Source organism: Sapajus apella, unplaced genomic scaffold (genome assembly GCF_009761245.1).
Source record: "Sapajus apella isolate SASKATOON/1434 unplaced genomic scaffold, GSC_monkey_1.0 scaffold41, whole genome shotgun sequence".
Classification (NCBI taxonomy): domain Eukaryota; kingdom Metazoa; phylum Chordata; class Mammalia; order Primates; family Cebidae; genus Sapajus; species Sapajus apella.
The window spans coordinates 10,040,599-10,162,494 of record NW_022436981.1 but is presented as its reverse complement, the minus strand read 5'-3'; the positions used below and the strand labels follow the sequence as shown (position 1 = coordinate 10,162,494).

General features: G+C 39.7%; 2 protein-coding genes across 6 annotated transcripts in view; both read right to left on the bottom strand.

Annotated features, from left to right (window-relative positions):
* Positions 1-3,422: 3,422 nt before the first annotated feature.
* Positions 3,423-72,229, bottom strand: EFHC1 (EF-hand domain containing 1). Of its 2 annotated transcripts, XM_032299674.1 has the most exons (11): positions 71,960-72,229; positions 67,994-68,215; positions 62,855-63,142; positions 53,427-53,576; positions 51,983-52,175; positions 41,924-42,144; positions 31,368-31,508; positions 22,438-22,651; positions 21,901-22,048; positions 5,104-5,314; positions 3,423-3,664 (listed from the first exon to the last, which is right to left on the bottom strand). In XM_032299674.1, the coding sequence occupies exons 1-11, from the start codon at positions 72,020-72,022 to the stop codon at positions 3,593-3,595; spliced, it is 1,923 nt and encodes a 640-aa protein (XP_032155565.1). In that variant the 5' UTR covers positions 72,023-72,229; the 3' UTR covers positions 3,423-3,592. The 2 variants fall into 2 exon arrangements, with proteins under 2 accessions (XP_032155565.1, XP_032155566.1); XM_032299675.1 differs by lacking the exon at positions 31,368-31,508.
* Positions 72,230-90,945: 18,716 nt separating this feature from the next.
* The window catches only part of PAQR8 (progestin and adipoQ receptor family member 8), a 42,250-nt gene continuing 11,299 nt past the window's right edge, over positions 90,946-121,896 (bottom strand). Inside the window, exons 1-2 of one of the 4 annotated variants that reach the window (XM_032299676.1) lie at positions 115,261-115,313; positions 90,946-95,513 (exon numbers count right to left, since the gene is read on the bottom strand). In XM_032299676.1, the coding sequence (XP_032155567.1) occupies positions 94,397-95,461 (1,065 nt within the window). In that variant the 5' untranslated portion in view covers positions 95,462-95,513; positions 115,261-115,313 and the 3' untranslated portion in view covers positions 90,946-94,396. The other 3 variants (XM_032299679.1, XM_032299678.1, XR_004275602.1) reach the window with 3 other exon arrangements.

Genomic DNA, 121,896 nt, shown 5'->3' with positions numbered 1-121,896 from the left:
AGAACATACCATTAGAGCTGGGGTGGTCAGCTACAGACTAGGTGGCCTGCATGTGAGAGTGGTGCACTAGGCAGTTTCCAGTTGGAAAGAGTTCCAAGAACTCCCCAAAACAGGGTGCTCTGAGCAAAGGACATGGAATCAACCTATGTGCCCATCAATGGCGGATTAGATTTTGTAAATGTGGTATATATACACTATGGAATACTATGCAGCCATAAATAACAATGAAATCATGTATTTTGCAGCAACATGGATGCAGCTGGAGGCCATTATCCTAAGGTGGATTGATGCAGGAACAGAAAACCAAATATTGCATGTGCTTACTTATAAGTGGGAGCTAAACATTGAATCCACATAGATGTAACAATGGGAACAATAGACGCTGGGGACTACCAGAGTGTAACAATAGACGCTTCCAACTACCAGTTGGGAAGGAGGAGTAAGTGCGGAAAAACTACCTACTGGGCACTATGCTCACTACCTAGGTGCAATATACCCACATAACAAACCTACACATGTACCCCCAGAATTCAAAAAGAGAAAAAAGGTACTCTGGGAGAACGAGTCAGCCTTTGGGCACATGTCACTCAGAGATCTGGCCCCACATTGTGACATTGCTAGCCACAGAAATAAGACTCTGCCCTTTTTCTCTGGTTTCTATCCCTTAACCTTTCCCAGAGCCTGCAAGGGCTAAAAACAAAAGCATGGCTGAATAGGAACAAATGGAACAGAAGACAGAAAGAAGGGTGGAAGAAGAAACCCATATGCACACACACTCCTGTATACATATACTTCTAAGCCTGGGGAAGGACTGAGCTGGGGCAGGCAGGATAGAGCTCAGTGATTTTTAGACTAGAAAAACTTGTAAAATACAGATAGTCCCTAACTTTCAATGGGTCAACTTATTTTCCTCCTTACAACGGGCTTATCAGGGGTATTAAATGCGTTTTCAAGTTGTGATTTTTTTTTTTTACTTATGCGAGTTTATTGAGACATAACCCCACTGTGAGTAGAGAAGCATCTGTACTTGAAAGTGAGATACTGTTTTAAATAGTTATGAGTGCCTGAGGGTAAAACAAAACAAAGCACGGGTTATTCCCAAGATAATAACCTGGAACAGAAAAGGAGTCAACATAATACATTCACAGCCCTTTCAAGTAAGCTGGTTGCAAGTGGCTTAGCTCATTAGAGAAGGAAACACCAAGAGAAGTTCCCTAGAAGTTCTGAGAGGGCAAAGCATTCTGAATTCTATATAACTCCATCCTCATTCATACCACATTTTGGGTGGCTTGGGAAAATGTGAGATGGCATGTTTAAGGATGAACTTAGTGGCTGAGCAGCCCTGATTCTAAAAAGCCAGTCAGAGCTCACTAGAGAACAGTAACTGCTACTAGTCTTTCCCTCCTATCTCAAAGCCAGACTCTGAAAGCAGTATTTTTCTAATCTTTTTTTTTCTTTTTTTGGAGTCTCGCTCTGTCACTTAGGCTGGATGGAGTGCAGTGGTGTGATCTTGGCTAACTGCAACCTCTGCCTCTAGGTTCAAGTGATTCTCCCATCTCAGCCTCCTGAGTGGCTGGGATTACAGGCACATGCCACCATAACTGGCTAATTTTTGTGTTTTTAGTAGAGATGGGGTTTCACCATGTTGGCCAGGCTGGTCTCGACCTCCTGACCTTCAGTGATACACCCGGCTCTGCCTCCCAAAGTGCTGGGATTACAGGTGTGAGCAACTGTGCCTGATCAAATCTTTTTACTTTTTACTACAACCCACATCAAGAAATACATTTTACATCATGATCCAGTAAATACACTCTCATTTGAAACAGAAGTTTCATGAAAAAATAGGCCAGGCACGGTGGTTTACACCTGTAATCCCAGCACTTTGGCAGACTAAGATGGATGGATCACTTGAGATCAGGAGTTTGAGACAAGCCTGACCAACATGGTGAAACCCCGTCTCTACTAAAACTACAAAAAAATTAGCTGGGCATGGTGGCGTGTGCCTGTAGTCCCAGCTACTTGGGAGACTGAGGCAGGAGAATCACTTGAACCTGGGAGGCAGAGGTTTCAGTGAGCTGAGATCACACCATTGCATTCCAGCCTGGATGACAGAGCGAGACTCGGTCTCAAAAAGAAAAAAAGAAAAAATACATAACCTGCTAGGTAGACCAGATAATTTCTACTATATTCCATTTTTTTTAAAAAAATGCAAGTCTAATGGGCCTAGAACCACAGTTTGAAAACCAGGTGGTATATTTCCCTACAGTATCAGGGTGGGCAGATGAGTAGTGGTGGGGCCATTGACTAGCAGCAACAGTGATACTACACAGTGATTCCAACATCCCAGATGATGCTTCTAGAGATTCTAACATTCCTCCTGCTCTTGATCATTCTACATCTGAATTAGTCTGGGTTATCCAGAGAAACAGAACCAAAGGATGTATGTATACACATATATATGTGTACACACATATACACATATATATGTATATACATACTATGCACATACATATATACATACTATATATAAGCACACATATACATATAAATGTGCATGTGTGTGTGTATATATATAGAGAGACAGAGGGGGGTAGAGTTATTATAAGGACTTGTTCAAACAATTATGAAGGCTTACAAGTCCCACGATGTGCAGGGTAAATTGGCAAGCTGGAGACCCAGAAGAGCTGGAGGTGTAATTCTAGACTGAATCCAAAGACCTAAGACTTAGGAGACCTGATGGTTTAGGTCCGGTCTGAAGGCCAGGAGGCTCCAGACCAACAGCTGATGTTTCCATTTGTGTCTGAAGGCAGGAAAAGGCTGATGTCCCAATTTGAAGCCGGTCAGGCAAGAGGAATTCTCCTACCTGGGGGAAGGTCAGCCTTTTTATTCTTACTCATGTCTTCAAATGGAGGAGGCCTACCCATGTTAGGGAGGACAATCTGTTTTACTTAGTCTTCTGATTCAAATGTTTACCTCATCCAAAAATATCTTCATAGAAACCCTCAGAATAATGAAATATCTGAGGATGGGCACAGTGGCTCATGCTTATAATCCCAGCACTTTTTGAGGTTGAGGTGGGTGAATTCCTGAAACTCATGAGTTTGGGACTAGCTTAGGCAACATAGTCAGACCTTGTCCCTACAAAACAATTTTAAAAATCAGCTGTCCATGGTGGCTTGAGCCTGTTGTCCCAGCTACTGGGGAGGCTGAAGTGGGAGGATCACTTGAGCCCAGGAGTCTGAAGCTTCATAGAGTTAGGATAGTGATACCACATTCCAGCCTGGATGACAGAGTGAGATTCCATCTCTAAAAAAGATTAAAAATATTTTTTTAAAAAAGAAATATTTGGGCCTCCTGCGGCCAAGTCGACACACAAAATTAGGTATCACTATACCCTTATCACCCTAAATAAGGCATCAATCTTAGATCATATTAGATCCAATTTAATTTCGACTTCAGTAGTAGTGCAATAAGAACCAAACAAGAAATAAAATTTCAGGAACTCTGTAAATGCCTCTGTGAAGAGTATAAGGTGTATTTCAAAGCACAGTACCAACATCAAAAAATTGTCTTGCATTTTCTCATCAGCAGGTCAGTTTGAAAAAGCACGAACAAAGTTATAGTAGTTAATCTTGCCTTCTCCATGAGAGCATATCCTGATTAACTGCAGAGAGAGCAAAGAGAATAGGTGAGACTAATCTGCAGGGCTTCCGTCAGCTCAACTGCAGCGTGCACTTAAAAATAATGATCCCCAGCCTTTGTAAATTGGTTCAGAATGTTTATATCCACAGTTGATCCTGAAATGATCCTGTGAACCCGGCAGGTAGGACAGACATTATCTCCATCTTACACTTAATGAAACTGAGGCTGGATGAAGTAAATGACCTTCCCAAGATTTCAGGACTAACATTCCTATTTATAAAAGCACTTTTAGTTGTTTTTATATTCAAATAAAAGACTTCGTCTACTTAGCTCATGAGGAGTAAGACTTTTTAAATAGCAGGCTCTTGTTACCACAGCCTAATGAAAGAATCTGCCCAACCTGTGTCCCTTGAAACTCAACTGTGACTGGTAACAGACTGATTTTCTGTGGTTCTTTTTATAAGATGTGCAAATCTGTTTCACTCCCACTTCCCTGCTCCACTTGCCAATGACTGCCATCCCTCTCTCCCATGTCAGTTCCCACATCAGACAGTAGGAATAAATTGAAAATCAAAAGTTGGGCATGCTGTCAACCTAAAATTTGGGGAGCTAAATGTGTGTTTGGTCCACATGAACAAATACCGTTCTATCTGCCCTCCTCTACTCACTCCCTGCTCATGTTTCTGTCTATGAAAAATTCTCATCTCCAACCTAGTCACTAGCCCTAAATCAAACCCTTTCCTAAATGACTCTTAAATTCTGAACACCTCTTTGGCTAAAAGATCTTTAAAAAGGTCTGCAGAGTCTCAATATTCTTAGTAAGGATGTCTCAATGACGATAAGCCACAGTCCTTAGCATTTCTCAGGGAGACTTTGTTCTGAGCCAGAGAACCCTGGCTCTAGGGTTTACAATAAAGAAAAGGCATGAAAGCTCCCCTTCAACTCACTTATGAAAATTCAAGGAAGAAAACTTCCATGCCCCTTCTCCATCTGCTGCTAGCCATGCTACTACTACTGACAGATGCCACAGCCCTCCTGCAGTGGTCATGCCCTCTTCCACGCTAACCCTACTGATGGGCCAGTGTATCAGGTATTAGCTAGAAGAAGGGTATCAAAGGCTTCCAACAGTCTGCTCAGTCAACTTATCTTTGAGTCTTCCCTTGGAAGCTGACCCTCTTGGATCATCTCTGTTGCCCTCCTTCAGTCCTGACATGTTGGTCTTCTTAACCACTCTGTGTTGTCCAGCCCCAGGCCCACTTAAAGAGATACCCTAACAGCAAATAGAAAAGAACGCCAACGCTAGAATCAATGGGCAATGCCTAATCAGGACAGAATAGGGGATCTGATTTGAATATCCTATATCTGTCTCAGTTATAGTGAAATACACATACAATTGCCTTCAGGAAAGAATGATCAGTGCTTAGCCTCTGCAATCAACTCAGATGAGTAATTCATACTGACCTCCTTAACCAAGGAGTCATCTATTGGGACATTAAGTGATTCACAGATTTTAAAGAACATTTCTCTGTCCACATATCCTGAAGCTTCCTTGTCGTAAATTTGAAATGCCTCGCGAATGTTCTCTTTGCATGAATGATCTTTCAGTTGCTTCTGGATTGTGTCTATTAATGCTTCCAGTTCCTGCACGCCTGGATCCTTTTCAGTTTGCTTGCTGTAGAGAAAGGAAGGAAATGACTGCACATGGTATTTGTTCTTAACCAAGCTCATCTTAGTGACCAAAGTTATTCCTTAATGAAACCAGGGAAACTTCTAATCACAGCGTTGAGATTGAGCTGACCAATATCTGAACACTTGCCCATAGGCTGATAGCTGACCTCCACATCAGGAAGGCCTGACTGGGGGCAGGTTTTGAATTTCCTCCCTTCTTGCTCAGCCTCCTTTCCTGCCATCTGCTAATCACTGCACCACAAGGAGGCAAATCTAATACCAGCACCATGCCAAATTTGGTATCTGTGGGAATCACATTGTGTCTTACTGCTGTTGCAGATTAATGTTTCCTCATCTAAAACTAAATGCCTGAGTGATATGATAGATAGATACAGATATGTATCTGACGACAAGAATCGACTTTTTATACTTTTAATATTATTCCCTCTCCAATTCACACTGAATTCTGTAAAAGTTTATTTATGGGAGCTAAGAGATTGCTCTGTGAGGTAAAGTGAGAAGTTTGGGCTTAGCATTTACTGAAAATAAGAGAGATTAGTAACACAGAATATCGGGAAGACAGAGGTCTAAGCCTTTAAAACACAACCACAATAAGTAGAGGCTCAATTTTATTTCCTCTGAACATGAAGGTACAGTTATAAAATTAAAAATTTTAAGGCTGAAAGATTCCCTCAAGTTTCATCTTCATAAGTTCTTTTAGAACAAAATGGGCCAAATAAACTCAGTAAGCACTTTTCCCTCTTTCAGAGATGAGAAAACACAACTGAACACTCTAGCGACTGATCTGAAATTCCATGTCAGCGGCAAGACTGGTACTCACACCTCACTTCAATTCCAACATTCTCTCAATTATGCCCAGTCACTTCTTACTGAATTCCTCTCCTTCTATGACTTGAGAACTATCAATCTACCATTGCTTTTCTGCATTTATTTTTCTTGTGTATAATATTTTTTAAGTTCACTGTTGCAAATAGCCTCTTTTAAACTTATTTTCCCCTTTTACCTGCTGCCAAGTCTTGCTGGGGAAAGTATAAAGTAGAATAACCTTTCAGGAAAAATTTGGAAAGATGAAGCAGAAGTCCAGCAAATAATTTCAAATAATTTCTCCTAAGCAAATAATCATGGGTTGTATGCAAAGATACATCCAGAAGATTGTTTTGAGATAGCCTCAATGTCCAAAAATAGGGAATTTTCGTTAAATAATTTACACTACGATAAAGCAACAGAATAATAATGCAGCCACTGACAATGCTGTAGAAAGAGTATAAAGAGATTTTTAGTGAGAAAATCAAGACATAAAAGCAAGTATAGAGTGTTACCTTTTGTTGTAAAAGTTGTGGGGGAATACGAGTATATACTCAAAGTTGCTTATATTACTTAAAGAAACTCTGAAAAGATATTCAAAAAAATCAATGAAAGAGGTAGTCACCTATGGGGAGAGGAGGGTAAGAAGCAGGTAGATGAAAGATGGGGTAGGAGCAAAGCTTCTCCTTGGTCCCTTCATGTATGTGCCTTAAAATATTTCTTTTCACGGGGATTCATGATAGACTATCAAATGAAAAAAGCCAGCAAAATAGTATTACAGAATTTTCTACTTTATATTCATCTTTAAAAACAAAATATTAGAAGTAGTTATCTCTGAGTTACAAGATTTTCAAAAATTTTTGCTTATTTCCATTTGTATTACCTAGATTTGTATTCCCTAAAATTTCAAACTCCGGACATGTGCTATTTTTGTAGTAAGCCAAGAACAATAAAAGTTGCTGTACTAATCCCCAATATCTAAGTGCTCTCTGGCACTATTCATTATAGAAGCAGAATATGTTTATCTGATAAATGTAATTTGAATCATATATACTAAATTATGAATGACCACCAGGGTGCTATTTTAGTGGCAGGAAGCAGTCAAACCTCAATCTTCCATGTGTTTCTAAGAACTAGAGCATGGAGCATATAAAGTTAAAATTTGATCATCCAATCATCTGGGGAAAGAGACAATAACTCTCTTTTTCCCCAAGAAGGCAGATTCCCATTCCCCTTTATACAGCAGGAAAAATACCCATGGCATCTGCTGCCTTTGAGCAAGATGGAGTAAATTCACTGATAGAAGGCAACAGGTGGTACTGTTTAAGGCCAAGCTAGTTAAAGTTACAGCCCCTCCTTTATTGCCAGAGCCCAAGTCAGGGTACATTCTGTAAAAGAGCTGCAAGTCTCAGGGCAAGGTTTGCTCACATGGGTAAACAAGAAAACATGGGGGCCAGCTGGTTATGCTAAACAGGGACTGCCAACTGAGAGGTAGCTGGAGGTCTCAACATGCTGGGTGAAAACTCTGTGCCAAGCCCTCCAATGCCCTTCCTTAACTTTCCATAAAAGTGAATGTGTTTTATAGAGTGGCTCATCTTCCTTAGCTAAGTGGGATGTCATAGTTTTCTGTCTGCTCTTAGAATATTTTGCCATGAGAATCCTGGCACAGACTTCCACTTAGAAAATGAGACAGATTAGAAAAAAGAAGGAATAAGGAATAGCAGGTGTACTAGAAAGATGAAAATGACAATGGCTTCATTTTTAGTTGTACAAAGTGAGAGGTGCTGGTGGCTCAGATGGACAAAGACATGTTGAAAATGGGTTCAGCAGAATGGTGAGGAGAGCAACTCAGATAATGCAACGTCCAGAAAGTTTAGAGAAGGCAAGCAAGAGGACCAAAAATGGGACCTTGAGAAATGCTGACCTAGTAGACAGAAGTAGGAAAAAGACACACAGGATAGGCTTTCAGAGAGGTAGGACTACCAGAAACTTTGAGTTTCCAGAACTCAAGAGAGGGTTTCAAAAGAGGGGTGGTAAAGAGTAATCAATATTATATGTAGATTAGAAAAACTAAACACTAGACCGGGGGGTCAGCAAACTATGACACCCAGGCCAAAGCCAAACTGCTGCCTATCTACATATAATATTGATTACTCTTTTTTTTCAAGAGGGGTTTTTCTCTTGTTACCCAGGCTGGAGTGCAATGGCGCGATCTCGGCTCACCGCAACCTCCGCCTCCTGGGTTCAGGCAATTCTCCTGCCTCAGCCTCCTGAGTAGCTGGGATTACAGGCACGAGCCACCATGCCCAGCTAATTTTTTGTATTTTTAGTAGAGACGGGGTTTCACTATGTTGACCAGGATGGTCTCGATCTCTTGACCTCGATACGTAAAATTTTCTTGGAATTCAACCACTTCTATTCACTGATGTACTGCCACAGCTGCTTTCATGCTGTAAGGGTAGAGTTGAGTAGTTACCCCAAGGAAGATATGACCCACAAGGCCTAAACTATTTACTACCTGTCCCTTCACTTAAAAAAAAAATTGCCTAAGCATTAAATATAAGGTCTGGTATATGATATAAGCTCAAATATCTGTTGAATTAATGACTAAATGAGAAGAGTCCATTATACTTGGAAACAATCAATGACTTTCAAGAAAGCAATTTATGAAGCAGTCATTAAAAGTCATAAAGATTATGGAGCAGTCAGGAGGGAAGTGGTTACAGACACAAAATAGAAGAATTAGATTTGAAGAAATAGGAGGAGTTACTTATCTCTGACAAAAGAAAGAAGAGTGATAGTAGAGAAACATTCTAAGATGAAGGGTGAGAAGACTGATGAAGCCCACATTGGATCATTTGATCTCATATTTGAAACCAACGACTTCCATTTCCTTGAATAAAATGGAAAAAGGAAATGAGAATATTTGGAAAATTCTCACGGGAAAAGTGGCTGGAAGTGAAAAAGAAAAGGATTAAAAAGAACATTTAGTAAGAAAGTAGGGTCCTCTTGAAGCTGAAGTGCACAAATGGGCATGTTAATGGAACAAGAATAATACATATGAACAAGTGTGTATGTTATCTATGCTATCTATGCTATTCACACATGTGGATTTCCTGGGGAGGGTAGGTTTATAAGCGTGCGCATTTGCTGTCCTTAAGTTCAAAATACTGCAGTGAGGACCCCAAACCCAAAGAGAATTTAACAACTTGAAGATGAAGTCAATATTCAGTTACCTGTGCATTATTCTAATTTTCTGGCCCAGGGAAAGCAAATGGCTAACTCCAAATTTCATCATCTTGTAACTGACAATTGACATAAAAAGTAGGCCGGGTACAGTGGCTCATGCCTGTAATCCCAGCACTTCGGGAGGCCGAGGCGGGCGGATCATGAGGTCAAGAGATCAAAGCCATGGTGAAACCCCACCTCTATTAAAACATACAAAATTAGCTGGACGTGGTGGCGCGCACCTGTGGTCCCACCTACTCGGGAGGCTGAGGCAGGAGAATTGCTTGAACCCGGGAGATGGAGGTTGCAGTGAGCCGAGAGGTGCACTCCAGCCTGGCACCTGGCAACAGAGCAAGACTCTGTCTCAAAAAAAAAAATAAATAAAAAAAAATTAAAACTACTGGTCTGACAAGTACTCATGATCCCCTTTTATGACTCTTAGCAATGAGTGGCTAAATATATTTGTATCTGTATTTTGTTAGAGCAGGATTCTTTATCAGATGGGTGAGTTAGGAGCTAAGTGCAGAATGGCTAGGACACACAGAAGGTGTGACAGTGGATTTATATCATCTTCAAGCATTTTCCCTAACTCATCTCTCTGGCCCATCACAAGGGAAGAACAGGGGGGTGAGGATCAAAATGAGGATGGCAATGGATCTCTTAATCCATGTCGTAGTCCATTTGTATTGCTATGAAATAGGTGAGACTGGTAATTTATAAAGAAAAGAGGCTTACTTGGCTCAGAGCTCTGCAGACTGTATAAGGAACATGGTACCAACATTTGCTTCTGGTAAAGATGTCAGGATGCTCCCCTTCATGGTGGAAAGGGAAGGGGAACAGACGTGTGCAGAGATCACATGGTGAGAGAAGAGGCAAAAGAGAGAGAGAGTAGGTGGTGCCAGGCTCTTTTCAACAACAGTTCTCATGGGAACTACAAGTGAGAACTCATTCCTATGAGAATGGCACCAAACCATGTATAACGGATCTGCCTTCAGGATCCAGACACCTTCCACAAGGCCCATCTCCAACACTAGCGATCAGATTTCAACATGAGGCTTGGTGGGGCCAAACAAACCATATCCATATGGCAACCTAAAATTGGAATTTCTCCTTCCTTATTTTTATTGATATCTTATTCTAAGAGCCACAGTGGTATCTTTTCTTCATTACTAAATTTTAAAAAACTTAAATTACTAAATCTAAAAAAAAATGTTAAAGATGATTTAATTAGCGGTATGCTGAAGCAAGAAGCTTTCCAGTGTCTGCTGGTATGTGTATAAACAAGGGACAATCACAGAAAAAAACTTTTGGGAAGTACTTGAATTAAATATATGACTATGAATATGAAGTGGTCTTTTAATGCTGTCCAACCACCAAACTATGCTTCTCTAGTCCATTCAGCCTCCCAATTTCCTAGACAGCTATCATATTTCTTCAAGTCCTGAGACATTTTTTTTTTTTTTTGAGACAGAGTTTTGCTCTTATTACCCAGGCTGGAATGTAGTGGCACAGTCTTGGCTCATGTAACCTCTGCTTCCAGGGTTCAAGGGATTCTCCTGCCTCAGCCTCCCAAGTAGCTTGGATTACAGCCACCTGCCACCATACCCAGCTAATTTTTCTTTTCTTTGTATTTTTAGTAGAGATGGGGTTTTGTCATGTTGGACAGGCTAGTCTGGAACTCCTCAGGTGATCCACCCACCTCGGCCTCCCAAAGTGCTGGGATTACAGGTGTGAGCCACCATGCCTGGCCAACAGTTTAATTTTTTTAAATTAAATACATGTCCATGAAATGAGACAATTTTTCTTTTTTACATTTTAACATCTCTGGAATTAACATGTATTTTTCAATTAATGATGAATATGGATTATATTTGGCAATTTTTTCTTTCTTAGTAGTAGCTAAAATATGATGTTTTAAATTTTATTGTATATGCATTTTATTAATATGTATATAATTCAATAAAATAGGGCATTTCATAACTTTTCCTGAAAGCTTCAACATCTCCCTCTATCGTCATTCTTTCTACTGCACTGTTCTTATGAAACAATCACAAAGGCCTCCCAATATCTGCCCACTTACCAGCATCTGAACCCACATCTTCTGCCTTTTTGCCTGTTGCCCTAGATCAAGGATAAAGAGTAATCCCAGGACCTGTGGAGGTTCCCAAGGCCCTTTGGGGGTCTGTGAGGTCAAAACTATTCTTGTAATAATACTTAGTAATTATTTGTCTTTTTATTCCTTGTTTTCCCACAAGTACACAAGGGAGTTTTCCAAAGGTCACACAACACAGGCTGTCACAGCAGGCAGAACACAAAATCACATGAAAATCCAGTTGTCTTCTATTACTAAAATCAGACATTAAGAGGTTTGCAAAAAGGTAAAGCAATATCACTCTTCTCACTGAATATTTATTGTTTGTAAATGCAGTTTTTTTCCAGAAAATTACATTATTTGTGTTAACATGAAATTATTTTCAAATAATATTTGAAAATTTTTCAGATACAATTTATAATATACTAAATAGCAATAGATATCAACATATAAAAATCCTCTAGGGCCCTCAATAATTTTTAAGAATATAAAGGTGTCCTGAGATCCAAAAGTTTGAGAAATACTGCTCTAGGTGAATGGTTGATGCTTCCATCTAAAGCCAATTCCTCCACTTGTACTAAACTCCATCCTGTCACAAACTCCAGATATTCACCCCTCTCTCACACACACTTATCAATGTTTTCCTCTCTATGGAATCATTCCCATTAACATACAAACATGCTACTTCTTCTATGTTAAAATTAAAACAAAAATAAAATAAAACAAGCCCTTCTCCTGACTTCATTTTCTCTGCCAGCTGCTACCCCATTTCTCTGTTGTCCTTTGTACCAAACCTCCCCAAAAGAGTAGTCTCCACTCTGGTCCAGAATTTTTCTCTCCCATTCTCTCTTAAATGTACTGCCATCAGGTTTTCCCCCTCTTCTCATTCCATTGAAACTCCTAGCTAAGGTCTCCAAGGTTCCCAATTCCCTTAATATAGCTAAATCTGCATTTGACACAATAAATCATTCTGAGGTAGGAGGCTTGACTCCGGAGGCTCAGCTGGGACACAGGACCAAAAAGAGGACTAGCTAAAATAGCTCTGGGGCAGAAGCAGCTTTCCGTAAGACATGCCCACCGGTGTGTCATATCAGTTTACCAATGCCATGACAACATCCAGAAGTAACCACCCCTTTCCATAAGCAAAAACTCGAACACCTGGAAGTTACCACCCTTTTCCTAGAAATTTCTGCATAAACTGCACCTTAATTTGCATATAATAAAAAGTGGGTGTAGGTTGCAGATCCAAGATGGCCGAATAGGAACAGCTCCAGAGTGCAGTTCCCAGCAAGAACAGCACAGAGGGTGAGTGCTCACTGCATTTCCAAATAAGTTTTCACTGCCCACAGACCAGGAGATTCCTGGGCTGAAAAGCACCAAGAGTTTTCAGTGTGGCAGTTTCAGCCAGTGCCAGGTCAGTGCATAGGAACTAACACAAGTCTGGGCAGCCATTTTGACTGGTGCCTGGAACGACTTGGAGACAGAGCCACCCATTCAACTGAAAGGGATGGGGCTGAGACATGGAGCCAGGTGATCTGGCTTAGCGGGTACCACCCCCACAAAACAAGCAATCTGAAACACTCTGGATTAAGAGTTTTGCAGCAAGCGCAGCTGGACCCAGGACGGTCCAGCTCAGTGGGGGGAAGGGCGTCCCCCAATACAGAGGCAGTCCGCCACTACTGAGGCAGTTCACACAGCAGCTGGGCAGAGCCTGCGGCAGCCCAGCAACACCTCTGCTGGCAGACTGTGAAGGGCAGGGCATCCGTGAAAAAAGGCAGCAGCATGACAAGAACTTATAAATCAAGCCAACCTTCCTAGGTCAGAGCACCTGGGAAAAGAGGAGGTTATGAGTTCAGCTGCAGCAGACTTAAAGGTACCTGTCCAGCAGCTCTGCATGGAACAATGGAGATCCCAGTACAGCACTTGAGCTCCTATAAGGGCCAGACTGTCTCCTCAAGCAGCTCCCTGACCCCTGTCTACCCAAAGAGACACCTCATAAAGGAAAGCTCAGGACAACATCCTTCTGGGACGACAATAGCAGAGGAAGAAGCCAGCCACAACCCTTGCTGTTCTACAGTCCCTGCAGGTGATCCCCAGGTGAGCAGGCTCTGGAGTGGACCTCCAGCAGTCCTGCAGCAGAAGGACCTGAATGTTAGAAGGAAAACTAAGAAACATAGGAATAACTTCAACATCAACAAAAAGGATGCCTACTCAGAGACCCCATCCAAAAGTCACCAAAGACCACAGGTAGATAAAGCCACTAACATGGGAAGAAACCAGCGCAAAAAGGATGAAAACACCAAAAACCAAAACGTCTCTCCTGCTCCAAGGGATCACAACTCCTCACCAGCTAGGGATCAAAAATGGATGGAAAATGAATCTGATGAATTGACAGAAATAGGCCTCAGAAGGTGGGTAATAACAAACTTCTCAGAGCTAACGGAACATGTGCTAACCCAATGCAAAGAAACTAAGAATCTAGAAAAAGGTTAGATGAGATGCTAACTAGAATAACCAGCTTAGAGAAGAATATAAATGACTTGATGGAGCTGAAAAACACAGCACAAGAACTTTGCGAAGCGTACACAAGTTTCAATAGCCAAATCGACCAAGCAGAAGAAAGGATATCTGAGATTGAAGATCAACTCAATAAAATAAAATGAGAAGGCAAGAACAGAGAAAAAAGAGTGAAAAGAAATGAACAAACCCTCCAAGAAATATGGGATAATGTGAAAAGACCTAATCTACATTTGATAGGTGTACCTGAATATGACGGAGAGAATGAATCCAAGCTGGAAAACACTCTTCAGGATATTAACCAGGAGAACTTCCCCAACCTAGCAAGGCAGGCCAACATTCAAGTCCAGGAAATACATAGAACACCACAAAGATATTCCTCAAGAAGAGCAACCCCAAGGCACATAATTGTCAGATTCACCAGAGTTGAAATGAAGGAAAAAATGCTAAGTGCTGCCAGAGAGAAAGGTCGGGTTGCCCGCAAAGGGAAGCCCATCAGACTCACAGCAGATCTCTTGGCAGAAACCCTACAAGCCAGAAGAGAGTGGGGGCCAATATTCATCATCCTTAAAGAAAAGAACTTTCAACCTAGAATTTCATATCCAGCCAAACTAAGCTTCATAGAAGAAGGAGAAAGAAAATCCTTTATGGACAAGCAATTGCTGAGAGATTTTGTCACCACCAGGCCTGCCTTACAAGAGCTCCTGAAAGAAGCACTAAACAAGGAAAGGAACAACCAGTACCAGCCACTCCAAAAATGTACCAAATGGTAAAGAGCATCGACACAATGAAGAAAATGTGTCAACTAACAGGCCAAACATTTCAGCTAGCATCAAAATGGCAGGATCAAATTCACACATAACAATATTAACCTTAAATGTAAATGGACTAAATGCACCAATAAAAGACACAGACTGACAAATTGGATAACAGATCAAAACCCATCGGTGTGCTGTATTCTGGAAACCCATCTCATGTGCAAGGACACACACAAGCTCAAAATAAAGGGAGGGAGGAAGATTTACCAAGAAAATGGAGAGCAAAAAAAAAAAGCAGGAGTTGCAGTCCTAGTTTGATAAAATGGACTTTAAACCAACAAAGATCAAAAGAGACAAAGAAGGGCATTAAAAAGATCAATCCAGCAAGAAGAGCTAACTATCCTAAATATATACGCACCCAATACAGGAGCACCCAGGTACATAAAGCAAGTTCTTAAAGACCTACAAAGAGACTTAAGACTCCCACACAATAATAGTGGGAGACTTTAACACTCCACTGTCAATATGGCAGATCAATGAGACAGAAAATTCACAAGGACATCCAGGACTTGAACTCAGATCTGGACCAAGCGGGCCTAATAGACATCCATAGAAATCTCCACCCCAAATCCACAGAATATACATTCTTCTCAGCACCACATGGCACCTACTCTAAAACTGACCACATAATTGGAAGTAAATCACTCCTCAGCAAATGCAAAAGAAGGAAAATAATAACAGTCTCTCAGACCACAGTGTAATCAAATAAGAACTCAGAATTGAGAAACTAACTCAGAACTGCACAGCTTTATGGAAACTGAACAACTGGCTCCTGAACGTTGACTGGATAAACAATGAAATGACGGCAGAAATAAAGATGTTCTTTGAAACCAACGAGAATGAAGACACAATGTACCAGAATCTCTGGGACACATTTAAAGCAGTATCTAGAGGGAAATTTATAGCAATAAATACCTGCCAGAGAAGCAAGGAAAGATCTAAAATCAACATGCTATCATCAAAACTGAAAGAGTTAGAGGAGCAAGATCAAAAGAACTCAAAACCTAGCAGAAAACAAGAAATAACTAAGATCAGAGCAGTACTGAAGGAGATAGGCACACACAAAAAAATCCTTCAAAAACTCAATAAATCCAGGAGCTGGTTTTTTGAAAAGATCAACAAAATAGGCCACTAGCCAGATTAATAAAAAAGAAAAGGGAGAAGAATCAAATAGACACAATAAAAAATGATAAAGGGGATATCACCACTGACTCCACAGAAATACAAACTACAATCAGACATTACTAAAACCAACTCTATGCACATAAACCAGTAAACCTGGAAGAAATGGATACATTCTTAGACACTTTCACCCTTCCAAGTCTAAAGTAGGAAGAAGTTGAAACCTTGAACAGACCAACAACAAGAGCTGAAGTTGAGGCAGCAATTAATAGCCTACCAACCAAAATAAGTCCAGGTCCAGACAGGTTCACAGCTGAATTCTACAAGATGTACAAAGAGGAGCTGGTATCACTCCTTCTGAAACTACTCCAAACAATCTGAAAAGACGGACTCCTTCCCAAATCATTTTATGAGAGAAGAAAATACTTAGGAATACAACTAACAACGGATGTAAAGGACCTCTTTAAGGAGAACTACAAACTGCTCCTCAAGGAAATAAGAGAGGACACAAACAAATGGAGAAACATTCCATGCTCATGGTTAGGAAGAATCAGTATCATGAAAATGGCCACATTGCCCAAAGTAATTTATAGATTTAACACTATCCCCATCAAGCTACCAATGACCCTCACAGAACTGGAAAAAACCACCTTAAACTTCATATGGAACCAAAAGAGAGTCCGCATAGCCAAGACAATCCTAAGCAAAAAGAACAAAGCCAGAGGCATCACACTACCTGATTTCAAACTATACTACAAGGCTATAGTAATCAAAACAGCATGGTACTGGTACCAAAACAGAGATATAGATCAATGGAACAGAACAGAGGCCTCGGAGGCAATGCCACACATCTACAACCATCTGATCTTTGACAAACCTGACAATAACAGGCAATGGGGAAAGGATTCCTTGTTTAATAAATGGTGTTGGGAAAACTGGCTAGCCATGTGCAGAAAGCAGAAACTGGTCCCTTTCCTGACACCTTACACTAATATTAACTCCAGAAAAATTAAAGACTTAAACATAAAACCTAACACCATAAAAACCCTAGAAGAAAACCTAGGCAAAACCATTCAGGACATAGGCACAGGCCAGTACTTCATGACTAAAACACCAAAAGCATTGGCAACAAAAGCCAAAATAGACAAATGGAACCTAATTAAATTCCAGAGCTTCTGTACAGCAAAAGAAACAATCATTAGAGTGAGCCAGCAACCAACAGAATGGGAAAAAATTTTTGCAATCTACCCATCTGACAAAGGGCTAATATCCAGAATCTACAAAGAACTAAAACAGATATGCAAGGAAAAAAACCAAACAAACTCATCCAAAAGTGGGAGGATATGAATGAACACTTTTCGAAAGAAGACATATATGAGGCCAACAAACATATGAAAAAATGCTCATCATCACTGATTATTAGAGAAATGTAAATCAAAGCCACATTGAGATACCATTTCAAGCCAGTTAGAATGGCAATCGTTAAAAAACCTGGAGACAACAGATGCTGGAGAGGATGTGGAAAAATGGGAACACTTTTACACCATTTGTGGGAGTGTAAACTAGTCCAACCATTGTGGAAGACAGTGTGGTGCTTCCTCAAGGATCTAGAGATAGAAATTCCATTTGACCCAGCAATCCTATTACTGGGTATATACCCAAAGGATTATAAATCATTCTATTATAAAGACACATGCACACATATGTTCATAGCAGCACTATTTACAATAGCAAAAACCCGGAACCAACCCAAATGCCCACTGACGATAGAGTGGACAAGGAAAATGTGGCACATATACACCATGGAATACTATGCAGCCATAAAAAACGATGAGTTCGTGTCCTTTGTAGGGACATGGATGAATCTGGAAACCATCATTCTCAGCAAACTGACACAAGAACAGAAAATCAAACACCACATGTTTTCACTCATAGGTGGGTGTTGAACAGTGAGAACACATGGACACAGAGAAGGAAGCATCACACACTGGGGTCTGTTGGGGGGGCCAACGGAGGGACAGTGGGGGTGTGGGGAAGTGGGGGAGGGAAAACATGGGGAGAAATGCCAGATGTAGGTGACAGGGGGATGGAGGCAGCAAACCACATTGCCATGTGTGTACCTATGCAACAATCCCGCAGGATCTGCACATGTACCACAGAACCTAAAGTACAATAAATAAATGAATAAAATAAAAAGTGGTTATAAATATGAGTGCAGAACTACGTTTGAGCTACAACTCTGGGCACAATGCCTATGGGGTATCCATGCTCTGCAAAAAGCAGAACCTCAGCTGCTGCTGTACACTGTCGCTTAAAAAAAGTTGCTGTTTAACAGCACAAGCTCTCCCTGGATTTCTTTCTTGGGAAAAACCCATAACTCTCCTGGGGTAAGCCATAATTTTGAAGCTCACCTGTCCTCCATCAAGTCTGTCTTCCTTGATATGAGGGCAGTTCTCAGTGTGCACAGTTCCTGTGTATGAATTTCAATTACCACCATTTAATAAAATAATCAGGTCCCCAACAACATGGTTCAAATTTCAGTTAACACAGATATTAACTATGAGTAATTGCATGAAGTACAAACTTATCTGTCAGGACTTTTGTCCACTAATCACAACGTAATTAAACAGATGCATATCACAATCAGTGATAATTATATCACTTCTTTCAGAGTCTGTTGGTGATTGGTCACTGTATATTTGTTTTACAGTTCACACAGACAGTAAAGTGTGTAGCTGTGTTGCCTCCTTATCTCTCAGTGATACACAAACTGTATTTTACAAAAATGGATAATCAAAAGAGAGAATTGGCCAATAAGGATCAAAGTACACCAAAGATGCAAGAAGTGAATTCAAGTCAAATATAAATGGAGTTATAGAAGAGAAAGCTGACTCTAGATATGCAGCCAGTGGAAACTGGTGAAGGCTAACCTATCAGCATAAATGAGAAAAGTGGTTGTAATGAAAAGAATAAAGATATCCCAGATGCCTATAAAATGCTTCACATTAAAAGAACTCTCAGAGATATTTCACTCTCATTAAAGGAAATCTAAGAGATATTTTATAACATTGAAAGTAAAAATCATAAAATATTGGCAGTTGATCCAAACTTAAACAGGAATATGATAATTCACCAAGGCATAGAACAGATGTTCATTCTGTATAAGTTATACAATGAGAAGTATACAAGTGCTGCTCAAACTTTCAATAGAGTTTTTATAAATAAAACACTTTAGTTATTTGTTATCTATGTTTTAAATTATAGTGTGCTAAGTAAAAATTGGTTTGACTATTTTTCCATTTCCTTATACATTTATAACCATCAAAGTTTTTAATGTTTTGAGAAAAAAAAATTTTTTTTTGAGACTGAGTCTCACTCTGCTGCCTAGGCTGGAATGCAGTGGCACGATCTTGTTTCACTGCAACTCTCCCAGGTTCGAGTGATTTTTCCACCTCAGTTGCCTGAGTAGCTGGAAGTACAGGCATGTGCCACAACGTCCGGCTAATTTTTTTTTGTATTTTTAGTAGAGATGGGGTTTCACCATGTTGGTCAGGCTGGTCTTGAACTCCTGACCTTGTGATCCGCCTGCCTTGGCCTCCCAAAGTGCTGGGATTACAGGCATGAGCCACAGCGCCCAGCAGTGACAAAACATTTTTAAAGGGCACAGAACAATTGCACATTTTCCCTTTGATTATTAAAATTGTTTTGCACAGTTATTTTTTACAGTCCTACACTACCATGTAAACAAAGAATTACCTGTAACTTCTTCATTTGGCTTCCAGGACACCACATTCACTTAGTTTTCTTCCTGCATCATTGGTTTTCCTTTTCAATCCCCCTAAGTGTTGGAGGACCCCAGAGCTTAGTTCTTAGAGTCATTCTTTAATTTATCTACACTAATTCCTGAGAAATTTCATCCAGGCCAGGAGCAGTGTCTCACGCCTGTTATCCTAGCACTTTGGGAGGCCAAGGTGGGAGGACCACTTGGGCCCAGGAGTTCTTGGCAACAAACTCAGACCCCTGTCTCTACAAAAAATTTAAAAATTAGCTGGGCATGGTGGCGGGCACCTGTAGTCCCAGCTACTTGTGAAGCTGAAGTGGGAGAATCTCTTGAGCCCAGGAGTTTGAGGCTGCACTGAGCTATTATTCCACTATTGGCACTGCATGCCAGACTTGGTGACAGAGCGAGATCCTGTCGCAAGAGAGAGAGAGAGAGAAAGAGAGAGAAGGAGAGAGAGGTCATCCAGTCTCATAGCCTAAAATATCACTACATGCCAACAACGCCCACATTTACATCTCCAGCTCAGACTTCTCACTCAAACTCCAGATTTACATATCCAACAGATTGTATGCTCTCTACTTGGCTATCTACTTGGCTGTCTTAAACCTAATATATGATATATCCAGAACTGAAATCCCCACCTCAACCAATAAAAAAGGCAACTGTTCTACCCACAGCCCACACATTCCCCATCTCAGGTGATCACACTTTCTGCCTTTTAGTTGCTCAAGCCAAACATCTTGGAGTCATCCTTAATTATTCTTTTCCCCTCACATCCCCTAGAATATCTGTCTGAAGTCCTATTGGTGCTACCTTCAAAATACATCCAAATCAGACCGCTTGTCCCCACCTCCACTGACACCATCATCCTGTGCCGATACATCATCATCTCTTGCCTGGAGTACTGCAATAAATCTCTCTCCTAATCTGTTTTCAACACAACAGCCAGGATAGTTCTTTTAAAATATATGTCACTCCTCTACTCAGATGCCCCTGCCCCCAGTGGTTCCTTTCATTCAGAGAAAAAAGCCAGCAACTTTCCAAAGACCTAGTAAGTTCTACACAGTCTGGCCCATTGTTAATTTTCTAATTCCATCTCCTACTCTTCTTCCTCTCACTCACTTCATTGCAGACACTCTCAGCCTACTTCTTGCCAAGGTACTTGAGTACTTTAAGTAAGACATGCTAGCATTTCCTTGAGTATTTAAAGTAAGATATGCTAGCATTTAGGGCCTTTGCCCTTTAAGGAAGAAAAGCTTCCTGAAAAGCACTTCCTCCAGAAATCCACCCAGCTAACTCCCTTCAAGTCTTTGTTCAATGTCACCTCAAGGTACAATCACCTACCCTGACCTACCTTCACAACCTACTGCCACTCTCCAGAAACACTTATTACTCTTAATTGGGTCCATTTTTTACATCATTCATCAGCCAATATACTGTATAATTTATTTACTTGTGTTATTGTCTATCTCCTGCTGCTTTGAAGGTCAACTCAATGTGGGCAGCCATTTCTTTTCTATTTTGTTTACTGATAAAAATCCAAGGGCCTGGTGATAGTGTCTGGCACATAATAAGCATTTAATAATTACAGTTGATCCTTGAACAACAAGAATTTGCATTTCACAGGCCCACTGAAACCTGGATTTTCTTCTGCTTTGCCACCCTTGAGACAGCAAAATCAACCCACCCTCCTCAGCCTACTCAACAGGAAGATGAGGATGAAGACCTTTAGGATGATCCACTTCCATTTAATGAATAGTAAATAATTTTCTCTTTCTTATGATTTCCTTAACTTTATTTTCTCTAGCTTACTGTATTGTAAGAATACAGGATGTAATACACATGACATACAAAATATGTGTTAATTGTTTATGTTATCGGTAAGGCTTCCGGTCAACAGTAGGCTATTAGTAGTTAAGTTTTGGGGTCTCAAAAGTTACACATGGATTTTCAACTGTGCAGGAAGGTTGGTAACTGTAAGTCCCACATTGTTCAAGGGTCAACTGTATTTGCCAAGTAAATGAAGTTGAAAAAATTCTTAAGTTACTAGTTACTACATTGATCCAGGGAACCTTCTGTTTATGTCTAATAATTCCCACCTGGTGAGAGAAATCTGAAAATCTAGAATGTGATTACTCATTCGTTTTTTTCAAGAATTACTTTCTGAATATTTTGAGTATGCCAAACCCTAGCAGTCAAACACATACCTTTCCGATTCTGGAGCTGGTGCTTCTCGCTTTCGGACATGGTTCTGAATTGATGCAAGTGCTTCTGGTGAATACTGGGCAGCATTGCTCTCCATGTATTTCAAAACATACTCGTCTGTATCAAGGATGATGAACCGGTGACCAAACACTGGAGAGAAGGTAGCAACACACTTAGCTTGGTGATGTTCTCTCATGCGATCAGGAGTAAAACAGTATTAAACTTCCAATGATAAATTCATGGGTAAGCATTTATGACAGAAACTAATGAGCGTTCTTTAAATGACATATTAATATGCAGTCATTTGCTCAGTGTTTACAAAACTTATTGTTAACATCTGTAGCCAACAAATGCAATCAATTTAGAGTTTAATTTATTGGGAAGGGGATTAACACATTATACCATATATACAAGGATAGTAGCTTTATCTCAGTTGCAATACAATCTAATTTCCTCTTACGAGGGTTAAATGAATTAAATTCCAACTAAGAACTCATTCAGAGAGCCAGGAGGAAATTCTGGACTGTGTTTAGACCTACCCTCAATCACAGCACCAATGAAGAAGTCACCAGGGCCATAGTAGATGGGGTTGTCCACTGTAGAGTATGGTTTAACAACTTTAGTCCTGCCAAGGTACTTGCCCCCAATGATACCAGAGTTGCGAACAGGAGGCTCAAAGATACTGATCATGTCAGTAGCTAGAAAGTAAGAGAAGACAAATCTGCGGTCTTTGTCTTCTGGGATGGGAGATTCCTAGAAAGGTGAAGAAAAGAGGCTATTATGAAGGTTCATGGTCTATGCAGATGTGCAAACCTAAATGCCTACAGGGGCCAGGTATAGGATATAAATGAAGCAGTCTGGGTTCTTACAATATAAACAAACCATCTATGGGGAACCCTGGTGTCTCTAGGAAGAATATGCCTCATCTATGGGAGGCTTCCCAAGGAAGGCCACACCAACTCAACCCAATTGTTGCCTTGTGAGACTGTAGGCCCAATGTTGATAGATCTTTCAGTTTTTCTAAATATAAAAATGTGAATTACTATTTTAAACCTCTGATTTTTAAAGTACTGACTCCAACTCTTCTAAAGCACCACGAAGCCCAAACAAACAGTATACGAGAACATATAAGTGGGCTACATTCTGATCATAGGCTGCTAGTTCGAGACCTGTTGGCTGACATTATGTTCAACTTCATGAACACTAAGATGATTATATAAGGTTTCAGTTTTTAAGCAAATCAAGTTATTTACATATTGTAAAAAATAAAATTTAAAAAGATGAGAGAGAGTAATAAATCAAAGAATTGAAAGTGATTCTGAGAAACTACCATGTGGACAAGACTTTTTCTAAATCAAATTGCAGAGTGATCACACAACCCCTAAGGAAGAAACTCCAGCTCCAACAAACCTTAATACAGGTTTGCTTATTCCTGACTAAAATCCTTTCATATTGTAACTGTAGCACATGTTTTCGTTAAGACCATGGGATTGTTTGTGTAACAATTCCTCATCTATTAAAGAAGTCATTAGATTTTTCTCTTAGTAAAATAATTTTCTCATATCATTCGCTCATCTAATAGTCTCCAAATCTTTCAGATTGTATAACCATGTAATAAAAGTATAAATTTTAAATAAACAACCACAATATAGTTAATGAAAATCAAATCACATCACTCTTCTGCTCTCAAATCTTCAAAGAATTCCTATCACACTTAGAATAAAATACAAAGTTCTAAGCATGGGAATACCGGGGGGCAAGGGAAGATGATGGTAATGTTTTACCATGGCAGAAAGAGTACTATAAAACTTAAAAAAAATTATTCTTTATTGGGAATGAGGCTTACATTTATAGAAAAGCTACATAATTATTACAGAGAATTCTCACTCCTTTACCAAGGTTCTCCTAATGTTAATATCTTATATAGCCATTAGTACAATCATCAGAATCAGGAAAATAACAATAGTACAACATTAGTAAATAAATTATGGTCCTTATTCAAATTTCACCTATTTCTCACACATGACTTTTTATTTCAGGATCGCATCCACGATCCCACATTGCATTTAGTTATTACTTGTCTTTGGTCTCCTCCAATAGCTGATAAGTAATTCCTCAGTCTGCCCTTGTCTTTCATGACTTTGACACTTTTGCAGACTACTGATCGATTATTTTGTTGAATGTTCCTCATGCATTTCATTTTTGTATTTTTGGCAAAAGTATTCCAGAAAAGATATCATGTTTTTAGTGTATACCAAGGAGTTCATGATATCAATTTGCCTTATTACAGATGACATTGACATTGATCACTTGGTTAAGAAGGTTTCTGATGGATTTATTTCCTTAAAGTTACCACATTTTCCTTTGCAATTAATAAACATCTTGGGGGACATGTTTTGAGATTATGGAAATCCTGTTTCTCCTCAAAGGTTTTCCCACTAATTTTAGTAGCCACTGCTGGATCTTATTTACAACCATGATTACTAATGCCTAATGACCATTTTTCTACTTCCCACTTTTCTTCTACATGTATTTTAGCTGAAATTCTACTGTATGCAGGAGATGTCTCTTTGGGATTGAGTATCACTGATGTTGTTTAGAATTACAGGCACATAATAATAATAATAAACAGACAAACTTTTAGTTGGTTTTAAGTTCTCTGCAGCTTGTTATCTATACTTTCTTGTTTCCCGAACTGCTCCCATCAGCCCATTCCTCCTGCCTTGTTACACCACCGGTTACAGAGCCCTGGCTGGCTCCCGACCTCTCATTTCCACCCTTTTGCCCTCCATTCACTACACACAGTCTTGGTCTTACATGCAGCTCTCTCAGATATTCCCCTGGCTGGCTTCCTCAGCTATTCACTGGGTCTCTGCTCTGCTATGACCTCCTCAGAGAGGTTTTTCCCATTCTTCCACCAATAGGTCAGGGGAAATCATCTGAAAATCACCATGACCAGAATATCATTCTGATATAAATGAGCCCCTTTCCCATCATTCTCTGTCTCTTGTTTTATTTTTTACAGCACGTTACCACCTATCCTTATACAATATATTTATTTATAGAATGTTAACTAGAATGGAAGCTCCATGAGAGCAAATATTGTTCTCCACTATACCTCTGGTATCTATAATCATATCTAGCTCAGAGTAGTCCTTTAATATTTGTTGAATGATTTAATAATTAAACATATGTTCTATATAAATATAATTTGTGCACTAAAAGGCACATATAAAAATATCAGAGGCTATAAAATAAATGCACTCATAGTAAATAAAATAAACAGAGGCTGTAATATTTTCTTAACAAACACCACAGATGGTACTGTCTTGCATATCTCTTGGAAGACATTCAGCTGCTTTGAAGATCACAGTTCAAATCATCTTTCTTATGCTCTTCCAAAGCTTTGCCAAATTTCTCAGCCAGTACTCCATTCTCAGACCCAGAGAGTTTACCAGCATATTTTTACTTAGGCACCAATTGCCTACTAGGATTTAGTATACTTTATTTTCTCAGAACACATCCAGTGTCCTTGTCTGATCTCCATGGGACTTAATCACATTTGTCTCTGATCATTTCTCCAGCATACTCCCTTCTTTTTGAATTTCCATATATTTTCTTTTGAAGTCCCCACCTCACTCATAAACCTTTTCCTCTCATTGTCAAGCACCCTTTTTTCCTCAAGAACTTTTGTGATGAGTCTAATGAATACATTTTCTATTTCACCAAATAGGTCAGGGTAAAACATCTGAAAATTACCAGGACTAGAATATCATTTCTTTTTTCCTGCCCATATGAAGATATCCACTATTTTTTACTAACAGTTCTGTTGGCTTTCTTTTAAATCCTTTTACTGTGAGCAGTAATACAGAACGAAAACTGCAAAAACAAAACAACAATAAAAACACCAAAATGTACAGCCCAAATAATTTTAATAAAGTGAACACCCATATAATCACCATCCAGGTTGAGAAACAGAATGCTGACAGAACCTCCCAATCAATATTTTATCCTTCCATCAAACAGACCATTGCCTTGAATTGTAAGGTTTTCTTTAGTTTTGCTACAAAGCAGGCATCCATAAAGTTTTGTTTTGTCTGCTTTTTAATCTTCATATAAATGAAATTACATAATATGTATGCATTCTTTTGTGTCTGAATTGTTACATTCAAACTTAGGTTTATGTGATTTAGCCATGTTGTTCTTAGTAGCTGTCGTTCATTAATTTTCATTGAACAAAATTCAAATTATGACACAAATATGCCATAATTTATCCATTCTCCTGTAGGTAGATATTTAGGTCTGTTTTTGCTATTACAAATTATCCTATTATAAATAGTCTTACCTTTTGGTGCACATATATTGCACCCTTAGCACATCTAGTATACATGATTCTGCCAAACTGTTTTACAAAGTGGGTATACTCATTTAGTAAAGAGTATGAGAGTTCCTATGGTTCCACATTCTCACCAACATATTAATGATTCTGATGGATGGGTAGAGGCAACTCACTATGATTGTAATCTGCATTTCTTTCATTACTAACGAAGCTGAGCAACTTGTCATATGTACATATTTTTAAAGACAGAGTCTCTGTTGCCCAGGCTGGAGTGCAGTGGCAGGATCATAGTTCACTGTAGCTTCAAACTCCTGTGCTCGAGTGATCCTTCTGCCTTAGTCTCCCAAGCAGCTTGGATTATAGGCATGTGCCACCATGCCCAACTAATTTATTTATTTTTTATCTTTGTAACAATAGGGTCTCATTATTTTGCCCAGGCTGGTGTTGAATGCCTAGCTTCAAGCGATCTTCCTGCCTCAGCCTCCCAAAGTGCTGGGAAAACGTGTGAGTCACTGCACCTGGCCCTTCTTATATGTTTAGTTGCCTCTTGGATATCTCCTTTTTGTAAAATGCCTGTTCAAGTTTCTTTTTTTTTTATTTTTTTTATTTTTTTATTTATTTTTATTTTTTTTTCTGTTCAAGTTTCTTGCTAATTTTTCTTAACGTTTTCAGAGTGTTCTTTATATATTCTGAATATAAGATCTTGGTTGATTTCTGTATTAAACATCTGCTCCCACTCAAAGCTTGCCTTTTTTAATTCTCTTAATGGTGTTTTTTAGAAGAACAGAAATTCTTCATCTTAATGCAGTCAAATTTATCCATTTTTATTTATTTATTTATTTTGGAGACAAGAGCCTTGCTCTGTCACCCAGGCCGAAGTGAAGTGGTGTGATCTCGGCTCACTGCAACCTCTGCCTCCCAAGTAGCTGGGACTGCAGGCGTGAGCCACCATGCCCAGCTAATTTTTTTGTATTTTTAGTAGAGACAGGGTTTCACCATGTTGGTCATGCTGGTCTCAAACTCCTGAGCTCAGGTAATCCACCTGCTTTGGTCTCCCAAAGTGCTGGAATTACAGGCATGAGCCACTGCGCCTGGCCATTTATCCATTTTTAAAACATGACTGCTTTTTGAATCCCACTAAATAAATCTTTTCCTACAATAATGTTAAGATTATTTATTGCTAAGAAGTTCTATTGTTTTGCCTTTCACATTTAGATTTTCTATCTACCTAGACTCGATTTCCACTTTTGGTGTGAGATGGAGGTCATTTTCTTCTTTTTTGGTACATGAATATCTAATTGTTCTGATATATTTCTTAGAAAGACCTTCCTCTCCCAGGCCCTCTGCAGTGCTGTATTTGTCACATGTCTTTTTCTGGGTCATCTATTCTATTCCATTAGTTTGTCTATCCTTGTACCAATAATAACATGCTGTTTTAATTATTGTACTTTAAATACAGCGTAGTATTTTGGTGAGCAAATCCACTGATCTTGTTCTTCTCTAAGAGTATCTTGGCTATTCCTGGTGCTTTGCATCTCCACATAAATTATTGAATCAATTTGTCAAGCTCTGTAAAAATAAAAACATTTTGGGATTTTTGACTGTAATTACTTTTAAACCATAGATCGATTTTGGGGAAATATTTTTAGAACACCGAATTTTCTAACCAGTGAACATGGTATATTCCTTCATTTATTTAGGTCCTCTTAATTTTCTCTCAATAATATTTTAGGTGTTACAGATGTAGTACAGTTATGTAACACCTAAAATATTATTCAAAGGAATTTGAGTTATACCTAGGAATTTAATATTTTTGATGTTACAGTAAATAGTATTTTCTAACTTTATGTTTTATTCGTTGCCATTTGTATATTGACTTCCCTATTGTAGAAGGTGGACTATTTTCTATAAATACGATTCTTCATTTTAGATAATGACAATTTTATTTTTTCCTCTTCAATCCTTATACTTGTTTATTCCTTCCTGTTTTCCTGTTCTAGCTAGGACTTCCAGACAAGAAGGGGTGATAGCAGTCCTGTCTTGTTCCTAATCTCAGAAAGTACCCTTTCAACATTTCATCGCTAAGCAAGCTGTTTGCAGTAGACTTCTCATGTATACCCTTTATCAAATTAAGGAAACTCCCCTTTATTCTCTTTTTATTAAGAGGTTTTTTTTTACTTTTTCAAAACTTTAGGTTCAGAGGTATATGTGAGTTTTGTTTTAAAATCATATTAGATTGATTTTAGCAAATGCTTCTCAAAATCTAATTTTTCTCTTTTATTCTGTTAATGTGATGATTTTTGAAAACTGAAATAGACTGTTTTGCTTATTTCTCATTTTTTGCTGAAATTCTCAATCTTATTCTTTATCTCCTTAAACATGGTAAACAAAGGTTTTTTTTTAAGTTTCATGTTTTTTCAAATTTTAAATTTTATTTTATTTTTAGATGGAGTCTTGCTCTGTCACCCAGGCTGGAGTGCAGAGGCACAATCTTAGCTCACTGAAACCTATGCCTCCTGAGTTCAAGCGATTCTCATGTCTCAGCCTCCCGAGTACCTGGGATTGCAGGCGTGTACCACCATGCCTGGCTGATTTTTATATTTTTTTTAGTAGAGACGGGGTTTCAGCATGTCAGCCAGGCTGGTCTCAAACTCCTGACCTCAAGTGATCCACCTGCCTTGGCCTCCCAAAGTGCTGGGATTACAGGTGTGAGCTACCGCACCCAACTGAGGTTTACGTTTCATAATGCCAGTATCTGAAGTCCCTATAGGTATAGTCTATTGTCACTTATTTCTGGTCATTTTCTTCATGTTATCTTGTGTCTGAACATTGTATTATTAATATTGTTTTTGTGAGTGAGTGCCATACATTGTATTTTTTTAAACTGCAGAAATAAATTGAAGGCTAAAATGATGTCATCTGCAGGGAATTTGTTTGCTTCTGACAGTCACCTGGGGTTATTAGAATCCAGGTTAGAATCTAAGATCACCTTAATCTTATTTGTAAAACTGAGACAATGAGGGACTATGATAATTCAAAGCCAGACAATAGTCCCTTCAAAGATTAGCTACAGACAGAGGAAGGCACAGAGGGTTTACCAGGAGCTTCTGCCTTTGACAGACCCTAAATAGATTCCAATGTTTGTCCTCACAGGTGGATCTTCTGGAATCAGCAAATACGCCTAGTGGAAAAATGGCCCCAAATGTCAGGTTCACTTCTGTGGTTCTCATTGTTCCCCTGGTTCTTGCTCTGATTCTTTACATCTTACTAGTTGTTCAGCACCTTCAAGTGGTAACACACACACACACACACACACACACACACACACACACACACACACACGCATATACACCTTCAGCAAGAGGGCTGATCTAAACTATCTGGTCTATCATTGCTAGAAATAGAAGTCCTCTGTAAACACTTCGACTTTTTGTGATATATCATGTTTGACCAGGTTGTTTGTAAGTACAGAGGCTACAGTCAGTAGAAATTTATCATTTCTTCTCATTTAGCAATATCTATCATTATTCATAGCTATTTTTGTAATCAACTCTGTATTAATTTTTCCAGGTTTTTCAGGTATCAAAGGTAAGCTTACAATTTTTTAGTTTACAAACTCATATGAGTTCCTTTCCCTTTTCTTTTTTTTTTTTTTTTTTGAGACGGAGTTTCACTCTTGTTACCCAGGCGGGAGTGCAATGGCGCGATCTCGGCTCACTGTAACCTCCGCCTCCTGGGCTCAGGCAATTCTCCTGCCTCAACCTCCTGAGTAGCTGGGATTACAGGCACACGCCACCATGCCCAGCTAATGTTTTGTATTTTTAGTAGAGACGGGGTTTCACCATGTTGACCAGGATGGTCTCGATCTCTTGACCTCGTGATCCACCCGCCTCGGCCTCCCAAAGTGCTGGGATTACAGGCTTGAGCCACCGCACCCGGCTCCTTTCCCTTTTCTAATCCTAAGTATTAAACTGGTTCTTCATCAAAAGAATACTGGGTTGAAAGCCAGAAGGCTGAGTTCTAGTCCTACCCCTGTCTAAGTAGCACTGGGACCTGGGACAAGCCAATTAGCCTTTCTGTTTCTTAAGTTCTGAAACATAAAATGAGTAAAATATTGTATTGCCTTACTCATGGATAATGTGTGCAGAAACAAATTCTTTTGCCTATTGAACGAACAGTTACTGAGGCCTACAAAGTCTAGAGAGACGTGATTCCTGCCCTTCAGGAGTTATAGTTACCATATCATAATTCAACAAGCCACTTGAATTTTAACAGGAACTGAAAGAACCGAGTACTACAAATCTGTTATTGGTCAGAATTCTTATGGAGTGAGGGTTCTAGTTGGCCTATACTTTGCTAGAACTCCCTTTTTATTTAAGCTTTGTGGAATAGTTTTCTAAAATACATGATTCAGTTGTGTTTACCTTAGTTTTTATCTTTTCAAATACATGTATATAGTTTGAAAAGTCACCTGACACCCCCTACCCCTAGCTCCTTATTCCTATTCCCAGGAATAACTTATTTCAACTTCTGCTGTTTATGCCCATATTTCTAATATAATGGTTTTGTTCCTATATTACATTTTTTCCATTTTAAAGACATTATACTTTGAATTTCTATCAGTAATTTATCTCATACAATTCAGCTAATTAATGGGATATGCAGGATTTGAGTGTATGTATATTTCCAACTCCATGCTCTTAACCATTATTCATATAACCTCTCAAGAGATCAAGCAAGATATCACAGGTAAATGCTAAAATGTACTAAGACACGGTCCCTAACCTCAAGGAAATCACACTATACTGAAAAGGCACACAGATACACATATGGTGACAATATCAAGCAATTTCATAGTTATATAATAAAAGAGGCAAAAGGTCTATCAACATTTGAGATGTAGGAATGAGACATTAATGATCTAAGAAAGATTCTTGAGTTAGGTCTTGGTTTAGGGACACCATACTTAATACTATCCAACCTCTCTGGAGACTGGGTACTAGATACAATGATGGGTTGAGTAAACACATAATTCTGACAGCTGTTAATCTACAGCTTACAGACAAAATAAACAATTGTACACAGTACTGAGATAGAAGAGAATCTTTAGTATATAAAAATTAGCCTCACCAGTGCAGCCAAATAACGAAGCACCTTGTTATCATTCACCAGCATTTTAATAATATCTTTTTTTGGAGCTTTTGGAATGAGAGAAAAGCAATTCTGAGCAGAATCTTCCACTAGTCCATAACCATTATAAGGAGGTAACTCCTGGAGATATATAGGAAGCAAGAAGTAAGCCAGATGCTCCTTGTGGTAAAATTACATTAAAGATAACTGTAAGTTAAAAAAAAAACCAACTCTAGAAAACACTTACTCAAATACATTTTCTACATAAACAATATAGTTAGAAAAATAACATATCACGTATCCCCTTCCCTCTTTATGGAATTTGCATCATGTTCACTGATCACAGAAGTAACTGATGATACTCTAAAGTAACTCCCAGAGATACAGAGAAACTATTGCTGATGTCTACTGATCCCTTACTACCAAAGCAGGACCAAGTCCCACCCAAGTCCCAGTGCAGATGACCCCTGTAGTCATCCTAGCACGGGTCTGTCTATGACCTCTTTGCTCTTGGATGTAGACTCACCCTAGCAGACCTGGAAACCGTTTCCTCAGTTTACCCAAAGTAAGAGAGAGAGAGTGTGTGTATCTGTGTGTGTGTGTGTGTGTGTGTGTGTGTTTGTGTGCATGTGATGGAACTGGGGGAAAGACGGTAAGAACTTGATTCAAGCTACTCTTCTCCTACTTATCTCCATATTTCTAATATTTTTATTTCTTGATTTCTGCCTCACAGAACAGGATGACAGCTATGGTTTTTTTGAGAACTTAGGTCACTTGTCCACGCAGGACCCTCTTTCTTAGTGAAGAAGTTCAACTTCGGGAATCATTTTTCAAATACGAAGGTTATTTATGAGTTTGTGTGAAAATATAGGTTGAGCTTATACGTTTCATCCTGGCTTCGTGAAAAGCTTGAAGCATCACTGTAGGATGCTAAGATTTATTTCCCTAAAAACTTTGGGCCAAAGACTCAGTCTTTATCCTCCTCATCTAATGTTAGGCAAACATCAGCAGGGTTATTTTTTCCTGACTCCTCTTTGCTATGCTTTCTCAGGAAATTCAGCTTGTAGCACACATTTTCACTTGTATATACCGCCATAAAATCTTTTTCTATATTATATTCAGGCACTTTAAGTCCATATAGTCCCTAGTACCATCCATAACAGAGTACGTCTTCAACAACAAAGGACTATTAAATTTGTCCACAGCATACTACTTGAAACACTGACCTCAAAATCACTTGCTGGGATTGTAGTTAATGTGATCATCATGGCTAGAATATGACTAGTGGATTCAGCAGATAGAAAATGACCTAATTTGCTTCAACTGCAAAACCACTACTCAGTGAATTTACAGGTTACTATGGACAGAGCCTGAGCTGACAGCCAACATGCTAAGCGTTTGAGTTTTCTCTGGAGGCTAGGCAGAAACTGCAAAGTGGTGGTCTCTGAACTGGCTGTGCATTTGTACCAACAACACACAATGAGAGCATCCTGGTTGGGGGGACTAGTAGTGCGGGCACTGAGGGTTGAAGGATTTTACAAGAAGACAGCTATAAAGACTCTGGGCCTTCTTCTCAAATTCCTATTGTATTTTAACAGACTTTACCTGTTTTTCCTGAATCATACCTCACTTTCCCTGCCTGAAATAAAGATCTTTCCTAAATATCAATCTATATGCATGATATCCTGGCACCTTGCCTCTTATACTTCAAGCTACTGCCTGGGTGAGTCCTGTTCTAAAGTAGATGAACATGCATCTGACTATATGTATCATCACTCCTAGATACTCCTGCTCATATGATCCACTTACCAGAGTTTCTGCCTCCACATTTTCAACCAAGCTAGTAGTACACATGGAACCCCAGAGTACCATAACCTTCAGATACTGCTCAGGGGCAGTCTCCATAGCAGATTACCTCTCCTGCTTTTGGTTTCTTACTTTTCCCTACCAGCGTGCCTCCAGATGGAGCCAGCCTGAGAGAAAACACATCTGACTATTGGATTTATGTTTACTTATTCCTGGTCTAGCAGAGAAGCTTGACTTGCAAGTGCCGTGACTCTCGAATTGGATATATCCATTTCATATCTACTTCTATCCCTTCATTGGCTTGGCTCTGGCTTTATCCCTCTAGACTCTGCTACAAATTCCTATCCCTGGTTTCCATTTATGTTATTTACGGTTAAAATGACTGAGGTGTAATGACTAAAAAGTGTTTGCTGATTGGTAATTGGCATTCTATTCATCTCCAACAAATTTCATGGACAGGTGGAATTTGTTTATTATAGAGCTATTTATTGTAGAGAAAGTACTGAAAAGAAACTGACCAAACACTATAATTAATGTGCCATACGTATAAATGTTTTATTATGTAGAATTAGTTTTATTGTACAAAAGGGCTGGGATAGAACAAATAACCAACCAGTAGTTCTTCAGTTCCCTTTGCTCTTTATCCAGGCCTTCCCTCTCTTTTCTTTACTTCAAGGCAGGTTAGGTGAAAAAAAAAAGATGATAGTAATGAGGATGGGGAACAGAGGGTATTCTAAGATTCAAAAGCTTTCATTGGCTCAAAAGACAGATCAGACCGGTGCAGTGGCTCATGCCTGTAATTCCAGCACTTTGGGAGGCCAAGATGGGTAGATCACCTGAGGTAGGGGATTCGAGACTAGCCTGGCCAACATGGTGAAACCCCATCTCTACTAAGAATACAAAAATTAGCTGGGTGTGATAGCACAACCTGTAGTCCCAGCTACTGAGGAGGCTGAGGCACAAGAATTGCTTGAACCTGGGAAACGGAGGTTGCAGTGAGTTGAGTGTGCACCGCTGCATTCCAGCCTGAGACACAGAGAAAGATCCTGTCTTTAAAAAAAAAAAAAAAAAAAAGGCCAAAGTCCTTTCACTACTTTCACTAAGAAAAGGGAATCACTATGTTGCAATCTCTCCCTGTCCTACCTCCTGGTTTTATCTGTAAACTGAAGTGGGGAAACAGTTTCCTTGATCAAAATCTAAATGTGTTCTTACAGTACTTTTCCCTCTGTACTGCATCAAATGCTGCCAAAAAACTTAAGGGCAAAGGGTTTATAATAATTCTTTCCTTTTCTTTTCATAATCCATATATATCAGGAGAGGGTTTATCATTCTTAATCAATGAACACATCATTGATAAAGAAATCTATCAGAGAAAAAACTGACAGCAAGAGGTATTATCACTCACACTTCCTTCCAGAAATTGTACTTCCTCTCAGAATTCACAGCATACCAAAATACAAATTGTTTCTATAAAATACTGTTTCTAAAAGTCTTGCCTAAGACATCACTTCCTTTAACACCTTCATAGCCAATTTTCTTTAGTCCAGTTTAAGAAACATATCATAGACCTCGTATTTATTAGGCACTGTATTAAGTACTATGAGAAAAAGATGAATAGGACATAGTCCCTGGCCTCAGGGAAGTTACAATCTAGTACAAAAGATTCACAAGCGGATGATTTAATATAACAGAGAAGTGCTAGTGGAGGGAGGCAGAGAATACCCCAGGAATAGAGATGAGAGGCTTTTAGCCCTCCCTGAGCTTTAGAAAAGACTTCTTGGAGAAGAAGCCTACACTGGGTGTTAGAGGATAAAAAAGAGCTGCGTGTAAGAACATCAGAAAAGTGGTTCAAGGAGGAAGAGCACAAGCAAAAGTTCCTGAAGTACAACAAGGGGCTTTACTGGCAGAACCACAGGTAACTCAGTATGAATGGAGGCCAAGTGCAAGCAAGAGGAGCAGCCGCTGGAGAGGAAGGCAGAGGCCTGGCTGGAGGCACTCCATCATTCCATCATTTTATTCATGTTTTTCTTTTAAGGAGGAAGGGCCCAGTGACATTTTACACACATAGTAGTCTTTTAATTGTATGAATGGATGTATTTTTCATACATCCATTTCATGAATGGATGTAATTTATTTTGTCAATCTCCTCACACTTTTAAATAAATAATGCTATAATACACATTCTTCCACCTATGTTTTTAGAGTTCCCAAAGTATATTTTCTAGGTAAAAGATATGCCATATATATATATATATATATATATATCATAAATATACACACACACATATATATAGCATATATATATATTAAATATATCTATAAATATATATACAGATACAGAAATAGATTTTTTTTAAACAGACTCTGACTGACTCTGTTGCCCAGGCTGGAGTGCAATGGTACAATCTCAGCTCACTGCAACCTCCATCTCCCAGGTTCAAGCGATCTTCATGCCTCAGCCTCCCAGGTAGTTGGGATTACAGGTGCATGCCACCACATCTGGATTATTTTTGTAGTTTTAGCAGAGATGAGGTTTCATCCCATTGGCTAGGCTAGTCTCAAATTCCTGACTTCAAACGATCCACCTGCCCTGGCCTCCCAAAGTGCTGGGATTACAGATGTGAGTCGCTGCACCCAGCCAGAAAATATGCAATATTTTATTTTGAAAAAAATAAAAATGACAACAAACTGTCATTCAGAAAGTGTACTCTGATTGGCTTTCCTATAAACAGTATATAAAAAATCCCATTTCTGGAAACGTGCAGCCGGCTCAGAAGGTCAGGGGACTTAACTCCCTGGGTGCTCAGTTTTGAATCCTGTGCTTACCTCATCCCTCCTGCAACCCACGGTCCAAGAGAGCCCTACCAGATGGCGGGGCGCCATGGGTAGTCGATGTAAATCTTAGGAGCGGCTACCGCCTGGCATGGCAAGTAGCCGCAGGGATCTGGGTGGGAATTTGGACTAATGCCAGCAGGACGACCGTCCCACAGAGGGAGGCAGAGTTGAAAGCAGGGAAACAGACCATGACGCCTGGCAGCCCCCACCTTCACAGAATTCAAACTGAAGCCCTCCCTAGACAGCTTGGCAGCAAATACACCAGCCTGATCCCAACCAGGAAGATCGAGCTCTGGGAGAGATGCCATTGGGAAGGTGCACCCAATCCCACCTGCAAACAAACTTCAGGGAAGGACCACCCACCTAGCAACCTAACTGAACCCGAGAGAGCCCAGCAACGCCCTCTACAGGCCAAAAAAGATACAGCTCCAACCTCAATAGAAAAAAAGTCCACTCAGAGAGGACTCGTGAAATCACCAAAGATTGAAGGGATATAAATCCACAAAGATGGGGAAAAAACAGCGCAAAAAGGATGAAACCATCAAAGAACAGAACACCTCTTCTCCTCCCAGGGATCACAACTCCTCACCATCAAGGGAACAAAAAAAAAGACAGAGAATGAATCTGACGAATTGGCAGAAGCAGGCTTGAGAAGGTGGATAATATTCTGAGTTAAAACACCATGTTCTAACCCAATGCAAAGAAACTAAGAATCTTGAAAAAATGTTAGACAAAATGCTAACCAGAATATCCATCTTAGAGAAGAACATAAACGACTTGACGGAGCTGAAAAACACAGCACAAGAACTTCGCAAGGCATACACAAGTTTCAACAGCTGAATCGACCAAGCAGAAGACAGGGTATCAGAGAGAAGATCAAATCAATGAAATAAAATGAGAAGGCAAGAATAGAGAAACAAGAGTGAAAAGAAATGAACAAAGACTTCAAGAACTATGGGATTATGTGAAAAAACCTAATCTACGCTTGACTGGCGTTCCTGAATGTGACGGGGAGAATAAATCCAAGTTGGAAAACACTCTTCAAGATATTATCCAAGAGAACTTCCCCAACCTAACAAGGCAGGCCAACATTCAAATCCAGGAAATACAGAGAACACCACAAAGATATTCCTCAAGAAGAGCAACCCCAAGGCACATAGTTGTCAGATTCACCAGGGTTGAAATGAAAGAAAAAAAATGCTAAGGGCAGCCAGAGAGAAAGGCTGAATAACCCACAAAGGAAACACCATCAGGCTCACAGCGGATCTCTCGGCAGAAACCCCGCAAGCTAGAAGGGAATGGGGGCCAATATTCAACATCCTTAAAGAAAAGAACTTTCAACCCAGAATTTCACATCCAGCCAAACTAAGCTTCGTGAGTGAAGGAGAAATATAATCCTTTACAAGCAATGGCTGAGAGATTTTGTCACTACAAGACCTGCCTTACAGGAGCTACTGAAGGAAGTACTAAGCAGGGAAACGAATAACCAGTACCAGCCACTGCAAAAACATACCAAATGGTAAAGAATAATCACACAATGAAGGAGCCATGTCAATTAACGGGCAAAACAACCAGCCAGTAACAAAATGGCAGGATCAAATTCAAACATAACAATATTAACGTTGAGTGTAAATGGCCTAAATGCCCCAACCAAAAGACGCAGACTGGCAAATTGGATAAAACGTCAAAACCCATCAGTGTGCTGTATTCAGGAGACCCATCTCACATGCAAAGACTTACCCAGACTCAAAGGGATGGAAGAAGATTTACCAAGCAAATGGAAAGTAAAAAAAAAAGCAGGGATAGCAATCCTAGTCTCTGATAAAACATACTTTTAACCAACAAAGATCAAAAGAGGCAAAGAAGGGCATTATATGATGGTAAAAGGATCAATGCAACAATCAATATCCTAAATCTTTATGCATCCAATGCAGGAGCACCCAGATACATAAAGCAAGTTCTTAAAGATCTACAAAGAGGCTTAGACTCCCGCACAATAATAGCAGGAGACTTTAACACTCCACTGACAATATGTCGATCAACGAGACAGAAAGTCAACAAGGATATCCAGGACTTGAACACAGATTTGGACCAAGCGGACCTAATAGACATTTACAGGACATGCCACCCCAAATCCACAGAATACACATTCTTCTCAGCACCACATTACACTTACTCCAAAATTGACCATGTAATTGGAAGTAAATCACTCCTCAGCAAATGCAAAGGAATGGAAATCATAACAAACAGTCTCTCAGGCCACACTGCCATCAAATTAGAACTCAGGATTAAGAAAAGCACTCAAAACTGCACAATCACATGGAAACTGAACAACTTGCTCCTGGATGACAAATGGATAAACAATGAAATGAAGGCAGAAATAAAAATGTTCTTTGAAACCAACGAGAACAAAGACACAACATACTAGATCCTATGGGACACATTTAAAGCAGTGTCTAGAGGGAAATTTACAGCAATGAATGCCCACATGAGAAACAAGGAAAGATCTAAAATCGACACCCTATCATCAAAATTGAAAAAGCTAGAGGAGCAAGATCAAAAAACTCAAAAGCTAGTAGAAGACAATAAATAACTAAGATCAGAGCAGAACTGAAGGAGATATAGACACAAAAAACCCTTCAAAAAAAATCAATAAAGCCAGGAGCTGGTTTTTTTGAAAAGATCAACAAAATAGACAGACTGCTAGCTAGGCTAATAAAAAAGAAAAGAGAGAAGAATCAAATAGATGCAATAAAAAACAATAAAGGGGAGATCACCACCACTGATTCCTTGGAAATACAAACTACCATCAGAAATTACTACAAAAAACTCTATGCACATGAACCAGTAAATCTGGAAGAAATGGATAAATTCCTGGACACATGCAGGACTGCCAAGACTAAGCCAAGAAGAAGTTGAAACCCTAAATAGACCAATAACAAGGTCTGAAGTTGAGGCAGCTATTAATAGCCTACTGACCAAAAAAGGTCCAGGTCCAGATAGGTTCACAGATGAAATCTACCAGACATACAAAGAGCAGCTGGTACCAGTCCTGTTGAAACTATTCCAAACAATACAAAAAGAGGGAATCCTCCCTAACTCTTTCTATGAGACCAACATCATCCTGATACCAAAATCTGGCAGAGACATAACTAAAAAAGAATACTACAGGCCAAAATCCATGATGAACATTGATGCAAAAATCTTCAATAAAATACTGGCAAACCGAATCCAACAGCACATCAAAAAGCTTATCCACCACGATCAAGTAGGCTTCATACCAGGGATGCAAGGCTGGTTCAACATACACAAATCTATAAACGTAATTCACCACATAAACAGAACCAAAGACAAAAACGACATGATTATCTCAATAGATGCAGAGAAGGCCTTCGACAAAATTCAACAGCCCTTTCTGCTAAAAACTCTCAATAAACTAGGTATAGACAGAACATATCTCAAAACAATAAAAGCTACTTATGACAAACCCACAGCCAATATCATACTGAATTGGCAAAAATTAGAAGCATTCCCTTTAAAAAGTGGCACTAGACAAGGATGCCCCCTCTCACCACTCCTATTCAATATAGTATTGGAAGTTCTGGCCAGAGCAATTAGGCAAGAAAAAGAAATAAAGGGCATTCAATTAGGAAAAGAAGAAGTCAAATTGTCACTGTTTGCAGAAGACATGATCATATATTTAGAAGACCCCATCGTCTCAGTCCCAAACCTTCTTAAGCTGATAAGCAACTTCAACAAAGTCTCAGGATACAAAATCAATGTGCAGAAATCACAAGCATTCCTATACACTAATAACAGACAAACAGATCGCCAAATCATGAGCAAACTCCCATTTACAATTGCTACAGAGAATAAAATACCTAGGAATACAACTAACAAAGGAGGTAAAAGATCTCTTCAAGAAGAACTACAAACCACTGCTCAAGGAATTAAGAGAGAAAACAAACAGATGGAAAAACATTCCATGTTCATGGTTAGGAAGAATCAATATTGTGAAAATGGCCATACTGCCCAAAGTAATTTACAGATTCAGTGTTATCCCCATCAAGCTACCAATGACCTTCTTCACAGAACTGGAAAAAACCGCCTTAAACTTCATATGGAGCCAAAAGAGAGCCCACATAGCCAAGTCAATTCTAAGCAAAAAGAACAAAGCCAGAGGCATCACACTACCGGACTTCAAACTATACTACAAGGCTACAGTAATCAAAACAGCATGGTACTGATACCAAAACAGAGATACAGACCAATGGTACAGAACAGAGGCCTCAGAAGCAACACCACACATCTACAACCATCTGATCTTTGACAAACCTGACAAAAACAAGCAATGGGGAAAGGATTCCCTGTTTAATAAATGGTGTTGGGAAAACTGGCTAGCCGTATGCTGAAACTGGACCCCTTCCTTACACCTTATAAAAAAATTAACTCCAGATGGACTAATATTTAAACATAAGAATGAACACCATAAAAACCCTAGAAGAAAACCTAGGCAAAACCATTCAAGACATAGGCACAGGCCAGGACTTCATGACTAAAACACCAAAAGCGATGGCAACAAAACCAAAATAGACAAATGGGACCTAATTAAACATAAGCGCTTCTGCAAAGCAAAAGACACAATCATTAGAGTAAACTGGCAACCAACAGAATGGGAAAAAATTTTTGCAATCTATCCATCAGACAAAGGGCTAATATCCAGAATCTACAAAGCACTAAAGCAGATTTACAGGAAAAAAACAAACAAACCCATTCAAAAGTGGGTGAAGGATATGAACAGACACTTTTCAAAAGAAGACAAACATGCAGACAACAAACATAGGAAAAATGCTCATCATCACTGGTCATTAGAGAAACGCAAATCAAAACCATGTTGAGATACCATCTCACGCCAGTTAGAATGGCAATTGTTAAAAGATCTGGAGACAACAGATGCTGTAGAGGATGTGGAGAAAAGGAACACTTTTACACTGTTGGTGGGAGTGTAAATTAGTTTAACCATTGTGGAAGACAGTGTAGCGATTCCTCAAGGATCTAGAAATAGAAATTCCATTTGACCCAGCAATCCCATTACTGGGTATATACTCAAAGGATTATAAATCATTCTATCATAAATACACATGCACACATATGTTCACTGCGGCACTGTTTACAATAGCAAAGACCTGGAACCAACCCAAATGCCCATCGATGATAGACTTGACAAGGAAAATGTGGCACATATACACCATGGAATACTATACAGCCATAAAAAATTATGAGTTCGTGTCCTTTGTAGAGACATGGATGAACCTAGAAGCCATCATTCTCAGCAAACTGACACAAGAACAGAAAAGGAAACACCGCATGTTTTCACTCACAGGCGGTGATGAACAATGAGAACACTTGGGCACAGGGAAGGAAACAACACTTACAGGGCTAGGTCGGGGGGTGGGGAGGAGGGGGAGGGATAACACCGGGAGAAATACCTGATGTAGGCAACAGCGGGGGGGATGGAGACAGCAAACAACCATGGCATGTATGTACCTATGCAACAATCCTGCAGGATGCAGGATGGGCACATGTACCCCAGAGCCCAAATACAATTAAAAAAAGAAAAAAGAAAAAAGAAAAAAAATCCCATTTCTTCATATAGGGCAAACACTCGATATGATGAATACTTTAAAACTGAACATACCCAAAAATGTCATTATTTTCTATTTCTTTGATTATCAGTTAGATTGAGGGTCTTTTCATAATTTTTTGCCATTTGTGTTTCTTCTTTTGTGAACTACTGTATTACATATATACTTTGTCCATTTTTTATCAAGGATTCACATAGAAGTGTTTTTTGTTTTTCTTAAATTTCTACCTCAAAAAATTAGTTTTCTAGCTACACTAGCCCATCTGATTACCTGTTTTACCGGAGGTGGTTCCTGCTTGCTCACATCAATACGTGGTAAATCAGCGATTCCAAACTTCTCTTTGTAATACCGTCGAGTAAATGGATCACAATCATAAATGAAGAAAGTTCTCCCAAGGATAGTGAGTGACTTCCCAACAATGAAGTCTTTAGCAGTATACCATTCCAACACCTCTTGGTCAGAGATTTCCAGCACACACTGGGGGAAGTTCTCTAATACAAGATTGTGTTAGAGAGAAAAGAAGAAGAAATGAATGTGGGAGGAAAGACTTGACACACAACAGCCAGGCATTCTTAAGAACCCGAGGGAGTGCAGTCTTTTGCTCTGGTCAAGAGTCACGGTCTCTCCTACATTCCCACTAGAACACATGGCTGTGTATTTCCATCTGCTGATAGGACACATATATAGTTTTTGTAATGTCTCTCTCCCATATTCAGCTCAAACTATCACTACAAATTATTAATTTTAGCAAATTAATGCTTAGAAGAAATCACTGCAGGAGGAAAGAACAAATGTCCTTCTATAAGGATAGAGTCTTAGGTCTAGGAAAGATCCAAGTCATTTAGCTCAATTTCTCACCTGTTTATCCATTCATCCAACAAATTATTAGTAACCATCTATATCATGTACTAGGTGCACTGCTAAATACTTGGATTACAATAACCAACACTATAGATACAATTCCTGACTTCGTGGAGAAAATATCGTTTGGGGAGACAGATACTAAAAAATTATACAATAGTGGTTTCATTTCAGTTGTAATCACTGCTATTAGGACAGTGTAAGCTAGTCCTGGAGGCAGGGGGCAGGGACAGTCAATGAGATAATGACAGTAATCCATTCATGTGGGCATAAATAATTTCCTAATGTAGAATAACTCTTGCATTTGTGGAATAATTCCAGTCTTGTCTTACTGTTTCATGAGAACTAAGGATTCACTTGTTTAAGATTGATTACCTGCAGCCTGGCATCCAAGGAACTCTTAAGAGTCAATCAGTTCTAGTAGAGTGCCATATCTTATAGCTGTAACCACAAAGCTTTTGCACAGAACCCTGATCACAAGGGGGATGAAAAGTAGGCTGATGCTCTCCTAACTGGTAATTACTAAGATTGAAAAACAGGTATAAGGCTAAGTTTCTGCTATAATAGGCGTAAAAGTTTGAACTCCAGCCTTTGATCACGGCTTTGATTAATAAGATATGTTATTGGGGAAATAAGATGTTATCTCCCCAATAACATATCTTATTTAAAAAATCTCTACAGTCCAAGGGATCTTTCTCCCTATGCCTGTTCCCAACTCTACCATCTCCCTTTGATCTTCCCCAGGAAGTGATGGGCAATGGGGGATATAAATTGTGACTATGTAAACTTCTCTTGGTATACAACATTCTAGGAGATCTGGTATATTTGTGTGTGCTGTCCAGCCAACTGCCCTTGTTTGCTCAACATATTACTTTTTCATATAAGGCTGGATCTGGTTTACTCATATCTTGTTTAGGATTTTTGCATATATCTTCTTAAGTGAGAATGACTGTGGCTTTTCTTTCTCATGGTGACTGATTTCACTGCCCTTTTTAAATGAAAGAATTAAGAAGTTCTATTTTCCCCTCTAAAAGGGTTTGTGTTAAGCTTAGAATTATCTGTTCTATAAATGTCTGTCAAAAATCTTCTGTAAAATTATCTGGATCTGGTGGCTTTTTTGTGGGAAATGTTGAAACTAAATCTATTTCTTTAATGGTTGAAGATATTTTCTATTTCTTCATAAACAAGTTACACTTTTTTAAAACTTTGCTTATTTTACCTAAGTTTTTAAATTTATTGGCAGAAAGCTGTATAATTCTTTTATGTTTAATCACTATGGCATTTTAAAGAATGACTCTTTTCTTTTCCTTTTTGTTTTGACAGAGGGTCTCACTCTGTTGCCCAGCCTGGGGTTCAGTGGCACGATCTCAGGTTCTCTGCCTTCCAGGTTCAAGCAATTCTCCTGCCTCAGCCTCCCAAGTAGCTGGGACTACAACCGCGCACTACCACGCTGGGCCAATTTTTGCATTTTTAGTAGAAATGGAGTTTCACCATGTTAGCCAGGCTGGTCTCGAACTCCTAACCTCAAGTGATCCACCCACCTCGGCCTCCCAAAGTGCTGGGATTACAGGTTTGAGCCACTGTGCCTGGCCTCTTCATTTTTAATGCTGTGCATATGTGCTTTGTTTTGTTTATCCCTTCATAAATCTTGTCTATAGTTTGTCGTTTCATTAGTCCTTTCAAGGAAATGACTTTTGACAAATCTTCTCTGTTACCTTTGTTTTCAATTTCATTATTTTCAGGCTCTTACTTTATGATTTCTTTCCTTTTAATTTCTTAATATTTTAATTTTTAAATATTTAGATTTCTAACTTTTTAAGAAATATGCGTAACTTGTTGTCATCTTTCTTTTTTCTTAAGCATTTAAAGCTATATATTTTTCTCCAAGTACCTCTTTGATATAGCTAAAAGTTTTAAGAGTTTTTGCTGCCATTCAGTTCTATGTATTTTCTGACAATATATTTTTTTTACTCATAGGTGATTTGAAAATATGTTTTTCAATTTCCAAATATATGGGTTTTTTCAAATTATATTTCCAAAATTGACTTCTAACTTAATTTTGCTGAAATCAGAAAATATGGTATATGACATCTAGCCTTAAAATTTCTTAAGACTGATTTTTACAGATGTTCTATTTGTGTTTGAAAAGAATTATTATCTTCTAGGTGCTGGGTGAGTGTATATATATGTTTATCAAATGAATAATTATATTATTCAAGTCTTATACATGTTTATTGTTTTATCTTTTTGATCTAACAACTATTGAAAGAAATATTTTAATGATTCCCACTATTATGGTGTATTTTTCCAGTCTCTTTGTATAACAGTACTACAAATTTTTCCTATATTTTGAATCCGTTATTAAAAATTCATGTTATTCAAGTTTAGAATTATTATATTTTCCTAGTAAATACAATATTCTTGCAATAGGTAATGATCCTCTTCATCTCAATCAAAGCTTTTTGCCCAAATGTCTATTTGTATTATACCAATATAGCTTCATCAGTTGTTTTATACCTCATGAGTTTCTTTTGCTATTTATTTGTTGATCTTTTTATCCTTTCTATGTGCCTATATCTTAATTATGTTTTTAAATACATTGTTGGTGGGAGTGTAAATGAGTTCAACCACGATAGAAAGCAGTGTGGTGATTCCTCAAACACCTAAAAATAGAGTTACCTATTTGACCCAGCAGTTCCATTACTGGGTATATCTCCAAAGGAAAAAAAAATCATTCTATCATAAAGAAAAATGCAAGCATGCACTACTCACAATAGTGAAAATACAGAATCAACCTAAATGCCCATCAGTGACAGACTGGATAAAGAAAATGCTGTACATAGACACCATGGAATGCTATACAGCTATAAAAAAGAATGAGATCATGTCCTGTGTGGGAACATGGATGGAGCTGAAGGACATTATCCTTAGCAAACTAACCCAGGAACAGAAAATCAAGTACCACAGGTTCTCACTTATAAGTGGAAACTAAATGATGGCAGCACATGGACACATGAGAGGGAACAGTACACACTGGGGCCTACTGGAGGGTGAAAGGTGGGAGGAGGGAGAGGATCAGGAAAAATAACTGGTTGTTATTAGGCTTAATACTTGGGAGACAAAATAATCTGTACAACAAACTCCCATAACACAAGCTCACCTATATAACAAACCCGCACAGGTAACCCTGAACTTAAAATTAAAGTTAAAAAAAGAACATTTTTCAAAACTTATTATATATTTAATCCTATCAGCCTTTCCTATGCTATTATTGTAATACGTTTTGGTTCTACTTTGATATTTTTAGCTCTCACAAATTCAATATTGTTCTTTTAATTTGTATAGCTAATGATTATTTAGATTTATCCACACTTTGCTATTTTCTTTATTCATGACTTCTTGCATCTTAGACCTTATTTCTGGAATCATTTTCTTTCCACTTGAAGCATACTCTAGAATTTTCCCAGTAAGGGTCTGTTGTTAGTAAAATCTGTTTTGTTTGCCTGGAAATGTATTTCACCTTCCTGAAAGACAGTTTCTCTAGGCATTAAATTCTATTTTTTCTCAGCACTCTGAAGATATTATTTCACTGTCTTCTGGTAATCACTGTTGCTACAGAAGTCAGCTGTCATTTTAACTTGCCATCCTGTATGGGTTACCTTTTTCTTTTTATTATTATTATACTTTAAGTTCTGGGGTACATGTACAGAACATGCAGGCTTGTTACATAGGTATACACATGTCGTGGCTTGCTGCATCCATCACCCCGTCATCTATATTAGGTATTTCTCCTAATGCTATCCCTCCCCTACTCTGGAGCTGCTTTTATGATCTTTTTGAATCTAGTGTTCTTACATTTGACTATGACGTGTCTAGATATGGATTTATATTTTTACAACTTTACTGACGTATAATTGACTACAATAAGCTGCATATATTTGGAGTATACAATTTGATGTTGCTTGAATATGTATTTACCCATAAAACCATCATTAGAATCAAAATAATAAACACACCTATCACATCCAAAAGTCTCCTTATGCTCTTTTATAATCTAACTCTCCTTCTCACCATCTTCATGCAATCACTGATCTGTTTTGTTTATTTATATTGTATTTTCAATGATTTTACACCAATGGAAGTATATGACATGTATTCTTGTCGGAATTCTTTCTCTCAGCATAGTTACTTTGAGATTCATTCACGTTGTTTCTTACATCAATAGTTATTTTATTTTTAGTAGTATTCCAAAGTACTGATATACAATAATTGTTTATTCACTCACTGTTGATAGACATTTGCATTGTTTCCAACTTTTGGCTATTACAAAAAAAGCTGCCATAAACATTTACATAAGTTTCTATGTGAACATATGTTTTCCTTTCTCTTGGCAAATACCTAAGAAAAGAATGGCTGGATTGTATGGTAGATATATGTGCAGTTTTAAAAAACAAACTGTCAAGCTATTTTTCCAAGTGGTTATTTCAGTTTATCTTCCATTAGCGGTGTGTGACATTTTCAGCTGCCTCACATTCTTATCAATATTTGGTATGGTCAGTCTTTTTAATTCTGGACATTCTAGTGGGTATATAGTAGTATCTTATTTGGTTTTAATCTGCATTCCTTTAATGACTGACTATAGTAAACATCTTTTTGCGTGCTAATTTACCATCCATGTGTGTTTTTTGGTGAGGTATCTATTGTAATCCTTTACCTATTTTTTATTTGGGCTGTTTTACTAATTTTTAAGAGCCACTTTATATATCCTATGACAAGTGCCTTGTCAAATATGTTTTACAAATATTTTCCCCAATCTTTAGCTTCTCCTTTCACTTTCCTAACAGTGTCTTTTGAAACTTTTGTTATTTATTTATATATGAATTTTAGATTTGGGGGTAAGTGCAGGGGTACATGCACAGGTATATTGCATGATGCTAAAGTTTGAGCTTCTATTGATCCTGTCACCCAAATAGTGAACAGAGTACCTTAGGTAGTTCTCCAACCCTTGTCCCTCTCCCTTCCTCCCCCCCTTTTGGAGTCCCCAGTGTCTATTGTTCCTATCTTTGTGTCCATGTGTACCCAATATTCTGTTTCTGTGTTTATTCACTTAGTATAATGGATTCTATCTGCATCCACATTGCTGCAAAGAACATGATTTTATTTTTTATGGCCATATAGTATTCCATGATGTATATGTACTATTAATACACTTGCTTTATCCACCAGTGATGGGCACTGGGTTGATTCCATGTCTTTGCTATTGTGAATAGTGCTGCAAAAAACATTAGTGCAAGTGTACTTTGGATAGAACAACTTATTTTCTTTTGGGTATATACCCAATAATGGGATTGCTGTAGTTCTATTTTTAGTTTCTGGGGAAATCTCCAAATTGCTTTCCTCAGGGGCTGAACTAGTTTACATTCCCACCAACAGTGTATAAGCATTCCCTTTTCTCTGCAATCTTGCCAGCATCTATTATGTTTTGACTTATTAATAATAGCCATTCTAACTGGTATGAGATGGTGTCTTACTGTGGTTTGGATCGCATGTCCCTGATGATTAGCGGTGTTGGGCATTTTTTAAATGTTTGTTGTCCCTTTGTATATTTCCTTTTGAGAAATGCTGTTCATGTCCTTTGCCTACTTTTTGGCATTTTTTCTTGTTGATTTGTTTAAGTTCCTTATAGATTCTGAATATTAAGTCATTTGTCAAAGGCATTGTTTCAAATATTTTCTCCCTTTCTGCAGGCTGTTTCCTCTGTTGATAGTTTATTTTGCTATGCAGAAGCTCTTTAGTTTAATTAGGTCCCAATTGTCAACAACTTTTGTTTTTATTGCATTTGCTTCCCCACCACCCAACTCTGAGACAGGGTCTTACTCTGCCACCCAGGTGTATTATTCATTTGGGATTAACTTTTATGTATGGTGAGGTAAGAGTTGAAATTTATTTATTTATTTTTGCACATGGCTGTTGAATTGTTCCAGTACTTTTTGTTAAAAAGACAATAATTTATCCACCAAATCGCTTTTTCACCTTTGTCAAAAATCAAATGACCTCATATGTGTGGGTCTATTTCTGGACAATTTGGTTCTATTTCATTGATCTGTATGTTGATCTCATCAGATTGTAAAGTCTGAGATAACGGTCTTATAGTAGTTTCAGATTTCCATTGCTTAGTATGGTGTTTCCTTCATCTATATGAATGTTCAATTAATATTATTTGGCTGACTGAGTGAGCCAATAAAGATGCTCAGAGAGTGAGGAAAAGCATTCAACTTTCTGGAACACTAAAGGTCTAAGGGGTGTTTAAGATTCATCTAACAGGCAAGGGCAAGATCAAACTATGAAAGCCAATCTGAAGGATAACTAACATATCTAGACTTTCGGAACCTGGTTCCCTGGGTTCAAGAGCTGAGTAGAAGGCTTTTGGTAAGCCAAAAAATGTCCTTTTTTGACATTACTTGCCACCTACTGGTAATCTCCAATTGCCCTTGACAAAGAAATAACTTTCAGAATGTGATATTTTAACTCCATCCATTATAAATATGTAATTTTGATTCATCTTAGCTACTTAGAAGGGGGCCCTGGTTGAGAGGACTTTTGAAAGTTACTCCCTTATTCCCTATTACTGTCTAACACAAACTTTCTGCCTAGCTATCATCTCTTGGACACCCCAAATATGCCATACTTATTCCTAATTCCCAACTTTGCTCTTGTTCTTCTACTGTGCTCTTTGTTCTCTGCCATACTGAATCTGGGTCCAATCTCAACTCTTCACACAAAGACTTGTTTAGTTTTTCAGGCCCACACCTCTCTCCTTCTGACCTTTGTCTGCATGAGTTAACTAATTACATAACCAGATAATCTGGTGTATACTTGTATTATTACTTAACAGCTTTGTGTATTTTATATGACTTATCTTCTTAATAACACTAGAAATGCCTAAAGGATAGGATTCTAAGAATGGGAGTTATGGTTTCATTTTTTCCTCTATAGCATTTAGCATGTGAAATGGTTCCCACAGCAGATATGTACCTCTTATTTAACTGAATTAAATAAAAATCACCCATTGGATAAATGCCTTTGAGAGTCAATTAGATCCTATTATTTTAACACCACCATTCTAGTTCAAGGTAGCTGATGGGAACATAGCCTTTTCTGTACCTCATAACTGATACTTTTTTTTATTGAGACAGTCTTGCTCTGTTGCCCAGGCTGGAGTGAAGTAGTGCAATCTCTGCTCACTGCAGCCTCTACCTCCCGGGTTCAAGAGACTCTCCTGCTTCAGCCTCCCAAGTAGCTGGGACTATAGGCACCTGCCACCATGCCTGGCTAATTTTTGTATTTTTTGATAGTTTTCACCATGTTAACCAGACAGGTCTCGAGCTCCTGGCCTCAGGCGATCCTCCCGCTTTGGCCTCCCAAAGTGATGGGATTACAGGTCTGAGCCACAGCACCCACCCTTTTTAAAAAAAACCCTACATATGTCACCAGGCTGCCTCTCCATGCAAATTTTTAAATTTGGAAATTAGAAGAGGATAATTATATATTGAAAGTTTTAAATATAGGTCACATTGATAAGGCAGAGACAAACCGGAAACCTATCAGTTAAAGGGATTTAGTTTCAGTGAGACTGTTCATGCCACCCTAAATATATTCCTATTCATTTTCTTTATCCATTGTAAATCTAATGTTTGTTAGCTCCAGACTGCATGGGTTTCAGGCTTCTTTAAGCATTCTGAAAGGCCAAAATTAGTACATTAGTCCCATTGTCACTGACTTCTAAGACATTCTAGAGAGAACTAATTATAAGACTATGTACAGTAGGTAGTAGCCAAACTATGTTGAACTACAGCACAGAACCAGTTGTTTCTATTTGAGAATACAATCTGAATTGGCAGTTATTTTCATTTTTTAAAAAAATATGTAATAGAAACTTTCCTAATTCTAAAATGATGACAATTTTCACTTCCTTTTATCTTTTCCCCCCAATCTCATTCTCTTCTCCTCACATGCAATCATTCTAATGTAGCTATGTGATTGAATGTGTTCTATGTGTACTATGTTTTGCATGTGTTATTGCATTATATATTAATTTTATGTATTTTTTCCTACACAGCACTATGTTTTTAATATCCATCCACTTTCTTTCTGTATACATCTTGTTTACTGCTTCTAACTATTGCCTATTAATCAAAATACACCTTCACCACATTTTGCTTATCCATTCTCTTAATGATGGAAACCTCCAACTCCTTGTCCACAAATAATACTGCATTAAAAAAAAAAAAAAAAAAAAACACTGTGCAAGCCAGGCAATACATGTGGACAGGTTAAATTTAGCTTCAGACTATGCACTTATTTATAACCTCTAATCTAGACAAACTTCTTGTTCAATACCTGAAATTTTTTATCTCAAAAAAAATAGTAAAAAGAGAAAAAAAAAACAATGAACAAATTTACATAATTCTGTCAGCCACCTAAACATGAGAGATGTCAGTCATTACATGTAACTAAGATGACATCTTTCTAAGAGAAATGTATGTAACTACTAAGACAATAACTAAAGCAACCCTACTCAACCCAGGAAATAGTGAACAGCAGGTATCTGCTGCCATTTTGTTACACAGCCACTCACAAACATGGTAGGTAACTTTTTTCCTTTTGCTTGAGATAGGGTCTCACTCTGTTGCCCAGGCTGGAGTGCAGCAGCACAGTCACAGCTCACCACAGCCTTGACCTCCCAGGCTCAGATGATCCTACCTCAGCCTCCTGGGTAGCTAGGACTACAGGTGTGCACCACCAAATATGGCTAATTTTTTGTATTTTTTGTAGAGATGGAGTTTCATCACTTTGCCCAGGCTCGTCTCAAACTATTGGGCTCAAACAATCCTCAGTCTCCCAAAGTGCTGGGATTACGGGAGTGAGTCATCGCGTCCAGCCCATGCTAGGTAATTTTAAACCAGCAAAGAATGAGCTGGGTTTGACACAATGGACCTCACCTCTATGAGTCTTAGACACGCCTTTTCCAATCCCAAGTTAAACTACATAGACACTTCCCGTTTAGGAAGTAGTTGAAGTGAGAAGCAAAGTCAGGAAAGCATACAAAGAAAGGCTAAGCTTTCATGCATATCTTTGAATAAAAATAAGCCTGTTTGAGAAATGCATTAAAAATCTAATATTAAATTGTTTCAGTTCAGAAACATTGCACTACTACACTTTAAGTGAACCTCCCACTGCTGTTTTGGTTTTGTTTCCTTGAACTGGGTACCAGATTGTCTTGGAGGCATGCCTGGACCAAGGGGCAAGTAAAGGAGGAAAGCTGTGGGGAAGCCATTTTCTGAGCACCTAAGAAAAAAATAGCTAGAGTCTTCCAAGTGTAACGAGAATTTTGTATACTGATTAAGTAACTCCTTTAAGAACTTAAAAATATCCCAAGTAACAGAGAATAAACTGAATCAAACATACTTGCATTTTCCACCAAAACTTTGGGCATACTCTGACGGTTCATTAGGAGTGGGAAAGGATCTCTCCCATCGTTCCGTTCGTGGACCTCTCGAATTTCCACCGTATCATCCATAAGATAGTAATGAATGACGTAGGTCCGACATTCACCATACATGCTGTCTGTATCATCCCAGATCGCATAAAATCGAAGGACCTTTGAAAAATCCAAAGTAGTGACTCAAGAATCCTAAAAGTAGGTAGTTCAACTTAGCTACTTTGGCAATTATGTATCAGACAATGATGAAAAGATTAGCTAGAAAGACTACGAAGTAATCTCACATGGGGTAAATTGAAAAAAGAAAAGAAAATACTCATCAAAGATACGAAAACATCTGAAATTATGTACCATATGTCAGCAGCTGGAAAGAATTAAATAATAGGATTCTAAGTTTGTGCCAAAAAAGAAGAGCTCACTTTGATCCAAAATGTTACTCAGTGAAAGAGAAGCTAAATTTAAAGAGCAATGAAGTTCTTTATATAGTGGTTTATATATATTAATAAAGGGACGTGAATATGGTTTATATATAATTAGTATAGAAAAACTTTTTATTTATTAACCAGTATATTTTTTGTCCCATCAACACATTTACATATCTTCTAGTAAACACAATCTTTCTTTTTTTGTTTTTGGATAGGTTTCTTCAAATCATGGGAATAAACACAATCTTTAAATATAAAATAATAACAGATATGTGAATGATATAAACAAAATCCTTAAAAGACCATGCCAGTGCTAGTTTACATTTCTTGAACTAAAAGGAGTTAAATGTCTAAAACAAACAGCAAAGAAGCAATGAAGGTGATCTCTTTCTTTTCTCTCTCTCTTTAGAACAGAAAGGAGAGAATTTAAATCTGCATATACACATCAGATCACAAGGGAGAGGATTAGGAAGGTTGGAACAGAGTTGGAAAATGCGCAAAACATTCTGTACTCCAATATTAATATAACATTTAACAAGGAAGTATCTATAGTAGGGTTTCTGTGAAATTAAATATTTTAATATTAGAACCTACATAAATACCATCTTTGAAATTTTCCAATAATCGATTCATGGTTTCCCAAAGGATTCTATGAAATTAGCTCATTTTTAGGGGAAGAAATTGTCAATTGGAAATGTAAGGCAGGTAGCAGATGTAGCTCAGGAATTGTTTTGAGATTTAAATGTTTGGTGGGATTCACAAAACAACACAACTCCACAATCTTCTTTGGATCTCCATATGAAACATAGGCACTCCTGTACCTGTAACCTCGATGAAAGCAGAAAGACAGGACTGTGTCCAAACAGTTCAATTAAAGCTGTATTGTTTCAAAATAGCTACCAATACAGCTCTCCAAACCTTTTGCCAATAAACATGGGTCACATTTGAAGATAAGTAAGCCTACTATGGTTCCTTTGTCCCTTACCTGTTTGTCAAAGGTGAGAAATTGCTTGAGCTGATCAAAGTCCGACGGGGTGACATACTTACGAAGAGGCTGTTTCCGGAGTTCAGTGTAAGGATCGAGAGCCATCTTCTCTGGTGGATTTAATTCAATTCCTTGACTTTCTAAAAATACCTAAATAATTGAAAGTTAATAATGCTCATCTTTCTTAGAGCTTCTTAGAGTAAGTTACAAACTGATGATATAAAAATAAGTGTAGGGGCCAGGCACTGTGGCTCACGGCTACAATCTCAGCACTTTGGGAGGCTGAGGTGGGAGGACTGCTGGAACACAGGAATTCGCAACCAGCCTGAGCAACATAGTGAGACCCTGTTTCTACAAAAAAATTTAAAAGTTAAGACTGCTTTGATGCCATGTGCCTGCAGTCCAGGCTACTCAGGAGGCTGAAGTGAGAGAGTCATTTGGGCTCAGGAGGTCAAGGCTAGAGTGAGCCATGATTATGACACTGCACTCCAGCCTGGGTGACAGCAAGACACTGCCTCAAGAGAAAAAGGAAAAAGAAAAAAAAAAGTATAATAATGATTTCTATGCCATTGCTCAAGTTAAACATTAGTTTGCTGCTCTAGCATATGTAAGCTATATTAAGTCTCCAACTGAGCCAATTCCATAATGCAGATAATAATTGAGAGTTACCTGAAGTATTTTATATTGTTATATTGCTAAGTACTTGCTAAGCTAGTTGGGAGGCACAATGGCAAAATAACTGTTTTCAAATACGAATTTAAATCAATCAAATTTATTTAGGTACCTGGAACAGGGTAAGTCTTAGTATTGCTTACATTCTTATATCTGGAACCTAACCACAATATGTAATTTCTATTAGGTATGGAGGCAAGCTGCACAATGGCCAGCTTAGGCTGAAATCATATTCCCAATTTTCTAATTCACTTAAAACAAATACTGTATATGATTAAGTCCCTTCCCCTCACGAAAAAAAATAAAAAAGAAATCATACCCACTGGTTATATTAGACCAGAAAATGTTTTAGCACAGCAAAATAGGAAAGATAAACTAAGTGCTGAAATTTCACCAGACATCCCTGAAAGGGACAGTCAGAAGGCAAACAACTTGGAAAACATATTTCAGGATATCATCTGTTAAAACCTCCTGAACCTCCCTAGAGAGACCAACAATCAAATTAAGGAAATACAAAGTATCCCTGCAAGATTCTACCCAAGGAGATCATCCCCGAGTCACATGATCATTAGATTTTTCCAAGGTCAAAATGAAAGAAAGAATGTTAAAAACAGCTACAGAGAAAGGGCAGGTTACATGCAAACGGAACCCCATCAGGCTGAAATCCTACAAGCCAGAAGAGATTGGGGGTCTATATTCAACGTTCTTAAAGAAGAAAAATCTTCAACCAAGAATTTCATTTCTAGCCAAACTCCAAGCTTCTCAGCAAAGGAGTAATAAGATCCTTTTCAGATAAGCAAATGCTGAGAGATTTCATCATCACCAGGCCCACTTTACAAGAGATCTTGAAAGAAGCACCAAATATGGAAAGAAAAGACCATTACCAGCCAAAACAAAACACACTTAAGTACGCAGACTAGTAACACTATAAAGCAACCACACAAACAAGCCAGCATACTAACCAGCTAACAACACAATGACAGGATCAAATCCACACATATCAATACTAACCTTAAATATTAATGGGCTAATGGCCCCATTTAAAAGGCACAGAGGCCAGGCATGGTAGCTCATGCCTGTAATCCCACTTCTTTGGGAGGCTGAGGTGGGCGGATCACTTGAGGTGAGGAGTTTGAGGCCAGCCTGGCCAACATGGTGAAACCCCATCTCTGCTAAAAATATAAAAATTAGCCAGGCATGGTAGCACACACCTGTAATTCCAGTTACTTGGGACACTGAGGCAGGAGAATCACTTGAACCTGGGAGGCAGAGGGTGCAGTGAGCTGAGATCAAGCCACCACACTCCAGCCTGAGTCATAGAGTGATACTCTGCCTCAAAAAAAGAAAAAGAAAAAGAAAAAAAAAAAGGCACAGAGTAGCAAGCTGGATGAAAAAGGAAGACCCAATGGTATGCTGTCTTAAGAGGCCTCTACCAAGCAGATGGAGAACAGAAAAAAGCAGGGGTTATAATCCTAATTTCAGACAAAACAGATTTTAAACCAACAAAGATCAAAAAAGACAAAGAAGGGCATTGTGTAATGGTAAAGAATCCAACTCAACAAAAAAACCTAACTATCCTAAATACATATGCACCAAACACAGGAACACCCAAATTCACAAAGCAAGTTCTCAGAGATCTACAACAAGACTTAGACTCCCACGCAATAACAGTGGGAGACTTCAACACTTCCCTGACAGTATTAAACAGATAAGTGAGGCAGAAAATTAACAGGACCTAACTCAACATTGGACCAAATGGATCTGACACACCTCTACAGAACTCTCCACCCAAAAACAACAGAATATACACTATTCTCATCACCACATGGTGCATATTCTAAAATTGACCCCATAATCAAAAAGAAAACAATTATCAGGAAATGCAAAAGAACCAAAATCATAGCAAACACTCTCTCAGAGGACAGCATAATAAAAATGGAAGTCAAAACTTAAAAAACCACTCAAAACCATGCAATTACATGGAAATTAGATAACCTGTTCCTGAATGACTTTTGGGTAAATAATGAAATTAAGGCAGAAATCAAGAACTTCTTTGAAAGTAATGAGAACAAAGATACGACATACCAGAATATCTGGGACACAGCTAAGGCAGTATTAAGACGGAAATTTATAGCACTAAACACCATGTCAAAAAGTTAGATCTCAAATCAACAAACATCACAACTGAAATAACTAGAGAAGCAAGAGCAAACTAACCTCAAAGCTAGTGGAGGACAAGGAATGATCAAAATCAGAGCTGAACTGAAGGAAATCAAGATACCAAAAAAACATCAAAAGATCAATGAATCCAGGAGTTGGTCGTTATGAAAAAAATAAGCCACTAACGAGATTAATGAAGAAGAGAGAAGATCTAAATAAACACAATGAAAAACCACAAAGGGGATGTTACCACTGACCCCACAGAAATATAAACAACCATAAGAGAATATTATGAATACTTTTTTTCCCTTTTTTTTTTGTTGCATTTTAGGTTTTGGGGTACATTTGAAGAACATGCAACATAGTTGCATAGGTACACACATGGCAGTGTGATTTGCTGCCTTCCTCCCCTTCACCTATATCTGGCATTTCTCCCCATGCTATCTCTCCCCAACTCCCCACCCCTCACTGTCCCTCCCCTATTTCCCCCCAACAGACCCCAGTGTGTAGTGCTCCCCTCCCTGTGTCCATGTGTTCTCATTGTTCAACACCCACCTACGAGTGAAAACATGCAGTGTTTGATTTTCTGCTCTTGTGTCAGTTTGCTGAGAATGATGGTTTCCAGGTTCATCCATGTCACTACAAAGGAGACGTACTCATCGTTTTTGATGGCTGCATAATATTCCATGGTGTATATGTGCCACATTTTCCCTGTCCAGTCTATCATCATTTGGGTTCGTTCCAGGTCTTTGCTATTGTAAACAGTGCTGCAATGAACATTCATGTGTATGTGTCCTAATAGTAAAACAATTTATAATCCTTTGGATATATACCCAGTAATGGGATTGCTGGGTCAAATGGAATTTCTATTTCTAGGTCCTTAAGGAATCGCCACACTGTCTTCCACAATGGTTGAACTAATTTACACTCCCACCAACAGTGTAAAAGTGTTCCTATTTCTCCACATCCTCTCCAGCATCTGTTGTCTCTAGATTTTTTAATGATCGCCATTCTAACTGGTATGAGATGGTATCTCAATGTAGTTTTGATTTGTATTTCTCTAATGACCAGTGATGATGAGCATTTTTTCATATGTTTGTTGGCCTCATGTATGTCTTCTTTTGTAAAGTGTCTGTTCATATCCTTTGCCCACTTTTGAATGGACTTGTTTGTTTTTTTCTTGTAAATCTGTTTTAGTTCTTTGTAAATTCTGGATATCAGCCCTTTGTCAGATGGGTGGACTGCAAAAATTTTTTCTCATTCTGTTGGTTGCTGATTCACTCTAATGACTGATTTTTTTTTGCCATGCAGAAGCTGTGGAGTTTGATTAGGTCCCATTTGTCTATTTTAGCTTTTGTTGCCAATGCTTTTGGTGTTTTGGTCATGAAGTCCTTGCCTACGCCTATGTCCTGGATGGTTTTGCCTAGATTTTCTTCTAGCGTTTTTATGGTGTTAGGTCTTATGTTTAAATCTTTAATCCGACCCTCGAGCACTATATTACAAGGCTACAGTAATCAAAACAGCATGGTACTGGTACCAAAACAGAGATAAAGACCAATGGAACAAAACAGAGGCCTCGGAGGCAACACAACATATCTACAACCATCCGATCTTTGACAAACCTGACAAACACAAGCAATGGGGAAAGGATTCCCTGTTTAATAAATGGTGTTGGGAAAACTGGCTAGCCATGTGCAGAAAGCAGAAACTGGATTCCTTCCTGACACCTTACACTAAAATTAACTCCAGATGGATATTATGAACACTTGTATGCACACAAACTCAAAACCTAGAAGAGATGGATAAAGTCCTGGATGCAAACATCTTCCCAAGACTGAACTAGAAAGAAACTGATTCCCTGAACATACCAATAACGAGCTCTGAAATTGAATCAGTAATCAATAGCCTATGAAACAAAAAAGATCCAGGTCCAGATGGATTCACAGCTAAATGCTACCAGATATACAAAGAAGAGCTGGTACTATTCTCACAGAAAATATTTTTAAAAATTGAGGAGGAGGGATTCCTCCCTAACTCAATCTATCAGGCCAGCATCATCCTGATACCAAAACCTGGCACAGACACAACAGATAAAGAAAACTTCAGGCCAATATCCTTGATGAACATCAATGCAAAAATCCTCAACAAAATACTTACAAACTGAATCCAGCAGCACATCCAAAAGGTAATCCACCACAATCAAGTAGGCTTCATTCCCAGGATGCAAAGTTGGTTCAACATACACAAATCAATAAATGCAATTCATCACATAAACAAAGCTAGAGACAAAATCCATATGGTTATCTCAATAGATACAGAAAAGACTTTGGCAGATCATGAGATCAGGAGATTGAGACCATCCTGACTAACACAGTGAAACCCTGTCTCTACTAAAAATACTGAAATTAGCTGGGCTTGGTGGTGCACGCCTGTAATCCCAGCTACTCAGGAGGCTGAGGCAGCAGAATTGCTTGAACCCGGGAGGCAGAGGTTGCAGTGAGTCGAGATTGAGCTATTGCACTCCAGCCTAGGTGAAGGAATGAGACTCTGTCTCAAAAAAAAAAAAAAAAAAAAGACTTTGGATCAAATGTAATGAGACATGTAATGAGATGTTAAATGTAATGAGAAAAACTCTCAATAAATTAGGTATTGAAGTATTAGTATTTATTGGTATTAGTATTTATTGAACTCTCAATAAATTAGGTATTAGCCATCTACGAAAAGCCCACAGCCAACATTATATTGAACAGCGAAAAACTGGAAGCATTCCTCTTGAAAACCAACATAAGACAAGGATGCCCTCTCTTACAACTTCTATCCAATATAGTATGGAAAGTCTTGACCAGAGCAATCAGGCAAGAGAAAGAAACGAAGGACATCCAAATAGGAAGAGAGAAAGTCAAGCTATCTCTGTTTGGAGACAACATGATTCTTTATCTAGAAAACCCCATAGCCTTGGCCCAAAAACTCCTTCAGCTGATAAACAACTTCAGCAAAATTTTAGGATACAAAATCAACATACAAAAATCACTAGCATTCCTATACACCAACAACAGCCAAGCTGAGAGCAAAATCAGGAACACAATCCCAGTTACAACTGTCACAAAAAGAATAAAATACCTAGAAATACAGTTAGCCAGGGAGGTGAAAGGTCTCTACAATGAGAATTAAAAAACACTGCTCAAGAAAATCAGAGATGACATGACCAAATGAAAAAACATTATAAGCTTGTGGATAAGAAGAATCCGTACCATTAAAATGGCCATACTGCCCAAAGCAATGTACAGATTCAATGCTATTCCTATCAAACTACCAATGACAGTCTTCACAGAATTAGAAAAAAATACTTTAAAATTCAATGGTACCCAAAAGGAGCCTGAATAGCCAAGGCAATTCTAAGCAAAAAGAACAAAGCTGGAGGCATCATGTTACCTGCCTTTAAACTATACTACAGGGCAACAGTAACCAGAGCAGTATGGTACTGGTACAAAAACAGACACATAGACAAATGGAACAGAAAAGAGAGCTCAGAAAAGAAAGTCTGCACACCTATAATTACCTGGTCTTCAACAATGCTGACCAAAACAAGCAATGGGGAAAGGACTCCCTATTCAATAAATGGTGCTGGGATAACTTGCTAGCCATATACAGAAGATTGAAACTGGACATCTTTCTTACACCAGATATAAAAATCAACTTCAGATAGATTAAAGACTTAAATGTAAAACCCAAAACTATAAACACCCTGGAAGACAAACAAGGCAACACCATTCTAAACATAGGAATGGGCAAAAATTTTATGACAAAGACACCAAAAGCACTTGCAACAAAAGCAAAAATTGACAAATGGTATCATATTAAATGTAAGAGCTTCTGCAGAGCGAAAGAAAGCATCAACAGAGTAAAAAGACAATCTAAAGAATGGGAAAAAATATTTGCAAATTCTGCATCTGATAAAGGTCCAATATGCAGCATCTATAAGGAACTTTAATTTACAAGAAAAAAACAAACCACTCCATTAAAAAGTGGGCAAAGTACATGAACAGACACTTCTCAAAAGAAGACATACACATGGCCAATAAGCATATGAAAAACAAGCTCAACATCACTCATCATTACAGAAATGCAAATAAAAACCACAATGAGATACTATCCCATACCAGTCAGAATGACTATTATTAAAAAGTCAAAAAATAGGCTGAATGCAGTGGCTCATGCCTGTAATCCCAGCACTTTTGGGAGGCCACGGCAGGGGGATCATCTGAGGTCAGGAGTTCTATATAAGCCTGGCCAAAAGGGTGAAACCCCATCTCTACTAAAAATACAAAACAATTAAATTATCCGGGCATGGTGGCAGGTGCCTGTAATCCCAGCTACTTGGGAGGCTGAGGCAGGAGAATCACTTGAATCTGGGAGGCAGAGGTTACAGTGAGTTGAGATCATGGAATTGTACTTCAGCCTGGGAAAGAAGAGCAAAAATCTGTCTCAAAAAAAAAAAAAGTCAAAAAATAACAGATGCTCTCAAGGTTGTGGAGAAAAAGAAATGTTTATACACTGTTAATGACAGTACAAATTAGTTCAACCATTGTAGAATGCGATGTGGTGATTCCTAAAGAACCTGAAAACAGAACTACCATTTGACCTAGGAATCTCATTATTGGGTATACACCCAAAGGAATATAAATCATTCAGCCATAAAGACATGCACAAGCATGTTCATATTAGCAGTATTCACAATAGCAAAGACATGGAATCAACCTAAATGCCCATCAATGGTAAACTGGAAAAAGAAAATGTGATCATGGAGGTGCCATGTTTTTGCATTTTTGTGTTTTTGTTGGTGATTTTGCTGTTTAAAGAGTCCCAATGTCTAGTGCTGAAGTGCTATTTAGTGCTCCTCATCAGCACAAGAAGGCTGTAATGCACCTCATGGAGAAAATGCATATCTTAGATAAGCTTTGTTCAGACATGAGTTATAGTGCTGCTGGGTGTGAGTTTAATATTAATGAATCAACAGTATATAATTAAATAAGGTGTCTTTAAACAGAAACACACATATAACAAACTTATGTATTGATCAGTTGACAAAAATGTGACCAAAGATTGGTGGGAATCTAACCCTGTATTTCCTCTAAGAGCAGTGGTTTGGTATTCACTAATTCAGCGTTTGTGGTGACTATAGTCCTAATTACTGTGAATAATGAGAATTGACTATAAATAGATCAACTGCTCAGTGATTAACTTGCAAATGTTCAAATTGCCCATAAAAACACAATGGTAAAAATAATTGTTATGAAAACACAACTGTAAAAATAATTGTTAATACCTTTATGTTTAGATAACATTTTATAATTTCTCACTGTTGGTACAATTGTGAAACTGCCTATAATATATAAGACCTCAGACACCTAAAAAGCAAAGAGATAAAAACATGTTGGAAGGGGAGAATATCTCAAAGATGGTCTAGCACCTCTACTTTCGAAGCTATTTTTCTCTATTACTTTGGAATGGCACTGATGCCATGGCTCTTTTCTTCACTTCCTTCAGGCCTCTATTCACGTGTCATCATATCACTGAGGCATTCTCTGATCAGCCTTTATAAAAAGCCCCTCAACTTCCATTCCCTTTACTCAGCTTTACTTTCCTCCATTGCTGTTATCATAATCTGACATATAATCAATCTATCTATTTGCTGTTGTTTGTCTCCAACAAGATTGTAACCTCTACAAGGGCACATCTTTACATCTGGCACCTAGAACAGTGCCTGGCACAAAGCAGGCATGCACATAAATATTTGTTAAATAAACTACTAAATGAAAACAGTAAATGGATTCATAGGAGTTCAGTGTATGGTAAAAATTAGTCACATATGGCACTAGGTACCATGGAATAAAGGACATAAAATACTTCAGAAACTATATCTTTGCTGCTAGAAACATTTTTTTTTAACTAAGACAAATTTGGAAATGACTTCCTAATTCCTATTTGTACTAAAGAAAGACCATCATATCCTCTATGTATTTAAGAATAAAGTTTCCTTTGTATTAAAAAATCCAAACTTATGAAATAAAGAGGGACTTTTTATATAGAGAAGAGTTTTTTTTTTTCATTTAAAAAGTTTTATTTCAAAAATTCTTTAGATAGTAAGCTTTCCTAGAATATAGCAAGTATCATTTACCAAAAATATATGAGCTACACAAAAAATGTTAGGCTCATATCTGCTAACAGAAGTAGTGCTATTTTCGTAAACTCACACTTAAGATAAAATGCCTAATCCCTCTTCCATACGTCCATCCCAGCAGGGGTGCTATTCCCCTACCCTCTATTTGAACTGCCATTTTAACCTGGTTTCTTACCAAATGATTCAGCTATGATGAGAGTTTGAATTTGAGTATTTTATATTTCATTCTGAAAAAATTCTGTTACTACTAGTGTTGGCACATATTAGCACATACACACACACAAATACCTAGCCATAATAATTCATGTGGGAGCGATTATCAGTGTCCTCCCCTTACTCTAATAAATGAAACGTATCCTTCTATAAATTAGGATGATGCCTCACACCCCACAACTTTCAAAAATATACACTATACCTGTGTGAATCGGTCACAGTCAACAATGCGGAAAGTTTTGCCATAAATTGTGATGTTTATTCCTCGATTTAGGTCTTTCCAATGATAATGGTCTCCCCGGTCATTCTTGGCTAGCCGCTGGCGTTTTATTAACTTGCCTTGAGGGATTCCAGAATTTTCTACAACAGGCTCTATGACAGACATGCTGTCATCTTCTAGATAATAGTATATGTTCACTTGACGGATCCTATAATGTTCCTCAGTTGACATAGGAACATCTTCTTGGAAATAGGCATCAAATTTCAGCACCTATAACATGCAAGTAAAGGAGAAATGGTATACTATTAGTTTGTCATAGTCATCTAAAAAATATCAAGTACGCTCCTGAAAACAGAACCACACAAGGAGTTTTTAACACTCATCACTCCTATCCTCTAAATCTTGATACTCTAAAAATACAGATATTGTAAACTATAGTCCATGGGACAAATCTAACCTGCCACCTGTTTTTTTTTTTTTTTTTAATGAACCTTCAAGCTAAGAATGGGTTTTACATATTTAAATGGTTTAAAAAACTTTTTTAAAATTTCATAACACATGGATATTATAAAAATTTAAATTTTCAATCCACAAATAAAGTAATTATGCAAATAATTTACGTTTTTTTAAGTTGCTCTCCCATTACGAGAACAGTTAAATAGTTGTGATAGATTGTGTCTCCCTCATCCCCAAAATTCATATGTTGAACCCTAACCCTCAATGTGACTATAATTGAAGACAAGATCTTTAGGAGGTAATTAAGGTTAAACAAGATCTTAAAGATAGGGGTATTCCACCTTTAAGTCTAATCCCATAGAACTGGTGGCCTCAGAAGAGAAGTAGAAGAGAAGGAGAGTTACTTCCCTTCCCTAACTCCCACATGTACACCACCAAGGTAAGGCCATGCAAAGATATAGGAAGAAGGCTGCTGTATGCAAGCCAGGAAGAGAGCCCTCACTAGAATCCAAACCAGCTGGCACCTTGATCTTGGACCTCCAACCTCCAGAACTGCAAGAAAATAAATTCTATTATTTAAACCATTCAATCTGTGGCATTTTGTTGTGGCAGACTAAGCAGACTAAAACCACTGCAATGGTTTTAGTCTGCCCCTTTACAGAAATATAATATATTCTATCTGCCCCTTTACAGAAAAAGTTTGCTGACATCTGCTTTAAATACTCACAATGTGTATCAACTATTTATTTCACATGTTCCTTGGTGAAAGTATATCTTTTTTTTTTTGAGACAGAGTTTCACTCTTGTCCAGGCTGGAGTGCAATGATGCCACCTCAGCTTACCGCAACCTACTGGGTTCAAGCAACCCTCCTGCCTCAGCCTCCCAAGTAGCTGCAATTACAGGCATGTGCCACCATGCCCAGCTAATTTTGCATTTTTAGTAGAGACGGCGTTTCTCCATGTTGATCAGGCTGGTCTTGAACTCCTGACCTCAGGTGATCTGCCCACCTTGGTCTCTCAAAGTGCTCGGATTACAGGCGTGAGCCACCGTGCCTGGCCAAGAAAAGAACTTTACTAGCTTCACCTCCATGTCAAAGGTCACTCCCAGAACTTCTGAGGAGAGTAAAAAATCTTGGACAATATTGTGATTTTCGGTTTCAAACTGAAAATGAAGGCTTAATTGCACTTCTTTAGAAGTGTAGTCCTTTGTAAATGTATATAAATTACATTCATTATTATAGACTTTATATGAATGACTTTCACATCATCAATCCACTATAGAATCTCTAAAGGGTGTGTACATACCCTCATCATCAATCCACTATAGAATCTCTAAAAGGTGTATAAATACCCTCATTGTGCTCAGAAGCACATATATTACATCAAGCAAACCACTGGTCCTCTGGGGAGCATCATCGTCAATGTGAAGTCAAAATGGTATCAATATATAGCCTGCACATTTAAAAAACATAAAACATGCCAGGTGCGGTGGCTCACACCTGTAATCCCAGCACTCTGCGAGGCTGAGGCAGGCAGATCACCTGAGGTCAGGAGTTTGAGATCAGCCTGCCCAACAAGGTGAAACCTTGTCTCCATTAAAAATACAAAAATTAGCCAGGTATGGTGGTGCCTGTAATCCCAGCTACTTGGGAGGCTGCAGTAGGAGAATCACGTGAACCTGGTAAGTGGAGGTTTCAGTGAGCTGAGTTAGTGCCACCACACTCCAGCCTGGGCGACAAAGTGAGACAAGAGAGTTTGCTAATAGATTAGATGTGGATTGTGAGGGGGAAAGAAGAATGAAAGATGACTTTCAAGTTGGGGGTTAGAACAGCTAGGTGAACTGTAGTAATCTTTACTGTATTGGTTAAAAGAGCCTGATGGCATTTTCCTAGAAAACTGACATAATCAGAGCTGAAGTCTAGAGAATAAACTAGGCAGCAGACGTGTTATAAGCATAAAGGCTAGGAATGAGACTAAAACAACAGTTAGGTAGTCATGTGGCTTGTTTGAACTATGATAGTGGCAGAGGGAATGAAAGTGAGAGGTATTTGACTTGGCAACTCATTAAATGTGGAGAATAAAGAAGAGAAAGCCAAAGATAGCTCAGGTTTCAAGCTTGGATTACCTACTGGAACCATACAGGAAAAGCAGGTCTATGGGAAAAGGTGATGGATAGAGGTAAATTAAAGACATACAGAACTTGAGGTGCTAGCAGTTCATTCAGGTGAAGATATTCCATGGGAAGGGGGATATAGGTCTGAAGTCTCAATGATGTCACAGTTGAAAATAAATAGTGACATTTTCTACAGTGAGGTGATAGCTGAAATAATGAAAGTGGGTGACATCTCAAGAAAATTATATGAGACAGAACCTTGAAAACACTTGTAAGTTAAGAATTGAAAAAATTCTTAAGAATAGATGCTAAAGAATAAGCAATCACATAGAAAGAAGGAGGAAATTGAGAGTCATGGAAGCAAAAGAAGAGTACAGTTTCAAGAAGGCAGGGAGGATGCTGTCAACAGTGTCAGATGCAACAAACAGGCCAAAGAGAAGGCTGGCAAAGTAAACCTCTCTAAACTGGCCAAAGGGAGAGCACTGGCTACTTAGGAAAAAGTATTTTGGGGCTTGTGGATAGGGAGAAGTCAGATTATAAATGACTTGACAGTCAAGTGAGGAACAAAGTTCTCTTACTTAAAGGAGTCACAAGGTATTATAGAAAGAGGACAAGATGATATGACTCTAGCTAGAGAAGTCGTCACTAGAGTGTCTGAAATAATAATAATATGAAAGGTGCAGATGAAAAAGATGAAAGAAGAATAACATCAGAAATAAAAAGTTGGAAGCCAGTCTGGGAAACAGAATATATGGGGTGATGCCAGAATTACATGGGACCAAGGGGAAAAGATCAGGGCACTTGTAACAGATGCCCTGGTCTTTATTACCTAAGTAAGAAATGAAGTTATATTCTGTCTATGAGGAACAGTCTTAAGAATTTCGAAACTATAGACAAATATGTTGGCTATTCTGTGGACCTCCGGGTATTCCTAAAAAAATCTGAAACTTCGTTTAACTTAGAGAAACCAAAATTTCCTTATTATAAACTAACTTAGTCTCAGGGTCATGCATTTAGCTACTCTCCACCCCATTATCTATGCTAAAGCTCATTTATCTAGAAATTGTGATGATCCAAGTAAAATGAATTGGAAAATAAAAATAATATTTTTATGTGCACTATCATTAAAGAAATGAATTATGAATAATATTAAATAAGTACAAATTAAGTAACAACAAATAGCATAAAATAACATAGAAAAAACAGAAAATAGGAAGCCTATTTCCTACTCAGGCACAATTTCTTCTCTGAATTTTACTAATACTTTCTTATGACATATATCACTTTATCAGCTTCTACTTTATAACAGTTATTTGCTATTCTTTTCAGTAAAAATTAAACATACCAGAATTCATATCTAGGTAAATTATTAAATGTCTATTCCACTTCTCTTGTATTTTCAGCCATCTCCTTTCTCTGCTGATTTTGCAGCGCCCTGTTTAGTGGATATTTGGGTTAAGCCTATGAATGTATATGTGAATGTGTTCCTATAAATGAGTTAAGTAGGGAAGAGGAAATGATAGGGATTCTACTTGAGAAACTAAAATTGCATAAAAACTGAGTTGTTATTCAGGCAGCCCCCTGGCACCAAGCAGCCTGAAAGTGCCTCAGCCCAGAAGCTAAAACTGAGTAGTTATTAATGTAAATGGCATAGTTCCTCCCCAGCCTCTAGCTTACAACGGGTAGTCAGTAAAAGTTGGCTGGCTGGATGAAAATGTTACAGACATTTAACAGAAATAATATATAAAAATTAAGACAGGAAAAGAAACAGACTAAGAGTAAATTAAGAAAGCTAACCTATCAAAACTGATCAGTAGTTCTCAGAACCAGTTACACATAAAACTCATGTGGAAATTTGAATTGATGAGGGTTGGAATAATATGTAATTTTCTTAAAAATCTCACCAGTGATTCTGCTTGCTACACGGTCAGGGCTAGGATTACTTGAGTGCAAAGAGGAGGCTCATTGACAAGGAAAAACAAGAATGATGTGGTAATGTCAACAGATGGAAATGAGGCAACTCGCATTGCAAAAACATGAAGGTAAATCAGAAAAAAACAAAAATATTATACCACCCATTGGTTATGTAATAACCAACGTGAAATGTTCCCTGAAAAACAAAAACTTACGGAGACTGCCTGCAGAAAACAAAATAGATGGAGTCATTGTTTCCATAATACTTTGCATCTCACAGAGATTAGATATGTCACCATTGCAGAATACAGTACCTTTAAAAAGTGGAAAACACACTGCCAATAAACCCAGAACAATATAAATTCAAGAATTCAGAATTTTAGCCAAATTTTCTTTAACTGGATTTGGAAAATAGTCCAGTAAAGTCTACAGGGAATTACTTTACTCCCTGTAATCAGCTTCCTGACTAAAGAAAGCCTCTTTTTAGCCTGAGTTCAGCTGTCCGTGACTAAGGGTTAAGGCATTTGAACAATTTTCTCCTCAGAGCACTTTGAAATCCTGTGGTTTACTGTTAACTTTTCTGCAAGCAGTTGGCTCTCAGATCCTAATTCAAGGGGTACCTAAAATTCAGATCATACCTTTTTGTCAAAAGCTACATGGGCAGGAATAAAATCTGCAGGTGGGGCTTGTTTAGGTTGGCCGTAAGTTAGGACTGGTGCCTTATTGGCCAACTCATCCAGCTCAGCCTGGGACAGCTGGTTGAACTGGAGCCGGTCCCCGCCTATCCCAACTGTTGGACGTCGGACAATTGCATAGCCATTCCTGTAGCCCAGCGTCTGGCTTCTATGGAAGGCTGTTTTCTGAAGAAGAAAAGAAGTGTGTCATTAATAACATTAGACAAATATTTGTTAGGTTAAAAAAAAAAAAAAAAAAAAAAACAACTAACTTTTAAAAATATAACTTAAATATCTGCTTATAAGCTTCACAAAACTTACATCAAGAAGCTTACCAACATTAAGGCTGGGCATGGTGGCTCATGCCTATAATCCCAGCACTCTGCGAGGCTGAAGAGGGAGAATTACTTCAGCCCAGGAGTTCAAGACCAGCCTGGGCAACAAGACCCTGTCTCTACAAAAACTAAAAAAAAAATTAGCTGAGTGTGGTGGCTTGTGCCTATCATATCCCCAGCTACTTGGGAAGCTGAGGCGGGAGGATCACTTGAGGCAGGGAGGCCCAAGCTGCAGTAAGCTATGATTGAAACACTGTACTCCAGCCTGGGCAACAGTGAGACTGTCTCAAAAAAAAGAAGAAAAAAGCTTACCTACATTAAAGGGTGCTATATTTTAAAACACTTGGACAAGAACAACAAGGGAAGTAGCCACCTGAACTTAAAGTAAAATTTAAAGCCCTGCTCTGTAATGCCCAATTTAACTACCAACTCACCTTGCATGAGAGATTAAAATAATATTTAATCTATATTCTTAAATTTTTCACTAGTCTTCTCATGTTTTTCATCTGGTATCTTGTAGCCATAAAACCTATAGAACCTAGAAGATCTGGTTCTGTGAATTTTATTTTTACATGCAATGGATTTTTTTTAAGATGGTGTCTCAATCTGTTGCCCAGGCTGGAGTGCAGTGGCGTGATCCTGGCTCACTGAAACCTCCGCCTCCCGGGTTCGAGAGAGTCTCCTACCTCAGCCTCCAGAGTAGCTGAGACTACAGGTGCCTGCCACCATGCCTGCTAATTTTTAAAATATTTTTAGTGGAGATAGGGTTTCACCATATTGGCCAGGCTGGTCTTGAACTCCTGACCTTTGTGATCCACCCACCTCAGCCTCCCAAAGTGCTAGGATTATAGGTGTGAGCCACCATGCCCAGCCATGAATTTATTTTTACCTGTCCCTCTTGTTACAATGACAGTGATACATTCTTACAAATCTTTGGAAAGCAACTGGATGGTATATATTTAAATTCTTGAACTCAATAATTCTACCCCTAACCATTTATTTTAAGAATATGATCCAAAATCATGAGAAAGAACTATATGCCTGAAACTGCCCATTACAATGGTCAATATTGAAGAGAATTTAAAACACAATCACATGAAGACATGAGCAAATGATCAAAAACTCACTCAATGGATTACTGTGCAGTCATTAAAATACTGGTTTTAAAGATCATGTGGCAACCTGGTGAAAATGTTTATGATTTATATGAAAAAGAAACATATAAAATTATGAGTATACCACAATTATAAGCATGGAAATATGTGCATGAAGAGACTGGTTTGGTCCTCTGTATTATACATATCTAAATTATGTTGATTTTTTACAATGAACACATGCTTATTAGCAGCTGAAGAAAAAGATTAAATAAAAAAGAGTAGAAAGGCAAATTGAGGTTAATGTTAATGGTTTTCCTTTTTCTGTTGTGAGAATACTTTCAAAATTTTATATATGTAATATTCAGTCACATATAATTACATAGATATAATTTAGGATTAATCATAAAATATATTTTTATGAAAAAAACTTTCTACATCCTAATTGCTTTAGAGCCCACCTACCATCTTTCAAGATCTGCACTAACATACAAGGTACAACACAATAAACTTCTTTTGCTAAAAGAGTCATAAACTGTGGACATTTGTTTCTAAAGGTCATGTATTCAGAGTCACAAGTCATTTGACAGGGACTGCTTCAGGTATATAATAAACATGACATAGAGCAAAACATCCTGAGTTAACATCCTCATTGGGGAACTTATGCAACTTCAAGCTCCTTTTCCACCACTAAAGTCAAAGCAATACCAGTGACTTCAGTTTATTTCTTTGTTTTAGACAAATGTCTCTGCCATCATTCAGCCATAACTCACAGACGCTTCAGGCAAGGCAACCTCAGCCTTCTCCACCCTTCTTGTCCATTATGGTTCACCTTCTCTGTGTCTTTTTTAAAAGACACTCCCCTTTAAATTTTTTTTTATTTTTTATCTGAGTGTCTTTAGAATTATATTAATACATATCCAGTCCTTCACTGCTGAAGATATTCTGACGATGCTTTTCAAATTTGAAATACAGCAAATTGGTTGACGCTTGGCCAGTGTATTTAAAATATGAAATATGTCCAATGCACAGTCCATCTTACTTGTAATACAGCAATATTTTTTAGAGCTTTGCACTTCCATCCACACCTCTGTAATCTCCTAAATCAACTCAGCCCTGTCTACACTCACCAACACCAAAAGCTTAAGCTCATCCTGTATAAGGCAAGTGCCTACAAGATTTTCTAAATTACATAAAACTGAAAAGTCCACTGAAACTAAAAATCTATGATGTTGTGTCCTAACACAGGGATAATTACAAAGGGATTCAGAATACAAATTCTCTAACCAAACTTTCTACTTCATTCTAAATTAAGTCCCCCCAAAGAAAATAAATTGACAAAATATTTTCTCTTTAACTTTCTGAAGCTGGAGAGGAAGGTAAGAATTTAAATTACTACACTATATAATCTACTGTTAGCTCATCTGTGATCAGTCTACTGAATCTCATTATTGATTTTTCAGCACATATATTTCAGTAGCCCTGTTAGACTTAAAACAAATACTAAATGATTTTAAGGCATAAACTGTGTCAAGAGTTTAAAAAAAAAAAAGAATCCAAGCTGCTGCTGCTTTCAAAGAATTTTTGCCTAGGAAATGCAAATAAAAACACAAGGTTGGGGAAGGAGCAAAACAAAATCTAAATAGGAATCTTTTCACAAAACCGTTAGAATAAAAAAATAGGGCCGGGGAAGAATAAACAGCAACTAATCAATTATAAGGGGAATTGGAAAGAGATATGTTTTACAAAGTAGGGAAAGATGGTTTGGGAGGAATATGAACAAGTTTTGGAGAAAAACCGCAATGGAGAAAGAACAGAATGGGAAGAGGATGGGACCAAATTGTCGAAAAGGTAGAAGATGGAGAGAAAAGAATGGGGTTGGATGCAACATAAAGAAGAAAGGAAAAAGACCTGGCGGAAAGAAGAGGAGTGGAATCAACATACATGTAAAACAGGAAATGGGGCTGGGAGTGGGAGACACCACCGGGTGCAGGATTCACAAAGAGGAAGTAGGTGGGGCGGGAATGACGGACCTGTGGGAATGAGGATGAAGGTGCAGAGTGGCAGGGGAGGTTTTAAGGATGGAGGTAGGCGGAGACAGGTTATGGTGTGAGAGAATGAGCTAGGTGCAGAGATAGCTTGGGAGTAGGGTGGGAGAAACAGTGATCTAAAGGGACAAGAGGCAGGGGCTTGGAGGAGCAGAGCCTAAGTAAGAACGCGGCTAATGGGATAAGAAAGAAGGCGCCAACAGACTGCCAAGATGGAGTGGAAAAAAACTAGAGAGGGATGAGGCGGAGGACAAAGGATTGGAGAGGGAGAATGAGGCTGGCTAGGGATGAACGGCAGAAGTTCGGCCGAGAAGAAAGAAGCGTCAGGGCAGAAGACGTATTTGGAGAGCAGGCAGACTTGAGTGGAGGGAAATGGAGGCGCAAGGAGCCGGGAACCCTCCTGGGCTGCTGGCAGGTGAGGACAGGTTGGGAGTCCGGCAGATAACTTCTCACCGTGAAGTCCTTAAAGGACGTGCCCGGAAGCAAGGGCAGGCCATGCACGGGATTGGACACCATTGCAGCCGGTACCACCACCGCCACCTAGGTCCTGCTTCGTCCTGTCCGGTTGCCCAGGCGACAAGAAGCGTTCGCGCGCACCTCCAGGCTCCATGGTAACGCTAAACATCCGGAACTCCCACAAGCGGAGGGTGGGGCCAGGGGGCGCAGACGTCACAGGCTTGCGCGTGCGCCGTCCGCGGGACTCCGCGTTCTCGCGGTAAGGAGGTCGCGGCCTTGGGGCGCGGCTAGTGGGCAACGTTGTGCCGGCCCCTCCCCTTCCGCTTCGCCCCGCCTCGCCCGGCTGCCAGAGGATGACACGTGGGAGGTGTTGGGTAGGTGGAGGAAAGGCGAGTATAGTGAGGCGGTAGTTTTCGCTGTGAGGTCCGGGGTCGGAGGAGGCCTTTAGATGAGTTGCAGAGAAGGACGTTCCTTCCCTCCTTTCACAGAGCCCTGGGGGACCTGACTGCGCCCCGCCAACGCTGTGAGCTCAGGGATGCTTTTCTCTCCGCTCTGCCCCATTTCACACAGAAGTGTAAATGGTTGGTCCAGTTGGTAGTGCTACTAACCGAGACCCATGCTTCTTGTGGGCAGTTTTGTTTCTGTCATGATTGTGTTTCTCTAGCTCAGGGATGGTCAATGCAATCATCTCATCCTTCATCCTTTCACTGCCACCTTATGTATTTTTCCCCTTGTAACTTTCTTTTTAAATGTTTCTTTTGTGTAGAGATGGTGTCCCACTGTTGCCCTAGCTGGTCTCGAATTTCTGGACTCAAGCGATCCTTCCGCCTCGCCTCCCAAAGTGTTGGGGTTACAGGCGTGAGCCACCGCGCCCGGGCAGCTCTTTATTCTACCGTCAAGCCTTTTGGTTAAACACCTTCTTTATTCTTGTTGGCAGAGCCTTGAGTATGTGCCGCAGGACAGGGTGCACTCTGATAGGTACTCGATATTTGTTGACGGAGGAGCTGGAGGTTGAAGGGGTAGGCATCTCAGTCCCTCGTTTATACCTGTAGCTGCAAGGTAAAGATCAGAACCACTAGGAGAAACACAGCTCCTTCAAAGAGAAAGACTAACTCACGGGAAAGAAGCAGACAAGTGAGTTGAAATATTGTCAGTATCATAGGTATTGCCTTTGATGCTTTTTACAAAACTTGCTTATTTTTTCTTAAATGAAATCCTATTCCTGACACATATTTGCGGGGGGCAGGGGGAAGAAACCTATCCATCATTGCTGAGGAGCTTAAAAAAATAGTAATCAAAACCCAGATGCCCAGAGATTTGGATTCATTACGTCTGACGTGGAGACCAGGAATCTGATTTTTGTAACAGGTGTTTGTGACAAACCAGTTTAGGAACATGATAGAATAATAAGCCGGACACAGAAAGCATATCTCAGCATCACAGGTAGTTTACTGCCAATACAGACAGCAGCTTTACAGATAGCAGCTTTACTTTTATTGCTGCTTGTCAGAGTAAATCCCCATGTTGGGTTTCACTAACTTGCATGAAGCTCCTGAGGCCAAGGACATGAATGCATTAAGTGGCACCTGAGGCAGTTATTGATGACTGCTTACCATACCCTACCCAGAGAGTTTTTTGTTAACTCTTCTTCTCCCCTTAATACATCTGTTTCCCATTCTTGTCCTTTTTAAATTTTTATTATATATACATGTATATGTAAACATTATTGCACTTTAGATTCTGGGGTACATGTGAATAACATGCAGGATTATTTCATAGGTGCATACATGGTAATGTGGTTTGATGCCTCAATCCCCATCACCTATATCTGGCATTTCTCCCCATGTTATCCCTCCCCAACTCCCTTCCCCCCCAGCTGTCCCTCCTCTAGTCCCCCTACAACAGACCCCAGTGTGTGATGCTCCCCTCCCTGTGTCCATGTGTTCTCATTGTTCAACACCTGCCTATGAGTGAGAACATGTGGTGTCTGATTTTCTGTTCTTGTGTCAGTTTGCTGAGGATGATGATTTCCAGGTTCATCCATGTCCCTAAAAAGTACATGAACTCATTGTTTTTTATGGCTGCATAGTATTCCATGGTATATATGTTCCACATTTTCCTTGTCCAGCCTATCATTGCTGGGCATTTGGGTTAGTTCCAGCTCTTTGCTATTGTAAACAGTGCCACAGTGAACATACGTGTGCATGTGTCTTTATAATAGAGCGACTTATAATTCTTTGGATATATACCCAGTAATGGGATTGCTGGGTCAAATGGAATTTCTATTTCTAGGTCCTTGAGGAATCGCCACACTGTCTTCCACAATAGTTTAACTAATTTACACTCCAACAGTGTAAAAGTGTTCCTGTTTCTCCACATACTCTCCAGCATCTGTTTTTCTCCAGATTTTTTAATGATCACCATTCTAACTGGCATGAGATGGTATCTCAATGTGGTTTTGATATGCATTTCTCTGATGACCAGTGATGATGAGCATTTTTTCATATGTTTCTTGGCCTCATATTTGTCTTCTTTTGAAAAGTGTCTGTTCATATCCTTTGCCCACTTTTGAATGGGTTTATTTTTTTCTTGTAAATCTGTTTTAGTTCTTTGTAGATTCTGGATTTTAGCCCTTTGTAAGATGGGTAGATTGCAAAAATGTTTTCCCATTCTGTTGGTTGCTGGTTCACTCTAATGATTGTTTCTTTTGCTGTGCAGAAGCTCGTAAGTTTAATTAGAACCCATTTGTCTATTTTGGCTTTTGTTGCTAATGCTTTTGGTGTTTTAGTCATGAAGTCCTTGCCTATGCCTATGTCCTGAATGGTTTTGCCTAGGTTTTCTTCTAGGTATTTTATGGTGTTAGGTCTTATGTTTAAGTCTTTAATCCATCTGGAGTTAATTTTAGTGTAAGGCGTCAGGAAGGGGTTCAGTTTCTGCTTTCTGCACATGGCTAGCCAGTTTTCCCAACACCATTGATCAAACAAGGAATCCTTTCCCCATTGCTTGTTTTTGTCAGGTTTGTCAAAGATCAGATGCAGATGTGTGATAGATGTGTGGTGTAGATAGTGAAGATGTGTGGCGTTGCCTCTGAGGCCTCTGTTCTGTTCCATTGATCTATATCTCTGTTTTAGTACCAGTACCATGCTGTTTTGATTACTGTAGCCTTGTAGTATAGTTTGAAGTCAGGTAGCACGATGCCTCCAGCTTTGTTCTTTTTGCTTAGAATTGACTTGGCTATGCGGGCTCTCATTTGGTTCCATATAAAGTTTAAGGTGTTTTTTTCCAGTTTGTTGAAGAGAGTCATAGGTAGCTTGATGGAGATAGCATTGAATCTGTAAATTACTTCGGGCAGTATGGCCATTTTCACAATATTGATTCTTCCTAACCATGAGCATGGAATGTTTTTCCATTTGTTTGTGTCCTCTCTTATTTTCTGGAGCAGTGGTTTGTAGTTCTCCGTGAAGAGGTCCTTTATATCCTTTGTTAGTCGTATTCCTAGGTATTTTATTCTCTTTGTAGCAATTGTGAATGGCATTTCATTCTTGATTTGGCTCTCTTTAAGTCTGTTATTGGTATATAGGAATGCTTGTGATTTCTGCACATTGATTTTATATCCTGAAACTTTACTGAAGTTGCTTATCAGTTTCAGAAGATTTTGGGCTGAGACGATGGGGTCTTCTAAATATACAATCGTGTCATCTGCAAATAGAGACAATTTGACTTCCTCCTTTCCTAATTGAATACCTTTTATTTCTTTTTCTTACCTAATTGCTCTGGATAGAACTTCCAATCTTATATTGAATAGTAGTGGTGAGAGAGGGCATCCTTGTCTAGTGCCAGATTTAAAAGGGAATGCTTCCAGTTTTTGCTGATTCAGTATGATATTGGCTGTGGGTTTGTTGTAAATATCTTTTATTATTTTGAGATACATTCCGTCGATACCTAGTTTATTGAGAGTTTTTGGCATAAAGGGCTGTTGAATTTTGTGGAAGGCCTTCTCTGCATCTATTGAGATAATCATGTGGTTTTTGTCTGTTTCTGTTTATGTAGTGAATAACATTTATAGACTTGAGTATGTTGAACCAGCCTTGCATCCCAGGGATGAAGCCTACTTGATCGTGTTGGTTAAGCTTTTTGATGTGCTGTTGCAATCGGTTTGCTGGTATTTTACTGAAGATTTTTGCATCTGTGTTCATCATGGATACTGGCCTGAAGTTTTCTTTTCTTGTTGCGTCTCTGCTGGGTTTTGGTATCAGGATGATGTTGGTCTCATAAAGTGATTTGAGAAGGATTCCCTCTTTTTGGATTGTTTGGAATAGTTTCAGAAGGAAGGTATGTCTTCTACCAGACATACAAAGAGGAGCTGGTACCAGCTTCTCTTTGTATGTGTGGTAGAATTTGACTGTGAACCCATCTGGACCTGGGCCTTTTTTGGTCAGTAGACTATTAATTGCTGTCTCAACTTCAGCCCTTGCTATTGGTCTATTGAAGGTTTCAACTTCTTCCTGGTTTAGACTTGGGAGGGTGCAAGTGTCCAGGAATGTATCCATTTCTTCCAGATTTACTGGTTTATGTGCATAGAGTTGTTTGTAGTAATCTCTAATGGTAGTGTGTATTTCTGTGGAATCAGTGGTGATATCCCCTTTCTCATTTTTTATTGCATCTAATTGATTATTCTCCCTTTTCTTTTTTATTAATCTGGCTAGCGGTCTGTCTATTTTGTTGATCTTTAAAAAAAAAAAAAAAAACAGCTCCTGGATTTATTGATTTTTTTGAAGGATTTTTTGTGTCTCTATCTCCTTCAGTTCTGCTCTGATCTTAGTTATTTCTTGTCTTCTGCTAGGTTTTGAGTTCTTTTTGGTCTTGCTCCTCTAGCTCTTTCAATATCAACAATAGGGTGTCGATTTTCAATCTTTCCTTGCTTCTCTGGTTGGCATTTATTGCCATAGATTTCCCTCTAGACATTGCTTTAAATGTGTCCCATAGATTCTGGTACGTTGTGTCTTCATTCTCATTGGTTTCGAAGAACATCTTTATTTCTGCCTTCATTTCATTGTTTATCTAGTCAACATTCAAGAGCCAGTTGTTCAGCTTCCATGAAGTTGTGTGCTTCTGAGTTAGCTTCTTAATCCTGAGTTCTAATTTGATTGCATTGTGGTCTGAGAGACTGTTTGTTATGATTTCCCTTCTTTTGCATTTGCTGAGGAGTGATTTACTTCCAATTGTGTGGTCAGTTTTACGGTAGGTTTGATGTGGTGCTAAGAAGAATGTATATTCTTTGGATTTGGGGTGCAGAGTTCTGTAAAGGTCTATTAGGTTTGCTTGGTCTAGATCTCAGTTCAAGTCCTGGATATGCTTGTTAATTTTCTGTCTCATTGATCTGTCTAATATTGACAGTGGAGTGTTAAAGTCTCCCACTATTATTGTGTGGGAGTCTACATCTCTTTGTAGGCCATTAAGAACTTGCTTTATATATCTGGGTGCTCCTGTATTGGATGCGTATATATTTAGGATCGTTAGCTCTTCTTGTTGCATTGATCCTTTTACCATTATGTAATGCCCTTCTTTGTCTCTTTTGATCTTTGTTGATTTAAAGTCTGTTTTATCAGAGACTAGGACTGCAACTCCTGCTTTTTTTTTTCTCTCTCTCCATTTGCTTACTAAATCTTCCTCCATCCCTTTATTTTGAGCCTATGTGTATCCTTGCATGTGAGACAGGTTTCCTAGATACAGCACATCGATGGGTTTTGACTTTTTATCCAATTTGCCAGTCTGTGTCTTTTGATTGGGGCATTTAGTCCATTTACATTTAAGGTTAATATTGTTATGTGTGAATTTGATCCTGCCATTTTGATGCTAGCTGGTTGTTTTGCCCATTAGTTGATGCAGTTTCTTTATTGTTTCAATGCCCTTTACTATTTGGTACGTTTTTGGAGTGGCTGGTACTGGTTGTTCCTTTCTATGTTTAGTGCTTCTTGCAGGAGCTCTTGTAAGGCAGGCTTGGTGGTGATGAAATCTCTCAGCAATTGCTTGTTCGTAAAGGATTTTCTTTCTCCTTTGCTTATGAAGCTTAGTTTGGCTAGATATGAAATTCTAGGTTGAAAGTTCTTTTCTTTAAGGATGTTGAATATTGGCCCCTACTCTCTTCTGGCTTGTAGGGTTTCTGCCAAGAGATCTGCTGTGAGTCTGAGAGGCTTCCCTTTGTGGGTAACCCAACCTTTCTCTCTGGCTACCCTTACCATTTTTCCTTCATTTCAACCCTGGTGAATTTGATGATTATGTGCCTTGGGGTTGCTCTTCTTGAGGAATATCTTTGTGGTGTTCTCTGTATTTTCTGGCCTTGAATATTAGCCTGCCTTGCTAGGTTGGAGAAGTTCTCCTGGATAATATCCTGAAGAATGTTTTCCAGCTTGGTTTGATTTTCTCTGTCACATTCAGGTACACCTATCAAACGTAGATTAGGTCTTTTCACATAATCCCATATTATTGGAAGCTTTGTTCATTTCTTTTTACTCTTTTTTTTCTCTAGTCTTGCCTTCTTGTTTTATTTCATTGAGTTGATCTTCAGTCCTGATATCCTTTCTTCTGCTTGGTCGATTCAGCTATTGAAACTTGCATATGCTTTGTGAAGTTCTTGTGTTGTTTTTCAGCTCCATCAATTCATTTATATTCTTCTCTAAGCTGTTTATTCTCATTAGCATTTCATCAAACCTTTTTCAAAGTTCTTAGTTTCTTTGCATTGGGTTAGCACATGTTCTTTTAGCTCAGAGATATTTGTTATTATCCACTTTCTGAAGCCCATTTCTGTCAATTCATCAGACTAATTCTTCCTCCAGCCTTGTTCCCTTGCTGGTGAGAAGGTGTGATCCCTTGCAGGAGGAGAGACGTTCTGGTTTTGGGTGTTTTCATCGTTTTTGCCCTGGTTTCTTCCCATCTTTGTGGCTTTATCTACCTGTGGTCTTTGTATTTGATGACTTGGATGGGGTCTCTAAGTGGATGTCCTTTTTGTTGATGATAAAGTTATTTCTTTATGTTTTTTTAGTTTTCCTTCTAACTGTCAGGCCCCTCTGCTATAGGTCTGCTGGAGGTCCACTCCAGACCCTGCTTGCCTGGGGATCACCTGCAGTGGCTGCAGAACAGTAAGGGTCGTGGCCAGTTTCTTCTTCTGTTATCTTTGTCCCAGAAGGATACCCGCCAGATGTCAGCCTGAGCTCTCCTTTATGAGGTGTCTCTTTGGATATACAGGGGTCAGGGAGCTGCTTGAGGAGACAGTCTGTCCCTTATGGGAGCTCAAGGGCTGACTTGTGAGCTTCATTGTTCCGTTCAGAGCTGCTGGGCAGGTACATTTAAGTCTGCTGCAGCAGAACTCCTAACTGCCTTTTTTTCCCAGGTGCTCTGTTCTGGGAAGGTGGGGCTTTATTTATAAGTTCCTGACATGCTGCTGCCTTTTTTCAGAGATGCCTTGCACAGCGAGGCGGTAGCCTAGTCACACTGCCTGCCAGAAGAGGCATTGCTGAGCTGCTATGGGCTATGCCCAGCTGCTGTGTGAACTTCCTTATGGTTTTGTTTATAGAGGTATAGTTATAACTGCCTCAGTAATGGTGGTCTGCCTCAGTAATGGCAGACTGACTCTGTAATGGTAGACTGTCTCTGTAATGGCAGACTGCCTCAGTAATGGTGGACTGCCTCAGTAGTGGTGGACTCCCTCGGTAATGGCAGATGCCCTTCCCCCACAGAGCTGGACCATCCACGGTCCAGCTGTGCTTGCTGTGAAACTCTCAATCCAGAGCATTTCAGATTGCTAGTCTTTGTGGGAGTGGGACCCGCCAAGCCAGATCACCTCGCTCCCTGTTTCAGCCCTCTTTTTTTCAGTTGAACGAGCGACTCCGTCTCCCAGGCATTCCAGTCGCCAGTTGAAACGGTGCCCAGATTTGTGTGAGTTTTTGTGCGGAGACCTGCTGCGTCAGCTGAAACAGCCGTGCTGGAGACTCGTGGCGCTTTTCCACTCAGGAATCTCCTGGTCTGTGCTCAGTAAAAATTCATTTGGAAATGCGGTGATCACTCACCCTCTGCGTTCTCGCTGGGAACTGCACTCCAGAGCTGTTCCTATTTGGCCATCTTGGATCATCCTCTTGTCCTTTTTTAACCCTTTTTCTCTTTTCATTCTCTTTAAGTACATTACCTTAATGCTGCAGTTTAATACGGTTTTTAAAAACTTCAATTAACTTTTTTTTTTGCCTTCAGTGCTTTTTACAAAACTTGCTTTTTTTTTTTTGAGACAAAGTTTCGCTCTTGTTGTCAGGCTGGAGTGGACGCTATCTCAGCTCACTGGAACCTCTGCCTCCTGGGTTCAGGCAATTCTGCCTCAGCCCCCTGAGTGATTACAGGTGTGCACCACCATGGCCCACTAATTTTTGCATTTATAGTAAAGACAGGGTTTCACCATTTTAGTCGTGCTAGTCTCGAACTCCTGACCTCAGGTGATCCACCCGTCCCGGCCTCCCAAAGTGCTGGGACTACAGGTGTGAGCCACCACGCTGGCTTTAAATTGAAAGAAATGTAACCCTATTACTGAAACATTGATTAGCATTGTGGAAGTTACTGAAAACTTTTAAAGTACCTGTCCATTATATTATACCTTACACGTCAACTGAGGATGGATGCCAGTCACTGGAGGAATATGTCAAAATGGCAAGTTTAACCTTTCAAAGATAAGGCACCTCTCTCACTTCTCTCTGCCTCATTGACACTGATTACCCAGAATCACTGGTTACTGTAATTCTTGCTGACTCTTCATGATAACCTTAAACTTTTGCAAGTTCCATGATCCCTCCCTACCCACTCTCTTAATAAAAATAAATTTAATGGCATTAGGACGCACTTTGAAGAGCCCTTCTTGACTAAGTGCATGGTTGCACTTGAATCTATATTTCTGGGTTGGGTAGGGAAGGAGCTTGTGGAGCTGGAAAGGCTGAGTCATGCCTAAGCCTATTGTCCATTATCACATCTGTTTCTATTTAAGGACTGCCCTCTGCTCATGCCTTTCTCTCCCAGAAAAGCACACCAGTCAAGTGGCTAAGGGGTGTGTTTACTACTTTTGGACCCCAGAAATGCATGAAGGCAACTTCTGTTGGTCTGTGTCCTCCTAAAAATGCCATCAACTCTGAGGAGCGAGAGTCAGTACTGCATCAGTGTTAAAAGGCACAGGGACAGATCTGTAAAGAAGGGGGGCAGGAGGAAAGGCAGGGCTTCAGAAAAGCACCTGGATCCTCAGAAGGTCTGCTATGATTAAGAGTATCCTGGTCGGGTGCAGTGGCTCATGCCTGTGATCCCAGCACTTTGGGAGGCCAAGGCGGGCAGATCACTTGAGGCCTGGAGTTTGAGACCAGCTTGGCAATATCCTGTTTCTACTAAAAATACAAAAATTAGCTGGGCATGGTGGCGTGTGCCTGTAGTCCCAGCTACTCAGGAGGCTGAGGCAGGAGAATCGTTTGAACCCGGGAGGCAGAGGTTGCAATGAGTAGAGATTGTGCCACTTCACTCCAGCCTGGGCAACAGAGCAAGACCCTGTCTCAAAAACAAACAAACAAAAATGACTTTGTGTCTCATTTCTCCCAAACATGACCACTTAGCATGTACTGCACTTCAGTTTGCACCCACCATTTCCCACTTTGTGGAATAGATAAAAGAGAGTAGGAAACGGACTGTTCCTGGCAGCTAAAGTAAGAAACACCGTGGTTGAAAGACCATTGCATAAAGCCTGACTCAGAAGACCACAGAATGTTACATGATTTTACCAGATGTTCCAAAACTTGGGGAATGGAAACAAATGGAAAGGTCAGACTGCCAGGAGCCAAGGCTGAAAGAGGGCCTTGTGGACTGGGTGATGCCTTCCAGGGAATCCCGATGGGACAGGCCATAAGCTGTCTGAAAATAAACCTCTCCTCTTTCAGCATTTTGCCCAGAGCTGGCTTTACCCGGAATTTGTTTTCAAAACTGTGGCATTCTTATTCTTAAGTACCTAAATTCACAGGACAAAAAATACCAAAGGGCTGTGTGTGCATGTGTCCTGGATTATTTCTGCAGTGATTTTGGTGTTCTGCTTCCCTCTGCTGGATAAAAGTGGTACAGCAAAATTTCTGGAAAAGAAAACAACTAATTACATACCTGCAGGTTTTGCAGGTACTGGGGGTGTGATGAGCATGTGAATATGGGATAAGATGGCCCTCGGTCAGAGTGCTCTCTAGCATTCCTTGTGAATGGCCTCTGAAATATTTTACTTAAAAAGAGGACCCAGTCAACTACTTTGATCTTTGCAAAGTGTGAGAAAGAAAGAAACATCCAGTGATTTCCAGGCAGATTCTGGAACAGATTTAGGATCCACAGGAGATCTCCATTTGATACAAAAATTACATAGTTTGGGTTTAGACTATTTTAGTGTTGATGTGGGCTCCTGCCTGGGGTTTGGAAAAACCTGTATTTCTGCTGCTGTTTCCTCCCTTAAGTCAAACCTATTCAATGGCTTTAGCTGATTCCACTGGAATTCTCTTTCCTTGTCAAAGTTGATCAAACATACTTCACAGGATACAAGCATCATAAGAAGAGGTTCTTCATTTTTTCATTGCCATTTTCCTAACTCTCATCACAGTGCCAGCACTACATAGATACTCATTAGATAGTTGTAAAATGACTGACCAACTAAAATTAATAAATGACTGATGACTCAGAGGTTACCTGGGAAAGTATTGTTTCAAACTGCCAGCAGATTTCCTTTAGCAGTTCTTAAAATCAACTTAATAGATTGCGACCACAACCAGAATTATTTTTTTAAAAAGAATAGAAATTATCCAGATGCATTCCATTTTGTATGTAAGAATAATTCAGTGAAAGTTTTTTCAAGATATACAAATATATACACAATCATAGTGAGAGTATATTGTGGTCACAGTCAAAATGCTTGAAAAGTAATTGACACAATCCAGTTAGCTCATTTTACTAATGAGAAATCCCCAGACCAAAAGAGATCAAGGAATGATCCATTAATGACTGGTTCCCAACTGAGTATTACTTACACTCCACCTCAATCCTCTCACATCTAGGAAAGATAGTCCTCATTTAGCTCAGGACAGATCACTGATCTTGGCATCCTGCTTGTGAGACATCTCTGGCATAATAAAGCTCTCAATAGTATGGAGAAAGAGAAGTGAGAATGTTGTGGTAGTAATATTAACTACAGTTTTAGATTCCAAATGTGGACACGAAGTGAATTCATTAATTCAGGTAAATTACAACTTTGAAACAACGGGGAAATAACTTTGACACCTCCTATTGAGCAGCTCAAATCACATCTCAAAGCCACCGGTTAGGAAAAATTGCGTCAATTTCATAGGGAGATAAAAGCTGAGCTTGGCCCTGGGATGCTTTTCCCCTTTCACATATGCAGCATGAAACTGAAAGTGGGACAGATTAGGTCCTGAGAGCCACATTCCTGTCCTATTAAGAATATTTATGTGAGTTTGGACAACTTACCCACCCAAGCCTCCTGTTTTTCATCTCTAAAATGAAAAGCCAGGACCAGAGCTAATGATCATTAATTGTTTGGGGATCATGGGATCATTTTTTAAATCTTGTGAAAGCTCTAGACTTTGGTTCCTTAAAATGTACATATTCACATGTTCAGAATTTACTTATAATTTATCATAGAGTTCACGAAAGCTCCAGTGAGTCTAGAAATCACCTCATTGAGTTTTCCCTGCTCTAAAATCTATGGAATGAAAAGTCTATAATACAGTACCCCAAAGAGAGAATGATGTAGGGGACTGTAGGAGACTCTCCAGGACAAATGACTCTGTTTTGCCAACAACTGAATTGGAAAGGAGTAAAAAGACTGAGGTAGAAGGGAAACCTATAAATTAAAAGAGATTTAAGTAAAAAGTCAACCAATTGTAATATGTGGGTCCTATTGGGATCCTGATTTAAACTAAATATTTAAAATAATTACGACATTTATGAGACTATTAGGAATTCAAACACAGGATATTTGATGTTAAGGAATTGTTCTTCAGTTTTTTAGACATGGTAATGATATTGTGTTCTTGTTTAAAGAATCTTCATCTTTTGAAGATAATGAAAAGTATGTATTATAGAAAAAATTATGTAATATCTGGGAGTTGCTTCAAAATAATATGGACAGAAGCCAGTGAGTATGGATATAGACGAAACTAGATTGCTCATGATTAGTTAATTGTGTGTGTGATTACATGATACAATTCTGTTGTATATGTTCAAGGTTTTTCATAATTAAAAAATAAAATAGTATAGACTGCAGAGTTAGGCTACAGAGGTATATATCCTAATTCTATCACTTACCAGCTCTGTGACCCTGAGAACTTTCTTAACCTTTTTTATAGCCATAAACAGGAATCATAATGATCATTCCCAATTGACAAGGTTGTTGTGAGCATTCAATGAGTTCATATATGTTAGCACTTACCATAGTTCCTGGCACATAGTAAGTGCTCCCTGACTGTTATTACCATTGTCTGGGGGAGCATGGTGAATGGAGAGTTTGGGCAGTGACTGGGAATTGGAAAAACTATGGAATATTAAAGACAGATTAAGGTAAAAAGAAAGCATAAAAGTGGGGGGAAATATGCTGGACACTTTAGAGAATGTAACATGTAGAAGGATTTGGTTTATGTGACTCAAGTCTTTCTTTCCTTTTCACCTCCCCCACCCCCAGTTCTGTATAAACACCACACACACACACACACACACACACACACACACACACACACACACACACACACACACACACACACACACACCCCAGATCCTTTTAGAGGGTAGGAGGGCGTCTAATAATCCCTCTTCAAGGTAGAGTTTATGAAAAGAGCAGGCGCCCACGGAAGAGGCTAAATGGCTGGAGCTTTTCACAGAGCCATGGCCTTTTCCCTATTTGTTGGGTTAACCATGTATTTTTTGTTATTATCACCACTGGAATTGTGAGGCAGATGGTGAATTTAAAGCCTTTGCACCCAAAGATGAAGGTGCTTGCAGGTAGATGAGTTGGTTGTGAGTACTGAGAGTAGAAGCAAAGACCCAAGCAGGAAGTTGCCAAGGTGCAACCCAGGAGCACCTGCTTACAGGGTAGACTCAGATGGCAAACACAGTCACACTGAAACTTGCTGTTCACAATGTTTTCTCTGTACTTAACTCCCTACCACAGAGGTTGTATTGTATTCATACATGTGATAGGCTTCCCAGCAGTATCTCTGCTGAGAGCTGCAAATCCCATTTTACCCTTTAACAGGGTATAGGTAGGGGGAAGGGGGAGTCTTCGTGTTCCATCCTCTACCTGTGCTTGTTGTGAGACGAAGAGATACTGGTTAGGAAAAATTGTGTCAATTTCATAAGGAGGTAAAAACTGAGGTTGGCCCTGGGATGCTGTATTAAATTTTCTAGGGTCACCATAACAAAGTACCACAAGTTGAGTGGCTTTAAACAACACAATTTTTTTCTCTCACAGTTCCGAAGGCTAGAAGTCTTCGGAAATTAGGTTGCTGACAAGGCCATTCTCTCTCTGCCTGCCCCTCCTCCTAACCCAGGCACCCCACCCCACAGCTTCTGGTTGTTACCAGTAATCCTTGGCACTCTTTAGCCTGCAGATACATAACTCCCATCTCTGCCTCCATTGTCACATCATGCTCTCCCCTGTGTGTGTCTCTATGTCTTCACATGACTGTCTTTCCTCTGTCTTATCTTCTTATAAGGCAACCAGTCATATTGAATTAAGACATTTTCCAGTATGATCTCATCTTAACTGTTTACATGTACAACTACCCTGTCTCCAAATAAGGTCACTAATTGAGGTAATAGGGTTTAGGACTTCAATATATCTTTCTAGGGGACACAATTAAACACTTTAGATGGGAATCGAGAGGTAGAAAAAGTGAATATGTGGACCAGTAGGGTTTCTTCTGTAGTCTGAGAACACATGGGGACCACAGTGAGAAAAGGTGGTGCTGCCAGTATGTCTGGTGGCGTGTGTACCAGTGGAAGGTTCTTCCTGATGCCTGGGAGAGTGTGTGATTGTGCAGACTGAGTGTCAGGCAAGGAATGTGGAGGAAAGCAAGAAATCCCCCATTTCCCTGGGAAGATGAAATACATCTTACTCTGTGGTGGGTGGAGAAAAATCCCTCCCAAGGACATAGATCTCCTGTTCTGGTGAGAGATGTCTGGGAGCGCATGGAGAGTGTGGATGAGCTTGTGCAGAACTCACAGCACCACAGAACTCACAGCACATTGCTCAGTGTGAAGTGATAGAAATAATGACTGTGATTATTACCACTAGCACTTTCCAAACACAAACTTTGTGCCAGGTACTGTGTGCAAAGGTATTTTTCCTGAAGTAAAATTAGATTCCAAGATAACTTGTTCCTGTTTAGAAAAAACACTAGATGGAGATATTTTGTATGTTGCCATTGTTGTCTTGAAGAAATTGTTTACCGGCTGAGTGTAGTGGCTCATGCCTGTAATCCCAGCACTTTGGGAGGCTGAGGCGGGTGGATCACCTGAGGTCAGGAGTTAGACATCAGCTTGGCCAATGTAATGAAACCCCGTCTCTACTAAAAACACAAAAATTAGCTGGGCGTGGTGGCAGATGCCTGTAGTCCCAGCTACTTGGGAGGCTGAGGCAGGAGAATCACTTGATCCCAGGAAGCAGAGGTTGCAGTGAGCCAAGATCACACCACTGCACTCCAGCCTGGGCAACAGGGTGAGACTCTGCCCCCCAAAAAAAAATTAGTTTAGCCTGGAATCATGCCCCAATTTGTTTTAATGAGGAATAAGATATATTAAAAGGTCCTAAAGATGAGAAAGTATTCACTAGAGTCATTTTATACACATTAGAGAAGCATGGGAAAATAATGTGAGGTCAGTGGTTCTTAAAGTGAGTTTCAGTCCTTCAGATCCTTCAGGTCATTACAGGGGGCTTCTGAGACTGTTTGTAATGTGAGTTGTTCCATGTTGTATTCCAGCACAAAATACATTTAGGAATCTCAGCCTTGGTGTCATTCAACAAAAATAGTATAAGGACTTTTGCTTGGCTAAAGTGTCCAGAAATGAAATGAGAACTGCATCCTTAGGTTTACTTCATTTATGAGGGGTGGGGTGATGGAAATCTACATCATACTTCCCTCTTAACTTTAAACTTTTTCTGGTTCACACAAGTGACAATGTGGGAAGTTAGATGAAATAATCTTCTACACTTACTTAATTTTGATGGCTAAGAATCTAGTCTCTGGATTCAAAGGCCTGAGCATCTGTGAGATCCCATTACTTAAGAGCCAGGTAATCATGGGCAAATTTACTTTTTCTATGCCTCACTTTCCTCATTTGCAAAATGGAGGCAGTATTAGTACCTACCTCACAGGGCTACTATGAGGGTTAAATGAAAGAATCTAGGAAGACAGCTCAGCTCAGTTCTTGGCAAGTGGTGAGCACTAGATAATATAAACTGTTATTATCCCCAATTTACAGGCTCTGCCTTAGACATGTCATTCCATTTCTGCCCAGAGGATTATCCAGAGTACAAACTAGTGTCCAAAGAATGAGAAAACATTCAAAGCGGAGGTCAACATGCTGGGCACTTTAAAAATGCTCTGGGAGGAAACTGGGAAGAATTCTGCAAGCATGAGAGTGTGGCCAGAGGAACACAGAGTTTGCTGGGCCAGGCCTACATGTGGAATAACTTGATGCCAATCTGGTTTTGTGCATATTGCAGGAAACAGAATTTGCTCTATTTTCTAAAGGCAAGGTAATGTGCAATTAGTAGATAGCTACCCTGAATTTCCTTGGACAGAATTCTTCCCCCACCCAATGCCCCATTCCCAAAGTCACAGTAAAAGCAAAACTCTTTGCAAGACCTGTACAACCTGTCCTCATCTTCTGCTATATTCACCCTCTCTGTTCACACTGGTCTCCTGGCCATTCCTGGAATGCCCTAGCCTCAGAGTCCTTGCACTTCTTTCCTTTGCCTGGGCGAGAAACAGAGCCAGCTCCATCACCTTTCTTGGTGTTCTTCCCTGATCCTGTTAAAATGGCACACTCCTCTCGTCTCTCCTCCTTGCTGTTTCTCCTTGGCACCATCACCTTCTGACATATAACTTACTGATTTGGTTCATTGTTTTTCCATAAGGGCAGGGATTTGTGTGTTTTATTCATTCCTATATCCCAGGTGCCTAGAACAGAGCCTGGTACCTAGTAGTGCTCACTGTGGAAGGGCTGTCAATGAATCCACATACTCACCAGTTCAGCAGGCCAGTCCCTATGTCCAGTGAAGGTATTTCTAGCACAGTCCTCTCTGAGAGCTTGATTCAGGAGAAACATTTCACACAATTCTTTCAACACGAGAGATAATGTATCATTGGCTTGGATGAATGAGCCAGCATCAGCCGCAACATCATCAAATTACCTACATAATGTAATGTCAGAAGGGAGTGTAATGTCACTGTCTCAGTACTCCTGTAAACTGAGCCAAAGACTGTTGATTTTGTAACTTACAGAATAAAGTACTAGGCTGCTTAAAATGTCTAGTTTACAATATCTTTGGTTTTTTTTTGTTTTTTTTGTTTTTTTTTTTTCAGGAATCTTTACATGACACTGCTACAACTTTTATCACTGACAATATTTTGACATAAGCCTTATTTTTCCCTAACTGGGATTTTATTTTAGTGATGGGGCCAAGGATTATATTTTCTTCCTACTTTTCTAGTTTCTTTAATAAACATATATTAAAGAAATAATGACTTTTTTGTGCTTTCTACTAAGTCTGCAAAACTCTTTCATATGGCAGAAAAAAATTTTTTAAATCCCATGTTCAAGTTCATACCGCTTGTCAAAATCCCTGAGAAAGCTGATTGTTTAAAGAACTGACAATCCCATCAAAAGATAAAAGGGAGGATTTGGGATTTGGCAAGATTATCAAAATTGAGGACTTTCTCATCCAAGGATCCAAACATATTTTCAGGAAACTGACTGGAGAGTAGGACTTGACTTTGTAATCCAGGCACCGAGGGCCTGTGGACAACGAACTTTTGGGGTTCTGAGAAGCTTCTGTGATGCAATGAATGCTTTATTCTGCATCCAAGGATGTGGGTGAAGTCACTTTAACTCAAAAAAGAAATGATACAACCCTGGCTACGCATGAGATATTAGGATCAAAAGTTAAAAGATTATGTTAAAGTATACATAATACATAAAAGTGCTTCGTTTGCTGTGAAAAGCTCTGCAAGTATTTGGTGCTGATGTTTCTGATTAGCTGGACCCTGAATTTATCTGAAGGAGGAATGAGTTTAAACATTATAACATTCAAACCAGTCACTCTACCTTTCTAGTATTTTCTAGTTCAATGGAGACCTGTTTGGCCTTACTTACCTTATACAGTTATTTAGAAGCTGATATAGATGTGGAAATGTTTTAGAAATCATAATGCACAAAAAATTTGAGGCGTTATTATGTAGACTTCCCTATGGTCCAGGCCTCCCGGAATCTTAAAATATAGTGAATACCTCTTCCAGTGAGAATCCTGTTAGGTAAGAAAAGCCCTTACCATAGATAGACATGCTCCCAAAGTTAATATTGAAATGAATTATCTTTTTAATGCAATGATTTCCTTCTGTTATTTCTATCATAATTCCACAAAGGATATGGTTGTTATTTTTTAAGGAGGTAGCCAGAGTGCAGCATGCTGTTTTTAACTTACCACGTCAGAAACCTGTACTCAGGTTGGAACCACACATCCCCTTCCTTGAAGGATGGGACTTTATGTACCTGGGAAGCCTCTACTGCTTGTGGAAATTTAGGGCTTCTCTGTGTATCTGGATGTCAAGGATCCCCAGGACTGAGTTAAAACAACTAGAGGGCAGTGAGAAGGGTTAGAGAAGTAGCAGGAGTAACGGTAAGTAGAGGCAGCTTTAGGGTGACTGCCTTGCTACAGGGGAAGATGTTTTAACCTCTGGAGGTAAAGGGGAGGGAGAGCTTAATCCTTCTGGAGGTTCTGGCCCAAACCAGGTCCCAGCCTCCTGCCCCTCAGGCTGTGACTGGAACCACGATCTGGGGAGAGGGACCCTTTATGGCCCAAGGAAAAGATGCTGGTCTTCGTTTAGCAGACAGCAGACTCTCTGCCCGCGGGGTGTGTTGTTCCTCACTGTGGCATCTCCAGAGCCAACGTGGTGCCTGTCATCAATAGGTGCTCAATAAGTTCTTGCTAAATCAATAATTGGAGAGTGGTTAAACTAGTAACAACGGAAGCATTTTCAAACTGCCTAGGGCCCCTGCTGGTGACTAAAAAAGGGTTTGGGCGAGAGTGACAACCATAATTGGATCAGTGGAGCCTCTAGCCATAGAAATGTTGTTTTCTTAGTGATTGTGATAGTACCGCAGGCTGAAGCTGCAGTAGCCTAGAGAATCACCTCTTACACAGCTATTTCAATCTGTGAAGGCTACAAAATTAGTTGGTTGATAGATGCCACATTTCACAACATGTACATTGTAATGCCTGCAATAGTTGAATTCATAATATAGTATAATTCATAATTTTTACATTTAAAAAATTGTAGCCAATAAATATTTTGAAATCTTTTACACTATTATCTGTGAACTAGGAGTATTTATTTAATTATATTGAAATCTTCAGAGAAATCAACTTCATAGCTTTTTGTGGGGAAACAATTTGTTCTACTCACAAGTAGCTAGTAGGATGTGTATGTGTATATATGTGTATGGGGGTCTGGGTATAGAGATTTTTTTAAAAGCTTTTATACTTTCCTGCTTCTCGATGGATGTAAAGTGTCCTGACCTACTTTTCCTGGCAATGTTATAAATAAAACCTTTTAGAGGGGGCCTCTCCAAGGTAGTCCTTGTCAAGACCTTGTGAAAGAAACAAGGTAGCTGTGTTCTTTAAACTGCTGACACTACAACAATGCATATACAAAATCACTTTAATGGTTATTCACATAAGTAGATTTATATAGACAGAAAATAGCTCCATTTTTTCTTTGCCAAGCAATCAAGCAAACACAAGACCAATAGAATTAGTAGGCAGAAACCCTGGGGACAATGGCTGTGCCCTTTCTGAGTAAGACATGAATGCCATCTGGAGGAACCATTTGAAACTACAGTGCAGGAACCAAAGAACCTGTTTTCAAGCATAAAGGTACTTTTTGTGAACAAGTAGGCAGCAGAGGAAGGAATAAATACCTTCATTCTATGAATGTAAAGTCCTATTTCTTTCAAGCTTCCAGCAGAAGACTCTTGAGAATATTGTTATTGAATGAAGTACTTTCAGCTGAAATGGGAAATGAACCCCTAGAGTCCTACAAGTATTATTAGCTCATCAGTAAATACAGGTCAGGAAGAATCAGGCAAGAGAGAAGCAGGCAAATGTGTCCCTAATTTTCTGTGTCCTGCCAATCGCCTCTCCCTATAATGCATTTCATTCATGAGAAGATATAAATGACTGATAGTTTAGTTTTTTTCAAAGGTATTTACATTTTCATAGGTTGAAAGTCTAAAGAGAGAGAGTTAACTAGCAGGATTTTCAGTAGATATGAACTATTGGAGGGGCTACAGTGATATAAGACAGCCATCTCCTTTATAAAATTGTTAATTATTCCTTTTAAACTAGGTGTGTGTCTTACTGATACGCTAACTTAAACAAAAATGTTTTAAAAGGAGTAATTCCTCAAAAGTCTGAGTAGTTAAAAATATCTGCATTTCCTATGTTTATTTCTAATAAGATTCTGGTGTTCTGAGGGCATGTCATAGAGTCTCCTATCTCAATGCCTCTCAAATATCTCCTATTAAAAAACTGTTTCTAGGCCGGGCGTGATGGCTAATACCTGTAGTCCCAACACTTTGGGAGGCTGAGGTGGGCGGATCACTTGAGCTCAGGAGTTCAAGACCAGCCTAAGCAACACGGCAAAACCCTGTCTCTACAAAAAATGCAAAAATTAGCCAGGTGTGGTGGCATGCTCCTGTAGTACCAGCTACTCAGGAGGCTCAGGTGGGAGGAATGCTTGAGCTGAGGAGGTCGAGGCTGCAGTCAGCCATAAACACACCAGAGCACTGCAGCCTGGGTGACAGAGTAAGACCCTGTCTCAGAAAGAGATTTAAAAAAAAAAAAATTTCCAACCACTTAAGGGACCAATACTTTTATAAATTAAAATTGTATGGCAATATCTTGATGCCTCTTCCTGTGCTCATCATGTCACAGGTCATTAACGTTCAGATTGGCACTGGTCTGTGCACGCATCTGAAGATCACTACTCTACCTCCGGTTTTCTCTGTAAAAATAGCCAGATTTGACCTAAAGATCTCTGCCCACAATACCACCAGTTATATTCAAGAGCTTGACTTATACCTTCTTCCCTTCTGCTCTCTTCCCTCCCTTCTTCCAACTTTCAAGATAATACAGTCTTTGAATCCATAATAATGAAAACTCCAAACACTTTCTAGTCCCTATTTAAATCTACTTCCAACATATTTGCACAATTTCCCCATCCTCTTGTTCAGTTCAACTCAGTTCAGTTTTGCTAATTTTGTCATGAATTTGGCCTAGACACTAGAAACTTGTATAAGACACGTGGGTAGCACAGAAGTTCAGATATTTGAGGATTAACAGGAGAAATCTAAGAAAACAATGTAGCTGACAAGACACATGCTTTCTTGCTATAAAGATTACTGGAAAGCTTCAGCTGAATATCATTTTTGTATGTGGCCAAAACACAGGTTGAGAGAGTCTTTTGGTTGATAAGCAATTCTAGCTTTCTGAAGTTTCTTTCATTCACTAGTTGAAGAGCAATGTATATTTTTTCTAATTCCAATAACCCAAAACAGAAAATTCTACATGGGCATATACTAAGTATTCACACATCTCCATTTATAAGGCACCAAACCCACAAATCTCAGAGAAAGGAAGAAAACAAAAGATTTGAGGACAACAAAATAAACTCAGAGGAAGTTCATCAAACTGGAGTTAAATCACGTCCCTTTTTAGTAAATAAGGGACCTTATACTGATAGGAATCATTGCCTGTGAAAAGAAGCCTTCTGAGCCCTTCTTTTGACACAGCCTCCTTCACTGGATTAGTGCAGGAGTAAATCCTCAGGGAGGGCTGCATGGCCAGAATACATCAATCCCAAGCACCACCTATCCCATAGAAGCTTGTGGGCAGCAATGCTCCAAACAAACCATGTTCTCACCCAAAGAAACCTTCAGGGACCAATCCACAGTAAGCACACATGCTTGCCTATCCCAGTACTTGAGTATTTTAAGAGTTCTGCTCTAAGCTGAGGCAGAACTGCCTGCCTGAGAACCCTGAACTGGGTTAGTTATGTGGGTTCTTCATGCGGCACCATCTATGTAGGAGGCCGGACCGTGGATTCCTCTTGAAATAATGAGGTCCCTAGAGGGACCCTTAGAACCAACTGATCCTACCAAGAGCTTTTAAAACATGCTGGTCAAATCTGCAGAATATTCCCTGGTGCAATCCCGATACCTTAGTCTGTAAGGCAGCCCTGATAGCTCTCAAGTAATCCTGTAGTCCACTGGTATAAAACAGAAGGGTCCCATGACACCATACAGTATCTACGCTTATTGGCTGGGCCTCCTGGTGACTCTTGGCACTGTAATTTCTAGTACTGTTTACATTACTATTACATGAGAATAAGCTTCCTGAATGTCCACATAAATCCAAGCATTTCCTGGAAGTATGACTGCTTCCTAGTCCTTTATATTACCATGCAAGGTAGGGATGGGAGTGAGCAACACTTCAAAGAAAACTGCCAGGTAGACAGTTATCCTGAGAAAAGGGTTAGTATTATAGCTGCTGAGAAAGGAAGGACCAGAAATCAGAGGAACTGAGTAATTCACTATGTCATCTTGAAAACTTTTCCACCCTGGACAATTTGAAATCTGAATGAAATTTGGTCGTTGGGTCAATTTATTCCATTACCAAAGACCAGCATAGTAGGATATCCATTCCAACAGGGTGAGGACCAGCCACCTACTTACTTTCCAGTCCAATTTTATTATCCTTTCTGCTCTAGGAATTGCCCCTGGAGGCCACAATCAAAATTTTGCTAAATTTTCAGGCATGAAGATGATTCTCCTTAATTCAATGTCTCATGAATCTTAGCCAAGATCCCTTCCCTTCCTGTGCCTTGCAAGGCTATGATCCAAAAGGAAAAGGAGTATTCATTTTATTAACAACAAAACTCTGAAATCCTTTGGCTTTCAAACACTGCAGCTATAACATATCCTTGGATATATGTATTAATTTAAAAGCCAATCCTTTAAAAATCAACTTCTATTGTATCAAGTTTTCTCCAAATTATGAGGGGTTGCCTCCACACCTTGCCCCACGTGCTACCCTCAGGAATCTTTCTTGGTCAGTCTGGCCTTGACTTTGTGCCTCAGAAGGGCTGCAGTGGCAGCACTGCAGGCCGCCAAGAAGAAGAAGGAAAGGCAGGCCATGTAGACAGACAGGGGTCCGTGGCGCTGCAGGAAGATCTCCTGCCGCCCCTGGTAGTCCAGGAGGATGGCCTCCAGCTGGGAGAGCGTGCAGATGGACAAAAAGGCATGGAAGATCTGATGCCCATGGCCCACGATGTCACAGGAACCCGGGAAGTACTTTTCAGGCACCGGGCAGGAGAAAAAATAAGCACTGACCAGGAAGAAGAGGATCTGGAGGGTGTGATACCAGGCTGCCTGCTCCTGGCAGCCAGCCAGATGGCAGAGTGCCACACGGTGTGCCACAGGGCTGATGTCTAGGATGAAGGCCAGCCCTGCCGGCACCACTTGACAGATCTTCCTCATGACTGGGTAAGGCCTCCGGTAACGATATTTGGCATAGCAACAGCCAGCACAGGATAACCAGCCGCAGAAGGCAGCTGCTGGCAAGAAGAAAAGCCAGAACCGCTCATACCAGGCCTGGTCAGAGCTATAAAAGAAATGAGCCAAAGCACTGCCATATTGGTAAACGCTCACGCCAACATAGTCCACAAAGTAGAAGGTGTAGTGGGAGAGCTCTGACTTGGACTGCAGAAGGTGCGCCAGAAGGCTGCAGGTGAGGTAAGTGATTGACGACAAGATAAAGAGGAGCAGTGGCAGGGAGTGGGCAGACGCCCATGGCAAGGCCTCAGCCTCGGCAAAGGCCCAGAATCGCAAGAGAACGGCCAGGGCTGCCAGTAAATGGGTCCAGACGTTGACCACCTCATTGTGTTTCTGAAAAAGGCTGAAGAAATAGTAGCGCCACTCGTGCCCTGTGGGACGGTAGCCGGTGCGGATGTAAGGCTCCCGGAAGAGCTGGGGCACGTCTGTTTCCGGGACAGTGCAAGGCATCTTGGGAAGCCCATCCTCCAGGATCTTGGGCAGGCGGCGCAGCTGCGGTCCGCTGACCGACAGGGTACTCAGGCGCTCCAAGATGGCGGTCGTCATGGTCGCAGCTCGCCCGCACTCCGAGCCGGGCACTCAGGACAGGGGATGTAACCTGCAGAAAAGAGGAATATTGGCAAAGCTGCAGTGAGACACGAATGAAGCTAAGGCGGACAAGGAAAACTATGGCTATTTTCTTTTCTTTTTTTTGAGATGGGGTCTCACTCTGTCGCCCAGGCTAGAGTGCAGTGGCGCGATCACAACCCATTGCAACCTCTAATTCCTGAGCTCAAGTGATCCTCCAGAGTAGCTAGAACCACAGGTGCACGCCAACATGCCCGGATAATTTTTTGTTGTTGCTTTTGTTGTAGAGAGAGGGATGTCTCTATGTATAGCAAGCTGGGCCCAAACACCTGGGCTCAAGCATTCCTCCCCCACTCCTCAGCCTCCCCAAGTGCTAAGATGACAGGCGTGAGCCACCAGGCCGGCTACGATCTGTGGTTATTTTAATGGAACATGTATTTCTAGTGTAGTAGGGGAAGCAAGGAGCTGCAGACAGCTTCTTTGAGCCTCCTTTTCTTCATCTGTCGAATAATGGAGTTGAACCAAGATCCCTTACTGTCTATAAGGGATCTTGGTTCAAGATTTTTTTTTTTTAAACAGTTTGACTTGTTGGCCAGCTGGAATGCAGTGGCGCGATCTTGGTTCACTGCAACTTCGGTCTCCTGGGTTCAAGCACTTCTGCCTCAGCCTCCCAAGTAGCTGGTATTACAGGCATGCACCACCAAACCCAGCTAACTTTTTGTATTTTTAGTAGAGATGGGGTTTCACCATGTTGGCCAGGCTGGTCACGAACTCCTAACCTCAAATGATCCACCCGCCTCAGCCTCCAAAAGTGCTGGAATTACAGGCATAAGCCACCGTGCCTGGCTTGTCCCAATATTCTATGTTTACCGCACTCAGTGTGAGGCAAAGCCACATCGTGTAAAATGGAAATGTTAGCTACCCTAATTTAATGATATTGATGCCTTAATGATTATCAAGATTTAATTATATCTGTAAGTAAGGTAACCTTTAAACGATATGGGGTTTTCTCAATGTTATTAAGATGTAATAATTAAGCAGGATTTAATGGCATGCAATATCATAGATACTGAAATATAAGAATTACAAATATTGATATAACTAATGATAGACTGTATTTCTTTAGCATCCACCTAATCTTAAACTATCCACTAGTTTCACTGGTACTTTGAAAATATAAGGTTAGCAACTGAGTAAGACACAGATTTAAGACAGGCAAATTGACTCATCAGTTAGGTTGGTAAAGAACAATGCATATTCTAGGATATCCTAACAGTTAAAATTAACATGTGGTCTAAATTTAACATAAAATCTAACTGCAAAGACTGTTTTTTTTTGTTGTTGTTTTTTGCTTTTTTTTTTTTTTTAATTATGCTCTGGAAAGCAAGTAGTTTTGGATTTGCCTCTCTTGGGTAATTAAAACTGTACTCGGTGAATTTCAGGCTTCAGAAATGCTTAACTTGTATTTCTCAGTGACAGATGAACACAGCAATTATTTTATAAAACATTTCATAAACTGCTGCAAAATTTTATGTGAAGTTGCTAAGTAAAGAAACAGATTTTGATCATTTTTGGTTACCCTATATAGTTATGTTTCCCAAGCTTTTTTCTTCAGAAAAGTTCAATCTATCTAAATGGAACCCTTCCTTCAAAGACCCTCAGCTGGAGCACATACAGAAAGTACTGTTCAGGGTGCTTACTAATTTTAGTGAAGAAGATGAAATTCCTACTCATATGGCTCAATCAATATTGAAAGAGAAAAAATACCTAATCAGGTGAAAAGTGTAGGGTCTGAAAATTAATAAAATGTAAAGAAGTTTAGGGAGACCTGGAGTCAAGCTCCAGTTTTGCCACTTACTAGGGTGACCTTGGGCAAGTTATAGAATTCTCTCAGCCTCAGTTTTCTTCATAATTCTATATATTTTATGGATTGTGTGATAGTTAAATGAGAGACTCTAAAAAATGAAGTGCTTAGCACTCTACCCAGCCCAAGATAGGTGCTTAGTAAATGTGAAGTATTGCTATTGTTTTTATTGCTATGAGCTGGGCACTGTGCTAGGTACTAGGTATTAAGGATACAAAGACTGGTAAGATGCACTTCCTGCCTTCAAAGAGGTCAGAGTTTACAGGGGAGACAGACATGTAGGGGAATCAACACAAAAATGTGCATTAAGTGCTCCATTAGAGATAAGCACTGGTTCACGGGGGTCTCGGCAAACAACCAAAACAGGGAGCGGATGGGGGTAGCCCTCTCAAAGTGACCCTGAACTGAATCGTGAAGGAAGAATCAGAATTCCTGAGAGAAGATAAAAGTGAAAGAGACTTCTAGGCAGAGAGCAAGGTCAAAGAACTTCTGCCAAGATAGGGGCTTGGAAAGCCTGGAGCTTCTGAGAAGGTCACTGTAGTTGGCAGTTCTGACATTGGTGCCAAAGAGACCTGAGCTCACATCCTGAGCTCCACCATCAACAAGCTGCATGAATCCAGCCTGAGCTTTGTCATCTGTGGAATAGAGTTAGTGACAGAAAAACTGTCTTACAGGCCTGAACAAGAACTATGTAATGCCTGTAAAGTGTTTAACAAAGTGCTTGATTCCAACTCTGCATTAACTACTTGCCATTATTATGATCATCACTGGTATGAGATGCAGGAATCGTTCATCAGTGGAGGGCCTAATGTCCCCTCCGTACCTTGAACCTATTTCTATGACAGTCCCTATAACCCTGTATTGAGGCATTCATTTAGCCAGCACCCATCAAACAGTAGTCTTCTACCAGGAATGGGCTATGCACTCGTGCTCAATATAGGAATTAAAGACACAAGAGAAATGTATCACGGATTACAGAGTCAGCCAGAAAGAGAAACACAGAAAGAGGGAGTGTGGGAGAGAGAAAGAAAATGCTAATTAGAATACCTGAATTCATTTAAAAACAAAAAGAAAAGAAAAAGCTAAGTGGTGCTTCTGCTATCAGCCAGCAGAGGGATCCAAGTGCCTGAAAATTAAGTTCTAGATGGAGGTTTCTCCAACTGACGTTGGTGGACGAACTACAGGAATGAGCCTGGGACATGGGATAACTTCTCAAGTTGTCCTGTTGCTGTTAACAACATGCTGTCTGGGGGTGCTAGGCTTGTTGGCGTTCCGGGGAATTAAAGTGCTCTATTTTTTAGATACAGTCTTCTATTACCTCTTGTGAAGTAGAGAGGAAACCAGATGAAATTACCAGTCTGATTTTATGTCTGGGAGAAATCAAAGCGAGTCAATGGGGATATAAATCTATAGAAGAAGGAATCCCCAAAGATGCTCCCACTAGCCTCGTCTGCAAGCTGTCTAAAATCAAGGCTATTTCTCTCATCTTTGGGAACCCAAACCAATCAGACGATTCCTGCATCAAGAGTTCAACAATATATAACCACACAATTCCTACTTAACTTCATATTCTTAAAATAGTATATCCATCACATAGCAGGCTCTTATAAACTGACAACTCAACTGAATTTCTAAAGACTAAAATGTTGGGTTTTAGTAGTTTTGTGATTGGAAGAGAGCACAGTTCAGACCTGGGAACTAACTGGCATCTGTCTGTTCTGAGGAAGAAAGGACAGAACATGATACTGCCTTATTTTTGGTCTGCAGAAGACCATGACTACAGAGCTCTGACAGTTCCTTCCAGTCCTCATAGCACCAACCTCCCTCATGACTTTATGTTGATAAGGTCTTTTTAGGAAATTATTTTTACTTCACTGTCATAGAAAATAGGAAGGGATTTACAGAACTAAGAAGCAGAAGGTACAAATCCAAAAGGATATTAATTTTAACTTCACAAGAAAAGGTGCAGAAGGGGAAAGAAATTGGCAGAATCATCATTTCTCTTACAAATTAGATCTTTTAAATGCAGCCACAGAGAACTCATGGTCTCCTTAATAATTCCACTCCCTGGAGTGTGTAACCCAATACCCACAAAAGAACCAGAGAGTCCAGGGAAACAACCACCATGGCCTCTAACTCAGAATATGATACCTTCTATCTCCCAGGAATGAGAGTGTTGCAAAGATCTGAGTCCTCTATCTGTGGGTAAAAAAGTACTTAAATTTCCCGGCCAGGTGCAGTGGCTCACACTTGTAATCCCAGCACTTTGGGAGGCTAAGGCGGGTAGAGTGCTTGAGGTCAGGGGTTCAAGACCAGCCTGATCAACATGGTGAAACCTCATCTCTACTAAAAATACAAAAATTAGTTGGGCATGGTGGCCAGCGCCTGTAATTCCAGCTACTCGGGTGGCTGAGGCAGGAGAATCACTTGAACCCAGGAGGAGGAGTTGTAGTGAACAGAGATTGTGCCACTACACTTCAGACTGGGCAACAAAGCAAGACTTCGTCTCCAAAACAAACAAAAAAGGACCTAAATTTCCCTTTGGTAGTGCAAGGTCATGAAAAATTCTAAACTTGTGGTCAGAAAGAGAGTTTGGGTTGTTTTTTTCTTTTTCCTCTGTCATTTCCTTAGCAACCACCTCTTCCCCTGCCATGAAATTCTCCCTCTGAGAGCAGCTAACACAGCAAAAATGGTAATGAGTTATAATTCCTTTATCATAATTAACTTCTGAAGCCACTGTCAAGTGGGGTCTACCCCCCTCCCTCTTAGATCTCACTTTCACCAAGCAGGAATGGGCAATGCTTCCACGATTCAAAGGACCAGCTGTAAGTCAGTCAATTTTGGCGGAAACCACATATTGTCATCATGATGTTGAATCCTCCCAGCCTTCCTAGGTGGCTGCACCGTGTAAGAGCCCCTCCCTTACTTCTGGCCTCTGTTCCCATGCCCTACTACCCAACCTGATGTGACTATGAGCTGACCAAGATTCTACCTTAGAACAATCTCCTTTGCACAGGGTTCACTCCAACTCCTGGACAGCTGAAATTTAAATCTTCCTCAAGAATTTTTATGAACTAGATAATCTCAAGTCTTTTGATTTTAATCAACCAGAAATCTTTTTCAGAGTAAGGATTATCTGCTCAACACTATTCCAGGCTACAAAGGCCACAGAAGAATAAAATAAGATCCTTTACCTCAAGAAGCTTAGAAGAGTCAAACTTCATGAATCAACAGCCAACACCACCAGATGGCACACAATCAAGTGTAAAGTAGAGCGAAATACAAATAGATATAGAGCAAAACACACTTGGAGCATGCTGGGGCAGCCACTGGGGGAAATGGGCTTGTGTTAGCCCTAAAAGGCTGGATAGACTCAGACAAGTGAGAACTGGGGCATTTTAGCAAAGAGGCAAAATAAGAGCCTAGGAATAATATGACTTCCTGGTGGGTCTGTGAGCAGAGGGGCTCTTGGGGAATAATGAGGAAATGAGTTAGGTGCAATGAATTTAGTGAAAGTTTAGGTTTGATGTTACAGAGGAAATGGGAGTCATTTCTCTCCCCTGAAGCTATTACCCTGTTTCAGTGCTTATCTGCAAGGATTCCCAATGCTAACCAATCCCTCCTCTCTTAAGTGACAATGACACTACCCTCTCTGGCCCCACCTTGGCTTTCTTCTCCCACCATCCCTGTCAAATGTGGTATCTGCCACCTTTTCATCATCCACAGTGCCTCTCAGACAGGTACTTCTCCCAGGCCCTTAGCTTTGGCTGGCACCTGTATCCACTGATTTCCAAATTTGCCTCCAGCCAGGTCTTTCCTGAGGTTTGAATTCAAATATTTAACCGCTCTAGATGTGTCCAAAACAATGTCCCCCATGGGTACTTCAAACTCTTTAGATATTTCTTTCAACCCAGACTTGACTCCTCCCCTACATCTAATTAGCATCCAGGTTTGCTGATTTTATCTCAACATTTCTGGAATCCATTTGTCCTTTCCACTTCTACTGTTCTCCCTTAATTTAAGCCTCCACAACTTATGTTAATGATGACAATAGCAGTCTCATAACTGACCTTTCTTCATCAACAAGGCTTCCTGGCCTCACATCCCCAGCCCTCACTTCATTCTCCAAATCACTTCAGGGCAACAGTTTAAAAATGGAAATCTGGGCCAGGCGCAGTGGCTCACATCTGTAATCCAAGCACTTTGGAGGCCAAGGCAGGCAGATCACCTGAGGTCGGGAGTTCAAGACTGCCCTGACCAACATGGTGAAACCCCGTCTTTATAAAAAATAAAAATAAGTAAAAAAAATAAACAATGGAAATCTGATCACCATTCCTTCCTCAAAATTCTTCAATAGCTCACCATTGTTTGTTTACAATACAAATTCTAAGCCCTAATTATGCAAACAGATCCTTTCTCTGTTGACCTTCCTATTCCAGCCTCCTCTCCCAGAGCCCACACCTCTAAGTCCATTTTGTTGGCCCAGATCTTAATATTGGGAGTTCTTCATACTCTTATCTCCCATGCAGGCAAACTCAGTACCCTCTAGCCCAGCAACTCTGGCTCATTTTCAACATTCTACCAGGAGGCCTTTCTTAACTCCCAGACTGGCTTAGGGCTTTCTCCAGCTCTCATTATACTCTGGCCTTGCCTCTCCCAGTTTGCTTCATTCATGGAGCTGGGTTCATTGGTTTAGTCCACTTACTTTCCCATTAGCCACAAGCTCCTTTAAAGGCAAGAGCTGTTAGGTACAGAAGTCCCCAGGTTGAAAGTAATATCTGGCATATAGAAGACACCTTATAATTATTTACTGAATGAAGAGTTCTTTAGGTCCAGGCTCATGGCACCAATTTCCTTCTCTTCTGCAAAGGTGAAGAAAAAAGAAATAATGGATTGGGAGTCAGGAAGTCTGACTTAGTATTTGCTCTACTCAGGTGTTTGGCTATGTCTAAGATAATCAATTACTCAGTGTCACTGTCCTCATAAAAAAGGGTGGGTGGGAGGAGGTGATTTCCTGTCTATCCACTTTTCAGGAAGAAAACAATAAATAACAATAAAATTGGTCAGTAATGGAATAGTACTTTGAAGAGGCAAAGCATGCACATTAAAGTCCTGGTAATATTTCAAATAAAGAGCCCACTGAAGAAGATAACTTAGTAAAAATACATCTATACACACTTATTCTCTATCTTATAATTGATTTTAATGCAATTTTTTTTAAATCAAAAAGGAATACTAATTCTTTTGTAACACTTCTGGGAATCATCATAATACTGCCTCCATGGGTCAAGTCTGGGCTGAAAGATATGTTTGAAGATGTGCAGTTTGAAGTGCCCATGGGGGACATTAATTTGGACTCACCTGCAGCAGTTGGATATTTGAACTCCCCTAACTCCTTTAAGGATTTTAAATTAGATTCAGATTATAATGGAATTGGAATTTAAAGTTCTATTTACTGAGTATCTGTACTGTGAATTCACTTAACGTTTATAAGAAAGTGTTATAAAATGTTGAACAATGCCTTCACAGAAAGCACTATGTAGGGATCTAAATGGAGTCTCCCTCTGTCGCCCAGGCTGGAGTGCAATGGCATGATCTTGGCTCACTGCAATCTCTGCCTCCCGGGTTCAAGCAATTCTCCTGTCTCAGCCTCCTGAGTAGCTGGGACTACAGGCACACGCCACTATGCCTGGCTAATTTTTTGAATTTTTAGTAGAGATGAGGTTTCAGCATATTCATCAGGCTGGTCTCGAACTTCTGACCTCAAGTGACCCACCCATCTCAGCCTCTCAAAGTGCTGGGATTACAGGTGTGAGCTACCATGCCCAGTCAGGATCTAATCTTAAAGCTTTGTATTAGGAGCGCCTTTCAAATTTTTTTCTGCATAGACAGGGTAAAAATCTCAAGTTCATGGCAATTATTTGACATTTTAGCCAAAAATTGTGCATTTAGGTGTTCTTTTTAAATCACAAAGCTAAGTTAAATACAGATGTTCCTTGACTTATGATGGGTTATATCCCATCATATCCCACTGTTAAGTTGAAAACGTCATAAGTTGAAAATGCATTTAATGCACCTCATCTACTGAACCTAACCACTCTTAGCCTAGCCTACCTTAAACGTGCTCAGAACACATACATTAGCCCATAGGTGGCAAAGTCGTCTGACAACAAAGGACACTATAGAGTATTGGTTGTTTTGAGATCACATGACTGACTGCAAGCTGCAGCTTACTGCTGCTGCCTGGAATTGCTAGAGTATTTCACCGCCTATAACTAGCCTTGGAAATTATCAATACCCCAAATTTGAAGTATGGTTTCTACTGAACGCGTATCACTTTCACACCAAACTAAGCTGGGGATCATCTGTATTCTTAAGGTTTGGTTTTGTTTACCTAGTTCTGAGTAATAGAAACTACCTAAAATGCATTTCCTTTTCAGTAACTTTAAATAAAACAGTGAAATGACATGTTTTTGGTGATTGTTATCCTCTGAAAACACAGTAAAAATATGTCAAGTACCCATAAGAGACCATTTAACTTTCAAAGAGGAACTGTATGGATAAGCAGAGCCGTACCTGGGCACGTCTATTACCTGAGAAACAGGTACAGCCGTGTCTAACAGGTATTCCCACTGCACTCACTGCTCCTGGCCATCTCCTCCATCTGCTGGGTTCCCTCTCAGTGAGGGCTCCCAGGTGGCATTGCCCCTGTCTGAATTTGAGTTCTTATTCACAGGAACCTCTGTAGGATAGAGGAGGCCTTCCTGCACCTGTATGTCTCTATAACTGTCCCTAGAGCATCACCTACTCTGCCAGTTTGTGTTCCAGTTATTCTGCCATCCTCTCAGCACTTTGTGCTTCTGTGTATGCCTGGAATGCCCACACCACTGATGTCCACTGGCCAACTCCTACTCATCCTTCATGTCCCATCTCAAATGTTCCCTGTGAAGCCTTCCCCTCAGGTGCTCCTTCACCTATACTGCCGCTGCACTTTTAGTCCTTCATTATAGGACTTTCCTTACTGTATGCCTACATTGTTTGCATTATGTCACTCTGACCACTAAACTACAAGATCCTGTGAGGGGTGAGGATATTTTTATCATTAGCATTGTGCCTAGCACATAGATATTCTAATAAATCATCGAATGAATGAATGAATGAATGAATGAATGGAATGAAAGTGTACAAATCGACCAGGTACAGTGGCTCATACCTGTAATCCCAGCACTTTGGGAGGCTGTCGGGGGAGGATAGCTTGAGCCTAGGAGTTCAAGACCAGCCTTGGCAACATAGCGAGACTCTACCTCTACAACACATTTAAAAATTAGCCAGGCATGGTGGCGCACACCTGTAGTCCCAGCCACTCAAGATGCTAAAGTGGGAGGATTGCTTGAGCCCAGGAGGTTGAGGCTACAGTGAGCCATTGTTATGCCACTACACTCTAGCCTGGACAACAGAGCAAGACCCTGTCTTCTCAAAAAAAAAAAAAAAAAAAGAGACAGAAAAAAAAAATGTCAGAATAATACTATCAAACACTTACATGATTATCACATCCCAGACAGTGTTTTGCGTGCTTTAAAAATATTACCTTATTTAAACTTCCCAACAAATACCTGACACCAGGACTATTATCATTTCCATTTCACAGATAAGTAAACAGAGTCAGAAAGATTATGTAACTTGTCCAAGGCTATACAATATGTGTTAGATCCAGGAGGTAATTAAGCAGTTGACTCTAAAGTGTGGGTTCTTAACCACTATGCCTCAAAAAATGCACTCTATGACTAAACCCCAATATTTTTTCTGATATACAACTCCAAATATGCTGCTGAAATACTTCTTTGTTCCATTAACAAAGATAACTTGCAGTTGGCCTTACAAAAACAGTCAGTACTGCAAAGTTTCTCAGTTCTCTGACACTGAGTTTACTTGTAAATCAAATTCCAATACTCCCTAAATGAATAAAATGTGACTTCCACAAAATCTGAGTGGAATCTATCAAATAATGCAAATAGGTCTATTAGCCCAGATAAATATGATCATAAATATGATGGGCCTCTTTCATATTAAAGACACATGGTTTGTTGTGGCTGGCTTTACAGAACTGGTGCAGTGTGACATGCCAGTCATAAACGTGAGGTCATTTATCAGCCTACTGGTGGAAAGCACAATGACAATGAGATCACTAAATCTGCTATGCATATAGCAAGCTACCTAAAAAGCCTCTCCCAAATTAACAAAGTGGGGAATTAAATAAAAGATCCAGATTTGGGAAACTGGCACTGTTTGGTACTGAAGACATTTTATCTGGATGCCAAATAGAAGCACTCCAAAAGCAATAGTATTTCCTGACCTATTACAAGGATGCTATGTGAATTTACCACAAACTTGGAATAGCTGATTCCCTGGAAAGAACATTGGCCAAGAAATTAGAAGTCCTAATTTTTAGTTCTAGCTCTACCACTATGTGACTTTTAAGCAAATTACTCAACCTCTCTATGCCTTGGTGCCCTTGCCCATAAGATGGGGTTATAATCTATATAAGCTCTAATACTGTAACATTCTGTAATTCACCTGGACTGTGTTTTGCTTTGTACTGAATGTCAAGCAGCAGGCTGAAATCACCAACAAACAGATCCTGTGACATCACCTCATGTCACTGTGTGTGGGACTCACACAGATGGCAGGAAATTGACCTGCTGGTTGCTGGACACAGAACAAAAGAGCAACAACTCCTATCAAAGGCAGAAGAAATGCTTCCAGAATCCACAGGGGCCCAACTTCACATATCACTGCATCACCATAAACGGCTGCAAAGGAATAGCAGTCAAAATGACAACTTGGTGTCCATTTATAAGGATTGGAACTGTGCTTTCAGCAGCCTTTGAACCAGAGGTGGAGTTGGAAACAGTCTCAGATGCCTCGGGATCTCCAAAGTCATTCATTAAGCGAGAGATCTCTGGGCTCATACTGATCTTTATAGCCACACCTTCCAAGGAGCATGTCACTATTTACAAAGTCATATTTGAAAGAGTGGTGCTACCAGTGCAATCCTATTATTAGCAGAGATCATTTGAACATCGATTCAGCGTCACCAATGGTCATTGCATATTTCCCCCCTATATTTAACAAAACCTAACAATCTCAACATCCAAAAATGGAATATTTGATTGAGCAAATTAGGATAAATCTATACAATAGAATACTATGCACTTATTAAAATAACTAGCATATTTACATTTTTGTTATACAAAAATACACATGATATGTTTGCTCCATTGGTTTTTCACTGTAGTCTCCACTGCACTTAGAAAAGTGACAGACTAGCACATGTACATTCTTAAAAAATATTTCTTGAATAGCTAAGTCAAAGACATGTAAAGGAAAAAACAAATTTAAAATTTAAAGTATGTGTCCCGCCCAGCCCTATTTTTTTAAACACACAAACATGGTACAGATGAAGTATGGAAGTACATATAATCAAAACAATACGGCTATTACCATGAGGGGATTATGGGAGTTTTACTTTTCTTCTGGAAATACTTTCATTATAGTACTTAACAATGAACATTTACTACTTTTGTAATTGGAAAGCAAAAGTTAGTACTACTCTACAAATAGGAATATCTGACGTAAATAAGCAAAAATTAGTAAAACATAAGTTGGTAAAATATTAAGACCCTCCCCCTACAAGAAACACTTTAGCATTTTAAAGGAATACATGCATACTTGGATTATTCTGTGAGCTCCAATAGTCAGCATACCATATTAATAAAATTACTAATCTGCAAACCAGCTGGGACCTGGGCCAGCCTGGATGAACATGAAGAGAGCTGCTCATTTCCACTGGCAGGAAATCTGTCTTGGAAATGTCCTTTCCATAGCAGAAAAATCTGATAACAAACCGAGCTTGGGTTGGGAGCACCATATAAAGAAAGCTGTGTTCCCTAGCAATTAAACATTAACTCTTCTGTAGTAACAACAGTACACTCTCCTGGTGGTTCTAGGACCCGGCATTTTTATTTGCTATAGTCAAGCAAGTCACTTTGTTCTCCATTTCTCCTTAGATATCCCCAAGGCCTTAGTTCAATTCCAAATGACTACAAAGCCTTTTCCAGGCCACCTTGATTCCTCTCGTGCCCCTAACACTTACCTACCTATTCCACACATTTTGGTAAGTAGAACATCGGACTTGCCCATTACTTCACTACTGTGTGTGTAGAGAGCCTTCTCTCGTCTGTTTATTGAATTGCAAGCCTCTGGAGACAGGAACATGGGCTTACCTATGCTTTATGTCTATCAGCAAACAATCAGAGGAAAGATGCCCCAGAATGTGTCAATAGATCATTGTTCAAAAACAAAGTGAAATGACTATCCTTTCCCTGCTTCTAATGGTAAAAACCAGTGAGATCTAAGATAATGAAAATGTGGGTTTTCAAAAGAAAACACCATTTGAGTGGGATCTTGTTTATGTGTGTGATTCATCCACTTGCTAGGTATCCACACCAATATTTAAATTGCTGGCTGAATTTTAACCATCAGCTTGTTTTTGGTCTATCACTTTCTACCACTGTCACTTTTGTGACCAAGAATGCCTAAGCAAAGATTGAAGAAAAGGAGGTGCCAGGCAGAGAAACATGATGTAAAATAACATTGGAGTACTGTTGGGAGAACTCGTTTTTTATTCTTGTTGCATAGAAAAAGAACAGACTGTCCTGACTGCCTGAACAAGCCACACACTTGACATCGGGAATGTTATTGTAGCCTGCTGTGCCTGGCAAAACCCACTTCTCTCTCATATTCAGGCTCAGATATAACCCCTACCCGTGAAGTTTAGCGACAGCCTAAAGTAGAATTCATCATGTCTTATTAAACCCTCTGTCTCTGTCCATTTAGGGTGGTAAGGAAATATCATAGCCTAGGTGGCTTATACACAAAAGAAATCTATTTTTCACAGTTTCTAGAGGCTGCAAAAGTCCAAGATCAAGGCACCAGCAGATTCGGTGTCCAGTGAGGCCTGCTTCTGGTTCAAACATGACTGTCTTCTTGCTATGTCCTCATATGGCGTAAGAGGTAAGCAAGTTCTGAGTTTCTTTTATAAGAGCAGTAATCCCTTCATCTAGGTCAGCAGTCCCCAATCTTTTTGGTACCAGGGACCAGCCTCATGGAAGATCATTTTTCCATGTACAGTGTCTGGGAGGGTTGAGGGGTATGGTTTCAGGATGATTCAAGCCCATTACATTTACTGTTCATTTTATTTCTTTTTCTTTTCTTCTGAGACATGGTCTCACTCTTTTGCCCAGGTTAGAGTGCAGTGATGCCATGTCGGCTCACTGCAACCTCTGCCTCCCAGGCTCAAGCCATTCTCATGTCTCAGCCTCCCAAGTAGCTGGGATTACAGGCGTGCACCCTCATGACCAGCTAATTTTTGTATTTTTAGTAGAGATGGGGTTTCCCCATGTTGGCCAGGCTGGTCTCACACTCCTGACCTCAAGTGATCTGCCCACCTTGGCCTCCCAAAGTGCTGGGATTACAGGCATAAGCCACTGGATCCAGCCTATTTCTATTATTTTTACATTATAATATATAATAAAAATAATTATACAACTCACCATATTGTAGAATCAGTGGGAGCCCTCAACTTGTTTTACTGCAACTAGACAGTCCCATCTGGGGTGATGGCACACAGTAACAGATCATCAGACTTTAGATTCTCATAAGGAAAGCACAACCTAGATCCCTTGCATGTGCAGTTCACAATAGGGTTGGTACCCCTATGAAAATCTAATGCTGCTGCTGATCTGAGAGGAGGCAGAGCTCAGGCAAAGGAAATGAGCTCCTCAAAGTGGAGCAGTGGTAAATACTGATGAAGCTTTGCTTGCTCACCCGTTGATCACCTTCTGCTGTGCTGCTCAGTTCCTAACAGGCCACAGATGAGTGCTGGGGGTTGGGGGATCCTTGATCTAGGTGATTACCTCCTAAAGGCGCCACCTCCTAATATCCTTACATTGGGGGTATTTCAGCATATTAATTTGGGGAGACACTTCAGTCTATAGCATCCTCTTAGAATTATGCTATAACTGGCTGTACCAGTGTCTTCCTTTATATTAAACTGTGAAATTAATTGGGTTGCATAAGGAAGTTAGTCAAAGCATTTTTTCAAAGATTTTAGCTTGTGTTACCTGATTGTGAGAATAACTGAGGTAGTGAATTTAAGTGACCTATTCAAAGCCCTAAACCAAATCAGCAATAATGTATGGGCAGACTCCAATAATTCTGACCCCTGTGTCCCAAAAGTCCAGCCAACTGACTGTGTCTTTGTAGAAGAATGTCCATCAGCTGTGAATGAAAAGAAAGTATTAAATGAGAAGACAGTGCCTGTCCATCTCTGAGCTGGTGATGGACTAGGAACCCTGGCTCACTGTAGTGACTCAGGAGCACTATCCAGAGCCTCCTCTCCCAAGGCATCCCATCAGGACTCTTTCCTAAGGGCACCCCTGAAGACCCTGCTCCATGTCCCAGTGTCGCCTCTTCTGTAATTAGAAGTAGTAATCCATCATCAGTAGCAGATCTGGTTAAAAATCATTAGTTATTCCGCAGAGGAGCTTCATTTGAAAAGTCAGTCTATTCAGTTCAGATCAGTAATTGTAAACTATCACACAGCTATAGCTTTCATCTCCATTATATTACAATAACCTACCTGCCTAACCTGTAGTATCTATGAAAGTTGTGATTATTTTTCACTCAATTACTTCATTTTTCAAAAAAATTTCACCTTTTATTTTCGATTCAGGAGGTGTATGTGCAGGTTACAAGGTTATATTGCATGACACTGAGGTTTGGGATACAACTGAGTCCATGATCCAGGTAATGAGCACAGTACCCAACAGGTAGTTTTTCAACCTTACCCTGGTCCCTCCTTCTCCTTTGTAGTCCCATGTCTGTTTTTCCCATCTCTATGTCTGTGTATACCCAATGTTTAGCTCTTACTTACAAGAGAAAACATGTGGTATGTTTCTGCATTAATTCACTTAAGATAATGGCCTCCAGCTGCATCCATGTTGCTGCAAATCTGTTTTATAGCTGCATAGTATTCCATGGTGTATAAGTACCACATTTTCTTTATCCAATTCACTGTTGATGAGCACCAAGGTTGATTCCTAGGTTGATCTTTGCTATTGTGAATAGTGCTGTGATGAACATATGAGTACCTGTGTCTTTTTGGTAGAACAATTTGTCTTCCTTTGAGTACATACCCAGTAATGGGGATGCTAGGTCAAACGGTAGTTGTGTTTGATTCTTTGAGAAATCTCCAAACTGCTTTCTACAGTGGCTGAATTAATTTACATTCCCACCAACAGTGTATAAGCTTTCCCTTCTCTCCACAGCATCACCAACACCTCTTATTTTTTGACTTTTAAATAATAGCCATACTGACTGGTATCTCATTGTGGTTTTGATTTGCATTTCTCTTAACCATTAGTGATGTTGAGCATTTTTTCTTATGTTGTTGGCCACTTCTGCGTCTTCTTTTGAGAAGTGTCTGCTCATTTCCTCCTTTGCCCACTTTTTAATTGAGCTTTTTTTTTTTTTGCTTCTCAATTTAAAGTTCCTTATAGATGCTGGATATTAGACCTTTGCATAATGTATGAATATTTTCTCCCATTCTGTAGGTTGTCTGTTTCCTCTGTTGAAAGTTTCTTTTTCATTTTCTTAGACACAGGGTCTCACTCTGTTACCTAGACTGAAGTGCAGTGCTATGATCATGGCTCACTGCAACCTCAACCTCTCCGGACCCAGGTGATCCTCCCACTTCAGCCTCTTGAGTAGCTTTGACTACCAGTGCATGTCACATGCCCAGCTAGTTTTTTGTATTTTTTTGTAGAGAGGGGGTTTCAACATGTTGCCTCAAACTCCTGGGCTCAGGCAGTCTACCCACCTTGGCTCCTAAAGTGCTAGAATTCCAGGCATAAGGCATGATGCTCGGCCAATAGTTTTCTTTTGCTGTGCAGAAGCTCTTTAGTTTAAATTAGGTCTCATTTATCAATTTTTGTTTTTGTTGCAGTTGCTTTTGAGGACTTAGTTAAAAATTCTTCCCCAAGGCCAATGTCCGGAAGGGTATGTCCTAGATTTTCTTGAAGGGTGTTTATAGTTTAAGGTCTTAAATTGTATCAGTTCGTTTTCACGCTACTGACAAAGACATACTTGAGACTAAGTAATTTATAAAGAGGTTTAATTGACTCACAGTTCCACATGGCTAGGGAGGCCTCACAATCATGGCAGAAGACAGCAAAGGGATGCCTTACATGGCAGCAAGCAGAGTGAGAATGAGAACCAAATGAAAGGGTTTTTTCCTAATAAAACCATCAGATCTTGTGAGACTTACTCACTACCATGAGAATACTATGAGAGAAAGCCCCCCATGATTCAATTATCTCCCACCAGGTCCCTCCCACAACACATGAGCATTATAGGAGCTACAATTCAAGATGAGCTTTGGGTGGGGACACAGGCAAACCATATTATATATTTAAGGCTTTAATCCATTTTGAGTTAATTTTTGTAAATGGTGATAGGCAGGAGACCAGTTTCATTCTTCCGCATAGTGTTAGCCAATTTTCCCAGCACCATTTATTGAATAGGGTATCCTTTCCCCTACTGTTTATTTTTGTCAATTTTATCAAACATCAGTTGGTTGTAGGTGTGCAGCTTTATTTCTAGGTTCTCTATTCCATTGGTCTGTGTGTCTTTTTTTGTACCAGTACCATGCTACTGAGGCCTTTTGTTTACTATAGCCTTGTAGTATTTTGAAGCTGGGTAATGTGATGCCTCTGGCTTTGTTCCTTTTGCTTAGGATTGCTTTTCCTATTTAGGCACTTTGTTTCCATATGAATTTCAGAATCGTATTTTTTTTCTAACTTAGAATTATTTTAGCTCCACGATTTCAGGTTTGAAATCCCTCCTCCTTGATTACAACACTCCTAATCTCTACCTGTAATACTTCATCACACCTGCTAAAGATACTTTCTGGGTGTCTCATAACCTCCAGTCCTCCAACCCTTCTTCTCTTAGTGCACCCATTGCATTTAGACTCACTGCCATCCCAACATAAACCCAACCCAGTGCTAGACATTTCACTCTGTCCCAGCCAGCACTCATCACCCTCCACCCATCACACCTTTGCTAGGTCTGCCCCCCTGGCCCCACCTTGATTATACCTTTCATTTTTTCCCTCACCAGGTACTGTGTACTGCTATAGAAAGCCATAATACATTATGAAACCATTATGCATTCCTTTTAACCTCAACCATGACCTCACTACATATGTGTAGATGTCCCCATCAGCACCTTAAACATTGTGTTTAAAACCAAATTTCTCATGATATACATAGTTGTTATTGATGTAACCAATCTCCCAGGCATCAAGCCTTGAAATCAAGAGTGAAATTTGTCTCACTTCCCTCCCCCTTCCCTGAAATCTCAGTCATCATATCCCTATTATCAGTATTATTTTTAATCACAGCATATCCAAAACCTGTCCCCTTTTTTTTTTTTTTCACTTCCCCTGCAGACCCATATCCTGTCCCAGTTATACTAATGCTGATAATCTCCTAACTGATTTTGATCTTCCAATCTCTGGCCTCAGTTCCATCTTTTTTGATTTAGCCAAAGTTTAACTCACATAACACCTGTGGGCCTTTCCTCTTTGCCAACTAACACTTACATTCCTGAGCCTGACCACCAAAAGCCTTCCAGGACCTGGCCTTTATTTGTATCTGTAGGCATCACCCACTGCTTGACATCATGCAGAATAAAAGAGTAAATAGAATAGAACATGTCAGAATACATCCAATGTATTAAGGATAAGTACCATCAGGAAATTCCTGATTTCTAAAATAAATATATTTCTTGCCAAGGGTCACATTAAAGTTTGAAAATCACTGTTCTATATTATTTGCTATTCCTAAACATGCACTGTGACTTTCTCCTTCATTTTTATATTATGAAATATTTCAAGTGTATAGAAGAGTGTAGAGGATAATGTAACAAACATTTATCACATGTTAACATGTGATGTTTACTTTAGATCTTAAAGTGTACATAGTATATGTGTTTATATGTGTGTATGTAAATATATTAGTGTATCTATCTGTTCATCCTCTTCTCTCTAAAACAGATACAAAATACCTGGGCATGGTGGCTCACACTAATAATTCCAACACTTTGGGAGGCTGAAATGCAAGCCATAATACATGGAAGAATCATTTGAACCCAGGAGTTTGAGACCAGCCTGGGCAACATAGGGAGGTCCTGTTTCTACAAAAAATTTTTAGACAATTAGCTGAGCATGGTGGCATGCACCTGTGGTCTCAGCTAAGAGGGAGTACTGCTTGCTCCTGGGAGTTGAGACTGCAGTGAGCCATGATAGTGATGCTGCATTCCAGCCTGGGTGACAGAGTGAGATCCTGTCTTAAAAAAAAAAAATAGATTCAACTGTGATTTTTTAATCCACCAGGGCTTGTTGCCATTAGTGTAGAAAGGACTTATAGAGGGAGTCCGTTTCCTCTTCTCCCACCTAGTCCCTGTGATCTTAGCAATTATTCTATAAATTTGACCTGACAAGAGAGTTACAGCCAGCCATGTGTGTTCTGAATGGTTGCTAGTGTGTAGCTTTAGAATTCTTGGCCAGAAGACAGGATTGGGGAGAGGCAAAGGTGCCTGTCCATCTATAGATATTAATTTCCCCAAAAAGTTCAGTGGGAAGAGGAAGGTGGGGGAGACTTCTTCCTGATCCCAAAGTAGAGATTCATGCTCAGTATCCTTCTTTTAATTAGACATAGAAAAATGAAGTTAAGAAATGACACATAGAAAAATCAGTTCAAGTATCCAAGGATGCAAAATTCTTTCAGTTTGTTCATGAGTATAAAGTACTGGCTTAAATGATAGCAAGTTGATACCTGTTTATACCAGCCTCATAAATTTGTAATAAAACATGTCCAGGTCACAGGATTTTTATAAGCAGCTCACCATTCCATGCCATATGATCCATCAAATAAAGAATATATGAAATAAGGATTTTTAAGCTACCCTTTTTAAGTTGACAGGGAGGTCAGTTGAAGCCTGGAAAAATCCTAGTCTTAGGAAGGAGTTTAAAACTCATATTGGAAAATGTAGGTTTTCTCAGCTCCCAAGGCACCCCAACTTCTCAGGGCAAACAACAACACGCAAATTTTAGAGTAACTAAAGAAATCACACCCCTGGTGTTTGCTTCTCGGTTATAGGTTGATTTTAGAAAAGGCCACATATAAGAATAACCATTCGTCTTTACTGTAACATAACCTCAAGCCTCAGATGACATCTGATTATCATCTGTGAAGTACTACCTGAGTGCCTGGATTGTTTTTCCAAATGAGTTGAAATGTCCACGTCCACAGCTGCCCACCAATATGTACTTTAACAGATATATACCACTTGATTATTGACTGAGCATTGCCATACCACAGGTGGACCCTGGCAGATTTAGACAAAGATTATAACAGCAGCCAAGAGACAAACAACTCCTTCCGGTCCTTGCTCAAATCTCACCTCTTCAAGGAGGCAGGCTTCCCAACCACCCTATTCATTTAATACCACATCTGTACTCTCCCTGGCACTCAGCAACACCCAACTCTGCTCTATTTTTTCTTTGTTTTCCACAGTACTACTTATCACCTTGTGACTTAATACATTATTTTCTCGCTCACACTTTTAAAAAAATCCAGCTGGGAACGGTGGCTCATGCCTGTAATCCGAGCACTTTGGGAGGCCGAGGCGGGTGGATCTCTTGAGGTCAGGAGTTCGAGACCAGCCTGGCCAAGATGGTGAAACCCTGTCTCTACTAAAAATACAAAATAGCCAGGGTAGTGGTGCGCACCTGTAATCCCAGCTACTAGGGAGGATGAGGCAGGAGAATCGCTTGAATCCAGGAGGTGAAGGTTGCAGTGAGCTGAGATCGCACCACTGCACTCCAGCCTGGGCAACAGAGCAAGACTCTAAGAGAAAAAAAAATCCAAGTAAAATACATATAACATAAAATTTACCATCTTACCATTTTCAGTGTACAGTTTGGTAGTGTTAAATCCATTCACAGTGTTATGCAACCAGTCCCCAGAACTCTTTTCATTTTGCAAAACTGGAACTCTGTACCCATTAAAAACTTCCTATGCTCCCTCTTCCTAATGCCCTGGCAACCACCATTCTACTTTCTGTCTCTATGAATTTAGAGTAGAGAACACTACTCTAGGTACCTCATATAAGTGAAATAATATAGTACTTTCCTTTTGAGACTGGTTTATTTCACTCAGCGTACTATCCCCAAGGGCCATCCGTGTCATAGCATGGGCCAGAATTTCCGTTTTGTCTTTTTTTGTGTGTGACAGAGTCTCACTCGGTCACCCAGGCTGGGGTGCAGTGGAGTGATCTCAGCACCCTGCAACCTCCACCTCCCAGGTGCAAGTGATTCTCCTGCCTCAGCCTCATGAGCAGCTGGGATTACAGGTCCCCACCACCATGCCCATCTAATTTTTGTATTTTTAGTAGAGACAAGGTTTCACCATATCGGTCAGGCTGATCTCAAACTCCTAACCTCAGGTGATCCTCCCACCTTGATCTCCCAAAGTGCTGGGATTACGGGTGTGGGCCACCACGCCTGGCCAATTTTCTTTCTTTTTAAGGTTGAATAACATTCCACAAAATTGTGTTAACACCTGGAAGGGAGAATATTTGATGCCCACATGTCTGCTCAGCTGTAACAAAGACACCTCAAATGAACACTACCAAAAGAGAATCAAGCTTCTCCCACTAACCCTACTTCTGTCCTGTGCCTCCAGTTCCTATCTCAGTAAATGGCTGCACCCAGGTGCTCAAGCCAGAAACCAGAGATATAGCATTCCTTCTTCCCCATTGTTACTGCTCTTTACCCAGTTGCCAGTGATAATTACTAAAATGACTCACATATATTGAGCACTTACCCTATACTACACATGGTTCTAAGTTCATTGCATGTGACTTAAATAAATAAAACATTTATTCCTCTCAACTCTATGAAATGGAATCTATTATTTTTAGCTCTTGTACAGATGAGGAAACAAGTGAAGTCCCCTGCCCAAAATCCAGACAGGAAGTGGTGGAGCCTGAATCTGTGCCCAGGTAGTCTGGCTCCACAGCCTGCGCCCTAAACTTTTATGCTATTCAGGAAATGCTTTCTGTTTCAACCTTGTTTATTGGAAATCATTCTACCCAATGTATTAGTCCACTTTTCTAATGTGTAAGTGAACATAATTCTGTCCAGGTCCTTTATCTCTTTCCATATGCAGTTTGGCTAATGGAGATACCAATGTAAAGAAGATAGGACTGTGTCTATAGTAAGCCTAGGAAGTTTTGTTTAAGAGCAAAACTTAAAGGCGGAGTTAAGCACTCCCTCTGACAAAGGATTATAGGGGAAGTTAAGTTTCCCCTTTAAGTTTTGCTCTTAAACAAAACTTCCTAGTTGCCTCTTAAACAATTCCCAAGGATGTTCTCCCTGGGAAATTGCTTTTAAACAAAAGTTCTAATACCACTTGATTTTCCTGTGTTTTGATTTATTTTCTCTCCAAAGTGGAACATGTCAGCAAGTCAGTTTACTTGAAGACTACGATTAATCAAAGCTATAATGTAGCAGATACAGTTATTGATATCAACAAGGTACATCCATCATAAACACCATTAAAAAAATGACAACTTTCCTTCTTTGAGGTTGCATTGATCTTGGAGGCAAAGTGGGCTAGAAGGCAGACAGCCCAAGCCTGACTCCCGTCAAATTAAATGAATCACGTACTTTAAAAAAACCCACAATCCTCTGGTAACAGTAATGCCACATATAAACTGAAAAGAATAATAAAGGCCAACAACTTAAGCCTTCTGAATTAAAGTTGAAAAAACTGAATGCAGTTACAAGCAGTAAGATGAATGCAGGCTAAGAAAGTGTCACTTTTGCATTTTAAGCTTATTCAGTGTCTAACAGCCAATATTATATAAGTTTACCATCGAGTTAACATTCAAGTAAGATGCATTTTAAAACAAAAGTGTGCATTTTAAAGTTCCTAAGGTGCCTTTAGAAAACAGAGAATACAGTACCAGCAAGAAGCTATTTGGGCAAGTCCATAGATCACATGGGCCAGGAAGAGACAAGCATTCAATGTTACCAGAACTTCAAGGTCAGCACTTGTAGTTTTGTTTCCATCACCCCAGCACCGCCTTTGACAAAGGATTGTAGTATCTACTGAAAAGTTACATTCATTCCCCAACTCACAATTTCAGCCTCACCCACCACTCATCTCACCCGAGAATTCAATTACTTTCGCATTCCCAAATAACAAGCAAATGATTTGGGGAGCTTCTTTGTATATGGCATCCAAGAAGATACAGAAAATAAAGAACAATAGTAAGCCAGAAGTTATTTCAGCTTAAGTATAACTTTTACATACGAATTACTAGATAAAAGTATACAATTAATGGGGGAAGGGGCTCTAAATCTTACCTAATTTTTAGAAAATACTTAGCTAATCTAGTATTTTGTCTAACCTATATGGGTTTTTCTTTCCTGCTTTTCCTCACCCCATACCCAATATTCAGTTAAGACTTTTGAAATGGAAAAGTACCTCTGCTGTCCTTGCTCTGAAATCAGAGCATTCCAAAATGAGCCTCAGTTTGACTTTTCCTTGCAAAAGAATGTACTGTTGATTAAAACAAGAGAAAACCGGCCAGATGTGGTAGCTCACAACTGTAATCCCAGCACGTTGGGAGGCCGAGGCGGGCAGATCACCTGAGGTCAGGAGTTCAAGACCAGCCTGACCAACATGGAGAAACGCTGCCTCTACTAAAAATACAAAAACTTAGCCAGGTGTGGTGGCGCGCGCCTGTAATCCCAGCTACTCAGGAGGCTGAGGCAGGAGAATGGCTTGAACCTAGGAGACGGAGGTTCTAATGAGCCAAGATGGCACCATTGTACTCCATCCTGGGCAACAAGAGTGAAATTCTGTCTCAAAAAAAAATAAATAAAAGGAGAAAACCAGTGCATACAATACACAGCCTGATCTTAACCACCCAGAAGGCAGCCTGCCATCCTCTGTCAAGCCTCCTAGAGACAAACAGGCCTGGAGCAGCCGATGCAGCTTCTGCCTGCATATTCTACCAGCTCATCAGGATTTTGGTGACTACGGACTGGCCTAAGCCATTACTGCCATCCAATACATTATCTATAATATGGTCATAAACACCTAAAACCTTACCAAGGAAGTCTTGATGCTTCATAGGCACTATCTTAATATTCTCCAAATTTCTTCAAAAGTAAAGAGATTAGCTGATAGCAAGTTAGTTATTACTAGGCACTAAGTTTTTTGCTTTCCCATTTCATTAAACTACACATAATCTAGATTCAGTTTAATACAACTGCTATACCAGAGTGGGAACTCCTGCAGGACAGGCTCTCGGTTTCAATTCCTTTTTCTTCCCCTTCAGCACTGCATTAGCATTCTGCTTCCTCCATAAGAATGATTTGATTAGTCTTACTGACTAACCAACCAATCTACAAACCACTGAACGGCCTACTGTAAGTTGCAAAGGGAGAGTTGCGACCTCCAAATCTTCCATGAACCATTAGTGTTTAAAACATCCCAGCCAGGCATGGTGGCTCAAACCTGTAATCCCAGTGCTTTGGAAGGCCAAGGCAGTAGGATCACTTGAGCCTAGGAGTTCAAGACCAGCTTGGGCAACACAGACCCTGTCTCTACAAAAGAACAAATGAATAAAAATTAGCCAGGAGTGGTGTCATGCACCTGTAATCCCAAGTACTTGGGAGGCTGAGGAGGGAGGATCACTTGAGCTCAGGAGAGGAGGATATAGTGAACTATGATCACACCATTGTACTCCAACCTAGGCGACAGAGTGAGACCCTGCATCTTTTAAAAAAATTAATTAAAAAAAAATTTCCATTCTCATCTGTTTTCTAGAAAGGGTTTGGCATCTATGGATGATAATGTCATTGAATGAGGAGATCTGCTGCCTAGCTGTTAGGGACCGAATATGACCACAAGCTAAAAAGCTCACTGAATTTTAGTATGGGAAGGGCTTTACGGACCACTTATTTAGGAAATGGCAAATAGATTTCACTCATCATGCTTGGTAATGCCTTCCTGGAGTCCTGTGTCAAGTAGCATTCCAGGCCTGGACTGGAGCTTAGAGGGCAAGGTGTTACGGATTCACAATGTCTGCCACAAGCTCTTGAGGGAGGTGAGGATCAGGACGGAGCAGTGACACAGAGCCATATATTTGCCACCCCTGAGTTGACGCTACTATAGACAGCTAAGTGACTTGTGGTCTACTGCTTTTCCCACTGAACTGTTTAAAAAAGTAGTGATCATATCAATAATGAAAAACTATTTCAAAACATTTGCAATAACTAATCTTTAAAGAAAATACATTTTCCCTGAAAAGGGCACCAACTTGCATCATCTCTAATAATAATAACGAGGTCCATAGAGGGCCCAAGATGGAATTTGTCGGCTTTTCCTCAACTGCACCCTGACAATTACCGTCTTCTAGAACTCTGTGGATAAAATAGTTTAAAAAGAGCTAAGATGTTCTCCAGCATTTACACAGCTTCTGTGATGGGACAGGACAGGCAAGGGGGAAGAAAAGGAAATAGAAGTTTAGGAATCAAGCAAATGGAGTTGGGCATAGTGGCTCACACCTATAACCCCAGCAGTTCAAGACCAGCCTGGGCAACATAGCAAGACCCTACAAAAAATAAAAAAAAATAAGCTTGACATGGTGGTCCATGCCTGTAATCCTACCTAATGAGAAGGCTAAAGCAAGAGGATCACTTGAGCCCAGGAGCTCAAGGCGATAGTGAGCTATGATCATACCACTGGACTACAGCCTGGGCAACAGAGCAAGACCCTGTTTCAAAAAGAAAAATAAAAGAACTGAGTAAATGGCAGTGTAGCGATCCTAATGACAAAGGAAACTATTAAGCAGAAAAGTCAATGTGATGTTTTGATATAGGAAAAATGGAGAGCCAATTTCTCGAACTTGACTAGTATATTAGTCCATTATCGCACTGCTATAAAGAAATACTAGACACTGGGTAATTTACAAAGCAAAGACGTTTAATTGGCCATGGTTCTGCAGGCTGTACAGGAAGCATGATGCTGGCATCTGCCCAGCTTCTGGGGAGGCCTCAGGAAGCTTACAATCATGGCAGAAGGCAAAGAGGGAGGGAATACTTCACAAGGCCAGGACAGGAGGAAGACAGGGAGCGGGGATGTGCTGCCACATAAAAACTAAATCTCATGAGAACTATCAGGATGACGGCTCCAATGGGGATGATGTGAAACCATGAGAAGCTGCCCCCATGATCTAGTCACCAGGCCCCGCCTTCAACAATGGGCATTACAACTGAACATGAGATTTGGGTGGGGACACAGATCCAAACCATATCAACTAGCAAAGCTATCTTGATCAATTAATCAATACTATTTACTTGCTGTCTGCTCTGTTCTTAATGCTGTCACAGACCAAGTGGACACATCTGAGGCAACAAACAAACAAAACAGATCCTTTCTAGCCAGCTTATCCAATCTCTCCCTCTACCCTAAGGCAACACAGGCCAGGTCATATCTCTGGAGAGGCAGAATCAGCCTCCCAGCATCTACTCAGTGTTAGCAGCCAGCTGGCTCCCAGGTGAGGAGAACATTTCTGGCAGTAAAAGCAGTACACAGCAGGCAAGAGACCTTAAGAAAAGGCAAGGGAGAGGAGAGAGGCATGTGATTCTGGAGACAAATAAACACAATTAGCTGTGCTAGAAACAAATTGAAAAGACTCAGTGGGATGGCTGATTCCTTCTGCCAAGAGAAAACCAAAGGAGAATTCATTTATAAGAAACCTTTTAGTTCCCTTGGCAGCTATACCCAATGACAGTCATATTTTCTGTTAAGTCCTTTTCACTGTGGATTTTCCCAAGATTTAAAACACTATCACAAGGAGGATTTGACTGCTTTATTAGTTCTGCTGCCCTAATAGAACCCATTAATATTTCAGGCTGGTCCTTTCTTTCCTTCAGGCAGGCCTTTCACAGCCATTCTGTCCTTTTGTACCTAAATGAACCCAATTTGCAGCAAAGGGAAAATAGTTGAATTCATAGAAATCAATAGTCATGTCTACAGAAGTTTGCTAATCCCAGAATCCAATTCTGTAATGCAAGGATTAGCTACAATAGTGGGATCTGGTAACAACCATATAGCTTGGTAGTAAACAAGATGGGCTTTGGAGTTAGGCAACTTGGATTTGAAGCCTGACTCTCTCAGTTACAATTTGGGGTGACCAGGGACAAGTAATTTAAACTCCTTGTGTCTCAGAGCTTTCATCTGTCAAAGAGGGATATAGTGGTATCTAAAAGGGTTATTGTGAAGCGTAAAGAATTAAAATAAAAGTGTCCTTATCTTTTGGAAACACATTTTGGAATGTTCACAAA

What these genes read in the sequence shown, in the direction of transcription:
- EFHC1 (XM_032299674.1), bottom strand. Translation starts at nt 72,022, where the DNA reads ATGGTGTCCAATCCCGTGCATGGCCTGCCCTTGCTTCCGGGCACGTCC. An exon ending in AACCACCTCCGGTAAAACAG is followed by an intron (nt 31,509 to 41,923) that starts GTAATCAGATGG and finishes ATATATCTCCAG; the next exon opens with GAGTTACCTCCTTATAATGG. An exon ending in TTCGTTATTTGGCTGCACTG is followed by an intron (nt 22,652 to 31,367) that starts GTGAGGCTAATT and finishes TCACCTTTCTAG; the next exon opens with GAATCTCCCATCCCAGAAGA.